Here is a 121,896-nt window from a genome sequence, read left to right as displayed (position 1 = left end):
AATTTATTACTTTGTATTGGGGGGATTTCTGTTTCTGTTTCTGTTTAGTTTTACACCGTGTTTACTTTAACTGTTGGGAGAAAATTTGTTGTTAAAAAATTTGAATAAAAATTATTTAAAAAAAAAAAGAATAGCAATGAGAACAGGCACTACTTTGTCAAGTTGACAAAAATGAGATGATTGTCAATGGAAGAAAAGTAAATTTTCCCTTCTCTTCATAGCTTCCTAAAATTCTCAGTTAATTCATTTGCTGCTTCTGCTATTTTCTATTGTCGGTAACAGCTGAGCTTTTTTTATTGTGGGGATTCTTTCTGAAAGCCATCCCGCATATTCAATAGCCCCTAAACTAGAAAAATCAATTGGGTTATTGTGGTGTTAGAGTGACATGCGAACGTCCCACCCCGCTAAAATACTGCACCAAAGGAGGGAAATCCAGCCCTTTTAGAACCATGGAAAAATATTTGATGGTGGGATACCAGATATTGAGGCACATGATCCTTGCTAGATACTAGGAGTAGCAGGATGGAGAGCAATGTCCCTTTCCAATCCTGTACATTCCTGTGTTTAAAAAAAATGATGGGTCATTGTTTAAGATTTGAAAATAGCAGGAATGATCTCATCACAGCATGTTCATAGGGTAAGGACGTTTGCCTTTACTGGTCACGCTTCGTTTTTAAGCCAATGTTTCTCCTGCCCCTTCATTTTCTGGTCTTGTCGCTCCTGCTGCTTCTCTGTTTTCTTCAGAATTTGATTTTGTCCATCAAGCCCACCCTTGAGCAATTGCTGAGGAAAGTATACACAAGAACAAAAGCTTCCTTTTCCTGGAACAAAATAACCATAAATCTGAGATCTGAGATTCAAAAAAATAATCCCTCTCTCTTCTCTGTCCCCACTCCTCGCAAGAACAGTGAACTTGTGGGAAAAAAATAGATAAATAGGGGATCAACTAGCAAACTGTTACAGTCCACGTGGAGAGCTATAACATTTAAAAATAAATTCAAATGGCCAGTTAATAGTTTTAAAACATTTACTGTAGCAAACAGACAAAAAGCAATAGTGACTATACTATTTCTAAAGGCAATTTATAATTTAAATTACAGGCAGAACTTTTAGCACAACTGAAAATATCACTGCTATACATTACACTGTCCTGAAATTCAGTTTTCCAGTAACCAGTCCAAAAGAATTCTTAGCTCCCAAGAGTTATTTCTGATATTTTCCTTTCTCAGCATGGACATTTTAAACTCCAGAACTGTCTTTCATTGTGTGAATTTTTCTGAAAACTTTTTGCTAAAGCTAGTAAAATTTCCAGCCTTATTTTTAACTTCTCATGAATTTGCTCTTTCCAATCCGAGTGAGAGGTCCTACCTGCATGGTGAACCATAGAGATAGCTGCTCTATCTCCCATGGCCTGGCAGACTAACCCACCGCTCTGATATTCAGTGATATTGTAGGAAAGCCTGTAAACCGATTTTTACAATGGCTCTCGCAATGTGAATCACATGTGCCTTGTATCCAGGTAGAAATGCTGATTAGCTATTCTCCAGACTTGAAGTTTACCCTATCCTAGAATCAAATGGACAGTTCAAAGTATACCCTTTTACAATCTGACATAGCACTTCCCTGGGACTTGGGAGACTCACAGTCTGTACCTCACCGTTGCCTGCACATGTGAATATCTTGCATCTTTTCCCAGTAAAATGATTGAGGTCTTCCTTTAATCTTTAACAACTCCATTTGTTGTCAAGCAGACTTCTCACAATGACATGACCCTTTTCATTTTACCATAAATTTAAGGACAGTCCCAAAACATAGTAATCTTATAAATCTCATATCTGGAACAAAGGTTTAAGCAGAAATACACCATACAATAATCATACACAGTGGTCTTGATGGGTGAAATAGTCTTTCCTTATTGTGATTTTTGAGGGGGAGAGGGGGGGGGGGGGGGGGGGGGGGTTCCCCTGTCCTTGCCTGCTCCAGTGGTAGGAACAATGCATTGCAGGGACTCTGCTCACACCAACATGTCTCAGGTGGCATCTTGCATCTCCCCATGGAGATATACGAGCAGTCCCATCATTGAGTTTTCAATTAAGATTTGGAAACAGTTAAGGAGGCACTTTAAACTAGGACATATTATAGTTATGACCCCAATATGTGGAAACCATAGGTTTATACCGGGGGCGATGGATGGGATGTATGGGAGGTGGCGGGGGGAAGGGAAAGAGAAGAGACTTGTCTGTAGAGGGCAAGTTTGCAGGGTTGGAGGAAATACGGGAGAGGTTTGAGTTGCAGATGGGGAGTGATTTTAGGTTTTTCCAGAGGTGGGACTTTGCGCGGAACGAATTGCCCTTTTTACCTCAGTTGCCGGAGTATATGTTGCAAGGGAAGTTGCTGGCCCCAGCCGAGGGAGGGAAAATTGGGGTGGTTGGGGGAGAAGGGGACGGCACTTCAATGTAGTCAGGCTTCAGACCATCCATGTCACAAATGACTCCCTGCTTCACAGATCCAGAGAAGGAAACACTTGGAAAATAGTTAATTGTGTGGGATGTTGACTGAAGAGTACCTGAGAAAGAAAAAGGTAAAGCTGTTAGATTTTTCATAGTATACATGGATAAACAGAGATTTTAACTTAAAAATTCCTAACTTCTAGGGAAAATCACAATGTTTAGGTGGGGATCGTGGTTGCAATTTGGCAACAAAGTTATTTTTTGAACTTGCATCTTTGTCCTGAGGGTCTCCTTTCGGAGTAGCATGATGCCATCTTAAGTCTCACACAGGAAAACAGCTTTTGTTGTAATTCCACAGGTGATGGCCACTCACTAAATATTTAACTGACCCTGTCCCTGAGATTTTAGACGGGGCCAAAGTGGCAGGTGGAAATCCTGGGGTGAAATTCTCCCATCGGGAGACTTAGTGCCGACACCAGAGTGAAAACCGGAGTGTTTCACTCCGGCGTCGGAGGCCGCTCCTCGCCCCCTATTCTCCCACCCCCCAGGGGGCTACGAGCGGCGCCGCATCAATTTAGCACGCTGGGCCTTCGCGCCGCATGAAAGCGGCGCCGCGTAAATAACGTCACCTGCGTATGCGCAGGTTGGCCGGTGCCAACCCTTGCATGAACGGTTGCCTTAAGACATGGAGGATTGATCTTGCAGGGCAGCGAAGGAAATGAGTGCATCCTTTAGAGACACCGGCCCGACGACTGGTGGGCACCGATCGCGAGCCAGACCCCTACTGAGCGCTCCCCTGGTGTTCCCTCCCCCCTCCCCCACAGGCCGCACACGCAGCGTTTGCGCACGGTTCACACCGGCAGCGACCAGGTGTGGTTGGCGCCGGCGTGAACCCGTCGGATTGGGCAGGCCGCTCGGCCCATCCGGGCCGGAGAATCGGCGCTCGCCTGCTACAAACGGCGAGCGGCAATTCTCCGAGCGGCCTGTTGTGAAACGCGGCACGCCGTTTTGGGGGGGTGGAAGAATCGCGTGCGGGTGCCAGGGCGGTGTGGCGGGAATCGCCCAGCACCCCCGCGATTCTCCCACCCAGCGTGGGGGTCGGAGAATTGCGCCCCTGCTGTCCCAAACTTTCAATCCTTAACAGAATTTTTAGTCTTTTGTATTTTTTTCCATTATTGACTTCTGCCGACATTATCGGAGAAAGACACCTTGCTTTTAATATTTCTCTCACACATCGACAATTAGCCCAAATCTTGGGGTCAATTTTCTTACATGGCATACCAAGTGGCGCATCCACTGCAACCTCCTGATGACATCATCAGGAGGCCTAATGTACTTGTGGGTTCGGGTCTCATTATAATATTGTATTTAGAACAACCTACCAGGGCTAATTATGCTGGCTGTAGATTGGGACCAAGGGATATCCAATGGGAATGCTCAGTAGTGGCGAGAGGTTTGGTCGAACATACATTGCAGGGGGGGGGGGGGGTAGAGAAAGTTAAACTCAGATTTGGCCAACTTGCCAAGAATGGGACTGAACTGGGACCTAGGGAATGCTGATTTACTTATCCAAATGCCGAGCCCAAAATTGGACAGAATACAAGGCCGAACATGGCGGCTGGAAATAATGAGAGGTTCGTGAGAAGGAAACAGATGTAAATGACATCTAGATCTAAAACCCCAGTATAAGATCCTCATTTACACATCTGCATTAAGCTCCTACCTGTTTCAGGTGGAAACACTAGCTGCCCTAAATTCAAGCCAAACTATATTGGGCAGACCTCTGGGACAGAGTCAGCATGGAGTTTTTAAAACTTTTGTCCCACTGTGGCACCTTTCACACACAAATACATGGCAGCAGGCAGATGACAATTTGCCCTTGCATATATTGCAGCTGGTTGCTCAGGTAATGCTAATTAGTGGTATAATATTGGAAGCTCAATACTACAGACACAACTGTGAGGGAAACCTATGTCAAAGGATCCACCAAAAAGTTATCAGTGAACTTAATTTTTTTTAAAATTTAGATTATCCAATTATTTTTTCCAATTAAGGGGGCAATTTTAGTGTGGCCAATCCACCTACTCTGCACATTTTTGGGTTGTGGGGGCGAAACCCACGCAGACACGGGGAGAATGTGCAAACTCCACACGGACAGTGACCCAGAACCAGGATCGAACCTGGGACCTCAGCTCCATGAGGCAGCTGTTCTAACCACTAGGCCACCGTGCTGCCCTTCAGTGAACTTAGTTAACATCTGGCATAGTTGCTAGATATGCTGGGGGCAGTGTGTACAAATGAAATGTATAGGTCTCACAACAGAAATCATTTCTCACCAGATTTCCTCTGAAGAGGAGCTGAGGGGATCCTTTCCCTATATTTCCATGTATCCTTTTCTTTCACTTTGTCTTTTGTGCTCTGATGACGATTAAACCGACCACAGTCTGTATTTAAAGCTCTGACTATAGTTGTAGACTTATTCCGGTTCATATCAACCAGATTACCAGATTGACATGTCAAGGTCTTCTTGTCAGTAATCCTCTCAAGGGAAGTCTTCATTTCCCTCCCATCAAATTCTACTGGCTTCAGTCTCTTTTCTTTCATAAGTGTATTTGACTGAAAAGGCAGATCACGTTGAGTGAGTTGTTCCATTACTTTCTGACTCATATCCTGTCTACACAGCTTTGTCCCAGGGATCTTTTCACCTTTAAGCTCATTTCTAGAGGCAACAGACCTGGCAGTACACATTACGTCTGGGCTCAAGTAACTTGTTGGATTGTCAGGGATCCAGTATAACACTTGGCCACAATTAGTATTATGGCCTCGGCCTTCACAGACGACCCTGAGTTGATATACCGGCTCAAACACGTCAATGTTACTCTGTAATCCTCTGTACCCAGGTGGCACGATATACGGATAATCAGGGTAAGTTTCCAGAAGCTTCTGTTTAGCTGTGATGGTCATCTGGAGCTCCAAAATGATTCGCTCAGCTAGGAGCACAGAGATCCATATTGCTATTCCGGGAGGAACCTGCTCCGTTCTGCCATTCCAGAAATTTACAATCAACCCTTCACCGCCATCATGATCTAAAAACAAAATTAGAATAAAGTTATTTTTGCGATTTCTTTTTTTTTATCCTCTTAAAAATTTGCAACAGTTTGAATTTGCAACAGTTCAGACAAACAAATTTACCTAAACAGCATTGAAAGTGAACAATATTAAAGGCAGGATGAATAGAGAGATGACCAAAGGGACAGAGTAGAAATACAAATTCAAGGAGGTGATGATAATTCTGTACCAAACTATTGGAAATACTTTGTGCAGTTTTATATAGAATAGGTAATTAAAGGGAAAGTTCACCAATTTCCACAACTGAATCATTGCACACTGGGGGGAGGCGGTGGCATAATGGTACTGTTACTGGATGGGTAATCTCGAAACCCAGGGTTATTGCGTTGCGGGTTCAAATCCTACCACAGCAGGTGGTGAAGTTTGAATTGAAAGTTTAATGACAACCATGAAACCATTGTTGAATGTCATAAAAATCTATCTGGTTCGCTATGTCGTTTAGGGAAGGAAATCTGCCATGCTTACCTGACCTACATGTGATCCACAACAATGTGGTTGACTTTGAAATGCCATTCAGTTCAAGGGCAATGAGGGATGGGCAATAAATGCTGGCCCAGCCAGTAATTCCCAGATCTCATGAATGAATAAAGAAAAGTGTGTTGCAAAGCTCACGAGGCTCATCTCTGCAAAGGCAACTGCTACAAGTGTGCTGAAACTTAAAAATGTTTCTTAATATGTGGACTGGATTCAATGCTTTAAAGGTAAAAAAGCAAAAGACTGACTGATGACAAGATATAACGTGAGACATCAATGGTATGCAGTACATCAAAGACTGGATTCTCCAGTCCCCCAGCCACGTGTTTCTTGGCGGCGCGCCATTCGCTGGCGGCGGTATTATCTGTTCCCGCCACTTGTCAACAGGATTTCCCATTGAAGCCACCCTGCACCTCAGAAAATCCATGGTCAGGGTTGTCCTACCAGTGGAAAAAAGGGAATCTTAACGGCTGGAGAATTCCAGCCCTTGTCTGCTATCTCAGACACAAATATCTGCCAATAAACATGTGGCAATAAATATTATCATAGAATTTACAGTGCAGAAGGAGGCCATTCGGCCCATCGAGTCTGCACCGGCTCTTGGAAAGAGCACCCTACCCAAGGCCAACACCTCCACCCTATCCCATAACCCAGTAACCCCACCCAACACTAAGGGCAATTTTGTACACTAAGGGCAATTTATCATGGCCAATCCACCTAACCTGCACATCTTTGGACTGTGGGAGGAAACCGGAGCACCCGGAGGAAACCCACGCACACACGGGGAGGATGTGCAGACTCCGCACAGACAGTGACACAAGTAGGAATCGAACCTGGGACCCTGGAGCTGTGAAGCTATTGTGCTATCCACAGTGCTACCGTGCTGATATGTTGCAACGTCTTAAAAGGCCACTGGTAGTTTGTAGCCGGGGCATGCCATCTTCTTTATAAAGTCTTCCAAATGCCAGACAAGGTGTGTACCACCACATTTTACCAAATTTTCCAATATTGTCTTGAATTGTATTATCACAATCATTCACTGGGCTTTTAAGAATGAAGAGCATTCAGGAAACACCTCACTGACTTTCCAGAAGAACAAAGTACCCATCTTTTTGCTGCCTGCACTGTACTCCTGCAATGCCAATGTATTCACCCCACGCTCAATCATATGTGGCAAAATACAAATGAAATCACCCTGCTAACATAAGCTGCCTGCATGCTACATAAAGTAGAGCTGGGATGTGAAATTCAATGATGTACACCTTCTCCTACGCCATAATACCAATGCATGGTTCAACTTACATGCAAGAAAATGCCACATATAACAGGAACCAAGAACCCTAATGTTGGTACACAGCTGGGAGGCAATCAAGGGCAGGGGAAGATGCTCAGTTAGAATAATGTTTTATTCATTATTCTGTCTACCTCTACCTAAATACTCACTACTAGTTCATTCATTGAAACAACGATAAACTGTGATGCAGAGCAGCATAACATACAAATCCAGTTTGAAGTGATGTCTTACTAGTAGCAACAGCTATGTTCCTTCTCTGGGAGACACCAAAAGGACAACGCACACCACATAACCCCAGCACCTTGCCAGTGGATAATGCAACTCAGCCTCGTCCTGTAATCCCCAGCATCACAGATGCCAGTCTTTAGCCAATTCGATTGACTCCCATGTGATATCAAGAAACGGCTGAAGGTACTGGATACTGCAAAGGCAAAGGGCCTTGTCAACATCCTGGCAATAGTACTAAATAGTACTAAAGACTTGTGCTCCAGAACTTGCCGTACCCCGAGATACGCCATTTAAATACAGCTACAAAACTGATATCGACCTGACAAAGTGGCAAATTGCTCAGGTATATCCTGTCTACAAATTGCACACATATCAAATCCAGCCACGTACCACCACCTCAGTCTTCTTGATCATCAGCAAAGTCAGAGAAGGTGTCGCTGTCAGCAATCAAGCACATTTGAACAGGAATAACCTGCTCACTGGCACTCAGTTTGGGTTATACCAGGACCACTCAGCTCCTGACCTCATTGCAGCTCGTTACAAAATGGACAAAAGAGTGGATTTTGCAGCAAGGTGAGAGTGACTGCTCTTGACATCAAGACAGCATGGCATCAAGTACCTCTAGCAAAACTAGAATGAATGGGAATCAATGGGGTGGGGGAAGGAGTACTCTCCACTAGTTGGAGTCATACCTAGCAGAATGGAAGATGGTTGTGGTTGTTGGAGGTTAATCACAGGATATCACGGCAGGGGTTTCTCAGGAAAGTGTCCGAGGCCCAACCATCTTTATCTGCTTCATCAGTGCCCTTCTTTCATTATAAGGTAAGAAGTGGGGATGTTTGCTGATGATTGCACAATGCTCAGTACCATTTAGGACTCCTCGTACACTGAAACAATTTGTGTCCATAGGCAGAAAGGCCTGGACAACAAACATGAGCTAACAAGTGGCAAGTAACATTTGTGTCACATAAGTACCAGGCAATGACCATCTCCAACAAGAGAGAATCTAGCCATCGCCCTTTGATATTCAATATCATTACCACTATCAACATCCTGAGGGTTACCATTGATCAGAAACTGAACTGGTCAACATATAAATACTACAAGAGCATGTCAGAGGCAGGGAATTCTGAAGCAAGTAACTCCTAACTATGATGGATTGGGAAACGTTACTTAAAAGGATGATGGTGGAAAGGCAATGGCAAACATTCAAAGAGCGCATGGGTGAACTGCAACACTTGTTTATTCCTTTCTGCACAAAAGTAACATGGGAAAGGTGGCCAAACCATGGCTTACAAGGGAAATTAGAGATAGCATTAGATCTAAGGAAGAGGCCTACAAATTGGCCAGAAAAAAACAACAGACCTGAGGATTGGGAGCAATTTAAATTTCAACAAAGAAGGGCTAAGGTATTAAGAAGGGGGAAATAGAGTACAAGAGTAAGCTTGTTGGGAACATGAAAACTGATTGTTAAAGTTTCTATAGCTTTGTGAAGAGAAAAAGAAGACAAATGTAGGTTTCTTACAGTCAGAATTAGGAGAATTTATAACAGGGAACAAAGAAATGGCTGGCCAACTAAATACATACTTTGGTTCTATCTTCACAAAGGAGGACACAAATAACATACTAGAAATGTTGGGGAACACAGTGTTTAGTGAGAGGGAAAAACTGAAAGAAATGAGTATAAATTGGGAAATGATGTTGGGGAAATTAATGGGATTGAAGGCCAATAAATCCCCAGGGCCTGATAAACTACATCCCATTCAGCAAGTGGCCTGAGAAATAGTGGATGTATTGGTGGTCATCTTCCAGGATTCTATAGACTTTGGGACAGTTCCAACAGATTGGAGTGTAGCTAATGTAACCCAACTATTTAAAAAGGAAGGTAGATAGAAAACAGAGAATTATAGACCAGTTGGACTGACGTCGGTCGTGGGGAATATTCTGGAGTCCATTATAAAAGATTTAATATCAAACCACTTGGAAAACTGTCGCAGAATCAAACAGAGACAGTACAGTTTTACAAGGGAAATCATGCTTGATAAAGCTACTGGAATTCTTTGAGGATTTAACAAGTAGAGTTGGTGAGGGGGGACCAGTGGATGTGGTTTATTTATACTTTCAGAGGACTTTCAACAAAGTCCCACTAAGAGAATTAGTGTATAAAATTAAAGTATATGGGATTGGGGGTAGTATATTGGAGATGGGTACAAAACTGGTCGGCAGACAGGAAACAAAGAATAGGAATAACAGGTCTTTTCCTGAAAGGCAGGCAGTGACCAGTGGTGTTCTGCGAGCATCGGTGCCGGGACTCCAGCTTTTCACAATATATATTAATGATTTCGATGAGGGAACTAAATATAATATCTCCAAATTTGCAGATGACACAAAGCTGGGTCAGACAGTGAGTGGTGAGGAAGATGCAGAGAAGCTTCAGTGTGATTTGGTCAAGCTGAGTGGGCAAATATGTGGCAGATGCAGTATAACATGAATAAAGTTGATGTTATCCACTTTGGTAGCTAAAACAAGAAAGCAGATTATTATCTGAATGGCTATAAATTGAGAGAGGAGAATGTGTAACGAGACCTGGGTGTCCTTATATACCAGTTGCTGAAGGTAAGCATGCAGGTGCAGCAGGCGGTAAATATGGCAAATGTTATGTTGGCTTCATAGCGAGAGGATTCATGTACAGGAGCAGGAATGTTTTGCTACAATTTGCAGTGTCTTGGTGAGACCACACCTGGATAATTGTGTGCAGTTTTGGTCTCCTTATCTGAGGAAGGATACTCTTGCTATAGGAGTGCAGTGAAGGTTTACCAGACTGATTCCTGGGATAGCAGGAATGACATATAAGGAGAGATTGAGTTGGTTAAGCTTACATTCTCTGGAGTTCAGGGCCGGGATTCTCCTCTACCCGGTGGGGCGGGGGGTCCCGGCGTAGCGGAGTGGCGCCAACCACTCCAGCGTCGGGCCTCCCCAAAGGTGCGGAATTCTCTGCACCTTTGGGGGCTAGGCCTGCGCCGGAGTGGTTGGCGCCACACTGACTGGCGGCAAAACCGGCCGGCATCGAGGCTGGCCGAAAGGCCTTCGCCGTTTCGCGCATGTGCCGGTGCGTCAGCTGCCGCTGACGTCACCGCCGGCACATGCGCTGTAGGGGGGTCTCTTCCGCCTCCGCCATGGTGGGGGCCGTGGTGGCGGTGGAAGAAAAAGAGTGCCCCCACAGCACTGGCCCGCCGGCCGATCGGTGGGCCCCGATCGCGGGCCTGGCCTCCGTGGGGGCACCCCCCGGGGTCCGATCGCCCCGCGTCCCCCCCAGGACCCCGGGGGCCCGCTCAAGCCGCCAATCCCGCTGCCACCAGAGGAGGTTGAAACCATGGCGGCGGGAGAGGCCTCTCAGCGGTGGGACTTCGGCCCATCGCAGGCCGGAGAAACGCCGCAGGGGGCTCGCCGATCGGCGCGGAGGGCACGGCGGGGACGGGATTTTCGCCAGTCCCGGGCGATTCTCCAACCCGGCGGGGGGTTGGAGAATTTCGCCCCTAAAAACTGAAGGGAGATCATATCTAGGCAGCACGGTAGCACAGTGGTTAGCACTGTTGCTTCACAGCGCCAGGATCCCAGATTCGATTCCCGACTTGAGCCACTGTCTGTGCGAAGTCTGCATGTTCTCCCCATCTCTGCGTGGGTTTCCTCCGGAAGCTCCAGTTTCCTCCCACAAGTCCTGAAAGACGTGCTGTTAGGTATTAGACATTCTGAATTCCCCCTCCATGTACCCGAACAGGTGCCGGAATGTGGCGACTAGAGGCTTTTCACAGTAACTTCATTTCATAAGCCTACTTGTGACACTAAAGATTATTATTATTATTATTAAGAACCTATAAAATTCTTCTTTTTTATTATAAATTTAGAATACCCAATTTTCTTTTTCAATTAAGGTGCAATTTAGCATGGTCAATCCACCAAACCTGCACAGCTTTGGGCTGTGGGGGTGAAACCCACGCAGACACAGGAAGAGTGTGCAAATTCCACTCAGACTGTGACCAGGGGCCAGGATCAGACCCGGGTTCTCAGCGCCGTAGGCAGCAGTGATAACCACTGCACCACCGTGCCGCCCTGTAGAACCGATAAAATTCTAACAGGACTAGACAGGGTAGATGCAGGAAGGGTGTTCTCGATACTGAGGGTGTCCAGAACCAGTCTGAGGATATGGGTAGACCATTTAGGACTGAGATGAGGAGAAATTTCTTCACTCAGAGAGTGGTGAGCCTCTGGAATTCACCACCACAGAAAGTAGTTGAGGCCAAAGCATTGTATGTTTTCAAGAAGGAATTAGATATAGCTCTTGGGGCAAAAGGGATCAAAGGACATGGGGGAGAAAGCGGGAACAAGTTACTGAGTTGGATGATCAACCATAATCATAATGAATAACGGAGCAGGCATGAAGGGCAGAATGGCCTCCTTCTGCTCCTATTTTTTAAGTTTCTATGACATCCCTAAAGCCTGTCCAAGTCAGAAGTGTGATAGAATATTTTCCATGGCCTAGATGAGTGCAGCTCCAGCACTCAGGAAGCTCAACATCATCCAGGACAAAGCAGCCCACTTTATTGACACCCCCGTAATTGATGCCCCCTTTATTGACATCTACCACCTTAAACATTCACTCCCCCCACCATCGATGCAGCATTCTGTAAGTGCACTACAGCAACTCCCCAAAGCTCTTTCAACAACACCTTCCAAGGTGTAGATGCTTGGGAATACCACCACCAGCAAGTCCCACTCCAAGATACACACCATCCTGACTTGGAACTCTGTTGCCGTTCCTTCACATTTGCTGGGTCAATGTCCTGGAACTCCATTCTTAATAGCATTGGACTGCAGTGGTTCAAGAAGGCAGCTCACCATCGCCTTTCCAAGTACAATCAGGAAAGGGTAACAATCTCACCGAGCCATCGATGCTGCACATTTGTTTTAAACTCAGTTACCCTGCATCACTCTTTTCTACATTGGCAAGTATCAGCCCAGATAGTGAACAGCAGGAGGTGATTCACTGAGCTTGAGTAGGAAGAAAGTGCACATGGAGTTGAAGGAGCAGTAACTCATTACCAGACGTAGCTAACCCGCCATTAACCTAACTTTGCTGGAAAAGAACGTTAGTTTAAGCTGGGCGACAATTCGCTAGGAGCCGTTTTCATGTTGCTGGTGAAGGCTGATTTTACCTCCAGAGAGAAGTCAGTGGAGAGATGTAAAACAAATTGCTGATTGGCTGTTACCCATTTTACTGTATCACAAAATCTGCCAACTTGTTCTGCAAGTCAAAAGATTATATTGCGAAATTGCAAACATCTGAAGCACAGACAATGTCATGCAGCTCGAAGTGACACTGCCTGACACAACCTGTACAGGTATTAGGATATCTCACAGACATTTTTGCTAAGGACTCTTTTAAGCATGATTACTACACACACAGGCATTCATTCTCACATTCATTCCAGTAGCAGTTTTAATGCCACAGTGTAGGGATATTTTCCTATGGTTGATATCTCAATGTGTGAGCTCTATATTTTAAATTGATTAGTCCTGCCTTAAAATAATGCTGAAATTAAAAAGTCACCATCTGAAAACACCCTCTCATACATATAGTGCTCAAGTGTTTTGTTGAAATTCAGTACCTGAATTTAATCCTCGTTGCTCTCCTCCCTGTAACACTGTCCCTGGGCCATATCGGTCCATACCAACCTCCCATGGTGCCAAGACTTTGCATCCAGGTCCAATGGCCAGTCTTCTACCATCTTCGTAGTGTATTAGATCATGGAGAGCAGTTTCCTGCAGACAAGATTTTGCCTTTCGTTTTGTCTTCTTCTCCTTGTCGAATTGCACCAAAAATCGACCTGGATATCCCTGAATATAATAGTTTCTCAGACATCATGCAATTTAAAGCCATAATTTAATATACCCCATTTTGGATTTACAAATGGCAGCTCACCAATACTTTTGAAACTTCTTTTTTTATGGAGATTGAAAAGGTTAACAAAGTTAATATATAGAAGAGGACAATCTGTCACAATGGACAAAATGATCATTTTAAAGTTCTTTGTGTCCTTATATTCTTAATCATGTACACCCATTATTTAGGTCTTTTTCTCTACTCACTAGTTTTACCAAAGAGGTAGCTGTACATCAGCAACAGCTCACATGGATAGTCAAAAGGCCAAGTGTAGCATTGTTCTGAGGATTGATCGCATCTAGCAACTGGTTCAAGATTAGTAAACAGTCTCAAACAACTGCTTACTTGTCAAAAACATATTACAGGCCAATCATGAAGGTGCCATGTAGAATTACATGTGGGGGGTGGATAATGGAAAAAAAAGTGCAGGTCAGAATTTTAAATCTCAAACAATTTACTAACCACAGGAATGAGATTTCGCAGTGTCATTGGTTCCTCTTCTGGCCTGAAGAGATTAAGTGACATTGAAGGAACAGAAATCTCATCATTAAAACAGTCCTTGTGAAACCTTAAGAAATGCATATTATATTTCTGGCTAATAAATTAAAAGGTTTTGCATTAAAAAAAAGGTCCTTCTGTTGTTAACTATCAGCCTGAGCATTCTGTGGCAAATTTAATTGGTAATTAATGCGCAAGTGCAGTAATTGCTTGAAACTATGTGGGACTTTGGTAGTGAGCTGTTATTTTTGCACAGTCAAATCTCCAACACGCGTTTCTCTGCAGAGTGTATGGTTTTGTCTTCACAAGGACAGAAAAATCAGAAATGTTGGCCATTGTTGGGATACAGTAACGTCATTGCAGTGTTAATGTAAGACCTGTTGTGACACTAATAAAGATTATTATTATTGTTAGTGTAGAAGAAGCTTTTTCATGTGCCTAACCCAGGGGTGCTAAATGCTGACATTAAATTCAAAATAAAGAGATTTTTAAAAAGTAAAAGCTGGTTTTTGTCATTTTACAGTAAAGCACTCGCAAATCACAAGGAATATTGACCATTTCTCACTACACTGAAATATCTAAAATTGATCTAGATTGAGAGCATCACAATCCTTTTCCCACCAATCTAGTGGGATCTTACTAAATAGATAGACTGAATTAGTGTCATGTTACATTTTTAGAATTCCAATCTGATGGAGGATGTTATATGAGAATTTATTGGACCAAAAATCACAGAGAAGGAAATAGCATTCCATCCATCTGGGAACTGTCTGAATTTTCCATGCCTCAAGAACATGTGCGAATGAAGGAGTGTTCCATCTTCGTAAAACACCTAGGTCTGAGGAAAGTGCTGCAATTTCAGGGACATCAATGATGATTGATGTGGAGAGGTAAAGGTAGATACAAGTGTATAATCACCTCAACTTCTTGGCCAAGTCTTCCCAGATAATAATATCCATTATCCTTCCTTCGAGCCAAAACACGAGCTCCCCGTATGAGCTCTCCCGCATTGGAATCAATTAAATCTCCTTTTGTAAAAATCTTCACACCTCTGGGGTGGAATGTACTGCAGTTATATGGAAGAAAGCTGCATAAGTCAGACAGGCAAAAAGGATATATGTCAGGTATACTGGATACGTAACAGATGCATAAATACCCGCTGAAAATTTAAATATTTTAAAGCTTTTAGTTGTAGCCAGAATGTTTGAACATTCTAGTTTTTAGCTCACTGCAGATATTTGAAATGTAAATGATTCCCCTCTCTTGTAAGGTTAAGCATTAGGTGCAGATTCTCCTCTTTAGTGTGGAGAACTGGCAGGACAAGATTTCTGCCACCCTCCTTATCTACCCCAACCCATTAGGCTAATTAAGTATTAACTGTGGACTGCAAGCGGATTTCGCTCTAAAGGGGATAACTGTTAGCCTAAAGGCAGCAAATTCTAATGATGCTATAGTATAGGACATTGCTGCACCATCAGATAACCCACAAAGTGTTTAAACAGTCCTCTTGAAAGCCTCAGCCTAGCTCAGGACCTTCAATAGTTATGCATCTGCGGCCTAAACCTCACCTTGCTCTCTTGAAAATTGTCCTAAGTTCTAGAATTCCCTTCCTTCCCTTCTTTCTACTTATTTGTCTTCACTTCAAATTCCTCTTGTAATCTACCTCTTTGACCATGCTTTTGGTCATCTGTCCTAATCTGTCATTATGTGGCTAATTGCAAAAGTTTGTCTGACTTTTGCTGTTGGTAAGCCTCCTCGGACATTTTACTATGTTAAAGGTGCTATATAAAGTCATGCTGTTGTTATGGTTCAGGATGATCAGCATTTTGTCCAAACTTTGACACTGATCAAATGTCCGAGCTGAAAACATACTTATCAGCTGTGTGGAACTTAAGTACCATTTTGCTCCCCATAACACCATACCTGAAAGGTATAGGTACATGTAACTGTCCAGGTGGGCTGTAGGGGTATATATTCAATGCTGCAACCATACTGCAGTACTTCAGCTCTGAGTTGTATGGTCTCATCAGATCAGAATAATTGAGTTGGTAGATTGGGATAAGCTGCAAAAGATAAGATAGTACAACAATTCCAGGTTTTGACGTTAGGGAGCTTTGCATTAATTCCATAAAAATATTTGTGAAGAATGTATTTTAATATTCTGGGATCCTCGCATATAAAATGTCAATGTTGTCTCAAATATTAACATCAAGCAATATCTACTGCAAATGATAGTAAGTTTTCTCCACATTCCTCATTAGAAGCATGGAGCGGGATTCTCTGCAAACTGGTAGGGTGGGCCCCTCCGGCGCCGAGGAATGGCGTGAACCACTCCGGCATCGGGCCGCCCCAAAGATGCAGAGGAATCCTCCGCACCTTCAGGGGCTAGGCTGGCGCCAGAGTGTTTGGTGCCGCGCCAGCCAGCGCGGAATGGCTTGGCGCCACGCTAACCGGCGCCGAAGGGCCTCCGCCGGCCGGAGCGGGTTGGCGCATACACGGCAGCACCAGCATGTGCTGGCGTCATCCCAACGCATGTGCAGGGCGGTTCTTCTCCGCACCGGCCATGGCGGAGATTGACAGCGGCCGGTGCGGAGGGAAAAAGTGTCCCCACGGCACAGGCCCGCCCGCGGATTGGTGGGCCCTGATCGTGGGCCAGGCCACCGAGGGGGCATCCCCGGGCCAGATCCCCCCCGCGACCCCCCCCCCCCTCCCTCCCCCGAGGACTCCACAGGCCGCCAGTAGAGTCAGGTCCCACCGGTACGGACCTGGTTTGATTTACGCCGGCGGGTCCGGCCGAAAACGGGCGGCTGCTTGGCCCATCGCGGGCCTGAGAATCGGCCGGGGGGGGGGGGGGGGGGGGGCGCTACGCCCAGCGGCCTGTGGTTGGTGCGGCACGATTCCCGCCCCCGCCAAAACCCCAGCGCCGGAGAATTCGGCAGCCGGTGGGGGTGGGATTCATGCCGCCCCCCGGTGATTCTCCGGCCTAGCGGGGGTCGGAGAATCCCCATATATATATATAGATCAGAAAGAGAAACAGGAAGCTGCAGTGAGGACAGGAAGATTTATATGTCCTTGTAGCAGGTGGACCTGAGTACAGGAAGAAGGTCTGTCAGTGGGTTGGAAGATGTTTGTGGGACCAGGACGGTGACTAGGAACTGGTGAATGGTGACTAGCATTCGGTGGTTTCTTTAAGGACCACTAGTTTATCCACTTTACGTTCAATTTCACTGGACATGACAATGAAAGATGGGTATAGTAACTTTAAAAGTCATGTTATTGGGCATTATGTTAGTCAAGGCTTTCGTCACCTATCGTTTCTCATGAGGCTTGAATTTCCTTTCTGGTTTTGCTTGATTTGCTCATTTTAGCACAGTGTATCGATGACAAGTGACATTTTACACTTTGTAATTATTTAATGTTTGCAATATATTTAAGTGTCTAAATAATTTATATCTCAATAGCAATCAGCAGAAAAATGATTAACATAGGAGTGGGAAATTCTAGAACTCTTATCCCAATATGAATGGGAGTATTGAATAAAAGTTCTGAATGTAAAGATATTTATTTAATTTTTCAACTTCAGTAGTATTGTAATGATACTTGGTAAAAGAAGTAAATTCCAAAATAATTGAAACATTTTTCAAATGTTATATCTCTTCATCTTCACTGCTAAGCAGAGGTCTTAAGTGATCGGGGCTGTCCCTTTATATTTTTGTCAAGGAATTATGTTTGTCACACTGTAAGAGACTGTCTTACAAATCACAAACATTAAACAACCAGTAAATGCCGTTGGCATTTTAGACATTTTGAAACGCACTTGTTCTATTGATCCACTTCTGTTGAGACTTGCTGCTTGAAAAGAAGCTCCTGTTTGCCATGATAGCTTTTCCAAGAACTCTTGAACCTCAGGCTGGCTGCAACTTCCCATCACATAAATTGTGTGTACCGGTCGACCTTTTGCTGCAAATGTCAACATAGTGTAGATTTCCTGAGGGTCGATGTCAGGTATCCCATCAGTTATTAGGTAAACAGCATCACTGGCAGGATCATCTAATGCAACAGCTATAGCATGTTGCATGTTTCTACCGGTTTTACATTCCAGAGATTTGATCCACGGGATAGTTTTCTCTACTGCCCGAGGTGTGCAATCAATCAAGCTGTCGCAGTACTTTGCAACCTAATGAATGGGTAAACAAATAAATATGCGTTTAACTACTCATCAGAATGGCAAGACACTATTATTGTGCAGCTAAGCGGCCTATGGATGTGTTGTAACCTTCAAGGAGATCAAGGTACCAAAGAACAAAGAACAAAGAAAATTACAGCACAGGAACAGGCCCTTCGGCCCTCCCAGCCTGCGCCGATCCAGATCCTTTATCTAAACCTGTTGCCTGTTTTCCAAGGTCTACTTCTCTCTGTTCCCCACCCGTTCATATATCTGTCCAGATGCATCTTAAATGATGCTATTGTACCCGCCTCTACCACCTCCGCTCGCAAAGCATTCCAGGCACCCACCACCCTCTGCGTAAAAAACTTTCCTTGCACATCTCCCTTAAACTTTTCCCCTCTCACCTTGAATCGTGACCCCTTGTAATTGACACCCCCACTCTTGGAAAAAGCTTGTTGCTATCCACCCTGTCCATACCTCTCATAATTTTGTAGACCTCAATCAGGTCTCCCCTCAACCTCCATCTTTCCAATGAAAACAATCCTAATCTACTCAACCTTTCTTCATAGCTAGCACCCTCCATACCAGGCAACATCCTGGTGAACCTCCTCTGCACCCTATCTAAAGCATCCACATCCTTCTGGTAATGTGGCGACCAGAACTGCACGCAGTATTCCAAATGTGGCCTAACCAAAGCCCGATACAACTGTAACTTGACCTGCCGACTCTTGTACTCAATACCCCGTCCGATGAAAGCAAGCATGCTGTATGCCTTCATGACCACTCTATCGACCTGCGTTGCCACCTTCAGGGTACAATGGACCTGAACTCCCAGATCTCTCTGTACAGCAATTTTCCCCAGGACTCTTCCATTGACCATATAGTCCGCTCTTGAGGACAATTAGATTCCAGGTGACCTCCTCTGAATATGTGCTCCCCCGGTAACGAGGGGCCAGGGTTTCCCCCTTAACTAGGGGATTCAGACCTCGAGTATAAACATCCTGACCTGGGAGCAGGTTGGAGAGGGAGACCATTCGGGGAGTGGAGAGTGTAATTTCGTAAATAAAAGCAATCTTTGTTTTCTGCCTACCTGGTCAATGCATGCTCTTTTAGTGGATTTTAGAGGGCCAAGGACTATGCTTGATATGATTCCCTGCCTTTACCACAGATTGTGAACTCCCCATAATTGGGAGCGAGGTTTCCCCTTAACGAGTGGGAACCTCTCAGGATAAAAACCCTGACCTGCAGTGGCCCTTCAGGGAGAGGAGTTGTTGCTTTTGTAATCATTGTGTATACCGTAATTAACCTTTGTTCATTCCTATCCTATTGTGCGTTCCTTCGTCTCTTCCTTTGGATTCTACGGGTTCAACCCAGTACATGAGACAATTTAGCTGGACAATCTCAGACAGAGTGGAGTAAATACTTCGCATAAAAAGTAACAAAGCATAGGAATCAATGTGGCTTAATATGAATTTAACTATATTATGAAGAGGCAGCATGCAGCATGGCCTGACACATGCACTAAAAATATTCAACACTAACATATTTTATCAAGTTAGATGCGCCATTGCTGTTACCAATCAGTAGAGATCGGACAGCCTAACAGTAGTTAACAAAAGTGAGCTTTAATACATTGTGAATCAAATATATACAGACGTTAGAGCTGTACATCCTTATGTGCCTTACACCACCTTACCCCATGCTGTGCGACAACAATTTCTAACCCCCCTAACGCTAAAATGATTAGGAAGGCTAAAAGGAGTCTGAAGACAAGCTGGCAATGACATAATGCAAAATAATAAAGACTATTCTGTTCAATAAAATTGTTATAATGAAAGAACAGGACCCATTAAAGATGAAGAACAAAATCTTATGGAAGATAAGGGACACAGAAGAAAGTGAGAGTAGAAATGAAAGGGTACAAGAGGAGAAGGTGAAACAATCAGATTAATTACAAATAGGGAAGACCTATTGATATAAACGGTTGAAGTCAAGGTGGAAAAGACACGGGGCCCTGGTAACATATACCGAAGAATGGCCCATTATAAATTTTAAGTTTGACCGAGACAGCTGGTTAGAAAGTTTGTGTGTCAGAAAGTGCTAGGATGTGAAAGGAGGAAAACATATTAGTATCTCTCACAATGTGAATGAATAAATTATTCAGCTCTATACAGTCTTGTACCCTCTTTCCTATCACAAGGGTGGTCTAACCAGGTTTATACTAAACATGGAATGACAGTATAATTAATGTAACTGATTTAAGTAAATATTTTATTTCTGTCTACTAATCTTTTTTAAAATTCCTTTATCAGAGTTACATAGCCAACGCACAGAGTAGACAGGGGCAAACCCTAATCCATCTCCTTGCCTGCTCCGAAAACCAATTTGAATTCAAATTGAATCCAATTCATGGTCCCCACAAGAGAGACATACCAGATCAGGCATTACACCTGATCTCACGCTCAATTTTAGCCAAAAGACCAAGAAGCGATCTGTCTACTAATCTTAACCCTGCTCAAGTTTTATTGACTTCTATCATGAAGGAAGCAACTTGTTGCACTATGTACCTTGCCAGAAAAAGCAATAATATTGAATTTGCAGTCATTCACTGTGTATGCCCAGGTGTACAGGGTCTGGATCAGGTAGTGTTTCACTGCTTCCAGTTTGCAATTCATACTCCCAGATGTGTCCAGAACAAAGGTTACATTCTTGACTTTAATATCGCTGAAGAGATTTGATGAATTCCCAGCAAAAACCGAAGGACACCAGACTGGCATAGTGGCCCCCTGAAATGAAAAACATCCAATTAACTATGTACCAGGTTGATCTTCTAGTTTAGTTTCCTGAGGTCCAGTGAAGTGCTAAAACTTAAGCTTCAGAACTCAGTGAAGAACACACCCTTTCATGATGTCGAAAGGAAAACCTAATTTTCCAAATTATTCCACGCAATGACAATGTTGTACTTGCAAACTATCATATTTAAAATGAATCTATGTGCTCCAATATATTGTACCCAATGACATCATGCTAGTTCTAATGTTTCCTCATCAACTCTACTGAAAACCGTCTTCTTAAATCCCTCAGTCTTGACCCCCCCCCCCCCCCCCCCCCACCCAATCGCCACTAAGATTGAAACCATCCAATCAGCTGCCTCTATCAATTCCCTTTCTTTTTTTTTTTTAATTTTTTTATTGGAATTTTTTGCAGAAAATATAACAAAAAGTATAGCAAAAAGCAGTAATATGCAACTAACAGCCCCATAACACCCACAATTCCCCCCCATACCGTAACATCACATGTATCACATTCCCCCACCCCCCCCCCCCAAACAAGAGAACTTAACCATAATTAAAATTAGATAAATCAAATTTAAATAAAATAAGCTAACATAATCAACCCCCCCCCCCCCCGGGTTGCTGCTGCTACTGTCCCAGTACCCTATCGTTGAGCCAGAAAGTCGAGGAAAGGTTGCCACCGTTTAAAGAACCCTTGCACCGATCCTCTCAGGGCGAATTTAACCTTCTCAAGCTTAATAAAGCCCGCCATGTCATTGATCCAGGTCTCCATGCTTGGGGGCCTCGCGTCCTTCCACTGTAGCAAAATCCTTCGCCGGGCTACTAGGGACGCAAAGGCCAGCACACCGGCCTCTTTCGCCTCCTGCACTCCCGGCTCTACCCCAACCGAAAAGATCGCGAGTCCCCATCCTGGCTTGACCCTGGATCCCACCACCCTTGACACCGTCCTCGCCACCCCCTTCCAGAACTCCTCCAATGCCGGGCATGCCCAGAACATATGGGCATGGTTCGCTGGACTCCCCGAGCACCTGGCACACCTATCTTCACCCCCAAAGAACCTATTCATCCTCGTCCCAGTCATGTGGGCCCTATGCAGCACCTTGAATTGGATGAGGCTAAGCCGCGCACACGAGGAGGAAGAATTTACCCTCTCCAGGGCATCAGCCCATGTCCCGTCTTCGATCTGTTCCCCCAGTTCCCCCTCCCACTTCGTTTTCAGCTCCTCTACTGACGCCTCTTCCTTCTCCTGCATAAGCTTGTAGATATCGGATATCTTCCCCTCCCCGACCCATCAATTCCCTTTCTTTCCTGCCTCATGAAGACAAACTTCCTTTAAGGTTCCCCGCTGTCCTAGCCCTGAACTTGCATTTGTCTCTAGTTTCTCTCCTCATGCCCTCACCATGTTCATTTCGTCCAAGAAACTACCTACACCCTCATCCCTATTCCCACTAAGCTGCTTGCTGTTCAAGGTTCACTTCTAGCTTCTTAGCTACCATTTGCACTCTCTCCTCAGGTATTATCCCTTTCTCCTTCAAAACAGCCGCATCCAATTCTTCACCTCTCGTTATTGCTGACTACTGCCCCTTCTCTAAAGTACAACATTTACTTGAAATCTGTACTCTTCACAATAAATATCCCAACAACAATCTTCAATCTCCACAGTATTGCTTTTATTAACATTTACAATGTATAATTTGTGAGTAACACAAATTAGAATTTCTTTCTGAGATTATGATAAATATCACATTTGGACAGATTTTGGATACAGCGCTCTAATGATGCTGTGGTTTTGAATGAAGAAAAGCAAACCAGCAAATTTCGACATCAGATGCCCAGTCTGAGCTGATTAGTTGATTCACTAAAATCAGCTAAGATTCACACTTCGACTCCAGGCCTACTGACTGCTGGAAAATGTATATGGACATCAGTTTTCGACAAGGCTAGACTGAGCTGTGGTGCCTCCACCATGGTCAGGTAACTAGCTGACACCACGTGAATTCACATAATTAAGAATGGACATTTGGAGGAGGCTCCAGAGAGTACCCAGTGCCTGCAGAGCCACAACTCAGCACACGTGACCATCTTCAAAAAAGAGGGGAAATCATTGGGGGTGAGGGTGGAGGTATATCAAAGACAGAAATGGCTACCTAAGAAGGTTCGAAACTTCTTCTAAATACCTGAATTTCCAACAAGAAGCCTGAGTTTAAATTGAAGTTACAAGTAATCACATTTGACCTCTTGCATGGAATGGACCTGCATCTAGGGCACAAAAATTAAGCATTTTGGAAAGGGTTGTTTGATGGATATCTCCATTGCAAATGCTGCCAGAGATTTCAATAAAGATTGGCATTACTATTATCAATGGCCTTACATCATCTTAAACATCCAGAGAACAGAAAAGAAGGAGCAATGAACTAAAGAAGGATTATTTCATAACTATTCTAAAATAAGGTGCATTCATATATACGTAAAATACTCCCATTTCAGACACTGAAGAGTTTTCCGATATAAAAATCCAGTGATATAATAATAGTGAAAAGGGACTGATATTTTTCCTTTTAACGTTTGGATTGCTTCTTACCTTCTGCACACTTGTTGTGTCCAGTATTCTGCTTGGAGCTGTAGGCTGTTCAGCTTGACCTCTAAATTGGATAATTCCCAATCAGTAAAAATGCTCTCTCAGCTTGTAATTTTTTCAATTGTTTACGTGTTTCAATGAGTATGTTCTACTTTCTCTTAAAATGAGTTCTTCAGTCTGCAACTCTGAATATGTGTGCCTCGCCTTTTGTTTTTGTTGTTCCTGTATGTTTGTCTATCTGTGGGTCTGTAACTCTCCGCAGGTAGTGTTTCTTTATGCGTGTAATTTTGCATGCACGACTCTCCTACATCAATGTTTATTTCTTTATGCTCATCTCACTGTAATTGCGTGGATCTATTTCAAATAACCTGCCTGTTCAAGCGCCAAGTAACTTGCTCACTTGTTTGTACTTTTCTGTGCACCTTTATGTAACTCTGTTATTACTCTCTCCCTGTAATGCTATTTTTATTTCTAGACATTAAGGACAGTATCGCTCTGTGTCTATCCTCTTCTGCCTCTCTTCGTTTCTATCTTTAATCCTCCCTCTAATGAGTTTGTGTTTCTGTTGTTACCTGGGAGACCACATACAAATGGACTGTACCAATCTGTCACCACAGAGGTAGTTTTAAATTATTTACACTAACCATGCCTGATGATTCTCCAGCTAAACAATCAGGTTGCTTCCTGCTGCACCAATGTAAGTTACAATTGTGGTATTTTTTAAAATTACAAAGTGAACAAATAAACTTCAGTGACAGAATGGATAAATTGAACTGTTAATGTACCTAGTGATCGTATCTGAGTAATATCTAGCTGTTAGTTCACAGCATGTTAAGGCAAAGTCAATTCAGTACATATGTATATGATTCTAATCAATCAAATCGTCTGGATGCTAATAATAATAATCGCTTATTGTCACAAGTAGGTTTCAATGAAGTTACTGTGAAAAGCCCCTAGTCGCCACATTCCGGCGCCTGTTCGGGGAGGCTGGTACGGAATTGAACCCGCGCTGCTGGTCTTGTTCTGCATTACAAGCCAGCTGTCTTAGCCCACTGTGCTCTTCTAGAGTCATTTCTGGTTCACTTGAATAATCATTGATTTCTAGGTGCTCCTCTTTTGGAGTCATTTCAGGTTCACTTGAATGATAATTGATTTTGTGGTGCTCCTGTTTTGGAGTAATTGCCGGTTCATTTGAATCATCTTTGGTTTCTTGGTGCTCCTCTTCTGGAGTCAAAATCTTCAAAATTTCATTTTCTGGTGGGTAGTTTAGATTATATGAGGTTTTAATTGATGTGGTCTCACTGGACTCGAGTAGTTTCATCTTGATTGTTGAGTGCTGCTGTGAGATCTGTCAGTCTCGCTGTAATCGTGCACATCTTGTATGTCGATCATGATCACATTGTCACTATTCTCAAATACAATGGGGAGATATTCAGTGTCTTCTTGTTGGTTAAATGAGCTGGGTAGACTTTCATAGTCTTCTTCTGGGGGCTCAAATAAGCTGGGTAGACTTTCGTAGTCTTCTTCTGGTGGCTCAAATAAGCTGGGTAGACTGTCATAGTCTTTTTCTGGTGGCTCAAATAAGCTGGGTAGACTGTCATAGTCTTTTTGTTGTGACCGTGAGCATGGTAGACTTTCATAGTCTGCTGCTGGTTGCTCAGATAAGGTTGATAGACCTTCACGGTCTTGTTCATGCATGGACTTCGCTATGGAGTCTTGAGTTGCTTCCATTTTGGAGTCTGTCAACATGCTCTCTGTAGAGGCTTGTATCGCTCTCTCTGTGGAGTTGATCTGTGATCTCTCAATGGAGTTGTTCTATGCTCTCTGTGTGGCGTCATTTTCTCCTTGGCTGATTGACAGGTTGCTGTCATCCAATTTTTTAATGAGCTGCCATTGCATCATGGTATTCGATTCATCTACCATGAGTAGATTCGTATTGAGCTTTTCAACCATGTTGCTGATGCTATGATCATCATGTCCAAAGAACTCATCCATGTCTGAGTAGTATTCTTCAATGTACAAATCATCTCTTTTTGTTTCGCATTCGTTATTGTGCTCTTCATGTTCAATGAACAAATCCTCTTCTTTGGTGTTGGATTTGTGATTGTGCTCTTCATGTCCAATGAACAAATCATCGTCTGAGTAGTATTCTTCAATGTACAAATCATCTCTTTTTGTTTCGCATTCGTTATTGTACTCTTCTGGAACAATTATCTTCTTTGGTGTCGGATTTGTCATTGTTCACGGTCTCGATTCGTAGCTGCTTGCATATCGTCTTGTTGTCCACTTGGAGATGGCATGATCCCTTTGAGGTGATCTGATTGCCATTGTAGTCCTTCAGCCTACATGCAGCGGGTATCATTTCATGGTCTCCTAGAAACAAATGGAGATCCTTGCTAGTGAGGTGGTTGGATGAGGCCCCAGTGTCAAGCTTGAACACTAACGGAAAGTTGTTAACCTGCACAGTTGGAATCCACTCACTGCTGGAGTCAATGCTGTTGATCGGGGAGGCTTGGTGATTGTTGCGCAAGATTCCTCAATTGTTTCAATCATTTCCATGACAAGCAAATTGTCGCAGGCGAGGTTGTCCTCGTTGGATGAATAATCACAGTTGGCTTTTTTGTGCTCCATTGATTCTACGTTCCTTACGTTGAAGGGCCTATATTTTTGTCTTGTGGTCTTCATTTGCAGCGCAGCTGTACATTGTGAGACAAAGTGATTGTGTTTTCCACACTTTAAACACTGTTTGCCTGAAGCCGGACATTGCCCTTTTAAATGGGCGTGGCTGTAATGGGGACACGTCATCATGCTGTCTCTCCACGCTCGCGCAAGCACAGTGGGCTTTTCGTCCGTTTCAAATCTTCGGGCGAACTGCGCATGCACGTGGCCCGTATCCTAGTTCGTGGCGCGGGATTACCGCTGGAGGAGAGCCTTCTGGATGCCTGGGCCACCATTTTGACTGGTTCGACCTCGTGGTGAAGGCCTTGTTCCCGGTAAGTAAATTCTTCATACTCTTTACTTTTCTCATGTGTAGAGCATTTTTGCATGGCCATTTCTAGGGTCAGGTCTTTGTGTTTTAGCAGCGATTTTCTGAGTCCTTCATCAGATATGCCATTGACTATTTGGTCTCTGATGAGGGAATCATGCAAGTTTTAATAGTTGCAGGTTTGGGCCAGCAACTTTAAATCAGTTAACCACACACAGTACATCAGTGCATTCAATCATTAAAGCTTTTCCAGAAATATTCCAAGGATTCGGAGATTTGCTCTGATCAGCTTTGTCAGGGCCCAGGCCCTAAATGAAGCTCAATGTCCAACCGTGCTGGCCAGTGTGATCACACACCGCAGGAGCCTGAGTAAGATTCTATTCAAGATATTAACTGTCTCTCCACAGGCGCTGCCAGACCTGCTGAGAATTTCCAGCATTTTCTGTCCTTATTTCAGAACAGAAACCACCACTTCACACGCTGCCGTGCCCAGAGCATCAAGCCCCACCCCATCAACAACCTCCACCCATATCAACAAGTCCCACCCCATTGACAACCTCCACCTATATCAACAAGCCATGCCCCATCAACACACCCCACCTATATCAACAAGTCCCACCCCATCAACAAGCTCCACCAATCTCAACAAACCCTGCCCATGTCAACAATGAAGTGAAAATGAAATGAAAAATGAAATGAAAATCGCTTATTGTCACGAGTAGGCTTCAATGAAGTTACTGTGAAAAGCCCCTAGTCGCCACATTCCGGCGCCTGTCCGGGGAGGCTGGTACGGGACTCGAACTGTGCTGTTGGCCTGCTTGGTCTGCTTTAAAAGCCAGCGATTTAGAACAGTGAGCTAAACAAGCCACACCCCAACATCAAGCTCCACCCATCTCAACAAACCCTGCCTATATCAACAAACCATCCCCATCAACAAGCCCCACCCACCTCAACAAGCCATGCCCCATCAACAAGCCCCACCCACCTCAACAAGCCATGCCCCATCAACAAGCCCCACCCATCTCAACAAACCATCCCCATCAACAAGCCCCACCCATCTCAACAAGCCCCACCCACCTCAACAAGCCATGCCCCATCAACAAGCCCCACCCATCTCAACAAACCATCCCCATCAACAAGCCCCACCCATCTCAACAAGCCCCACCCACCTCAACAAGCCACGCCCCATCAACAAGCCCCACCCATCTCAACAAACCATCCCCACCAACAAGCCCCACCCATCTCAACAAACCATGCCCATCAACAAGCCCCACCCAAGTCAACAAGCCACGCCCTATCAACAAGCCCCACCCATCTCAACAAACCATCCCCATCAACAAGCCCCACCCATCTCAACAAGCCCCGCCCCATCAACATGCCCCGCCCCAACACCAAGCTCCACTCATATCAACAAGCCACGCCCCATCAAGGGACCCCGCTGATCAGCAAACCACGCCCTCTGCAGCACATAACCCTGCCTCTGGCCACAAACCCCGCCCCATCAAAAAGACCCCATCCCCAGCAGCAACCTCCGCCCCCAGTAGAAAAGCCCCGCCCCATTCAACAACAAGCCCCGCCTCCAGCAGCACCTGGTTCCTCTTCGCCTGGTCTTACCCAATAGAGGCTTCTGTTGCTGACGGGCTGCTGTACTGGCTGCTGTTGTCCAATAGGGGCCTCTGTTGCTGACGGGCTGCTGTATTGGCTGCTGTTGTCCAATCGAGGCCTCTGTTTCTGATTGGCTGCTGTTGTCCAATCGAGGCCTCTATTTCTGATTGGCTGCTGTTGTCCAATCGAGGCCTCTATTTCTGATTGGCTGCTGTTGTCCAATAGAGGCCTCTGTTGCTGACGGGCTACTGTTGTCCAATAGGAGCCGGTGTTATTGGTGTGTTGCGCTGTGAGTGTGGAGGCAGCGGACGCTATGTCCTCGGTGAGGGCGTTGCGGGCAGTGCTGCGGAGCGGCTCCCGGCTGCTGCAGGGTCGGAGCTCAGGGAAAGCTCCGGTCAGGAGGTGAGTGTCAGCCCTCTGCAGGCGGATGAATGGAAACAAGTTCACGGTTACTGAGAGTCGGAGGGAGCGGGTCAGGGGCATGGAGAGGTGGGATATTCTGGTAAAAACGAACAACTTTTGTATAGCTGAATCAAACTCTTCTGCAGACCCTCGGAATGTGTTGCAAAGGATTCACCTGGCCATGTTACCGCAGAACCTTTCATTCAGTTAGACCAGTGTGCAGGAGAACACCTTTGATCACCAGTACAGAAGGAAGAGTGGACTGCACTTTATGACCTCAAGGCCCTGAGGCTTGTGTTGGATAGTTCTGTGAACAGATTGTAAAAGATTAGGACATAACTCTCAAATAAGCACCATGACAGTATTTGGATGTGCAATTGAGATGCCAAGGCAAAGAAGCTATGGGCCAAGTGCTGGAAAATGGGATTAGACTAGCTAGGTGGTTGTTTTTGACTGGCGCAGACGCAATGGACCAAAGGGCCTTTTCTGTGCTGTAGATCTCTATGACTCTTATGACACAGTGGTCTCTCCTGCTGTTGAATTCCTTTGCTTGAATTAAAGGCACAGGCCACCGCTTCCTTCTGCTTGAATTAAAAATACAGGCTACCTTAAAGACATACATCCATAAATCATCCATGAATCAAAAATGTTCGGCAAAAATAAAAGAAAGGGGAACTAAGGGAATAAACCAGACGGACCATTACAAATTGCATTTCTTTCCATCCACACCAACAATATTAACTGTCCACCTTGACGTCAAATTCTGTATCAGATGTAAGAACTTTGCTGAGTTTAAAATCTCCACACCTGTGATAATCATAAGATCTCTTTTGAAAATCGCAGTCCTCTCAATTTACAACTTCGACCATCCACTCTGTAACCACTCTCCAAAGAATAATGCCTCAGGATCGATCGGTTTTCCTGGTTGATCAGGAATCAGCAATGCAGTTCTTCCTCTAGATCCCATTCAATAATTATACAGCTTCCTTTAACATGATAACAAAAACGAACAGCATTCCAGATGCACGATCAAGTACAACTTGGGTCTAACCAGTATTTTCTTGGAACACCTATGAATATTGAACAGGCTGTTTGAATGGTCCATCAACAAAAACTTAAGAATTCTTTCTAACTGTTATCTCAAGCAGGGGAGATGGTAGCTTAGTGCTAATGCCACCGGACTAGTAACTCAGAGGGTTATGCCAATACTCTGGGAACACAGGTTAAAATCCATGACAACTGGTGGAATATAATTTTAGGTCATTAAAAAAACTGGAATTGAAAGTTAGTCTAAGTAATGGTAACCATGAGACTATCATTGATTGTCATATAAACCCATCTAGTTCACCAATGTCCAGGGAAGTCTGTCACTCTCCCCTGATCCGATCCAGAGCAATGTGGTTTAATTCTTGACTGCACTCTGAAAAGGCCCTGCAAGCCATTCAGTTCAAGGACAATTAGGGATGGGCAAAAAATGCTGACATTGCCAACGACACCCACATCCCATGAATGAATAAAGAAAAAAATAATTGAAGTGCACTTCACATTCTTGTTGAATATAACCAGTTTTGTGATTTTACATCTGTTGGTGTCTATTTCCATTTGTTCATTGACCTTGTTGCACGTTTTACTTGAGTGTATTACGCGTTTTATTGGAGGGTATTAACACGCCTCCGTTTAAAGGCTGTGTGCTTAACACTACTACAGCTCTGTGTATGTAATTCTGCTCGGAGTCGCCAGGTGCCGTATTTAGACACCTCACAAGTATATCAAGGTCAGGTTCAAAGTAATAAATCTGTACACCGATTAGTAAGTTCAAACGATTGATATTTATTATAACAAATATAATAAATACACATGCATACGCTAAAGAGACTAAGTTACTTCTAAACTAAACGACTAAAATACTTATCTAAACAGGAACAGGCAAGGTCAGGGAGCGAGGCCTTCGTCCCGTTCTTGGTCTGCAACTCTCAGAGTGTTAAAGGTCGTCAGGGTCTAGCAAAGTCTGGATCACGTAGCGATCGTTGTGGTGACACTTACAGTTCGATGGCTGGTGGCTCAACGGCTGGTGATGGAACTGGAGTCAGGATGCGATGTATCAGCAAGCGATGAAGACAGCAGGAAGCCGGAGCCAAAACAACAGACCGGACCATGTGCGGGGTCTACTTTTATAGGTCCCCCCAAAGTCCGTGCCTCTTCGGGGCGGTCTCTACGTGCTGTATATCGATTGAGTCTTCTCCCAATCGATATTTTCCAAACCCCCCAATCTGAGGGTCGCTTCTCGATGGGTGGGGCGGTCTCTATGGTGCTTTGTGATGGATACTTATGGTGCCGTTTCGTCTGGGCGTCTACGCAAAGTATCCATTCAAACCTAAATGTTTCTATTGTGTGTGCCTGGATCTGGATCACCTCATTACTATGTAAATCGTTGTTGCCATTTACACCTTTAGCTGAGATTCTGCACCTGGCCATAAACTGGTTTCTGTACGTGCAGAATGCTAATTAGCCTTCTGCAAACTGCTTGTCCTTGCTGAGACTGTTTTCTCCCTGCAGCCTTAGCAGTTCTCCATGTTGTAGCCCAGTGTCCATCTTAGATTTAGATTTAGAACAGTACAGCACAGAACAGGCCCTTCGGCCCTCTATGTTGTGCCGAGCAATGATCACCCTACTCAAACTCACATATCCACACTATACCCGCAACCCAACAACTTCCCCCTTAACCTTACTTTTTAGGACACTACGGGCAATTTAGCATGGCCAATCCACCTAACCCGCACATCTTTGGACTGTGGGAGGAAACCGGAGCACCCGGAGGAAACCCACGCACACACGGGGAGGACGTGCAGACTCCGCACAGTGACCCAGCCGGGAACCGAACCTGGGACCCTGGAGCTGTGAAGCATTGATGCTAACCACTATGCTACCGTGCTGCCCCAATCTTAGGTGGCTACATCCTACCCTATACAGGTCACTTTGGGTTGTTGCATCAAAGGCTACTGTAGCTAGTTTGGCGTCAATGAGATGTTTGGATTCTGAGTGGCTAAATGGTTTACTCCTGTTTATGTGTTCCTAGTTCCAATAAAATAAAACAAACCCTAATATCAACGTTTTGAATCTGAAAACAACAACTGCTTCAAAGTCATTGTAGTCCTGGCAGCATCTGTAAACTGGAAAGACAAATTAACATTTTGGGTGAAGCAGCTTTCTCCGAATTGTCTGTCGTAGACTATTAGAAATTATTTGAGAGTTCTAGTACAATTGCATGGGTTGCATTAATAAACTGAAATTCTGGAGTATCCCCTACAGTTCAACCCTGATTGTTTACACTTACCTTCCTCCTATGAATTTCTGTTGGAGGTTGCAGACCATACTGCAGGGGAATGTGGAAGAGATGTGCATTGACCAAGCTGTTCAAGTGAGCAGAAAGGCCCTATACATATGACATTTCTTGTCTGTTGCTTTTCAAGTCTTTTGCCAGCTTAAAATAAACGATTTGAAAAGAAAGCTGTCTTTGAGAGTCTATTGCACTCTGGGGCTGCACGGTGGCACAGTGGTTAGTATTGCTGCCTCACAGAGCCAGAGACCCGTGCTTAATTCCGACCTCGGGTGACTGTCTTTGTGGAGTTTGCACATTCTCCCTATGTGTGCGTGGGTTTCCTCCGGGAGCTCTAGGTTCCTCCCACAGTCCAAAGATGTGCAGGTTAGGTGGATTAGCTATGCTAAATTGGTTATGGGGATAAGGTGGTGAATTGTGTCTAGGTATAGTGCTCTTTCAAAGGGTTGGTACAGAAATGGCGTCTTTCTGCACGTAGGAAGTCTATGATTCTATGAATGTTTGATCGGTATAATCATTTCACTTCTCTGCAACCTTGATTGTCTGCCAAAGGGCTCCCCAATATTATAGACTAATGGAGGTTCTCCACTGTCTGGTTTGTGAAATTTGAGTGTTCCTTGGAAATTTTACCTGGGTTTGTTCCATTTCCTCAGGATGTTAATTAATTTGATGTAAATCTATGGCAATATATATTTTCTAACATATGCCTATCTTACCCTCTCCTTTCTCAGAGCTGGTGGTGGGGTCCACATCGAACCTCAATATCGACAGTATCCACAACTGACCAAGAGTCAAGTACTGCAGGCTGAGTTTCTCAGTAGTTTCATGTGGTTCTGGATTTTATGGCATCTGTGGCATGATCCTGATGCAGTCTTTGTGAGTAGTTCATGAACTTCCAATGTAATGATTTTCACTTTTCATGTTAGGGAAGAATTAAGTCTTGCCTGGCTCATAAACAATTGGCAATTTCACGGTGAATATTCAGAGTTGGTTCTGTAAAAAGAAATAAATATATTTTGCCAGTTCTAGTACTTTAGTGTTATTCCAGGCTATACGTCTAGCTGGTGCTGTAACTCATTATCAATTTAAGGACATTCAAAGCAAATGGAAAACATCTGAGCTCCTAACTTATTCAATTGGAGATTGTTTTTCCTTCCAAACTGTGCTGAAAAAGTTTGCAGCACATACTAGGAGTGACAATACAAGCTAAATGGTAGTTGTACAGGGCGTACCAAAAGGTAACCCTTGGGCTGTTTGTGCATATAACAAGTACTGCCAGATTCTTTTTAAAACATTTTGAAATTTTTAATTTTTCCAATTAAGGGCCAATTTAGCGTGGCCAGTGCATCTACCCTGCACACCTTTGGGTTGTATGGGTGAGATCCACACAGACACAAGGAGAAAGTGCAAACTCCACACGGACAGTGACCCAGGATCGGGGTCAAACCCGGGTCCTCGCTGCCCTGAGGCAGCAGTGCTAACCACTGCACCACCATGTTGCCTGTCCTGCCTCATTCAATTTTATCAAAGCATTTAGGGAAGCATATGGAATCTTGGGTTAAACCTACATATAAAACTAGCCCAGCCCCAGCTGAAGTATTCTGTTCAATTCCGTGCATTATACTTTAGGAAGGACATGAAAGTTTTGGAAAGGGTACAGAAGAGCTTTACTTGAATTTGTTCCAGGAATGAGGGGCATGGATAGATTGGAGAAGCTGGGTTGTTTTCCAAAAGAGCAAAGAAGACTAAGAAGAGATTTGACAGAACTGTATAAAATCATGAGGGGCTAGAAAGGGTAAATAAAGAGAAATTGTTTCCTAGGGCTGATAAGAGGGCACAGATTTAACATGAATTGGCAAAAGAACCAGAGTGGCTAGGATTTGAAATGCACTGTCCAGTAGGGTATTGGATATAGATTTAATGGTAACATTCAAAAGGGAATTTGATAAATACTTGAAAGAGAAAAAAATTGCAGGGATGTGAGTAAAAAGTGGGGATTGAGACTAACTGGAGTGCTCTTCGAAAGAGCCAGCAACATAGATGGACTATCAAGGTCATCTTCAGTGCTGTACTCTGATTCAATTCAAACAACTTGTATTTATACAGCATTTATAATGCAGTAAAATATCTCAAGTGATTCACAGGAGTGCTGTTAAACAACATTTGACACAGCCATGTAAGGAAGTGTTAGGACGGATGACCAAAACCTTGATCAACAGATAGGTTTTAAAGAGCATCTTAAAGGAGGAGAGAGCTGGAGAAGTTAAGGACGAAAATCCAGACCTTTGACGGTACCGCTACAGTTTGCGTGGTTAAAATTGGGATGGTGCATGAGGGTTGAATTGGAGGAATGCAGAGGTTTGTGGAGCCGGTGGAGTTTATAGAGATAGGGAGGAGACAAGGTCATTGAGGAATTTGAAAGCAATTATGAATTTTCTTTTTAAATTGCGACATTGCTGGAATAGGAGCCAGTGTAGGTTGGAGCAGGTAGGAACAATGGGCACACAGGACTTGGTGCCAACTCGGTCACATTAGAGTTCAATAAACTGTCTGGTTATGGTAGTATTTGTCATTCTGGCAGATTATGATGTAGAGGTTGATAGAAATTTATGAATTGATAGACTTGAAATTCCCTTTGACGCTACCTCTTGACCCCAGTTCTCATTCAACAAATGGCACAAAATTACAGCCAGATCTACTTTAGATACTTATTAAAGATATGAAAGTAGAGACTGTTGAAAGCAGCGTTCTGACTGAATGCAATCACTGGGTGGGATTTAGCGGGCCCATTCGCTGCCAGCGCGAATCTCATTACGCCCACTAAATCGCGCAAGAAGGCAATAACGGGATTTGTGGGGACGTGATCAGGTTCGTGCCCTTTTTTCCATATATTAGAATATTTTAACATATACTTACCGGATTTGACACTGTGATGTTCGCTCACGCCATATCCTCACACCCAGTCGCCATAACGCTGCACTGGTGCGAACCACTACTGAATTTCAGAAATTAGAACCAGTCATTATGTTCACTTTGGGGTTGCGGAGGTGAGTACAGCCCCCGGATGCTGAGGAACATGGCTAGGCAGTGCCCTGGCTGGATGCCAGTTTACAGTCAGACCCTGACACTTGGCCATTTTTTGGGGAAATTCCGCCCACTAAGTTAATTTGTACCTTTTATGAAATAATATAAACACGTTATCCATATAAAGTAGTTAATTTAATGTGTACATATAGAAAAGTACAGCCTGTTATCTAGAGAGCAAAATTACTGAAAGAGTTGTCTTGTAAAAGTTTGCATTTTCAAAGTGTATTTTTTTCCTGTTAATATTCATCTTTAATTATTTGTCCATGATTACAGAAATAAGCAAGCTGTAACCAAAACCCATTCCTGGATTTATTATTGATTTCATGGGAAGGTTGTGTTTAAGCTATTATCTTCCGCTCATTTATTAACAACTAATGTTTTATAACAGGGTCATTTTCCTTATCCTGATCCCTCCAAGTGGACTGATGAGGAGCTGGGAATTCCTCCAATTGATGAAGAATAACTTGAACTTGCTTTCCTGAATAGTAAGTTTAGTGGATCTACAGACTATACTTGCAGAGTTGGAGAAGTGCGCGCAACAAAAACAACTTGTATTTATGTAGTACTATTAGTATAATAAAACTTCACAGGAATATTACAAAGCAAAATTTGACACCAAGCCACGCAAGGTGGTACTATGGCAGACGGCCAAAAGCCCAGAGATTTTTAGGTGCTTCTAGGAGAGACCTCGCTGACCAGAGTAACCATGAGCTAGAACCATTGCCCATAATAATGAGAAGCACAGATACATCCACATAGGAACATATGTGGATCCTTTGTCACGTCTAAGCCAAATCTTGCTATTTTGTTGTCGCCATCCATTATTCAAAAGTCGCCTGCCTTCCCCTAATGTCAATATAATCTTGAAAATTGGCCTTGTGTGTTGATATCCCGAGGAGGTCAAGACTCATAAGTTAACTACGGTAGATTTTTTAATCCTAATTTATTTTGTTCTGTGCCCTGCCGGTGGTAACTGATGTAGGGTTTGTTTCCCTGAGAGTCAGCAGTTCTGTGAGTTAATATAGCGACTGCCTTTGCACGTTCTCCCCATGTCTGCGTGGGTCTCACCCCCACAACCCAAAAAGATGTGCAGGGTAGGTGGATCGGCCATGCTAAATTGCCCCTTAATTGTAAATAAAAATTGGGTACTCTTAAATTTATATTTTTAAAAAATAAAATAGCGACTGCCAGAAGACTATTTAATTGTGATGGGCCACCATGAAATTTGATCCTGTCCTCGCCCTGCAATCAGATGAACATTTCCAGCAGGGATCAAAATCACTGCCAGTCTGCTTTACAATATTTTGTTTTCTCTATTTTTGCTTCTAGGTTCTCCACCCAGCAAAAGTGTAGAAGTGAGATAATAGCCAGACTAGGAATCAAACCCTGAACCTTTCTGGTCCAAATTCCCCAGTGCTACATTAAAGAACAAAGAAAAGTACAACACAGAAACGGGCCCTTCGGCCCTCCAAGCCTGTGCCGACCATGCTGCCCATCTAAACTAAACACTTCCTGAATCCGTATCCCTCTATTCCCATCCTATTCATGTATTTCTCAAGATGCCCCTTAAATGTCACTATCGTCCCTGCTTCCACCACCTCCTCTGGCAGCGAGTTTGAGGCACCCACTACTCTGTGTTGTAAAAAAAAAAAAAAAACCTGCCTCTAAACCTTGGCCCTCGCACCTTTTAACCTGTGCCCCCTAGTAATTGACCCCTCTACCCTGGGGAAAACCCTCTGACTATCCACTCTGTCTATGCCCCTCATAATTTTTTAGACCTCTATCAGGTCAGCCCTCTACCTCCGTGGTTCCAGTGAGAACAAACCGAGTTTATTCAACCGCTTCTCATAGCTAATGCCCTCCATACCAGGCAACATCCTGGTAAATCTCTTCTGCATCCTCTCTAAAGCCTCCATATCCTTCTGGTAGTGTGGCGACCAGAATTGAACACTATACTCCAAGTGTGGCTTAACTAAGGTTCTATACAGCTGCAACATAACTTGCCAATTCTTATACACAATACCCCGGCCAATGAAGGCAAGCATGCGTATGCCTTCTTGACTACCTTCTCCACCTGTGTTGCCCCTTTCAGTGACCTGTGGACCTGTACACCTAGATCTCTCTGACTGTCAATACTCTTGAGGCTTCTACCATTCACTGTACATTCCCTACCTACATTAGATCTTCCAAAATGCATTACCTCACATTTGTCCGAATTAAACTCCATCTGCCATCTCTCTGCCCAAGTCTCCAAACGATCTAAATCCTGCTGTATCCTCTGACAGTCCTCATCGCTATCCGCAATTCCACCAACCTCTGTGTTGTCTGCAAACTTACTAATCAGTCCAGTTACATTTTCCTCCAAATCATTTATATATACTACGAACTGCAAAGGTCCCAGCACTGATCCCTGCGGAACACCACTAGTCACAGCCCTCCAATCAGAAAAGCACCCTTCCATTGCTACTCTCTGCCTTCTATGACCTAGTCAGTTCTGTATCCATCTTGCCATCTCGCCCCTGATCCCGTGTGACTTCACCTTTTGTACCAGTCTGCCATGAGGGACCTTGTCAAAGGCCTTACTGAAGTCCATATAGACAACAGCCACTATCCTACCTGCATTAATCATCTTTGTGACCTCTTCGAAAAACTCTTTAGTCAGACACGACCTCCCCTTCACAAAACTGTGCTGCCTCTCGCTAATACGTCCATTTGCTTCCAAATGGGAGTAGATCCTGTCTTGAAGAATTCTCTCCAGTAATTTCCCTACCACTGACGTAAGGCTCACCGGCCTGTTGTTCCCTAGATTATCCTTGTGACCCTTCTTAAACAAAGGAACAACATTGGCTATTCTCCAGTCCTCAGGTACATCACCTGAAGACAGTGAGGATCCAAAGATTTCTGTCAAGGCCTCAGCAATTTCCTCTCTAGCCTCCTTCATTATTCTGGGGTAGATCCCATCAGGCCCTGGGGACTTATCTATCTTAATATTTTTCAAGACGCCCAACACCTCATCTTTTTGGATCTCATCCACCAATTCCTTCTCTTTGGTGAATACTGATGCAAAGTAGTCATTTAGTACCTTGCCCATTTCCTCTGGCTCCACACATAGATTCCCTTGCCTATCCTTCAGTGGGCCAACCCTTTCCCTGGCTACACTCTTGCTTTTTATGTACGTGTAAAAATTAAACATTACCTGCTGAGCCATTAAGCAACAGTAAATTTTTCTTGTAAATATTTGTAGTTTTATAAAAACATGGGATGCCTTAACACTGTTTTGTATCTTAATTCCACAGTGTTCCTTTATGGACATTCCTGGGAAAGTTCATCTGACACCTGGAGAAGCCATCTTATTGTAAAATAAATTGGAATAAATATATATATTACCTGGACAGTCATCCTTTGTGCAGTTTCATCCCTCGGGATTTTTGGTTGTGACTTTGCACTGTAGTGCTTTCCGATAAATACTTTGGTGTTTTTTTGGTCTGGGTGTGGGGATGCAGTTGGAAACTTGTTTAGCTGTCTTCCCCCGTGATTTATTCAATATCTGCCCATTAAGAGCAGGAATTCACTTAACTAGAATAGTCACTTGAACTGTCTTTACTACTTGTGAATGTTTTAAAGTATCAACTATTAGTTTTCCTACTCACAAAAGAAAGCCCTCTGCTCGATATTAGGTAGCTAGACGTTCTTTTAATTTGTAAACAACTGTATTGATGCTTTAATATGAACGCCTTACTGAGATTATTAAGGTGATTCATATTGCATTTTTGGTTATGGATAAAATAATAAAGCCACCTTAGTCTCAGATGGCCATTGGCTGCTTTCCCCTTTTGAGGGGGAGAACTGACTGATGGTAATTTAACCTGAAGATCACCTCACCTCGGGCGAGGGCAATGTTGAGAAGGTGGGTCTTCATGAATGATGGTTAGGGGTATAGCTTGGCCCTGAAGGCAGTGATCAGGGGAGAGCTGATCTCCATAAGGGCGCACAGAGAAAGAAAGGAGAGGCAGGAGAGGGAGAGGCTGGTGGGGGAGCTATTGGAAGTGGATAGGAGATATGCGGAGGCACCAGAGGAGGGGCTGCTGGGAGAACGGCGCAGCCTGCAGGTCAAGTTCGACCTGGTGACCACCAGGAAGGCAGAGACGCAGTGGAGAAGGGCACAGGGCGCGGTCTATGAGTATGGGGAAAAGGCGAGCAGGATGCTGGCACACCAGCTTCGCAAACGAGATGCGGCTAGGGAGATTGGGGGAGTGAAGGAGAGGGGCGGGAAGGTAGTGCAGAAGGGGCAAGAAGTGAATGGGGTCTTCAGGGATTTTTACAAGGAGTTGTATCGGTCTGAGCCGCTGACGAGGAGAGGGGGAATGGAGGACTTCCTAAACAAATTGAGGTTCCCAAGGGTCCAGGAGGGGCTGGTAGAAGGGCTGGGGGCGCCAATAGGGCTAGAGGAGCTAGTCAAGGGAATAGGTCAGATGCAAGCGGGGAAGGCGCCGGGGCCAGATGGGTTCCCGGTGGAATTCTACAAGAAAAATGTGGACTTGGTGGGACCGGTACTGGTACGAGCCTTTAATGAGGCGCGAGAGGGGGGGGTTCTGCCCCCGACAATGTCGCAGGCTCTGATCTCCCTGATATTGAAGCGGGATAAAGACCCCGTGCAGTGCGGGTCCTACAGGCCTATCTCGCTTCTGAACGTGGATGCCAAGTTGCTGGCAAAGATCCTGGCAGCTAGAATAGAGGATTGTGTGCCAGGGGTAATCCATGAGGACCAGACAGGGTTCGTGAAGGGGCGGCAGCTCAACACGAACGTGCGGAGATTGCTGAATGTAATTATGATGCCGGCAGTGGAGGGGGAGGCTGAGATAGTGGTAGCGCTGGACGCGGAGAAGGCATTCGATAGGGTGGAGTGGGAGTACCTGTGGGAGACGTTGGAACGGTTTGGGTTTGGGGAAGGGTTTATTAAGTGGGTGAAAAGAGGACTTCTAATACCAGAAACTGAATTTGGCTTTTTGTGGATCAGTTTCTAAAGGCATAAAGTTGAAACAAGATTATTTCTTTTGCCTTTATTTCCAATTCACGTTTTATTAGCTTGAATGGAGCATAAAGGAAAATATATTACAGAAAAAATTTACAATATATTACACAAATGTACAGGTTACCATGTCCGTTTGGCTAACAACCCTCATGTCTGTCCATCCACTGTCTACCTGCTAATCATGCATTTATTTTTAAGCCATTAGAGTCACCAGAATTAAATAGTTATGAGGCACAAATTGAGATATTTACAATTTACGTAAGCTTCTCGCTGTTATGTGTAGAATTGTCTCACATGCCATGTAATATAAATTATCCTCCAGTGTGCAAATAGCTGCTTTACGGTGAACAGTTGATTTCTAAAATGTTAATAGAGAATCCGCTCCTATACAAGATATCAGCTATGAGACTGGTATTTTAATAGGCACATTGGGCTGGTTCTCTCTGGATGACACAATCTGGAGTAAAAAAAGCAGTAAAATGTGCTGTTTTGACTTGAACATACAATCATGAACTCTCAGCTTTACTTAATACCATGAAGCAATGTTATAAATGCTTCAAATTATTTTGCATTTTAACCAAGTCCTTCATTCATATTTGATATAACCTTTAATGGACAGCCAGGAGCTATGCTCCATCTCACAGAGCAGCAATAACTACAGGTCAGCGAGGGTTATTTCCTTTGTCCATGTGGCAGAAATTGCAATATGTTTCTAAAGCTGGCATCCGTGGGCACACTCTGGCCAGTATGTTTATCACTGGTCAATCTCAAAAATGGTTGTATGATTCTAGATAGAAATGAAAAGATCGACATATGGATCCATATACATTATAAAATCTACATGTTCAGATTGACCTTGTGTGGGAACTCATCATTTTAGAATCTGACCATTTATAATCTGTTTCATATTGAGAAGTAACAGACTCCCCGAAACAAACTTTACTGCTGCATTGCTGCTCTACTCTTGCTTCGTACTGCACGGTCTACAATTCTGCATTAGGTGTACTTTTTAGTAAAGGGGAGATGGACTTCAGACTCTGTTATACCAATCATTTACAATTCTGTATCCTCTCAGGTTGCGCCCATTAACCTCTTATTTTTGAGACAATGAAAATGTGTATTCGGTCCATGAACACATTTTTGCTCAGAAGGACAGCCAAGCTTTCAGTCCCATCTGCTTCGCTCTTATTAGACAACCACAGAAATAACTTGCAATTACTACTACTGAGCACTGTCTTCTGTGGTGTAATCTTCATTGTTCAACTGGCAAGTCCCAGCACTAGATTGCAACAGTTCTTCATCCTCACTATCTACTTCCTCTTCCTCCAGATCTTGCATAGGCAGGCATGTCTTGGAGCCTTTACAAATCTTTAAATGTCTCGTCAAGTGATATTTTGTCAAGTATGCCTTTGAGCACTTCTCACAGATGAAATCCCTCCTTCCTTCATGTGAGTTGAGATGTTTCTTTAAGTGGGTTGTCCTCCAGAAGAGCTTGTCACAATTTGGACATTTGATTTGTCGCTCTCTGCACAAAAACATATAAAAACAATTCTTTAAAATGGTGTTCATTAAAATGCACTTTTACTTTTAGTAGATACAATGTTTTTAAGTCAAAGATCCTCCATCCCTAAAATACCCATAATGTTATCATTTCAGCTAATCTATTCTGGAATTTTCCCATCATTGGAATCCGTGGCAACTTGCATGAGTGGGCAGGAATTCTGTCATTATGTTTGGGGCTGGTCTACCCCTGTCAAGAAACCAGGTGACACTGATTTTATTCCTCTTGTGGTGATCCTGGTGCAGATGTTGGTCTGGGCTCAGCAATCGTACTCCTGCCGAAGAGTCAGAGGTTGTGTTCAACCCCCCCTTCCAGTGATTTGAGCTTATAATCTAGATTGACATTTCTGTGCAGCACTTGAAGAAACGTTGCTTAGTCACAACTGAAGTCTTTTGGATGACACATTAAACCAAGGCTGTATGTTCAGTTCACAAAAAGAAATAACCCATGGCACTATTTGAGAAAAAGCAAGGTAGTTGGCCCAGATTCTTCTAGCAAAATCAAAAACATAACTAATCATCTCATTTCTGCTTGTGGAAGGGGCACAATTACCTTACATAGGATATACAGCAGAGGAGCAAGCCATTCCTCCCATTTATTTTCCTTTAAATCTACCATGCCCCTCAAATCTTTGCCCAGCTTCCCCTTAAACGCATCTATACTCTTCCCTTCAACCAGTTCCTGGTGGTAGCAAGTTGTATTTGTGACTATCTTGTATTGATATATTCCAGTTATGCTCTTCCCTACAAGAGGCAACATTGTCTCTATCAAAACTATTCATAATTTTAAAATCATCAATTAGATCACCCGTCGACCTTTTTTCAAGAGAAAAGATGCCCAGCCTGTAATTGTTTCTTCATATGTATCCCCACCTTTTTCTGGTATCACCTCTTTACAGCCTCGGTCCCAACATGGACAAAAGAGCTGAACTAAAAAAGGTGAGGTGAGAATAATTGCCTTTGACATCAAGGCAATATTTGACAGAGTATGGCGTCAAGGAGCCCAAGCAAGATTGAAGTCAATGTGAATTCGGATGGGGACGTTTCACTGACGAGAGTCATACCTAGCACAGAGAAAGATGGTTGTAGTTATTGAAGGCCACATCTCAGTTCCAGGAAAACTACAGCAAATCCTCAGGGTTGAGTTCAAGGCCCAACAATCTTCAGCTGCTTAATTTAAATGCACTTGTGTCATTACTCATCTCAACATTCAAATATCATGTCTACCTGTTCTATCTCCCTGGGAAATACTGAAGGGAAATAATTAAGGCCTAAGCAAGTCTACCCAACATTTTGGAAATGATGCGTATTAATGATTGTGTAGTCTTATGAACATCTCATGGTAAATTGTTCAGTTATACAAATATTACTGACTGGACGAGGAGCATGGGGAAAATGACATGACCAATCCAACACTGCTGATAGTATGGTGTAAATTAACAAGTTCCCTTTGGCGTGCCCCTTTTATAGGGGTCAGTGACTGTGACCGGTCATCTTTTAAAAAAATTGATAATAGATAATTGATACAGCATCAGTTAATTAATAATGTGTGCATGATTAATGGGTGCATCATTATATTGTATCACAGAGAACATATGTTAATTGGAGGATTTTTTCAATATAAAAGTTAAATTAAACCTTAGGACTTGCAGTTTTGCTTCATGCCCAAATAATAATGCAATAAATCTTATAATTACAAATGTGATGGTGCAAGAAGCTCATGTTTCATAGTAGCATTACAAATGTAGAACAAGATTGTGTCAAGTAGTTTCTACCTGTAAAATGTTAAGCATTTGCTTTGCAAAATGGTGACCAAGAGGATCATAATGTATTTTTCCAGGTGTCTTTGCTACTTTCGAGAAAAGCACAAATAGTGCACTGCTGGTCAACCGCATACAATGCTGCTTCTTGCAGCTATGCTGAAGGAGTAGCGGAAGTGTTTGAGAGAATTATCTAGAGCAACATTCACTCAAGAGTTCCAGGGTGATCCAGCCAATTTAAATTTGAAAAAGGTTGTCCTCGCAGCTTGTCCAATCAAAGGTGATTTTCACACTACGTTGGCTACTGATAGACACACTAGACAGCCCATCAGCAACCAATGCACGGAGAAGCTGGCTTCCAATTGGTTGAGCAGGAAATAGCCAACAAAGTCATTATTGAAAGCCACAGGCAAGGGTGAGAGCAAAATTGGAATAAACAGAGTTAGGTAGGCCGCAGCCACAGGCAGGAGGAGAAGCCAATGCTGGGATGAGACCAACTTGAGATACAGGGCGAGTCTGACCTGCGGGAATGGGGTGAGAGATGTGTGTGCTTCTTTTGAGTGCGAGTCTGTGTGCGTGTCTGACATGAGAATCCAGCTCCTCGGCAGCATTCCTAATATTAAGCCATTTAGCTCACGTGGCTAGACAGGTGGTTTGTGAAGCAGAGCAAGGCCAGGTTCAATTCCCGTACCGACATGGATTATTCATGAAAGCCCTGCCTTCACAACCTTGCCCCACGCCAGAGGTGTGGTGATCCTCAGATTAAATCATCATCAGTCAGCCCTCCCTCTCAAAGGGGAAAGCAGCCTATGGTTACCTGGGACTATGGCAACTTTACCGTTACCTAATTTGTTTTTATACATTGAGTACCCAATTATTTTTTTCCAATTAAGGGGCAATTTAACTTGGCCAATCCATCTACCTGCACATCTTTGCAGGGTGAGACCCACGCATCTTTACCTTATATTAAATGAATTTGTGAGTCAACGAAGCAGCATCACTTCTCCCAGTTAAAATGGCAAAAAGGGAAGTATTTGTTAAATAAGAAATTTAATAAATTATAATAAATGTGTACATACAGGAAATAGAAAATACTTCTCTAAATTTGTTTTGTATGTACTTGTTGTGCAAAAACTATTAATATTTGTGATTTAATTCTTCAGCATAATAAGAACGATTCTTAAGGGTTCCATCCGTACTCTTGGGAGGTCAAGCCAAGAGTTACCTTGGCTTGAAAGGTTTGGGAAACCCTGATCTGGAAAGTATGTGTTGATCCAGTTTACATTTAATTGGTACACTAGATTGCGCAAATACCCGTACCAAATGCTCAGTGCTAACAGGAAAGTGGAGCCAAATTTCAAGCAGCTAACAGGTGACTTACTGTGTGTGGGTCAGCACATGCTGCCGAAGGTCCTGCCGTCGCATGAACATTTTTTCACAATAATCACATTTAAGGTTCTTCTCCCCTGTGTGGATTATCATGTGAGAGGCCAGATGAGCTTTCTGAGTAAAAGACTTGTCACACATTTCACAGCGGTAATTCTTTTGACCTGGAAGGGAATGTAAATATGTATATATTTTTTAAAGTTATTAAAGTATAAGCCACTTCACTGCATTAGCATTTATTTGTGTCAATTTCCTATTACCTTTCTTATGTTTTAGTTCAAAGGAAGAATAAACTTTTACTTGCTGAAACTTTCAGTCATGCCTTGGTCACACCCAGACTCAGCTATTCCAATAGCTGGCCATCGAGGCACCAAATATTTTCAACTTCAATCCATCCAAAACAGTGCTATAATTAACCTCTCCTGCATGTCCTTGATGACCTATAGTGGCTCCTGCTTCCCCAATGCTCAAATTTAAAATTCTCATCCTGGTGTTTAAATCCCTTCCTGGCCTTGTCCCTCCCCATCGCTGTAACCTTCTCTAACCTTACAAATCCACCATTCCCCTCCATGATCTATCTATTCTTTTGAAATCTTATCTGTAACATTCTTCCTCCCTTTGCCTCACCATAAACAGGCCCCTTGCTCTGAAATTTCCTTCCTAAAGCCCTCTCTGCCTCTCCACCCACAACTTCATTAAGGCCCTTCTTCAAATCCATGAATTAGACCAAACATTTAGTCATTCTGCCGAATACCACCTTAGGGTAGACATTTACATCTTCACAAATCTCTGAAGAGCCTTTTCCACATTAAAGGCACCACATAAATGCAAGCTGTTTTTGTGACACTTTATAGCATCCTTCAGAAGGATACTTCAACGATTAATTACTGCGATGTGGACAAATGTGGTACCCTCCATGTCAGAAATGGAGATGTTCACTGATGACTGAACAGTGTTCAACGCTATTCACGACTCCTGAGATACTAAAGCAGTCTGTATTCATATGCAGTATCACCTGGATAACATTCAGACTTGGGCTGATAAATAGCAAGTAACATTGTGCTACACATATGCCAAGCAATGACCATCTCCAACAAGAGATAATCTAACCAATCTCTCACGACATTCAATGACTTTACCTTTGCTGAATCCGCCAATGGTCAACATCCTGGGGGTTACCGTTGATCAGAAACTGACTGGAACAGCCTTATAAATACAGGGGATACAAGACCAGGTCAGAGGCTGGGAATTCTGCAGAGATTAACTCACCTCCCGACTCCCCAGGACCCGTCCACCATCTACAAGGAACACGTCAGGAGGGTGGTTGAATACTCTCCACGTGACTGGATGAGTGCAGCTCTAACTACACTCATGGAGATTGACATAATCTAGGAGTGGACCAGTTACATTGCAAACGGTTTGGTGCCCGGCGCGGTTCTAATTTTCGGCCTCTCCCACTGTTCCCAGCCTCGTTGCACTCTTACTCGAGCGGGAGGCCGGAGAATCACGCCCATTGTGTCATGTTGAAGGTGAGCAGGAGAGTTATCCTGGGTGTCCTGGTCAACATTTATCCCTCAAATCAGTTTCACAAAATACAGATTATCTGGTCCTTATAAGATTGCTGTTCATGGGAGCATACGGTCCTCAAATTGATATTGAATTAACTGGGGACAAGTGACAAGTTGCAGGAAGGACGTACATTGGCAAAAAAGGTTTGTAACATACATCAGTGTTGTAGTGTTGACGGGTATATGGTCCAGACTGTTTCAACACACAATTTCATTATTTTCCACCTGATTCCTGGTAATATTCTGTTTTAATTAAAGAGGTTGGGTTTAGAAATTTATATATGTAAGAAAGTTAATTATTTCAAGCTGTTAAGTGTCAATGAATGGGGCCACAGATGGAAGTTTACCAGTTTCATGAAGTGAAAAACATTCAGTGAAATAGGAAAAATCATTTTTTTCTTCCAGTATTTTCCTTGCTCTGTGAGCGGGGTAAAAATAAATGTCCCTGATTGGTTGCAATGCCCGATGGTAAATTTAGCAAGAAGCTGAGCATAATAGACTTACCTGTGTGGATTTTGAGGTGAGTTCGGAGGTTGCTGGGATCACTGAAAGCCTTGCTACAGAACTCGCACTTGTGTGGTTTCATCCCCATGTGCCCCATCATGTGGACATTCAGTTTGGTAGAGGAAGTGAATGCTCTTGGACAGATGGAGCACTTCCATTTCCTTTCCCGGCTCTGTCCGTGGCTACTCAGATGCGACTTCAGCTCACTGTATGTGCCGTACGCTTTCCCACAGTGACACATGTGCACATCTGGATGCTCTGGAACTCCTTCAATAAAATAAATGCGCATATGTACACATTCTACTCCTCTAGGTCAGTGAATGCATATCACAATCTGGTACAGAGCCACACAGAGAAATGTTTTTGTCATAAAAACATAAGAAGTAGATAGATGCAGAGGTCACTTAATAAAATCATGGCTGATCAAATCGTGGCCTTCCTTTCCTTCCTTCTTTTTTGCATTTAGAGCACCCAAATCATTTTTTCCAATTAAGGGGCAATTTAGCATGGTCAATCCACATCTTTGGGTTGTGGGGGTGAAACCCACGCAAACACGGGGAGAATGTGCAAACTCCACACGGACAGTGACCCAGAGCCGGGATCGAACCTGGGATCTCAGCGCCGTGAGACAACAGTGCTATTCACTGCGCCACCGTGCTGCCCTATTCCTTTCCTTTCTGAACTCCCTTCTGAATCAAAAATCTGTCTAACCCAGCCTTGAATAAATATTTAATGAGCCAGCCTCCACTGTTCTCTGGGGTAGAGAATTCCAAAGATTAACAACCATCTGAGAGACAAAATTCTTCTCATCTCCATCTTTGATGGGAGACCCCTTATTTTGAAACAATGCCCCCTAGTCCTATATTCCCCATGAGGAGAAACATCCTCTTGGCATCTACCCTGTCAAACCTCCTCAGAGTCTTACATATTTCAATAAGATCACCTCTCGTTTCTCTAAACTCAAATGAGGGTAGGCCCAACCTGCTCAACATTTCTTCAAAAGACAAATCTTTTATTCCAGGAATCATGCACTTTCTCTCAACTGCCGCCTCCAATATAAGTATATTCCTTCTTACAAAAGAAGGCCAAAACTGCAGGCAGTACTCTACTTGTGGTCTCATCAATGTCCTGTTCAGTTGTAGTAAGACTTGCCAACTTTTATACTCCCTCTTCCTCGTGATACAAGTCAATATTCCAAATGCCATCCTAATTACTTGCTATACCTGCATTCTAACATTTTTTGATTCGTGTACGAGGATGCCCATATCCCTCTGTACTGCAACATTCTGCTTTTCACTTCTTTTCACCAAAGCGGGTGACATGATATTTTCCCAAATTACCCATCTACCAAATCTTTAGAGAAAGAGGAATGGAAAAAAAAATGTTCTTTTTACTCTTACAGCCATCTTAATTAGGGGCACCTTTATATCCTGGAAACAATAAAAGAAGCGATAACACGACTCCAAGTATCTAACCCCCTTGCCCCCCCCCCCCCCCCCCCCCCCCCCAATCCTGGGGACATTCTTCTCTGAACTGATTTGACAAAGTCATAGAGCATGTAGAACAGGGACTTCCATAGAGCAACAAAGATTTTCAGAAATTGCTTAACAGATAGCTCTAATGCTCAAGCAAACATTTTTTTTTTAAAATCCAAACTTTGAAGACGTAGTGCCAACTTCTAATTCTTAGAGATGCCAAACTGTGTGGCTACAAACAGTGAAGGTCAATAACAAACATAACATCCATAATCATGTAGGCTTTGCAATGCTTGCTAAATTGAATGTCCCAGCTATTGTATGAATTGAGTCGGAGGATAATTAAAGGTGAATAAGTAAAAGGAAATGAAAAGTAAATATTTCTAAACATAACAAGAAATAACCACAATTTTTACGATTTCAGGCTCTGGTCTAGAGATTTTGAAATATGGCCCCTGATTTTTAAACATAGAGATTTTGACCAGTGAACAGAAAAATAACTGACTCCTAAAATACGAGCAGGCTGGATACCCAAGTATAAGAATCCATGTTCCATGCAAATGTATTACACTGTACTCAGAATCCTGCTGGAATACCTAATGGGGAAAATTTACCTCTGCTGCAGAGTATGAGTAATAACTACAACTTAAATGTGATATCAAAATTTCCTTTTGATTAGGATAAGCTGGCATTAAACGGCTGCACAAACACTCGAGGTTTGGGTATGCTTCCTGGTCTATCCAGAGTAATTAAGTAAATCTAAAACAAATGAATGGCAAGACTGACCCAATCCACTTACCAAGTTGCCTTGCATAATCCCTGGTGTAATAAAAGAGTAACTCATGGTCAGGAGGGACCTCCCTGGATGTACAGAAATAAATCTTCCCATTGTGAGGATAGGCCACCAGGTTTTGCTCTTCCCGAGTCCTACAGGAAACAACAGACTAAACAGACTAAAAATGTCTCATTTTCAAAACCCCTCCAATTCACCACGCCAAGACTTTGTGTGTTCATGGCGCTGGCAAAATAAGGAGGACTTACATTTTTGGCTGTTCTGAGTAGCACACCAGCAGGAGGCTCAGAGATGTGACACTGAAAGAAATCTAGGAGTTGGAACCAAGTTGAACCCAACCTCCAATGAATTAATCCTTTGAAACTGAACCTTGTGCCACTGGTCTGAAGGATATATGCATCTGCCTTCCTCATGCAAGTAACTGTCTATCTTGGTTAAACTTGGCTTTCTTACTTATGGTTGGATATACTTGCATTGGAAACAGGTCAGAGAAGGTTCATTAGGCTGATTCCTGTGATGAAGGAATTGTGCTGCGAGGAAAGATTGAGCAGGTTGGGCCCATAATCATTGGAGTTTAGAAGAATGAGAGGTCATCTTACTGAAACATAGAAGATCCTGAGGGAGCTTGACAGAACATTTCCTCTCATTAGAACTAGGAGAGGCCAGAGGAGATGCAGAGGAATTTCTTCTCTCAAAGAGGGTGATTGGTCTATGGAATTTTCTTTCCCAGAGCTGTGGAAGCTGGGTGATTGAATATAGTCAAGGCTGAGTTATACAAAGTTTTGATCTAAAAGGGGGTCAAAGTGAAGTTGAGGCCATATTCTGATTGAACATTATCTTATCAAATGGTGGAGCAGGCTGACTACTGCTCCTATTTTTTTGATCCAAGGAATTTATGAAGTCACCTTGCACTGAAAGGGAACTTTTGTTACAGTTACTAGTGATCCTGAGCATATGCATATCCTGAAACCGGGTTCTCTGCATTCCCCTTTCCTAGATTTCATAAAGAATCCAGTAGCCAAGAATAAGTCACATGGTTAAATATATTGATGTCAAAAGTTGTTCTAAGACAATGCTTGTTGCACAGTCTCAATTAATCATGTAATAGATTTCTCGGATCTGTGTAAATTATTAATTGTCCATTGGTTGGGGGGGGAATGTTAAGTAGCAATCGGATTCTCCAGCAGCTGCATGCATGCACAATCGCACAGCAATTGGGCATGAGTCGCAGAGAGAGAAAACAGGCCACAGGCAAGCAATGTTCTCTTTACGATGTGCAGCCGCATGCCAATGTAAAAGGGGACGCACAGTGAAACCAGCTGGCCATGCACAACAGACACAGGTTAGAGGAATATCCCATTATTCAGTGCAACTGTACAATTTACAAGCAGAGAAGAAAAATATTTTTTAATTGTTCAGTTGCCAATTAGATGGGTCAGCAAGGGAAGGAAACATTAAGTACTCAGTCTGTGCCTGACCTGTTGTGTTAAACACATCATTGTAGTAACCAGAAGGGGCAAAAAAAAACAAAACCTGCATCTATATTTATTTCCTCAACATCCCAAAGCACGTTACAGCCACTGAAGTATATTCACAAATAGGTTGTAACATAGACAAATACAATAGCTAACTGGTACACAGCAATGTCCCACAAGCTACAATTAGGTGAACAACTAAGGGCGGAATTCTCCCATTTTGAGACGATGTGTGGCGGTGGACGGTTCGACCATATCGGCAGGATCCTCCAACTCTCCTGGCAGGTCTGCAGCAGATTCATTCACCCGCCCTCAGCTGACGGGTTTGAAGTCCCCAGGGCCATATTTAAAAAGCAATCCAGCACACGTATATCACTCTCTCCAGCCCATCTGTCTTCGCCAGATCATGAAGGATGTCAGCAACCCAGAGGGAAAGGGATAGCAGCCTCACGAAGTCCATTCCTTGATTCAATGATCACCCCTCCCCCTCCAAATCCATCCCATTTGGACCTCTACCCACCGCATCTTGTGTCTTGATCCACCCCTTCCAGTGAACAATGTAGTATCCTTTTGATTCCCTCTTTTGTGAGCTTTTTGTGCATCCTTGTCGAGGTCCAGCTTCCCTCCCCATGGTCTTCCCTCTGCGTTCCATTGTTCTTCATCCACCTCTTTTCCTCTCTTGTGTGCCATCATCGCAAGTCCTCACCCTTCCCCCACTCTCTTTGCAAAGCCCATCTTGTCTTTGTTATGCCGCACCCTCCTCACATCCCAGCCTCACCTTGCACCCCACCCCCAGTCCAAATTTAGACCTTTGTCGGGGTGACCTCATGGGTCCCACAGCACAGTCCTGTCCACTAGTGTGTGGCATCAGGGGCATGGAGACCCCTGTACCCCACAACCCCAGGAGCAGTACTGATCTGACTCAGTGATACAGGAGGTTCTATGGGTCCGGCAGCATGGCTGTCCATGAAGACAAGCTCGGCATGGAGGTGGAGGCAGGAACTAGTCTTCCCCAGCAGAGTGGTGAACAGGACATCAGGGGAAGTGCAGCGCTATAGCAGAAAGTTGTTGCACTCTCCCCAAAGTTTGGCTCGTCATTCATCAGCAATCAGGTTTGATGCCAATGTAAATTCCTGCTGGCGTAACGCAAGACTGGAAGGCCTGACCGGCAGCTGTTTTAATAAACAGCCACGAGATGCAAATTAATGCAAACAATGTTTGCACCGCCTGCCTGCGGGAAGTGCACCGCCTGCCTGCGGGAAGGGCACCGCCTGCCTGCGGGAAGGGCACCGCCTGCCTGCGGGAAAGGCACCGCCTGCCTGCGGGAAGTGCACCGCCTGCCTGCGGGAAGGCCACCGCCTGCCTGCGGGAAGGCCACCGCCTGCCTGCGGGAAGGGCACCGCCTGCCTGCGGGAAGTGCACCGCCTGCCTGCGGGAAGGGCACCGCCTGCCTGCGGGAAGGGCACCGCCTGCCTGCGGGAAGGGCACCGCCTGCCTGCGGGAAGGCCACCGCCTGCCTGCGGGAAGGCCACCGCCTGCCTGCGGGAAGTGCACCGCCTGCCTGCGGGAAGGGCACCGCCTGCCTGCGGGAAGGGCACCGCCTGCCTGCGGGAAGGGCACCGCCTGCCTGCGGGAAGGGCACCGCCTGCCTGCGGGAAGGGCACCGCCTGCCTGCGGGAAGGGCACCGCCTGCCTGCGGGAAGGGCACCGCCTGCCTGCGGGAAGGGCACCGCCTGCCTGCGGGAAGGGCACCGCCTGCCTGCGGGAAGGGCACCGCCTGCCTGCGGGAAGGGCACCGCCTGCCTGCGGGAAGGGCACCGCCTGCCTGCGGGAAGGGCACCGCCTGCCTGCGGGAAGGCCACCGCCTGCCTGCGGGAAGGCCACCGCCTGCCTGCGGGAAGGCCACCGCCTGCCTGCGGGAAGGGCACCGCCTGCCTGCGGGAAGTGCACCGCCTGCCTGCGGGAAGGGCACCGCCTGCCTGCGGGAAGGGCACCGCCTGCCTGCGGGAAGGGCACCGCCTGCCTGCGGGAAGGGCACCGCCTGCCTGCGGGAAGGGCACCGCCTGCCTGCGGGAAGTGCACCGCCTGCCTGCGGGAAGTGCACCGCCTGCCTGCGGGAAGTGCACCGCCTGCCTGCGGGAAGGGCACCGCGTGCCTGCGGGAAGGGCACCGCCTGGCTGCGGGAAGGGCACCGCCTGCCTGCGGGAAGGGCACCGCCTGCCTGCGCGAAGGCCACCGCCTGCCTGCGGGAAGGGCACCGCCTGCCTGCGGGAAGTGCACCGCCTGCCTGCGGGAAGGGCACCGCCTGCCTGCGGGAAGGGCACCGCCTGCCTGCGGGAAGGGCACCGCCTGCCTGCGGGAAGGGCACCGCCTGCCTGCGGGAAGGGCACCGCCTGCCTGCGGGAAGGGCACCGCCTGCCTGCGGGGAGTGCACCGCCTGCCTGCGGGAAGGGCACTGCCTGCCTGCGGGAAGTGGACCGCCTGCCTGCGGGAAGGGCACCGCCTGCCTGCGGGAAGGGCACCTCCTGCCTGCGGGAAGTGCACCGCCTGCCTGCGGGAAGTTTCCCCGCCTGCCTGCGGGAAGGGCACCGCCTGCCTGCGGGAAGTGCACCGCCTGCCTGCGGGAAGGGCACCGCCTGCCTGCGGGAAGGGCACCGCCTGCCTGCGGGAAGTGCACCGCTTGCCTGCGGGGAGTGCACCGCCTGCCTGCGGGAAGGGCACCGCCTGCCTGCGGGAAGGGCACCGCCTGCCTGCGGGAAGGGCACCGCCTGCCTGCGGGAAGGGCACCGCCTGCCTGCGGGAAGTGCACCGCCTGCCTGCGGGAAGGCCACCGCCTGCCTGCGGGAAGGCCACCGCCTGCCTGCGGGAAGGCCACCGCCTGCCTGCGGGAAGGCAACCGCCTGCCTGCGGGAAGGGCACCGCCTGCCTGCGGGAAGGGCACCGCCTGCCTGCGGGAAGGGCACCGCCTGCCTGCGGGAAAGGCACCGCCTGCCTGCGGGAAGGCCACCGCCTGCCTGCGGGAAGGGCACCGCCTGCCTGCGGGAAGGGCACCGCCTGCCTGCGGGAAGTGCAACGCCTGCCTGCGGGAAGTGCACCGCCTGCCATTGGAAGAATTGCAACACTGTTTATGCCAGTGGGTTTCTGATTTTTTTGCACTCTCCAGATTTACCATATCCTCCCGCCACCGAACAATTCTGGCATCAGGAATAGAGATGTCATCCTCAAGGCCAGCTACAACCAACAAGTGCTTGTATGAAGTGACTGCGCCCCATGAAAGGAGGAAAATGAATGGGAGAAAGAAACATAAATAATAGTGAAAAATGATTTTAAACTTTCTGCAGGACATTTGTAACCATCAGCAAATTATAAAGAATCATGCACAATAATACAGGTCATATGCTCTGAGAGTGCAATATGTCCTGCTTCTCATATCAGTGTCAAACACTCACAGCTCAGGTACACCTGAAGCCTCCACTGCCCTGCCTCACCAAATACTCTCAGCCCAAATTAAAAATTAGTGAAATGCAAGAGTTAATCGAGAGTGCACAATTGTGCATGCTCAAGGCAAGTACAGGTTGGGAAGAATTCCATTAATCACAGACTCTAAAGCGCACTCCCTTCACACCAATACGATGCTTTCATTATCCTGCATAAATGATCCACCAGAGACAGAGCTGAAATTTCCCCAAAAGTGCTTCACTTAATCACCTTCATAGCTCATGAAAGAGGAGGCATTTGTCCCATCGGATCATACAGAAAATCAGACTGAGAGGTCAAATGTCAGTCAAATAAATGGCCATGCAACTCAGTCTCCAACTCTACTCAACACTTTTTCATCATACAGAGAGTCTGATGTAAAGGCAGGTGGGTTCCCTGCCGCTGGTGAAGTGCCAGTTGAGGTAAAAAGGCTACAAACATGGCACTCACCGCTTGCGGAGTTTGTGGTGGGCGGAGGGGTGGGGCACATGTAAAATTCTGTCCTTAGGGCTTTTTGTACGTAATAGGCTACAAATTGGTGCAATGGTAGATTTAGCAGCGGACAACATTAATTAAAATTATTTGCTCCCCGTTTACATTGGACTTTATGTCTACCAGTGAATTATCAGGAGTATACTGTATACTTTCTTCTACATCAAAAATGAAATGAAATGAAAATCGCTTATTGCCATGAGTAGGCTTCAATGAAGTTACTGTGAAACGCCCCTAGTCACCACATTCCGGCGCCTGTCCGGGGAGGCTGGTACGGGAATCGGACCGTGCTGCTGGCCTGCTTGGTCTGCTTTAAAAGCCAGCGATTTAGCTTGGTGAGCTGAATCTGTTCCATTAAATACTGCCGACACATGAAAAAAAAATGCTGCCAACCCTTTTAAAAATCCTCCAAGTCTTTCAAAGCTTTGCAGCACCTAATCACTGCTTCCTATTTTGCCATATTCTCTTTTACTCTTTCAAATTTGTTGAGCCGTGGCTCAGATGGTAGCACTCTCACCTCTGAGTTACAAGGTTCTGGGTTCAAGTCCCATTCCGGGGTTGGGCACAAACATTAAGGGATCACACTCCAGTGTGTTCCTGAGGGAGTGCTGCACTATCAGGGATGCTGTTTTGTGGATGAGAGGTTAAACCGAGGCCACATTTGCCTGCTTGGGTGGATGTAAAACAAAATCCCATGGCACTGCTTCAAAGAAGAGGCTGAAGTTATCTCTGGTGTCCTAGTCAATATTTATCCTTCAATTAACATCACAAAAAACAGATTGCCACAATCCCTTCTTGTATCCGTGCACCTTGCAAGTGTTTTTTGCTCAGGTCACCCAGACACACCCGTTTTTTAAAAAATTACCATTTTTTTATTCCAGGTTTGCACTGCCTTGGGTTGAGAATGAAACATTTTCCAACTGGGATGAGCAGGAATTGTTAAATTCAGGAGTTCTGCACAAGCATGTTGTAGCCTGTCAACAGTCAGTATTTTATCACTTGTGTGATCCGCATTCTTCACTTCCCAACATTTCATCTCGTGTAAATTGGCTCACCTCGCTCTGTGAACAAACATCATCCAGTTACAGATGTTCTCATCTGCTGTCACGATTAGGAACTCCAAAACATAATTGTGAAATATCTGGATTAAAAAAAGAAACAAAGTTACACCATACGATTTAATGTTTAGGGGCTGCAAGCAGACATAGACAGACCAGCAGATCGGGCAGACGAATGACAGATGGAATTTAAAGAGGTGATGAGTTTTGGCAGAAGGAATATGGTGGGCTTGATGAATGGATGTACTGATTACAAAAGCAAGCAAGGTAGGCTGAACCAGTATAACGCTCTGGTAAGGCTCCAACTAGAATAATCCGTCCAGTTCTGGTTGCCATGCTTTTTTTCCTTGAAAGGGTGTAGGAAAGATTTCTCAGAACGGTTTCAGGGATGAGGGACTTTAGCTACAAAGCTAAGTTGGGCTTGTTCTCCCTAGAGCAAAGAAAATAAAGGGGTGATCTGATGAAGGGTGTCCAAGATTATGACAGATTTAGATTAGACAGACACGGAAATGGTCTTTGTCCATTAGCTGATGGTACTGAGACTAGGGGTGAGGATTTATGGTTTTAGGCAAGGGATGGTAGGGGGTGAATGTGGGGAAATCTTTTTTTACACAGCGAATAGTAATAGCTGGAACTTGCTGCTTACGAGGATGGAATAAGTGGGGATGATGAACAATTTCTAAAGGAACATCTATGGGCACTTGACGAAAATAAACTTGTTGGTCTTCAGGGATAGAGTGGGGAATGGGACATTTTGGGCAGGATTCTCTTGTACCCGGCGGGATGGAGTGGCGTGTACCACTCCGGCGTCAGAGTGGTTTGCGACCCGTTGGCCGGCGGGGAAAACCTTTTGCGCCACGCTAGCCGGGGCCGGAGGGACTCCGCTGGCCGGCGCAGGTCCGCGCATGCGCGGGAGCGTCAGCGGCTGCTGATGTCATCCCAGCGCATGCGCGGGGGGAAGGGTCCACCTATGCGTCGTCCATCGCGGAGGCTGACACGGCCGACTCGTAGGAAAAAAGAGTGCCCCCACGGCACAGGCCCGCCCGTGGATCGGTGGGCCCCGATCGCGGGCCAGACAACTGTGGGGTCACCCCCTCGGGGCTACATCGCCCCGCGCCCCCACCCAGGACCCCGGAGCCCACCCGTGCCGCCAGGTCCCACCGGTAAGGGACCTAGTCTAATTCATGCCGGCGGGACTGGCAAAGAACCAGCGGTACTTCGGCCCATCGCGGGCTGGAGGGGCCGCTATGAGCAGCCGCCGACCGGCACGATTCCCGCCCTCGCCGAATCTCCGGTGCCGGAGAATTCGGCGGCCGGCGGGGGTGGGATTCACGCCGCACCCCAGCGATTCTCTGACCCGGTGGGGGGGTCGGAGAATCCCACCCTTTATTGCTGAACTGAGAACCAGAATGGCCTCCTCCTGTGCCAGAATTACTCTATAACTATTTTTCAGCTGAGCATGCTTTCACAAAGATAAAATTGGGTGCAAAACATGGTCCCAGACTCAGGTCAGTCAGATATAAATTCATAAAATATACCAATGCTCAATTTATCACCAAAGTGCACTACAGTATCTATGTTGGGAAATACATCTGCAGATGAGGGAGACCATTCAGCCCAACTATCTCATTCTTAGCCACAGAATCCCTACAGTGTAGGAGGCCATTCAGTCCATCAAGTCTGCGCGGCCCTCGGAAAGAGCATCCTGCTTACACCCAAGCCTCCACCCTATCCCTGTAACCCAGTAACCCTATCTTTTTAAAAATAAAAATTTAGAGTACCCAATTATATATATTTTTTCCAATTAAGGGGCAATTTAGTGTGGCCAATCTACCCAATTTAGTGTGGCCAATCTACCTACCCTGCACATCTTTGGGTTGTGGGGGCGAAACTCACACAGATATGGGGAGAATGTGAGCAGTGCTAACCACTGTGTCAACTGTGCCGCGCAAGGTAGCTCTGATCCCCTAAGTAACTTTTGATACCTCCCCATCCATCATAGCATTTAAGTGAATATTTTCTGTACCCAACAGGCCATTTAAGATTATCACTCTTTGCCTCTCCACTCGCTGCATTAAAAACGTTCTTCCTCACATTCCCTCTCCATGTCTTGCCCAAAACGTGTGTCCCTCATCCCTGTATGATAACTTGAAGTTGTGCTTTAGGTTAACCTTTCCTATTCCGTTTATTATCTTAAGCGACTCCATACGGCCCACTCTAATTTCCTTCCAAGGGGGAAAAGATTCAGAATTGTTCTAATATTTCCACACACCTCTGTCCTCTGGGATAGGCTTTGTGGCCCTTTTGTTTCTCATTACCCTCAACTCATGAAATGAATGCAGTGCTTACGCAGTTGGTCTGACAAGAACACAACAGAGCTTCAAGATAACTGTTGCAGATTTGCATCAATATGGCAACAGACTTCACCATTCCATTTACTTTATTAATCACTGTTGGGTTAACTAACCCACCTGATCTCTCTGACCCTCTTTCCTAGCTAATTCACTGAGTATGTAAGATACAGTACTGACGTACATGCCTTGTTTATATGAGTATTGAGGTCACTTGCCAACGACAGTATCTATTACTTATTTTTCTAAGTTCACTAATCATAAAATCAATTAGTTACATCTACATTCATAATTAGCTATATTGCCAGCGGCTAACATATCAGACAATACTGTGTCAGAGAAGTTACAGTGTACCCTCTCTCCACTTACCTGCCTTTTCATGTTACCATATTAATATACTATCAAGAACAAGGTTTGGTTTTATGGTATATTTCAGTCATACTGACCTTCCAGATGTTAGTGTTGCTTTTGTTTGACCAGTCAGCGACTTCCAACAAGTTAATCTCTTCTCCAATCAGAGGTCCAAAACAGGTGCGTACAGGAATTGTATCTTGACTCCACACACCTGTCAGAAATCAGAGCCAGTGAGTGAACCTGGGGCAGACTCAGCAAACAGACATAATCAGTACTCTGCGTGACCAAACATGATCAAAGGTGCTGCTAGATTTTAATAATAATGATAATAATCTTTAATAATAATCTTTATTGTCAAGTGTTAAGTAGGCTTATATTAACACTGCAATGAAGTTACTGTGAAAAGCCCCTAGTCACCACATTCCGGCGCCTATTTGGGTACACAGAGGGAGAATTCAGAATGTTCAATTCACCTAACAGCGTGTCTTTCGGGACTTGTGGGAGGAAACCGGAGCACCTGGAGGAAATCCACGCAGACACGGGGAGAACGTGGCAACTCCGCACAGACAGTGATCCGGGTCCCTGGTCGCTGTAAAGCAACAGTACTAACCACTGTGCTACCGTGCCGCTGATTTTTCTGTTGCTTCTGGGGCAAGATGCATGATGACTGGGTGAGAGGAATGCAGAGCTAGGAGGAGGCACCAAGCAGGTTCATGGGTGCTGGGGAAAGCACAGATGACCTGAGTGTGGGGCAGGTTGGAGGGAAGGAGCAGCTGGGTTTGGGTGATTTGGATGGTAGTGCAAACCTGCTGGATTTGGGAGAGGAATCATCAGTTTAGAGCCTGTAAAGAGGATAGGTAGATTTTGGGCAAGTCGGACATGGCTAAAGAAAATCTATTTTTAAATTATGCTTTATGGAGGATGTGTTTAATCTCCATGAAAACTAAAGGAAACATACCCTTACAAAATAAACAGAAACATTGCAAAGACCAAAGTAAAAGTAAAGTCACCATAGTCCCAGATGACCACTAGCTGCTTTCCCCTTTGAGGGGGAGAGCTGACTGGTGGTGATTTAACCACACCTCAGGCGAGGGACAAGGTTGAGAAGGCGAGCCTTCATGAATAACCTTGGCTGGTACAGGAATAGGACCCACTCTGCATCACAACCAGCTATCCAGCCAACTGAGCGAAACCGACTCTAACCACAACAAAGAGCTCATCTGCTACCGTTTAATTTGTTCCAAGGTTGAATTTTCAACCTAGGCTGTTCCAGGAATTCCAGAAGGTTCTGAAAAGAATCCTTACAATGAGAATTTCCTTTTTATAAACAGGTAGTACATTTAATGAGATTAAATTTTGCATACCAACATCTTCTCCTGTGATGGACTGCCTGAGGCTTAGCTGTCTAGGAATCGACAGTCTGGCTCGGCTGCTGACTGGTGTGTCCGGAATGAAAGTTACCGCTCCATGTTCAGGACAGTCAGCAGGGTAAGCCCGATCACACAGAGTACACCCTGAAGGAGAGAGAATAATAAATAAGATTCAATATCAACCATGGTCATCAGTGGCTGCTAAAGCTGCTTTTACATTAGTCTTCAGCTGCCAGCTCACAGACATCAAGATAAATGTACCAGATCAACTTGTTAAACACAGATCTTTCTGGCTGCCTAGGGCCTTTGAATAAGTTGCTCCCTGGTGTTGGTCAAAATGTCACCCAGCCTGCATTTGAGCAGAATGGCGAATTCCACAACATGGTCAATTTACAGAAAGACCGCAACGCTAATTGCAGGAGTATGGTGTAGCTATCTCAGTATCCCAAGACCCACATTGTAATGTAAAAATAGTTTAAACATTATTACACAGTGATACAGTGCTGCCTCACGGCGCCAGGGACCTGCGTTTGATGCCCACCTTGGGTGATTGTGTGGAGTTTGCCACTTTCTCCCCGTGTCTGTGTGGGTTTCCTCCGGGTGCTCCTGGTTTCCTCCCATTGTCCAAAGATATGCAGGTTAGGTGGATTGGCCATGCTAAATTGCCCCTTAGGGGATAGGGCGGGGGAATGGGCCTATAGGTAGGATGCTCTTCCGGAGGGTCAGTGCAGACTTGATGGGCCAAATGGCCTCTTTCTGCACTGTAGGGATTCTATTCTATTAGAAAATATTTGCTGCGATTGATGAAACATATCCAAATTTAAAGCAAGATTTCCATGCAACAGGGGAGTGGGCACCACAGCTATGAGTTGCCAGTCTGGGATACTTAATTGTTAACATCACTTTTGTTGTCTACTGGATATCAGATTTCTTGAAAGTTGAAATAAAACAAAGCATGGTGGTACAGTGGTTAGCACTGCTTCCTCATGGCACCGAGGACCCAGGTTCGATCCCGGCTCTGGGCCACTTTCCATGTGGAGTTTGCACATTCTCCCCATGTTTCGCCCCCACAGCCCAAAGATGTGCAGGGTAGGTGGATTGGCCATGCTAAATTGTCTCTTAATTGGAAAAAATGAATTGGGTACTCTAAATTTATATTTTAAAAAACATCAAAGGATCAATCCCAACAATGTAACTACTAGGTTAAAATGTATCAAACAGAAATATAGGACGAGATCATCCAGTTGTTCATGCCACTGGGATTTCTGGTCCTGCAGGTGGCACAGGTGATGCACCCTCGCCACGGGTTTCCTGGTGGCGTAGGGTGGACTTCATGAGAAATCCCATTGGCAGTGGCGGACGGGACTAGAAAATCCCGTTGCTGGCCAATGCAGGAGCTGAGAAACACACTCCAGGGAGGCCAGAGAATTTCACCCATAATGTGCAATTTCAATCAGCATTCATATTACAGGACAATATTAAGACTCGTGCAGTCGGTTCAACAATATCCTGTTGCCTGTGTGAATCACATTGGAATCCAGCGTAGACTAATGAGATGAAAATATCCACTCCATCAGGGACCCAGATGGAACATTTGGGCAATTTCAATCTGACAAGAGATACTTCATAATTAAACACGACTACTGAAGTCAAAATGATAGCTTTTGCTTAAATTCATAAAAGGCAAGTTGACTCTGGTTGGTTGAGACTAAAAGATTAAATGTTAGACCAGGGAGTACTCTTCTGATTCAGAATTAAAAGGTCCTGTGGACAGTGTAGACATACAGCTATATCCATGGGCCGGGGTTCTGCGATATCGCGGCCAAGTGTTGTCGCCGGCGTCAAAACCAGTGCGAGCGATGCGGGCGTCAACAGGCTTCCAGGCCCAGTAACTCTCCTGTTCATCGGGGGCTAGGATGGCGCTGGAGTGCTGTGTGCTGCTCCGGCGCCGAAAGCCGCCCCCCGCGCAACACGGCGGAGCCCTATAGGGGCCCGGCGCAGAGGGACATATGGCCCCCACTCCCCCGGATTGAGCGTGCCCGCCGATCAGTAGCCCCCAATCGCTGGACTGGCCACCATGGAGGCCCCCCCCCAGAGTTGGATCCCCTCCCACCCCCCCACCAGGACGGCCCCCGCAACCAGAATGGCGAGGTCCCGCCGGGTTGGCCTGTCGAACGCGGAGTATCGCCGCAGGGGGCGCTTTCAACGGCCCTCGATCGGCGCTGCGGCGACCTTGCTGCCGTGATTGCTGACCATTTTCCGGTCACAGATTCGAAGAATCCCGGCCATGGTGTTCCTCACCTTGGATAAACACCATCTTTAAAAAGGAAATTAATGTTCCATTCCCCAATATTAACATTTCTTGATGAGTAATAATAATAATAACCTTTATTAGTGTCACTCGTAGGCTTACATTAACACTGCATAAAAGTTACTGTGAAAAGCCCCTAGTCGCCACATTCTGGCGCCTGTTCGGGTACATAGAGAGAGAATTCAGAATGTCCAATTCATCCAACAAGCACGCCTTTCAGGACTTGTGCGAGGAAACCGGAGCACCCGGAGGAAACCCATACAGACACAAGTAAAACGTGCAGACTCAGCACACAGTGACCCAAGTGGGAATTGAACACGTGACCTTGGCACTGTGAAGCAACAGTGCTAACCACTGTGCTACCGTGCCGCACTTCAGTTGTACTGTAGACAAATGCTGCAGCCAATGAGATACATATCCAGTTAATTTGTTTTGTTGGTGAACATAAGAGGGATAATTGTTGGGCAGAGCATCAGAAGAACTTTCCTGTCCTATTTTTAATAGTGCGTTGGGCTCTTTTACTTGGGTGTCAACAGACAAATGGTCTATCATCCAAAATATTGTCACCTCTGACAATTAAGTATTATCTTAGTGTTGTAAACAAGTGTCAGCCCGAGAGTCACTTGTTGTAAATTTTTGTTCCCTTTGCAATTTGGTATTCTTGTGTCTGTCCTGATAAGTGCAGATCAAAAAGCATTGACAGCACGTGTCTTTTTTTTAGCAATTTGTCAGCCTTATATCGTGTTCCTCAAATCAACCCAAGACTTCCTAACTCAGAAAATCGATACCACCGGAAGTTGCTGATAAGCTGAAAGTAGCTGTTTTAGTACATCAGCCAGGCAAATGTAGTTAAAAAAAAAGACGCATTCTTGTCTCCAGGGTTCGAAAGTGAATAAATATTTCATTCTTCAAGCACTAATGTTAACAAACAATATTACTTACAGATCGTAAAGGAATCTGTGAGATTCTCTTTGTTGGAACTGGAGTCTTCCATCTGCAGAGATCCCGACACAAATGAAAGGTTTGCCGAGGACCCATCCACTCGATTGGTACTCATGGAAACCTCCGTTGTAATGGTCGAAACAGAGACTGTGTCCAGTCCCACGCTGGACCCATGAAGAGACACTGGCTCAAGTGAAGGCAGTGAGTGAGAGGAAGAAAGTGTCACTCCTACTGGGTTCGAGTTCATTGCAGCAGCATGGATGGAGTCACTCAAAGTATTCTCTGGCATGTTGCTTACTCGACCAGTCATTGGTTCTGACTCCATGACAACTGGCAACTCGATTGCGTTAGCATGAATTGGAATCACGGTGTTCTGCACTACTTCTGCCTCCAAATTGTTCCCCACTGAGTCCACAGTTATTGTTTCGTGGTTTCTGGAGCCAGAGGGCAATGCTTGGGGTTCTCCTCTGACGCCATTCATGGTCAGATCTTCACTCATCCCTTCCGTAGAGATGGGACTATTCACTCGAGAAACCGTTTCCATGGAGATGTTAGCATCCAATGGGACCTCCTGGTTGTTGCTCTGATGCAGATTCTGGGAGTTGTGAGTGCCTACTTGTCTCGAGTCAATGGAGACAATGCTGGACTCCAGGCCTACTGCACCACTAGGTTCATAATGGTCAAGGGTGGGCTGGTTGTTAGGAACCGGCAGTACAGGGCTGCCATCCACACTGATAGCACTGGAATGGATGTATTGGGGAGGTGGTCTGTCAGCCAAGTAAGACAAAATGCCTGCAGAAAATAACAAATGTAAATCAGGGACAAATTAAGAAATATTACCTTTACTGCACATCAAATCATTAACTCTTCTTTGTCGATGCAATGTACAAGAAGGAATAAAAGAGTGGAGTGGGGAGAAACAATGCCACTTCTTGGGCAGAAACAGAATTTTTCATCTGGGAATGTGAATCTGCAAAAGTGGAAAAGGATTTGAATTTTTTTCTTGTCCATCTGCCCATAAAATTGTTTTGAAGAATACTTAAAAATCAAATTTATTTGTTGAAATAACATTACACATAATCAATAAAGACCAATGGCCCAACTTGTCAGAGCTTTCAGGGTGTTCACAGGTATAACAGACTGTCTCTGGACAGTGCATTCTTAATTTCAGCACTACCATCTTAAAGATGTGACCTGTGGCGTCCAGGCCTTCCCCACAGGATTGGAGGTGGTGACAGACTTCTATTGCAGCCCTCAGTGAGGCCAATTATACAATAGTATTCACGGGACACAGGAACAGGTAAGTCTGTTTTTCCATCAGAGGAATTGTGCTTAGTTTGGAGATTAGGAATTGAAAACAAAGTAGTAACTATCATTGACAGTAACAAAATGGAGCGCAGCTACTGAAGAATGTTTAGTCAGAAGATACTTGATTCTATAAACAAGATGAGAAACAAAAACGAGTCAAGGTATTGGAATTACAGGTGAAAGTGTACATCAGGTCAGAAAGTCAGTCACCCATCGGAGGGAACAAAATTGGAATGTATGCTCTTAAAAGTGCCAAAGAACGGCAGTGCAGAGGGGGCAACGGAGACACTTGAAGAGAACATGGAGACAGCACGGACTCATGAAGGGAAAATGAATGAGGCAGCACAGACACATAACAGGAACATGGAGACAACACGAACCGATCACAGGAACATACAGGAAGCAGCAGACACATGACAGGAACACGGAGGCAGCATGGTGCCATGAAGGGACTGTATAGGAAGCAGCACAGACACATAACAGGAACATGGAGACAGCACAGACACATGATGGGAACATGGAGGCATCACAGACAGATCAAGGGAATTGGAATGAGGTAATAGAAACATGAAGGGAATGCAAAGGTATCAGTAAAGACAGATGAAAGGCTAACAGAGGAAGTAACCTGGAGGAAACAGCACTGTTAGACATGGGGCACATGGTGGAGCAGGATTGATAGACAAGAGTGCACTGAGAAGCAGGTGTACCTGGCAGTTGTTGGAATACACAGTACATTTCTGCCGTGATGTTCAGAAGAAAACAAACACCAAATGTTTCCCTTCTGTTGTCAGGTCTTTACTTACCTGGCAGAATGTGGCGAAAGTAGCTGTTCTCCAAGTGTGAATATGGAGGAGGGGGTAAAGTATAGTTTCGCTCTGGAATGCTGCACATTACTCCACGTTCTCCAATGCTCATTGGAAGCATTAATGAAAGAGCTGACGGAAGGGAGCCTAAGGAAGGACTAAGATTCGGTATTGCCACTGGCATTCCTGCAGTTTAAACACCAAGAAATGAATTAAAATAAGCAAACAAATATTACAAACATCTGGGTTAATCTTGTGTTTATTCAAATGTCATTTATTGTTCTCTTACCACTTACTCTAATCAATCAATCACAGCTTGGTCCATCTCCTCACTCCTCTAATACTTTCTCTTCCTTTAAGTGCCTCACTTTGTTCCACTCTTCTTGCCTTTCATTTAATATCCTCATTCTCTACTGCCCACCAAGTGTCATGCCATGTCTCTCACGGAGATCTCTTCACTGGTTTCCTCCCTAAGCCTCTGTGGAAATCCAAATACACAACATCTACTGTTTCCCCTTGATCCACCCCCTCGCTACATCCTCAAAAGTCGCTAATTTCTCAAATACAACTTGATATTCAGTAGGTGGTTACAACATTTTTTTTCCCTGGTAAAATAAATTGTTTTTTTTTTACTCATTTTCCACACCGGAAGAGCAATGCTGCCAAATTACAGTTAAGCAGTTATGTACAGTTAAGCAATGAGTATGTGCAAGCTCTGATGTGTGTCACTGTAGCAGATTTTCTTCTGCCACAATGTGAATTGTGTGTGAAGGAAGCCTGGAAGATAAGAGAGGAAAAGGCTGAACGTTTTCTCTCAGAAGTGTGCGTAGTAGTAATAAAAATGTGTCGATAAAGATCGTCCGTGCTTTGCGGACCTTAATTGTCTGAAAATTATCGTATGCGGGCCTAAGGTTTGATCACGTTTGCTATAGACTGATAGGAGCCCAAAAAGGCACACAAACCTTCAGTGAAAATAGCATTAAGATTCTAGAATGCTGTTGACCATTATGCAAAATTCCCAGTCTGGAGCTGGCGTGTACAGCAAGGAGTTTAAATTATGTTTTCGATGATGCAAATACATTGAGCAAGATAAACAACAAAACACATACTTTGAAGAAGTGATAGTCCAAAGAAAAGAAAGTGCATTGGTACTCAAGAGTTTGGTGGGTGACGAGTCAACAGGGAATATGAAGTCCACTGGCTGATCAGTGGCAGGGAATATCAGCTATTGTACACTGAATTCTCCCGGTTTATGTCAACTTTTCATACCTGGAGCTGGGAGGGGGTTGTGGGTGGGTGAACCCATACCTAGGTGACTTCCTGTAACAGGCAAGGCGCTGCTAACAGACGAAACACTTAGCTGATCCATCCCCACAGAGCTCAGGTTGATGTCATTCATGCTGCAAAGTACACAATGTTTGTGTTATTAATTGTTGACGTGGCTTGAGATTAACTGCCAGTGTAGCATTCTAAAACACAGTTCATTTTGACAAAAATACTCAAAGTACAGACAGTGCAACTAAAGATATTGCCTCAAATTAAAGAAAATACATTAGTCTAACATCTCCAAAAAGGACTTACTGCCAATTCTGACTTTATACAATGGTCATCTCCACCCTATATACCCAACTGAGAACTTGGATTTAGAATCTATCATTCATTTACTGAATCAGAGGTCTGATCATGTAAACTCTGGAGAAATCCACTATCCTGTATGTCTCCCTGTCTCTGAAGAGCACTAACTTACCTTCATTCCGGGGTTAGAGACTGGGGACAAGTGCATTGACTGTACTAGCTCCATGGCCTAACTCCAAGGCTTTTCAAAATAAAAACCCCACCCTTCCAACCATTGTCATGTTGCACTTTTCCTTATTTACTCCTCACTGCGCAATTGACAGAAATCTTAAATGAAGAAAAACATTCAGGTCCTGCATCGTAGAGAAAAGAAAGTTATTTCCTCAACAGTAATCACACATTTCTAAGACAAAAGCAAGAATTTACCTGAAGGTGTCTCCTGGTTTATTCTATCCCAGAAGGTTTTCGCTCCTGAAAAATCCATCTATTCCCACTATGGAAAGCAAAAGAATATCAGGGGAAAGACATTATATGGACCTCCATGCACACATAACCTGGTTGGCTCAGTTACAAAATAAATCCACATAGTACATGTCTGCCTACATTATATAATCTCACACAATACTGATATCAGTCCAGCACAGATCGACACTTCTGCAGCTCAGAACATATTCACTCTACTGAGGTCACACACCAGCAAACTCTCTCAATCTATACAGCTCTTGGAGTTAAATGAATCAAAGGGTATGGTGGGGGGAGGGGGGTTTACCACAGGCTCGTAGCCTGTGGAGTATAAAGAATTTTTGAGCCGATGCATGTCCTGCTCAAAGAAAGGTCAGTTCCACCCTCGCCAATTAGCCTTATCAGACATGGGTTGTGTGAAATGGGTTCATGTCTGCATGGAGCTGGTGCAAGCACAGGATGGGCACCTAGTCGACGCAGATACAGGCCAGGCACCCAGAGTGTGCTGGAGCAAGTCAGTCCCCAGCGGAGTGCTGGAGCCGGCCGGGCACCCAGCGGAAGGCCGGTCACCCAGCGGGGTGCTGGGGCAGGCCGGTAACCCAGAGGGGTGCTGGAGCCGGCCGGCCACCCAGAGGGGTGCTGGAGCAGGCCGGCCACCCAGAGGGGTGCTGGAGCAGGTCGGCCACCCAGCAGAAGGCGGTCGCCCAGCGGGGTGCTGGAGCAGGCCGGTCACCTAGCGGGGTGCTGCAGGATGCTGGTGCAGGCCGGTCACCCAGCGGGGTGCTGGTGCAGGCCGGTCACCCAGCAGGATGCTGGAGCAGGCCACCATCAGCACGGTGTAGCTGAGACAGTGAAGGTGTGTGGGCCGGTCACCCAGTGGGATGCTGGAGCAGACCGGTCACCCAGCAGGGTGCTGGTGCAGGCCGGTCATCAAGCGGGGTGCTGGAGCAGGCCGGTCACCCAGCAGGGTGCTGGAGCAGGCCGCTCACCCAGCAGGGTGCTGGAGCAGGCCGCTCACCCAGCAGGGTGCTGCGGGGTGCTGGAGCAGGCCGGTTGCACCCAGCAGGGTGCTGCGGGGTGCTAGTGCAGGCCGGTCACCCAGCAGGATGCTGGAGCAGGCTGGTCACCCAGCAGGGTGCTGCGGGGTGCTGGAGCAGGCCAGTCACCCAGCAGAGTGCTGCGGGGTGCTGGTGCTGGAGCAGGCCGGTCACCCAGCAGGGTGCTGTGGGGTGCTGGAGCAGGCCGGTCACCCAGCAGGGTGCTGTGGGGTGCTGGAGCAGGCCGGTCACCCAGCAGGGTGCTGTGGGGTGCTGGAGCAGGCCGGTCACCCAGCAGGGTGCTGTGGGGTGCTGGAGCAGGCCGGTCACCCAGCAGGGTGCTGCGGGGTGCTGGAGCAGGCCGGTCACCCAGCAGGGTGCTGCGGGGTGCTGGTGCTGGAGCAGGCCGGTCACCCAGCAGGGTGCTGTGGGGTGCTGGAGCAGGCCGGTCACCCAGCAGGGTGCTGCGGGGTGCTGGAGCAGGCCGGTCACCCAGCAGGGTGCTGCGGGGTGCTGGTGCAGGCCACCATCAGCATGGTGAAGCTGAGGCAGTGAAGGTGTGTGGGGGCAACAGCCCCGGGATGGCTCAGTCACACAGTCTGGGCTGTCAGGGTATCTGCCTCTTTGGTCAGGGTTTGCAGTGATGCTCACTCTCTGAGCTGCCCCCAATCAGCCTAACCTTCCCTGGGAGCCCGGGCAGGCCTGGCTGCCTGCTGCTGTGCCTGACCCGGGCTCCTCACTCTCTCCGCTTTGTTACTTTGCCTCCTTTTTGTTGTCTTTTCCCCCGATTGTTTGTCACTGACCTGACAGTCCGCGCAGCCGCACATCCACCTCCACGCCTCACTGCCGCATTGCGCCTGCGCCGACCCTCTGCCTCCCCCTGCTGCTCGTTCCCAGAAATGATTCGACATCCCAACCACTGGAGGCAGAGTACAGCTCACCTCAAGGGTCTCTTATTAAGTAAGCTGAGAAAGTATCAGGAAACCTTAAGTTACTGGGGATGCAAAGGAAAACTTGCATTGTTTAGTCATATCCTCAGGACTTGCAAAGAGCTTTCTATCTAATTAATTATCTTTGCACTGTCGTCACTGCTACACAGGCAAGTAAGTGTTCACTTAGATAGAACATAGAACATAGAACAGTACAGCACAGAACAGGCCCTTCGGCCCTCAATGTTGTGCCGAGCCATGATCACCCTACTCAAACCCACGTATCCACCCTATACCCGTAACCCAACAACCCCCCCCCTTAACCTTACTTTTATTAGGACACTACGGGCAATTTAGCATGGCCAATCCACCTAACCCGCACATCTTTGGACTGTGGGAGGAAACCGGAGCACCCGGAGGAAACCCACGCACACAGGGGGAGGACGTGCAGACTCCACACAGACAGTGACCCAGCCGGGAATCGAACCTGGGACCCTGGAGCTGTGAAGCATTTATGCTAACCACCATGCTACCCTGCTGCCCAACAAGATGTCACAAGTAAGGATGATACCAACATGAGGTTTTAAAGTTCAAGTTTGCAAATGAAAGGAAGGATGACATTTTTCAGTGTTGAAAACCTTGGAATTAATGAGCTGAAAGGGGAAACGGTGTGACTTCAAGACGTAGATTTGGGGCAGCACGGTAGCATTGTGGATAGCACAATTGCTTCACAGCTCCAGGGTCCCAGGTTCGATTCCGGCTTGGGTCACTATTTGTGCGGAGTCTGCACATCCTCCCCGTGTGTGCGTGGGTTTCCTCCGGTTTCCCCCCACAGTCCAAAGATGTGCAGGTCAGGTGGATTGGCCATGATAAATTGCCCTTAGTGTCCAAAATTGCCCTTAGTATTGGGCGGTGTTACTGGGTTATGGGGATAGGGTGGAGGTGTTGACCTTGGGTAGGATGCTCTTTCCAAGAGCCGGTGCAGACTTGATGGGCCGAATGGCCTCCTTCTGCACTGTAAATTCTATGATATAATAAGGACACCGAAAGTCCACACCGAGTAAAATAAAGAACTTAGATTGATTTACAATATGATATACACACGGACCGGTAGAGCCTTACCGGATACCTTTCTGATCGGCGTCTTACTGGCGAACCTTTTATGCAAAGGTTAATAGAGATCCTCCGCCCCAAGCGCGGGAGCTCGTAGGAACGATAATCATTTCCATCCCGTACGTCCCGTGAGGGATATTTCAATAGAATTGAAAGAAGAAACAGTTGTCTTGGAGGCAACATTAGCAACAGAAGTGATCTGGGAGTTCCATTTGAAATTGGAGGAAGCTACTTTCTTGCATCAAACTTTCTAAAAAGTAAAAGACAGAGAAATGCAATGAGTTTTCCAGTAGCCATCATTTCCTCACTGTTCTGAGGAAGGATGTTCTTGCTCCAGAGGGAGTGCAGAAAAAGTTTACAGACTGATTACTGGGATGGCAGGACTGATGTATGAGGAGGGATTGAGCCAGTTAAGATCGTTTTCGCTGGACTTCAGAAGAATGAGGGGAAGATTTCATAGAAACTTATAAAATTCTAACAGGACGAGACAGGGTAGATGCAGGAGGATGTTCCCAATGGCGGGTAAGTCCAGAACCAAGGGTCACAGTCTATGGATACGGGGTAGACCATTTAGGACAGAGAAGAGGAGAAATTTCTTCAATCAGAGAGTGGTCAGCCTGTGGAATTCGATACCACAAAAAGTAGTTGAGGCCAAAACATTGTATGTTTTCAAGAAGCACTTGTGGCGAAGGGGATCAAAGAATAAGGGGGAAAGACGGGATAAATCCAATGAGTTGGATGATCAACCGTGATCATAATGAATGGTGGAGCAGGCTCAAAGGGCCGAATGGCCTCCTCCTCCTCCTGTTCTTCTATGTTCTGCTTATGCAATAAAGTCCTCAGAGTATGAATATCAAACAAAAAACTTTCTGGCATCAGTAAAAACTTGTCCCGCACAAACTAAATGTGGAAGCAGGAGCTCCCACAGCTCCTTCCCTTACTGTCCTTGCTAAAGCAGACAAGATTGCAGTTGTCTTCTGCTGCTGCTGAGTTAACTCCTGTTTCTCGCCCTGTACCTCACTGATCCCATGCAATCATCTCCTACATGAGTTCCAAATGGTTGTTACTTTCAGTCACTGATTTGTTTATTTAATTATTGGACAACTGCTATCACTTATAATATGCAGAGAAAATGAACCAGCAAGAAGCTTAAACATTGCAGGATTCTCCAGTGATATCATTTAATTGCTCTAACTGAAGGAATCTGTATATTTTAATCAGATGTTTGTTCTGTTAAGTTTGTAGTCCACATTTAAGAGTAATATTGATCTCTGTATGATCTGTCATGTTTTCAACAGAGATGGACAGCTGCCTGCTGCCATAATACTTTCCTTTACTTTGTGAGGTCATTAAAGTTATTCCTACCCCTAAGGGGATACCCATCGGGGTTAAGGAGCTCATGCTAGCTAAAGCCCTGATATTTTTCAGGGAAGTGGGAGGAAGCATTATAGAGTAAATCCAACCAAACCGGGTTGGGGAGCTTCTATCAAATTTAACCTCTAAGCTGGCCAGCTGCTGGGTGCAGGGGACAGGAGGCCATGTGTGATGGATGTTGGCTGACTGTCCCAGGAACCGTGAAGATGAAGGTGTGGTGAATTATAAACCTAGTAATTCACACTGTGTTGTATTATATGTATTGTGTCCTTGTGGGCTCTGTATACGAGCCGTTGCACGGCTCTGCCCATAGGGGAATTTGTACTGGGCTCCACCCTTGGCTCCGCCCATGGCTCCGCCCATGGCTCCTCCCACTGACCAGAAGTATAAAGCTCTGCAGTCGTGAGCCTGCTGCCAGTTCATCTCGTCGCAGGCAGGCTCTGTTGTAAGACTATTAAAACCACTGTTCACTTCCAATCACGTGTCTTGTGAATTGATGGTCTCATCAATTTAATAGTCTTAGGAAACTTGAAGAAAACTACTATGGAATCAGCCCTCAAACCTGACCTACTAGAGCTCGACCCGCAGGCTGCAGAGGCGAAATAAATCTTTCTACACTGGCTCAGATGTTTCAAGGCCTACCTGGCTGAATCAAGCACTTCAGAAACTACGGAGGAGCAGAAACTCAGCCTACAGCACGCAAGGGTGAGCCACCGTATCTCTACTCAACTTAACTGTATACGGAGGCCCTGGCCATGCTCGATCGAATGTACGTGAGGACCATCAACGAGGTCTATGCGCACCACATTTTTACGACCCGCCGCCAGCGCCCCGCGGAGTCGCTGGACGAATTCCTGCGCGATTTAAAAGCTTTAGCTCGGGACTGCAGTTATCAAGCTGTATCAGCCGCCCAACATATGGAGCTCACTGTCCGAGATGTATATGTTGCAGGGCTCAGGTCCAACTATGTGCGCCAGCGGTTGCTTGAGAAAGGGGCCCAGAACTTGGAGGACACGGTAGAGTTAGCTACAACCATGGAGGTCTCGTTCCGCAGCCTCACCTCGTTCCCGGCAGACCAAGCAACCCCGTCATGGGTCCCTGAGCAGCGACTGCCCCAGGCCTGCGCCACGCGGCCACCCAACCATCACGCTGCCCCAGTGTGCCATTTTTGTGGGCAGCCCCAACACCCACGGCAGCACTGCCCGGCCCGCAACGCGACCTGCAGCAGCTGCGGTCGCAAAGGACACTATGCCCGGGTCTGCCTGGCGAAGAAAACTCCTACTCCAAACTCTCCCGCAGCCCAGAGCACTCGCTTCCCAGACCCACAGGCCCTGAAATGCTGCAGCCTGTATGCCGACTCCGCCACCACCTGACACGTGCGACTCATGGGGGCTGCCAACTTCGCAACCCTCCTCCACGCAGCCGGCCACATGTGACTCATGGGGGCCGCCATCTTGGACGCCATCTTCCTTGCCGCCCGCCACGTGCGATCCACGGGGACGGCCATCTTGAGATCCATCCTCTTCAACCTCTGAAACTCACCTCGAAGACTACGAACTCAGCGGACAGTCATCACGGGGCCACTCCAGCACAGCTGATCGAACTGCCGACTACCCGCAACTCAGTGCGGTCACATTGGACCAGTCGCGTCTGAAACACCTCCGCAACTCCACGATGACCGTTAAAATCAACGGGTACAGTACACCGTGCCTCTTCGACTCCGGGAGCACTGAGAGCTTCGTACACCCTGATCTGGTAAGACACTGTTCGCTCCCTATTTTCCCTGCACGGTAAACTATCTCTCTCGCTTCGGGCTCACACTCTGTTCACCTCCAAGGGCGCACCGTCGCGACCCAAACGATTCAGGGCGCCAGCTACTCGAATTTCCAGCTGTACGTACTCCCAGACCTCTGCGCCCCACTCTTACTGGGATTCGACTTCCAGTGCAACCTCAAAAGCTTCACACAGCCTCGGCGGGCCCCTACCTCCACTCACTATCTTCAGTCTAGCGACCCCCCCTCCACTCTTTGCTAACCTCACTCCGGACTGCAAACCCGTAGCCACTCGCAGCAGGCAGTACAGCCTGCAGGACATGATGTTTATCAGAACTGAGGTCCATAGGCTCCTACATGAGGGGGTCATAGAGGCCAGTAACAGTCCCTGGAGAGCTCAGGTGGTGGTCGTCAAGACCGGGGGAAATTCCGAATGGTAGTGGACTTTGGCAAACTATTAATCGGTTCATGTTCCTTGATGCGTACCCCCTTCCCAGGATTGCAGACATGGTGAATCAAATAGCCCTATACCGCACTTTCTCCACGGTGGATCTGAAGTCTGCATACCACCAGCTCCCAATCCGCCCAGAGGACCGCCACTACACGGCATTCGAGGCAGATGGCCGTCTCTTCCATTTCCTCCGGGTCCCCTTTGGCGTCACGAATGGGGTCTCGGTGTTCCAACGAGCAATGGACCGAATGGTGGACCAGTACGGGCTGCGGGCCATGTTTCCGTACTTGGATAACGTCACCATCTGCGGCCACGACCAGCAGGACCACGACGCTAACCTCCATCGATTTCTCCAAACTGCCCAGAAACTTAACCTCACGTATAACACGGAGAAATATGTTTTCCGCACTACCAGGCTAGCCATCCTCGGCTATGTCGTGGAAAAAGGAGTCCTGGGCCCTGACCCGGACCGTATCCCCCTCTTAGAACTCCCTCTCCTTCATTGTCCCAGGGCCCTCAAAAGGTGCCTGGGATTCTTCTCGTATTATGCTCAGTGGGTCCCTCAATATGCGGACAAAGCCCGCCCAAAATTTAAGGCCACACTCTTTACTCTGTCAGCTGAGGCTCACAAAGCCTTCACCTGCATCAAGGTGGACATCGCCAAAGCGGCCATGTGGGCGGTGGATGAATCCGTCCCTTTCCAGGTAGAGAGCGATGCCTCAGAGGTCGCTCTCGCAGCCACATTGAATCAGGCAGGGAGACCAGTCGTCTTTTTCTCCCGAACCCACTTCGCTTCGGAACTTCGACACTCCTCAGTCGAAAAGGAAGCACAAGCCTTCGTGGAAGCTATACGACACTGGAGGCACTACCTCGCAGGTAGGAGGTTCACCCTCATCACTGACCAAAGATCGGTTGCCTTCATGTTTGACAACTCACAAAGGGGCAAAATTAAAAATGATAAAATCCTGCAGTGGAGGATCGAACTCTCCACCTACAAGTACGATATTATGTATCGACCGGGGAAGCTCAACGAGCCCCCAGATGCCCTGTCCCGCGGCACGTGTGCCAGCAGGAAAGACGACCGCCTGAAAGCTATCCACAATGACCTCTGTCACCCGGCTTGCCCACTACATCAAAGCCCGAAATCTGCCTTTCTCCACTGAGGAGGTAAAAGCCGTCACCAGGGATTGCCCGATCTCCGCACTTCTATAGACCAGACAGGGCCCACCTGGTAAAGGCATCCCGGCCCTTTGAACGCCTGAGCATCGATTTCAAAGGGCCACTCCCCTTGACCAATCGGAATGTGTACTTTCTGAACGTCATCGACGAGTTCTCCCGCTTCCCCTTTGCTATCCCGTGCCCCGATATGACCTCCCACACAGACATCAGAGCTCTGCACAGTATCTTCACCCTGTTCGGGTTCCCCAACTACGGACACAGCGACAGGGTTTCGTCCTTTATGAGTGACGAGCTGCGTCAGTACCTGCTCGACAAGGGCATCGCCTCGAGCAGGACTACCAGCTACAACCTCAGGTGGAACGAGCAGGTGGAGAGGGAGACCGTCCTACTGACCCTCCGGTCCAGGAATCTCCTGACCTCCCATTGGCAGGAGGTCCTCCCCGACGCACACCCTCCTATGCACAACCACCAATCAGACCCCTCACGAATGGCTATTTGTTTTTTCTAGGGGCACTACCAGGTTTCGCTCCCAGCATGGTTGAAGACACTGGGCCCGGTTCTCCTCCAGAAGCACGTCCGGGCACACAAAACTGACCCACTCGTAGAAAGAGTGCTCCTACTCCACTCGAACCCCCAATACGCTTTCATCGAATACCCTGACGGCCGTCAGGACACTGTTTCCCTCCGGGACCTGGCGTCTGCAGGATCCAACTCCACCACCACTACCGCCGAGGTACCCCTCACACTACACCCCACCCAACCCTCCGCACCCTGCGCCCCTGCACCTACAGGTTCACTGCCCGTGCTCCGCGCCCCCGCGCCTATAGGTTTACGGCGCTCCCCGTCGCCCGTTGAACCAGTCGAGTACGAAGCTCGGACCGAATCACCCCCGGAGTCCACTATCATACACTCGCCGATCGCCCCCACCCAGCCACCCGAAGAGGCTGCAACCCCGGTGCTCCGCCGATCCCAAAGGACGACTCGGCCGCCGGACCGGTTCAATTTGTAGACCCATCACCCCCACCGGACTTGATTTTTTTACAGGGGGTGAATTATAAACCTAGTAATTCACACTGTGTTGTATTATATGTATTGTGTCTTTGTGGGCTCTGTATACCAGCCGTTGCGCGGCTCTGCCCATAGGGGGAGATGAGGAGTTTGTACTGGGCTCCACCCTTGGCTCCGCCCATGGCTCCTCCCACTAACCGGAAGTATAAAGCTCTGCAGTTGTGAGTCTGCTGCCAGTTCATCTCGTCGCAGACAGGCTCTGTTGTAAGACTATTAAAACTACTGTTCACTTCCAATCACGTGTCTTGTGAATTGATGGTCTCATCAGAAGGGAGCAAAAGATTAGGGGTTGGTGAGAAGAAAGATCAACGTTTATGGTAGGGGAGAGAACAGAGCGGAGATAGAAAGCATCCTTGATGAGCCAAAGAGAACATTCCTGCTGCTCCTGACACAAACAAAGTCCTGTCAAAGGCACTCATTCCCCAGAGCCCGCAGCTCCTGCCTTCTCCAATTCTGGGTTTGCAGGACTCGCACACAGCAGCTGTTGAATTTATATCAGCCTCCCAGATGCTCTGTTCTTGAGTTATCTGCTCACTTTTTTCTGGTTTAAATGCAGATACTGCAGTTGCGCAAGGACTGCTTTCATTCCCCATATGTTTTCTGTGCCCCCTGATATAACTGGCAATTGCTGGCAGGGTTGTACCTTTATTCCACTGAGCGATATTCTAATTCGTTGCCTGAGAGTATCTGATACTAATACTGGTACTGATATCTAATACTGGCCTGTCAGAATGTTGGTCATGGAATTTCAGGACCCTATAGTATTTAGAATCTTCATTATGGATAAATGAAACAAGTTCAGGGCAGCTTTAATAAATTGCAATCGTCTGCGTGGGTTTCCTCCAGGTGCTCCGGTTTCCTCCCAAAAGACGGGATGTTAGGTGAATTGGACATTCTGAATTCTCCCTCTGTGTACCCGAACAGGCGCGGGAATGTGGCGACTAGGGGCTTTTCACAGTAACTTCATTGCAGTGTTAATGTAAGCCTACTTGTGACACTAATAAAGATTATTATTATTACTCTGCAATGGAGCCCAGATTGCAGCAACGGATTTGTATAAATGGAGGATATTCTTTCCTTGTAATTTTGGGGAACCTCACAATGTCCTGTCATTGTTAGACAGGTGTCCTTTTTCGAATACAGTGCAGCTGCCAGTGTTTGTCTTTGTCGCAGCAGCACTTTAGCAATGCAGGTACTGCCATGATCTCGGAGAACAACCTCAAGAGGCAGTAGTGCTCCACTCAGTAAAAGTAAACGCTTGACATCGAAGAGAAAGTACTCAGCCTACCCTTAAACAATGGTGCTGTAGTTTTCATGTTGCCTGCCTGTACACCTCTCCCCCTATTGGAGTGCCTGACTTTTACATTTCTGGCCAGTTGTTTCTTAGTTCCTGCCACTTTGAAGGGGTGGGTCCCGCAGCACTGGCTGCCCAACATATTATACAACTCTTTCTTTTTGATACAAAGTGAGTATTACATCAACACAGTGCTTTTGAGTTCAGTAAGAGGTAAGCTGTGGAATTCTACGTAGCTCATTATTTCAGAGATGTGTGTAAATTGTCACTAGGCATGCCTCTCTGAACAACATACACAGTACAGTGAACACTGGAATGAGGATTAACCCTTGAAGCTTTTCATTCAAAACAGAAATGCTGTCTTTGCATCAACTTCAGTCATACTGTCTAACCAAATTTTAAAAAACACTTCTGCAACCGGCATTTCTACATAAGTGCAGAAGCATATGGAACATAATTCAAGACACCATCTACAATACAACAATCTTGGGAGCATATTGGGAGCACGAATGATCAAATGCTGACTGTTCGAGGCCAACATCACTGTGATGGAGCCTGTAGCCAAATGCTCTGCTCTCATTAATTACAAGAGAGATCCAAGTGATAAAACTCCAAATGCATTAAGAGCTGATTGCACAGTCCAGCAAATGCCAGGCACAGCGCCAGTGATTACTAGCGCTGGAGGGTGTGCAGAGGAGATTCACTAGGTTAATCCCAGAGCTGAAGGGGTTGGATTATGAGGAGAGGTTGAGTAGACTGGGACTGTACTCGTTGGAATTTAGAAGGATGAGGGGGGATCTTATAGAAACATTTAAAATTATGAAGGGAATAGATAGGATAGATGCGGGCAGGTTGTTTCCACTGGCGGGTGACAGCAGAACTAGGGGGCATAGCCTCAAAATAAGGGGAAGTAGATTTAGGACTGAGTTTAGGAGGAACTTCTTCACCCAAAGGGTTGTGAATCTATGGAATTCCTTGCCCAGTGAAGCAGTTGAGGCTCCTTCATTACATGTTTTTAAGGTAAAGATAGATAGTTTTTTGAAGAATAAAGGGATTAAGGGTTATGGTGTTCGGGCCGGAAAGTGGAGCTGAGTCCACAAAAGATCAGCCATGATCTAATTGAATGGCGGAGCAGGCTCGAGGGGCCAGATGGCCTACTCCTGCTCCTAGTTCTTATGTTCTTATGTTCTTATGATTACTGGTTATAATTTTGCCAAAATATGAAAATACCCTTTGATACAATGCTGGGGACATATATGAAAGAATCAAAAACGCGTCCATCAGCAAAGGAAATATCTCAGTTGAAAGCAAATACAGGGGAGGTCAGCACCAATTGCAATGAACAGTTGGGGAGATGGCTGGAACACTACCTTGAGTTGAATTCTAGGGAGAACATTGTCACCAAGGAAGCTCTCAACACCTTAGAAAGCCTGCCTGTCCTGGCAGAGCTGGGTAACAAATCCACAGTGGAGGAGCTTGCAAAGTTATTGACTCACTTGCCATGGGCAAAGCTCCAGGTTCTGTCTGAACTCAACAAACATGAGAAACTGGCACTCCTGCAGCATCTGCATTAACTTCTCTGTCAATGCTGGAGGGGGCAGTGCCCCAGGATATGCCTGTTGCATATTGTGACCCTGTACAAGAACATGGGTTATCACAGAATTCACAACAACAATCAAGGCTGAGTATTGTGTGAAAAGTATTTACCCATCTTTCCCTTGCCAGACGGCAGATCCTAGCTGAACATATCTACCCCGAATCCCAGTGTGACTTCAGAACTGGGAGATCTACTGACATGATCTTCTCAATCCAACAGCTGCAAGAAAATGCCGTGAACAAAGCAGACCTTCATCGATCTCACCAAGACATTCGACCATGTGAGCAGAGCCGGCCTATTTAAACAAAAGAAAATTGACTGTCCGCTGAAGTTGTTCAATGTGATCTTCTCTTTCCCTGGCAACATGATAGGTCAGATAGTTATGATGGTACAACATGGAAAGCCTTTGAGGTTAGCAGTGGGTCAAACAGGGTTATGTTCTGGCACTGATACGCTTTGGTATATTCTTCCCTTTTCCGCTGTTATGTGCCTTCAGGTCACCCACAGAGGGGTGACATACATACCAGAACTGACGGAACTGTCATTTGATGCTGAAATCAACACACATATTGCAAATGCTGCAGCTGTTATGTCCCATGCTAAGTAAGAGAATGTGGAACAACAGCAACCTGCCTGAGAACAGCAAATTACACAAGCCTGCATCCTCAGCACTGAGACCTGGACAACATATGCTCGGCAGAGGATGAGTCTGAATAGTTACTACCTTTGTTGTCTTAGACATGTCCTTTGCATCTTTTGACAGGACAAGGTCACTCAGAAGTCCTGAGTATACTAATTCCATCACGTCCACTCATTGCGAAGTCAACGACATCTGCGCTGACTCAGCCACATTCATCCAATGGATGATAGCTGTATACCCAAAGACCTTCTGTCTGGTGAATTGGACAGCTGGTCATGACCTCCTGGGCGCTACTATCTCCGCTACAAGAGCACCTGCAAGCAAGACATGAAGATCACAGTTACTGACACTGACAACTGGGAGACAATCGCTGACAGCCGTGACCTCTGGAGGCTGACTGTTTTAAAGGGCATTGGAAGGTGAGCCAAAGTGAAAAGCTCAGCCTGATGAGAAGAGGACCCAGAGAAAACAGAGGCTAGTGAATTGTGCACCTTCTCAACCCACTGTCTTCCTCTACAACAAACGTAGCAGAGACTGACATGCCAGGGTGAGGCTCCTAGAACACACACCAGACAATGCCTGAGACAGAGTTGAGCACCACAATGCAAACCCATCGTCTAGGAATCAGAAGCTGCCATGGCGCAGCATAAACCATTCAAAATTTCTGCAGTGTAATTAGTTCATATTCTAATAAATTACTGCCCTCCTCATCATAACCTATCCACTGATAATTTTCCTACCAGTCTGACTAACCTTCCATCTCTCGCTTTAGTTACTATATTAATGTTTCCATCTGTGTTTATCTGTTGTGCTATCTTTTTTATGTCTATCTCACCATGTGTATGTTTGCATACATTGTCTTTGTCTTATTACAGCTCTATATTTCTGACTGTGGGTCTGATTTTCCAGCTTCCCTCCCATTTATCCATACCTTCTGTGATATACTCTGTAGTGCTGAAATCTGATCACTGATCTATGCGGTAGTGAAGTTATTTCAATCACCGCTATTCAAACATTTTCAAGTGTCTGGGTGGGAGGAGGCAGGACTCTGAAGAGTCTGTGCTACTCTTTGATCTGAGTGGAATTATCTGATCCCAAAACACTGGAGCCTGAAACAGTCTTTGGTATATCTTGCAGAACAGAAAACGAAGTGCTCCATTCGTCGCCTGCAAAGCTTCCCTCAACTCTTTGGGCCAGAAGGCAGGAATTTGTAAAGCTGCTCAAACAATGGGAAGACTTTAGAAGATTTTCCTGGCTCTAAGAAATCAGAGAAGCCCGAGCTTTCCCTTTCCCTCCGGGAGCTATCACCTGTAGGGAATGAGGCGAACAGTAAAAATGACCAGAAAATCGTAGAGCCAAAGGTAAGAAAAATTGTTCACAAAACAATCACAGCAATCAAAAGTAAAATTCCTGAGTATTGTGCTATTCTCGTCAAACTTTCTTTTCATTCTTCTGTAGGAATTATTGATGTAACCTTTTCCTTTCATCTTTCTTCATCACTCTCTCTCTACCACTTTTTTTTAAAACTCCAAGCCTCTTGTCTTTCTTTTCCCAATTCTTTCTTTCTATTTCTCTTCCATTCTTTTCTGATTCTTGCTTTCATCATGGAATTCTCCAGTTGGATTATGGTGTTATTTAATTTTTAAAGCTTGTATTTATTTTAGTAAAAACTATTGCAATTTTTATCCAATGTTGCACTAATTGGTATAAATATCCTAGTCAGAGGCATTCATTAGATCAGTTTCGCTTTCTTTCTCCTTTTCTCTACTTAATCTATTTAATTCTCTTTGTTTTCTGACTACTGCTACTCAAATTAAGTACTATTTCCGCTTTATCTTCTTGAGCATCTGCTGCCTACCTCCCATTCATTTCACATTTCTCATTTCACTTTATTTATTTGTTCAAATTTACTTCTCGTCCCACTTATTTTAATGGACAGGCAGAGACATTTTGGTTTCTTCCATTCCTGAATATCCACGTGCAGTAAAACCCACAAGGTAAAATATTTAACCCATTACACTCATTGGCAACATATCCTTCTACAGTATTGGTAAATTGAAATTCAAGCAATGATACAAGGGGGAAAGTCTCGAAGCAAACAAATAAATGTTCAAAAACGAAAGCAAATCACATCGAGCCTTGAATTTTAAAGCTTCGGTATCTTACCAATCTCTTTCTTTCAATATTTTTTTCTTGTCCGTCTCAGCCTCTCTCTCGTCTGAGTAAATTAATGAGGCAACAACTCACTTTTGTATTAACTTATATAAAATGTATTGATGTATTCTTGAAGGAGTATCTGTTCGACTTGGTGAGTTCTATTTCAGGCGGTGAAGGGTAGACCTTGAGCCTTGTCTTCACACACGTAATAAGCTATTTCATTTTTTTTCTGATTCTTGCTTTCATCACGGAATTCTCCAGTTGGATTATGGTGTTAATATAAAGCTACACATTAAGAACTACACTTCCAAATCCATTAACGACACTTTCAATCTGCTAAAAGAGGAGTACAAATGAAACCCCAGTTAATGTCCCACACCTGAATGTTTAATTACTACATAATTAACAACAAGGACTAACAGTAGATCATCAAGCCTTAAAGCAGCATGGGTGACTTGAAACATCTTTAGAACAACATTATCAGCAAGGAACAGTTTTCACATTTTGCAGAGGTGATGGATCCTATTCGAATTCCTGGGTGAGAATGTTACCCAGTGAATGGCCAACCTGTCCAGGAGCGCAAGAGGGAGGCCGAGGAATGCAGGGAAAACCTGCATTGGCACTCGATGGCAATACCAAGTAGGCTGGCCAGCAGGCATGAGAAATTGGGTGGCGGGAAGCTAAGGGAATGGGACCTGGCATCAGGTCAGGAAGAAGAGTGCAAAGGTGATCATGACTTTAGGGCAGAATGGCAGAGGTTTGGGGGGGGGGGGGGGGGGGGGGGTTGGAGAGGGAGGCCCAGGGGTGGTTCAAAGTTTCCTCGTGAGGCTCATCCTTGAACTCGTTTCCCTCCTCTCCTGCAGAAAAATACCTTTTTTTCAATCCTAACTTGCTGGACCCTTTCTAGCCTTGGTTCCTGTTCCAAGCAGTTTGACTTGCCAGGTTGGATCATCCATTGATTAACATTGCAGTGGGATCCAATTGTGTCATCTGAACTCATTCCGCATTTTGAAAAAAAATATCCACCGGCTTTGGGTGGGTGCCCTTGGCTGGAAGGTAAGTTTCCAGCTGAATTTTAATTGACCACCCCCTCTCCATCCCTTTCCCTCCCTCTCTCCAACCCGCCCCGTCGCCTCCCTCTCTTCCTCCCCTCTCCCTACTTCTGCTCGGTAGGAAAGAGTTAAATTCCCCATCAATTTTTCAGTTGAGAACAGATGAACAAATAATATTTACTCAAAACATCTCTCCAGAAGCATGGTGTAAGGATCAAACTTCAAGACTGAGGGTTGCTGGACCACACATTAAGCCATGGTTACTACCCCAGGGTAATTATACCAGGTTTTTAATTCTCATCAAGATTCATTTATGAGTTATTTGGTCTTATATATAATAAACAAAATAAGTGCTACTTTCTGCCGTTGTATTTAAAAGTTGTTTGCTATAATATGTACATGCTGGCAACAATGCTGTGAATCGCTATGTACTGACATAAATTCAGAGAGAGCTAATTTAAGTTTCTTTTGATGGAATTTACACTCTTTGCATTTTTATTTTAGGACCGACTATTCCATCAAGGACACACAGAACAGCTTCTGCACCATTTAATGTTTATCCATCTTTTTTTTCTGATGTTTGAACGAGACTAATATAACATGAGGTGTATTTGAGAAGTTCAAACTAGGAATATTGGCATTTGCAACTTTTACACAATTTTTGACAGCAAATTACCATAAAGGGTGAAGTGAGCTACCGTTGTCAGGTGCCTGAATTTCAAATGGATGGCGATCAGCGAGGATCAACGTTGGAAAGAATCCCCTACCCAAGACCCATCGGGATGCCCATGGCTCGGGTACACGACTGCCTTGCGATGCCTTTTGCAGAGGGCTTGCCATTACCTTTTCCTGTTGATCCTGCATACCTGGATGGCACATACTGTGAAGGATATGCCAACAGGCTGTCTTACCTACCTTTCCATAGCCACTTGGGCGTCTATGATTATTCCTTTGAACCGGCTTTTATAAGAAAACGCAATGAAAGGGAGCGGCAGAGGGTGCGCTATGTCAATGAAGGCTATGCACGTCTCAGGGAGCATCTCCCAGAAGATTTTGCAGATAAAAGGCTGAGCAAAGTGGAGACTTTAAGGGCTGCTATCAGCTACATCAAACACCTTCAGGAGTTACTGAACCCTTCAGAGACTAAAGAGAGAGGGTCACTATCTCCGAGGGCTATGGAGATTCATAAGCTTCCCTGCCCTGCACCGAGAAGAGAAGGCAATAGTGATGGAGAGTCCAAATCCTCTTCACCTTTCAGTGAACTTGGTGAGCTAAGCAGCTAACCAACTATTTGATGCAATAGATCCAACTTATTTAACATAAAGTCGTCCACTACAGTTTACCAGACCTTTACATCTCTTCATTGCAGTGACCATTTCTGATCTGCAGTTTGAAATACACTATTGATTTTTCCACCATTAATGCTTTGTCATCGAATCAATAATCAGTGCACCACCACAGATTCATGGGTAAACAGGAAGGCATGCAAACAGGGAGAATGCTGAAGAATCTTGCATAGCTTTTAAATATAAAATTTACAAAACGTGACATAGTAAAGCCAACTTTGGACAACAGCCTGATGTGAAAACAATGGATACTGTTTAAGAGATTGTGCACAGTGACATTTTTATTTGGAGCCTCAGTTATTTCTCTGCCTCCCTCAAAGCAATAAATATATATAAGAAGAAGCCGAGAAGAGGAGAGAGAAAGACACAGCTAAAACTTTGTTAGTGACTGAGACCCGGTTATGATGCAGTTATTTAACAGCACGTTTACACAAAGCGACACGTCTTCACCAAAACCTAATGAAATTTAAGACTCTTGTATAATTTGGAAATAAAACTTATGAGGAAATAATATGATTTTTATTATTTGTATAAAACAATTACAACTTCACTATTGCATTTCAAACAGCAACAACAACCATGTATGGTGCCGAAACATAATTGTATTTCCCATAGGAGCATTATAAAACAAAATATAATACCAAGCCACGTAAGGAGATAGTTGGTCAGATGAGCACATGCTTGATCAAAGAGATAGGCTTTAAGGATCTTCTTAAAGGAGAAAGGTAGAGAGGTATTAGGGGGCGATTCAAGAGTTTAGGATTGAGGGAGCTAAAGGAGTGGCAACCAATTAAGATTGGGACTGCTCAAGAGACCAGGATTATGCATGCAGATATCCTGGAGGATTGTGGGGCTGGCAGAGATTGTAGAAGTAGGGAGGGGTGGGCCATGATGGGATTTGAAATTAAGGTGAGAATTTTAAAATCGAAATGTTACCTGAATGTTATCTGAACAGGAATGAATGTAAGTCAGCAGTAAAGAGGTGATAGGCGAATGAGGCTTGTTGCGAGTTATGACACAGGCACTAGATTCTCGGGGTCAAATAGGGCACCATGGGTGGAATTTAATGTTGGCAAAAAGGGGCTTGCCAGTGGCGAATCAATGGGAACCCAATATTGCTTTTTCCTGGAACGTTTGACGTCATTATAAAGCAATCAGGCCCCTACCTGGGAAGCATCTAACCTCCCATCAAATTTAGCCCCGTGCAGGGTGGAAATCCCAGCCCGAGATCTATCAGCCAATCAGAGGCCAACAACTCTCCAGTACAGACGGCACCACCAGGACTGGTGGCAATTGACAGGATTGCACTCGTACTTTCACAAACGTTTGTTGCTGCACCCTTATAGATAGGTGATTGTGGGCTGGATTAGGGTGGGGATGTGGGTGAGGGGGGGTGCAGAAAGCAACGGCAGGTGTCTGGCTTTTTGTGGACCCTTTGCATCGTTACTGATCACTCAAATGGGCACAGAGTGCTCGAGAATGACGCGCCCCACCTCACACGCATTGTAACCAACATGGTACCACTTGAAATAGCCCTGAGGCATCAGATAGAAAAGCCAATGTGGCCAGCGAGACTTTGGCAATGGGTCGGTGAGAAATAGTGGATGTATGTCGTAGAAATTTATACCATCTTTTATTCATGTACGATGCAGGAAGGGGGGCTAAAAAAAGAGAGAGAACACTGGACAAAGGCACGTATCAGGGTTTCAGTACCAAAGGGGCTAAGATGGATTCAGACATAAATGTTGCAGAGATAGCCTTTGTGTAAGAAAATAAATGGAATTTTAAACTAAGCTCAGTATTGAACAAGGCCTCAATCTTTTGATCCGAGGAGGCGACTTTGAGTCCTCACTCTCCATCCGTGAGAAACTCAGCACAGGCTCAAAACCTGGAGAGAATCAACAAACGTGATTCTCTCCGGCGTGAATGGAATTTGCAATTTTCACCCACCCCCTTGCCATTGGAGTAGTGCAAAGCCTGCCTTCACCCAGTCTTGCTCCCACAAGCTGACTCATCCTGCCCATGAAGTCAGCTTGCACACATACACTGATATCATCTATTCTCTCCACCACTTCTCGCAATCCCTCAACTGCATCTTTACTGTCAGACTAGTTATCTGATCCACAACTTCCTATAACTCATTTGAAGGAACCGAGTTGGGCCCCTGGTTGACATTTCTGAAGTCACCAGGATGCACTGGAATTTTCAAAGCAAGGGCAGTGGAGGGAGCTAGCAACCCAAACACCTCTAATTAACTGGTTGCTAAACTTGTTGAGGAACTCGTCAATGAGCTGAAGATGGGCAGAATAACATTTTCAAAGGTAACAACGGGAAGGGCGAACGCTCTGGGGCACATTACTGCACAACTGTGAAGAACACAGCGGGGAGGGCAGCACGGTGGCACAGTGAGTAGCAATGCTGCCTCACGGTGCCGAGGTCCCAGGTTCGATCCCGGCTCTGGGTCACATTCTCCCCGTGTTTGATTGGGTTTCGCCCCCACCACCCAAAGATGTTCAGGCTAGGTGGATTGACCACGCTAAATTGCCCCTTAATTGGAAAAAATGAATTGGGTAATCTAAATTTAAAAAAACAGAAGAGCACAGCGGGGAGCTATTATGTAATGTTCATAAAATAAAGTGTTAAAAAAACAGGGTTATTCAAACTGAGGTGCTCAAGTGATGGGCAATATCAGCTAACAAGGAAAGTAGGGCAATTTGGGGGTTCAGCAAAATACTGTGCATGATAGAAATCTGAAATAAATTCAGAAAGATTTTCCTAGATATTGCCAGACCTGCTGAGTATTTCCAGCATTTTCTGTTTTCATAATAGCTGGACAGTTTGGGGGGGGGGGGGGGGGGGGGGGGGTTGGGTAATTAGAAGTTTAGTGGAAATGGAAACAAGGGAGCTAAGTGAATCTTACAGACAAGATGAAGTTGGAGAACATGGATGGGAGAAGGGGACAGCTGCTGAGCATTGGGGGTTCAAAGCTGGATAATAATAATCTTTACTGGTGTCACAAGTAGGCTTACATTAACACTGCAATTAAGTTATTGTGGAAAATTCCGTGGTTGCCACACTCCGGCCCCTGTTCGGGAAAACTGAGGGAGAATTAGGAATGTCCAATTCACCTAACAAGCACGTCTGTTGGGACTTGTGGGCGAAAACCGGAGCACCCGGAGGAAACCCACCCGGGAGAACGTGCAGACAGTGACTCAAGAGGGAATCGAAACCCGTGACCCTGTGAAGCAACCGTGCTAACCACTGTGCCACCGGGCCACCCTAATGAATGCATAAATTATATTGGTTATTATCAAGAATGAGGAGTTTACCGGTGTCCAAGCTAGGCGGTGAGAGAAAAAAAATATCTTGGGGAGTGAATCAGTCATCAATAGGGGATTTGGGGGTTCAGGAAAATACTGAATTTTATTACTAAAGTTATGCATTTTGATTCACTTTATGCACGTTTATACTTCGCAATTATTAATTTCTGGGGCAGGGTTTTCCGTCAGCTGACATTGGAATCGGGCAACGCGATTGGGTGGAAAATTGGTTTTGACGCTGAAATTGTGACGGCCGCCGGTTTCATGGCAAATCACAATTCCCCGGTGCCTAAACAGCGGTGGCAATACATTCCACTCTGCACACACAGGAAACGCTGTTGGCATATCATTAGTGGGTCTGGCCTGGTATTCTAGTGGGCCTCGTGATTCTCCGCCTCCACTAGGGGGAATTCCAGACGGCAAGGTTCAGGTGCTTTTAAAATCGTCAAACAGGTGCCATGGCTTCTGAGGAGGGTTAAAGAAAGTGTCCAACATCAACATAGTTTGCTGACAGCCGGGGAGGGGGGAGCTTCTGCAAGGGCCGGAGGGAGTAGTGGGCGGTGGCCAGGAGGTGGGCCTTGGAGTCGGGATGAACAGGCAGGGAACACCATTGCCACACCCTGCAAAGCAGCCATGGAGTTGAGCACGTCGCTGACTGCCCATTGTAAACTTAGGGCCACAGGTTATATGGGTGCTCCCCCAGGCCAGCCCCCCTAGGTGCCTTCTGGCCCCAGCCAACCCATTAGTGGGATGGGCATGCTCCAGTGCATCCAGTGCCATCTTGTTGGCTGGGGTGAGGGTGTGTGGGAGGGTAGTGTGTATATGTGGCTGCAGCTTGTCGGCCTCCCCTTAGTGTCAATCACAGACCCAGTGAATCCCGCACCATTTCTCATTGGAATTGATTATGGTCCACGTGGTGCCGTCAACGGTCGCTGAATCGGTCCAGATGCGTTGCCAGTTTTGCTATCGTAGAAGTCCACAAATCCTTCCCCCGGCATCAACACTTAGTCTAAGGAACGGAGTATTCAGCTGCTAGTCTTTGATGAAGGAAAAATTAAAATTCATTTTCATTGTAAGATCCATTTACATCCATTTCCCTTTCACTCCTTTTCTTCTGTCCATTCCCTCCAACTTTCACTGCCATCCATCCGCGCCCTATTCTTCCACTATCGTCCATTCCCCCCTCTTTCATTAAAATACATTCTTCCTCCTCCCTCTTCACGGCTATCCAAGCCACTCTCTTTTTCTGCTGCCCATTCCCTCTGCTCGTACCTCAGCCAAGTGGTTAATGTGCAGCCCTGTTTCCTTGCAACAGCATTCCCAGCTCTAATTATCAGGATTGTGGCTTCACTTTACAGAGGTTCCCACCGACAGTACAGAAAGGCTGCAAACCCGGATTGAGAAGAGCAGAACTGTAGGGATTGGAGTGTGTCCACTGTAATTTACTTGCTAATGATATACTTTGTGAGCCCCCAAAATATTTCAATCACCAGAAAATGTCGATGATTGTCACATATGACTTCAAACTTGGCTTAGGACTCTGACCTATTTTGATGAGCCTAAATTCAAACTAAAACCGCAACACCATGGGTGAAATTCTCCCACCTGGGGACTAAGTCTCATTGCGGGAGCGGTAACATGGAGTGTTTCTCACTGCAGGGGCCGGTAGGGACCACTCCATGTCTTCCGGCCCCTCCCTCATTAATTATGCACTGGGGGTTTCATGCTATATTCCGTGGTGGGTAGGACTGATGGAACGTAGTCTGTCGTCGTATCCGGACACCATATTAAAAAGGTGACCAACATCACTGACCCACTATTGAAGAAAGAAGGTGGACCTCCTGAAGATGAAGATGGATCTCTGGGAGTACTCTGAGACTGGAAGATGGAATTCCTCAGTAAGAAAATGTATCTCTGGAAAAATTCCAGAGGCTGGAAGAAGGACCCCACCACAACACTGAATCTGGAAGAGCACCTGCAGGTCCTCCTCCTATCCATTGCTGTGGTGTTCCCGGATCCAGTGGTCTCCAATCTGAACTCTGGAGGCATCCCCAGGCACTGTTCAGTTGAGTCCTGACATCTGCATGCCACATTGGCCACGATTTAACTAAATGGAAACAAAGTCCCATAGCGAGCACGTTTAGCCGCGTGTTTCCCTTCACTTGCAGCGCTGAGAAATACAATACTATCAAACGGCACTCAGGTTAGGTAGGGTCAGGAGGCCACACATAGCCACGTTTTCTGTACTAAGGGTGCCAGGCTGGCACTGCCAGGGTGACCAGGTGGTGCCAGCAGTGCCACGGTGTGACTCTGCCCAAAGGGCATGCACCTGGGGGCCTCCGATCCCCTGGGAGACTCCCACAAGTGTCATTCCGTCTGCTCCCCATTTATGGAGACCAGTACTGAACAGTGCACGGCCTAGGTCTAAGAGGCATAGGGGAGAGATTCCAATACCTGGGGTGCCCAGGGAAACTGCATATTTCCGTGAGACACTGTCTTGCTCTAATAGGCAGATTTGCCAAAAAAATGATCCCGCCCACAATGGGCAAGATTTACATCGCAACGTCTCGCGATATCGTGTTGGATAACGCAATGTGTTGAGAGTCGGGTAGATTCCGGGAGTGGGGTCTCATGGCTTCTATCGATCACAATGCGCTAGTGTGGCCGTTCAATCGCTGCCAATGTTCCAGATGTGTTTTGCGCCACGTGCTTTCAGCTAGCAACAGGCATGGGTGGTAAGGACTTCCTTGGCATCCCATTAGTGGGTTACAAATCAGTTTCATGGCAGCTTCTAGCGGATCTCCCTATCAGGCATGACGGGCACCGATGGAAGATCCTGCAGGAAATTCACTCTAGAGTAAAACCAATTTTCAGGCCTCCTGCTGTATTCCATCCCATGTGCTTCAATAGGTCTGGAATCAATCTCATTGTTTTCATTATAAATCTTATTCCTCAATGAAAGTAATTAAAATGAAAGTCAGTCTTTAAGTAATCTAATTGTGTCTTTCTTGCAAGGGACAATTTAAAAATCTTACTGCTGGAAGTTTTGGTGCGACTGATATGGGAATAGTTAATATGATCCTAATGATTAGTAGGCCCTGTTGTGAGGTAGCAGGATGGCTTTTCATGTCAGTCACTGCACTATACTAAATATGAGTGCCTGTACCTGTGGCGGCATGGTAGCAGAGTGGTTAGCACTACTGCCTCGCAGCGCCAGGGACCCGGTTTCGATTCCGACCTTGGGTGACTATCTGCGTGGAGTTTGCACATTCTCCCTGTGTCTGCGTGGGGATGCTCCGGTTTCCTCCCACGGTATAAAGATGTGCAAGTTAGGTGGATTGGCCATGATAAATTGCCCCTTGGTGTCAAAGATTAGGTGGAGTTCTGGGGATGAGGGCAGGTAGGATGAGGGTCGGAGCAAACTCAATGTGCTGAATGATCTCCTTCTGCACCGTAGGGATTCTGTGAATATTGGGTTCCCCCCCATATGTGTTTGGGTGTCTACACTGCTTGGTAAGCAGTGTTGTCTCTTTGTTCCTTCAGCCCAAATGAAGCTATTATTATTTCGAGGACTTCTAAAAAAATTTCTTTAGTTTTTGTTCCTTTCTTTCATTTTCATCCAAATACATACAAACATGTAAACAAATCCACAAATTCATGAACAATGGCACATGGTGCATTTCAACACATACATTAGTAATATACACCTTTGCCAACAAGAGCAAATGAACCAAATCATGCATACTAACATACAATCACATACAATATTACCAGTATATAATATAAATAATGTAAAGGCTCAGTTCCATAACATGACTCCCTCTTGGCAGGAAGGCTTACCTATTGGGATTGCATGTCAGAAATATCAACACATGCTTTTCACAATTTTTTAACAATCTAAGATCACGGTTAAATCACACACAATGGGCATTTAGTGGAGGCAATGGGTGTTTTTATTTATTTTTTCACAGGAGGGGTACCTTCGGGTGGTGGTGCTCCCATTCATCGGCTGTCCTTGTCCTTCTAAGTGGTACGAGTCCCAGGTTTGGAAGGTGCTGTTGAAGGAGCCTTGGCGAGTTGCTGCCATGCATCTTGTGGATGGTACTCGCTGTGTGTCAGTGGTGGAGGGAATGGATGTTGAAGGAGGTGGATGGGATGCCAATCAAGTGGCCTGGTTGAGCTTAAGTATTGGAGCTGCACTCACCCAGACAAGTGGAGAGTATTTCACCACAATCCTGACTTGTGCTTTTTAGATGGTGGTCAGACTTTGATGAGTCAGGAGGTGCTACTCACTACAGAATTCCCAGCCTCTAACCTGCTCTGGTAGAACTGGTCCAGTTCAGTTTGTGGTCAATGGCAACCCACTGGATGTTGATGGTGGGTATTCAGTGATGGTAATGCCATTAAGTGTCATGGCGAGGTGGCTGGATTCTCTCTTGTTGGAGATGATCATTGGCTGGTACTTGCCATTTATCAGCCCAAACCTGCATGTTGTCCAGGAATTGCTGCACATGGGCACAGTCTGCTTCAGTATATGAGGAGTTCCGAATGGTGCTGAACATTGTGCATTTTAAGGTTGTTTGGTGTTGTTGCTCGTTTTACTGGAGTGTGATTAACACGCCTCCGTTTAAAGGCTGTGTGCTTCACACTACTATAGCTCTGTATGTGTAATTATGCTCGGAGTCGCCAGGTGCCGTATTTAGACACCGTCACAAGTATATCAAGGTCAGGTTCAAAGTAATAAATCCATACACCGATTAGTAAGTCCAAACGATTGGTGTTTATTATAACAAATATAATAAATACACATGCATACGCTAAAGAGACTAACTTACTTCTAATACTAAACAACTAAATACTTATCTAGACAGGAACAGGCAAGGTCAGGGAACAAGGCCTTCGTCCCGTTCTTGGTCTGCAACTTTCTGATTCGTAAAGTTGTCAAGATCTAGCAAGGTATGGATCACGTAGCGATCGTTGTATTGGCACTTACAGTTCGATGGCTGAGGCTCAACGGCTGGTGATGAAACTGGAGTCAGGATGCGATGTAACGAACAACAGACTTGGGCCGGAGCAAGCAAGCAGTCCTGAGCCGGAGCAAAGCAGACTGAACCATGTGCGGGGTCTACTCTTATAGGTCCTAGAAGTCCGTGCCCCCTTGGGGCGGTTCTTTCACCTGCCATGTATCGATTGGGTCTCTCCCAATCGATATCTTCCAAACTCCCCAATCTGAGGGTCGTTCCTCGATGGGTGGGGAGGTCCCTACGGCTCTTTGTGTTGGTTGCTGTGGCGCCATTCTGTCTGGGCGTCTACGGAAAAGTATCCATTGATACTTAAATGTTTCTATTGTGCGGGGTCTGGATCTGGATCACCTCATTACTATGCAGATCTGTTTCCATTTGCACCTTTGGCTGAAACTCTGCACCTGGCCAAAAACTGGTTTCTGTACGTGCAGAATGCAAATTAGTCTTCTGCAAGCTGCTTGTCCTCACTAAGACTGTTTTTCCCTGCAGCCTTAGCAGTTCTCCATTTTGTAGCCCAGTGTCCATCTTAGATGGCTACAGTGTGTCACTAAGAGGTCTGGAGGCTTGTACGATTGAACATTTTTTCAAATATAAATTTAGAGTACCCAATTATTTTTTCCCAATTAAGGAGCAATTTCGCGTGGCCAATCCACCTACCCTGCACATCTTTGAGTTATGGGGGTGAGACACACGCAGGCACGGGGAGAACATGCAAACTCCACAAGGACAGTGACCCGGGGCCGGGATTGCTAACCACTGTACCACCATGCCGCTCCTGATTGAACATAAACCTTATCACAATAACACAATAATACACATATCTAGCCCTGCCTAGGTGCCACCTTCATTCTGGCTTCTCTCAGACTCTCTGTACACAATCTACCATTGTGTAATTCTCCACACATAATATGGGCAGTACTACTTCTCCAGTCCCACTGAACCCTTACTAACCCAAACACTCTGATACAATAATCGGCAGCAAGGAAGAAAAGTGATTCTCAGTGGTTCAATTCATTTGCAGAGCACCCAGCACAACATCAAGACATGTAGCAGTCTTCCAAACTCATTTAATGTGTATACTGTGGCCCAGTTTTGGGTCATACATCATGTTCTCCCCAGTATACCGACCTGCTCTAGTGGACTGGCCTATAGCTTATACTCAGTTCTGCCCACCTGACCGGTATATGGTTGCTGGACATGTGCTGCTACCACCTCCCGGCCTGCTACCCCAGGCTTCATGCCCAACCAGACTGTGACCCAAGACCCCCTGATCTCAACCTCAGACTCCGTGCCACTATAACCCATCTGCAACTCCCAATCCAACACCTCAATTTTCCTTGCACTGCTCCTTTTCTCACAGATCAAATTTTGTCTGCTTGACTTGCTGGCATAAGCTGACCACCAGCTTTCAGGCAAGTGAAAAAGTAAAGTTGCCATAATACCAGATGACTCTTCCGAGCCGTGTGCTTTCCCCTTTGAGGGGGAGAGCTGACTGGTGGCGATTTAACCTGAGGATCACCACACCTCAGGCGAGGGGCAAGGTTGAGAAGGCGGAGCCTTCATTAATAACCTCAGCCAGTACGGGAATTGAACCTGCGCTGTTGGCCATGCTCTGCATCACGAACCAGCTCTCCAGCCAACTGAGCAAGGACAGGGTGAGAGAAGAACATCAATGTGACAACAGCCTGACAGTGGCCATCAGGGGTACTGTGGAACCAAGGAGTACCCCTGCACCTCCTGATTCAATAGGAAAGTTTGTGAAAAGTTCTTTGATGGAAGAGGCAAGAATTTAAAGGTTGGGCCTCAGCTCAGTGTTCAATTAAGTTGTAGCTCATCTCTAATTACAATCTCTTCTCATGTTTTAAAGAAAATCCTAAATTGGATATCCAGATAATACGTACATTTCCTCTTAATGATATAGTTACCCTTAATGAGTTATTTTTCCTCTTGCACAAAGGATCTGATGAAATTATAACTACAAGCTTCAATATACGAAAGCGTTTCATGTCAATTGCCTAAAGCAGATGTTCTCCTTGAAAGTTCAGCTGCTCAGCAGGTGATTGAGACATGTAAAACATTTCCATCTATTGGAACCTGAGAGAATCAATTACCATCAAAAATAAGAGTGTAATGATACATGCTCTAAGGGGTGTAGTACCCGCACACAAAAACACAGAATTCTGGTGCTGGGAAATATTGTACATTAAATTGAATATTGGTTTAATTTAGTTGTATTACTTTTATCTTGACAACTTTCCTCCTCTCCTGTTGGGAAGAGTCTCGGGGTCCTCTTCTTAATGTAGTGGCCATTAATTATACAGAAAACTTGTTTGACCTGATAGCTTTATCTCCCCTCTCCCTCGAAATTCTTACGTAGCAATTTTGTGCAGTGGTCGCAGCCTTGCTGTATCCAAAATGCCCATGCTTAATAATGGAGGAGCTTTTACCCTGTGCTGGTGCACCATTGGAGTGCTTGATGCTCCGGCTCAATGAAAACGTGAAAAGTTTCATTCTGCAGCAATGCCATATTTCACTTTGATGGTTACATAGCTCACCACAAACTTTGGTGCTACGTAGACATGTAAGTTGTTATTTTTAAAGGACTGGAGGTTTGAGGGTGATAGCACTTACCCACCTTTTGTGTACTACATTAAAGGGCAATAGCGTATCTGGTTGAACTCCAAGCCCTTTATTTATAATTTGCGCTGTGGATTCAATACCAAATGTGAACCAGGTCGAGAATACTTCAACCTCATTTCATGTAGACTCCAGGTCACACATGTTGCATCACCAAGACTCTGATCATTCAGCTCACTCTGGCAATTATCAGAAAGTGTTAGCAGAGAGTTGAAGATATGATCTGCTACTGGCATAGGAGTGATTGCTTCATTCAGTAATCAGATAAATCATTTTAAAAGTACAGCATCAGTAGATATTTCTATTTGTAAGCCAACAATTCCTCAATGTAAATGTTGATTTATAGTATCTTAGGTCAGTAGCAGCAATGATTTCTGTCTTAATATCTTCACTGTTGTTGTTCGAAAGAAAGACATGCATTTATATAGCAACTTTTACAACCACTGCACATTCCACAACACTTTACAGACAATGGAATTGCCATCATTGTCAGAATGTAGGAAACACAGCAGCCAATTTGCACACAGCCACCTTCCACAAGCCGCAATATGATGACTGGATATTTCTGTTTTTGTCATGTTCATTAAAGGATAAACACTGCACAGGATACCTGGGATAACTCCCCTTCTCGTCTTTGAAATAGTAGCATGGATTGTGGCGGCACAGTGGTGCATAGTTGCTTCACAGCTCCAGGGTGCCAGGTTCGATTCCCGGCTTGGGTCACTGTCAGTGTGGAGTCTGCACGTTCTCCCCGTGTCTGCGTGGGTTTCCTCCGGGTGCTCTGGTTTCCTCCCATAGTCCAAAGCTGTGCAGGTTAGGTGGATTGGCCATGCAAAAATTGCCCTTAGGTTAGGTCGTGTTGCTGGGTTACGGGGATAGGGTGGAAGTGTGGGCTTAAGTAGGATACTCTTTCCAAGAGCTGGTGCAGACTCGATGGGTCAAATGGCCTCCTTCTCCACTGTAAATTCTGTGAATTCTATGATTAACACTGTACTGGGTATTGGCCTTAATATTTGTGCTCAAACACTGGAGCTAGACTTGAACCTGAAGCCCTACGACTTAGCTACCAAAAGAGGCACGGTTGGCACTCATTGCACAGAATTTACAATAATGATCAATTGTCATGGGAGTGAGTCAGTTCTTTTCTCTGCACTGAAATTCTTGGCTGCACTCATTAAGTTGATAGATATATTTGTGCCAACACTTGTGGAACAGGCTTTGAATGAGGCCTATGCCAGTGAAAAAGAACATGTACAATGTATGAATGTGTGTAAGTACATATATGTGTGCAGTAGACTAGATAGTACAGTTCACAAGTGAAAATGAAATTTCTCCAATGCCAATTGAGTAACATAAAAGGCCAAAGTTATTCTGCTTTGAAAGCTATCAATCGGCATGACTAAATTAATGGATTGTGTTTGATATAGCTAATTGCGCTGGATGAATTTGAACATTTCAGTCGCTAAACTGAAACATAAGGAGTTATTTCCATCCAGGAGCAATATTGTTCTTTTGACCTGGAAATAATACAAGTTCCAGGTCTGATGTTCATTCCTGGATCAGTCAATACACACACCAGCTGGCTATCCCATCTGCCACTCTGAGGATCTGGCCTCCAGTCCACTCACTTCTTAGTTGTTCCTCAAACTGAGCCTGGATGTGAGGAACCTTGCTGCCCTGCTTGAGTCTGAACTCAACTTGTGAGAGCACCATAACCACAAAAGTTGCAGCAGCTTTAGGACAAGGCCCATCATCGTCTTCTCAGGGTAATGAGAAATGGGTAAAAAAATACAACCTCATCAGCATCACGCCCAATTTGAGGGGCTGTTTAGGTCACTGGGCTAAATCGCTGGCTTTTAAAGCAGACCAAGGCAGGCCAGGAGCACGGTTCAATTCCCATACCAGCCTCCCCGAACAGGCGCCGGAATGTGGCGACTAGGGGCTTTTCACAGTAACTTCATTGAAGCCTACTCGTGACAATAGGCGATTTTCATTTTCATTTTTCATTTCAAATTTTTTTTTAATTCTCCATTACCTAAACAGTTGTGACACTACAACAATGTCTGCTTCCATCCATTCTCTCCATACCCTCATCCATACTTTTGTCACTTCAAGGCTTGACTTGTTCAATACCCTTTTTTAAAAAATGTTTAAAATAAATTTGGAGTACCCAGTTATTTCTTTCCAATTCAGGGACAATATAGCGTGGCCAATCCACCTACCCTGCACATCTTTGGGTTGTGGGGATGAGATCCACGCAGACAATGGGAGAATGTGCAAACTCCACACGGACAGTGACATGGAGGCGGGATCGAACCCGGGTCCTTGGCGCCATGAAGCAGCAGTGCTAGCCACTGCGTCACTGTGCCACTCTGTTCAATACCCTTTCAGCTGAATTCCTCTCCACCTACCTCAGCCTGATGCTATTGAAACTTTGAGCTTTGCCTTTGACATCCTGCAGACTCAATTACTCTAAAGCCTTCCTGGTTAGTCTCCCATGTTACACTCTTTATAAGTGTTTAACACATTCAAAATTCAGCTGCCTGTATTCTATATCGCACCAAGTCCTGCACATCCGTCACCCATCTCCAGTTATCTAACAGTCGCCTTATTTTTTCATGTTGAATCTCCAATGCCTCTCACAATATTGATCATGGATTTTCAGGATCAGTTCCACGGGCAGCACGGTAGCATTGTGGATAGCACAATCGCTTCACAGCTCCAGGGTCCCAGGTTCGATTCCAGCTTGGGTCACTGTCTGTGCGGAGTCTGCACATCCTCCCCGTGTGTGCGTGGGTTTCCTCCGGGTGCTCAGGTTTCCTCCCACAGTCCAAAGATGTGCAGGTTAGGTGGATTGGCCATGATAAATTGCCCTTAGAGTCCAAAATTGCCCTTCGTGTTGGGTGGGGTTACTGGGTTATGGGGTTATGGGGATAGGGTGGAGTTGTTGACCTTGGGTAGGGTGCTCTTTCCAAGAGCCGGTGCAGACTCGATGGGCTGAATGGCCTCCTTCTGCACTGTAAATTCTATGATTTATGATTAAAGTGCAGTGGGTCTTTCCAGGAATTCACCTAGACTCTTCACAGTATGAGCTGTGGCTTTGTAGGTTTGGTTTCACTGTTAAGGTAAATATCTGCCCCCTCTTCTGACTAGTCTTTTCAGTTTCCAGCCATTGATTTTCACACTGATTCCTTTCCATTAAGGAGCAGGTCCAATTCCATTTATCAGCTGTGAGTAACCAGGATTTGGCCTTCCTATAAAATGTAATAGATTCAATCTTTCCTATTGAGCCCCTATTAGGTTTTCGAGCAGTACCTTTCTAAGTGGAACCAACCAAGTGTTTTTGGTGGCTCCTCAATACTCTTGGCTGAGGGGTTTTTTTTCAATTTGTCTGATTGTTTGCACAGCCACAACCTATGCTTTATGCTTTTTAATCAGGCTTGCGATCTTGTCATTACTAGATTAGAGCCATGCATCTTTGAATGTCAGTGAGAGAGCTGGAAGCATTAAGCAGCTTACATCAAAGTCCTTTCTTTAAATCTGTAAGAGGCTTTGATTATGGCTCCGAGACTTTATTTTGAAATGTTACTAAAACCTTCAAAAGAAGTCAAAACAAAGAGCAGAGACTGAACTCCAGTAGAGGGAGGGGTGTGGTCTCATAACAGTTTTTGGGAAAGATTATTGGGATCTTAGGCCCTATTTACATTAAAACTGTAGAGCCAGGATCAATCTCAATTGATAGATAATTAATTCAAATGAAAAGTAGCCTGTAATGAATATTAAATAAAGCATATTTTATGTTTTACATATTTTATGGTGGTTGTTATGCTCATTGCCATATTGGAGATGGAGTAGTTTACAGTGGCTGTCAACAGATTGGACAATCAGCACCGCCCAAAGCTGCAGACTGGCTCGCTGACCTCTCGGAATTTCTCCACCTGGAGAAGATTAAGTACGCCATCCGAGGGTCAGAGGAAGGCTTCCTGGATACTGGGGGGCAGTTCGTCGGCCTGTTCCAAAACCTGTTCAAGGCCAGCAACGAGGAGTAAGCCAGGGAAGAAAAAAAAGGATGAAGGACCAAAGGACTGCGCAAACCGGGCGGGATGGGGGAAGAATGCGGAAACCACATGAGAAGAGGAAGGGTGCCGAAACCAATTGGGGGTTTGGGGGGAGGGGGGGGGGGGCTGGGAGGAGGAAGGGGGGATGTCGTAGACCGATCCAGAGGGCAGCAAAATGTACATAGTTAGTCAAATGAAGGACAAAATAAACCTCTCTGTAAGATAAAGCAAATTAACACGGGCAAGAAAAATGTAATGTATATAAGTAACAACAGTTTATAAATATGAGAGAAGCCAATATAAAGATTTTCAACAAAAAAAAGAAGCAAAGAACAGTCCTAAAAACATCTGAATAACACATAGTACAAACACAAGAGGATGACACATCAATACACGAGGAACATCAAACTCAACCTACAACCTGTACGGAAAATGTAGAACTGTTGCAAGTTCAGCAGACTCTGAGAAGGTCTACAAGAATCAGGTGCAAGCCAGAAAGACTGAACTTATGACAGACTGTAAAAAGAATCCTGAACATGTAGTTATGCATATCATGATGTAAAGAACACTCCAATGTATGTCAATAATTTCATTCTCTGAAGGAAAGGGGATGTGATGATATGCATAAAACAGTAATGTACACAGACATGTTTGTGAAGCTGCTGGGGGATGGGGCATTCTCCCGGCCCTTGGAGGTGGATAGGGCTGACAGAGCACTCGCGAGGAGGCCGCAAATGGGAGACCCCCCCGAGGGCAATGCTGGTGATATTCCACAGGTTCTCGGATAAGGAGCGCATTCTACAGTGGGCCAAGCAGACTGATACACTGTCAATTACGACGAGATGAGAGTAGAGAGTAATTGAGGCTTTATTACACAGAGATGTGTGGCCTCCTACAGCTGCTGCCGAAATGGCTACAGTTCGGAGAACACACACATTTATACTCCGCCTACTGGGCGGAGCCAGCAGGCAGGGATCTACCCACGTACCTGTAGTACAGGGGCCTTATGGTAATACCCTCGTATGCAGTGCAGTATATATAATATAATACAACAGTGGTGACTACCACACAGACTCGGAGCTGTAACTGGGACAATAGCATTCTACGCGATTACCAGGACCTGAATGTAGAGGTGACCAGGAGGAGAGCAGGCTTCAACCAGATCAGGTCGATCCTTTTTAAGAAAAAGATGAAGTTTATACCCAGCCCGTCTCTGGATCATGCATGAGGATCAGCACTTCTACTTCGAGTCGCCTGAAGGACTTTGGACTTTGCGAAAAAGAAAGGGCTGATGATGTATTGAGAACTTTTGAACTTGGCTGCAACGTTCATGTTTTTGTTTTTTCTTTTTGTTTCTCTGTTTTTGTAAAAAGTTTCTCATTTTGCGTTTCATGGAAGATGTTTGTGATGCTGTTTGCATTGATTTGGAACCAGCGGTAGAGCTGAGTGAGTTGAGGTTTTCGTTTGCACTGTTGGGGGATGGAGGTGTGCTTGTTCTGATCTTGGTGTTTTTCTGTTGGGCAATTGTGTGGGGATTGTTTGATGTTGGAGTTTGTTTGTATGAGCGGGGGGGGGGGGGGAACAATAGGTGGGAGACTGTCTGGCACCAGGGATGGGGGGCCACCAAGCTAGCTGGGCGAGCTAGCTCACGGAAGCGCAGTAAGGGTGTGCATATGTTTGGTTTAGTAAAGGGGTTGGGTACAGGGTGTTGTTACTAGGGAGGGCGTGGGGTGAATGTTCTGCTGACGAGGGAGGGACTTGAGCTGAGGGACAGAGAGGAGGTTGGGGGCAGGGGCTGCCTGGAGATGGACCGGTGCAGGCACAGAGCGCGAGGTGGGCCCTAAAAAAGGGGATGGCTGATCGGCGGTGGGGGGGGCCAATGAGCCCCCGACTATGCTGATCATCTGGAATGTTCGAGGGTTAAATGGGCCCATCAAAAGGGCACGTGTGTTTGCGCATCTTAGGGGATTCAAGGTGGATGTGGTAATGTTGCAGGAGACGCACCTTAGAGTAACGGACCTGATTTGACTGAGGAAAGGCTGGGTCAGTCAGGTCTTTCACACGGGGCTAGATTCAAAGACTAGAGGGGTCACGATGCTGATCAATAAGCGGGTAGTGTTTGAGGCAGGTAGAGTAGTCTCGGACCTCTTAGGCGGGTGGTCGGTACATTATGGTCAGTAGGAAGCTAGAGGTGGAGCAGGTGGTATTAGTAAATGTGTATGCGCCAAATTGGGATGATGCGGAGTTTATAAAGAGGATGCTGGGGAAGATGCCGGACCTGGGCACGGACAGGTTGGTCATGGGAGGGGACTTCAACACATTTATGAACCCTGGCTTGGACCTGTCAAGCTCGAAAACGGGCAGGGTGCCAGCAATGGCAAAGGAACTAAGAGGGTTCATGGAGCTGATGGCGGGGGGGTGGGGGGGGGGGGGGGGGGGGGATCCGTGGAGATTTGGACAGCTGAGGGTGAAGGAGTTCTCCTTCTACTCACACGTGCATAAAGTGTACTCCCGGATTGATTTCTTTATTTTGAGCAGTGCCTTGCTGGCTGGGGTGGTGGACACGGGGTACTCGGCGATTGCAATCTCAGACCATGCTCCGCACTGGGTTGACCTGCAGGTTAGTAAAGACCGTAACCAGCGCCCGCACTGGAGGTTGGATGGGGGACTTTTGGCGGATGAAGAGGTGTGTGAGCGGCTGAGGAAATGCATTCAGAGCTACCTGCAGGTCAATGACACGGGGGATATTTCAGCAGCGGTGATGTGGGAAGCACTGAACGTGGTGGTCAGGGGGGGAGCTGATCTCGATCCGGGCCCATAGGGTGAAGGTGGACAGGGCAGAGACGGATCGACTGGTAAAGGAAATACTACAGGTTGATAGGAGGTATGTGGAGACCCCAGAGGCCGGGCTTTTAAGGGAACAGCGGAGGTTACAGCGGAGTTTAGCTTGCTGACCACAGGGAGGGCGGTGGAGTAGCTGAGAAAGGCGAGGGGGGGGTGATCTATGAACATGGAGAGAAGGCCAGCAGAATGCTTGCACAGCAGCTTAGGAAGAGGAAGGCAGCTAGGGAGATAGGGAAAGTAAATGACGGAGATGGGAACCTGGTTGTATATTCAGCAGGGTTGAATAAGGCGTTTAGGGATTTCTACAGTAGGCTGTACAGGTCGGAACCCCCTACGGGGCCGGATGGGATGAGGCAGTTCTTGGAGGGGTTGAATTTCCCAAAGGTGGACGGGGAGGTTGTAGAAGGGCTGGGTGCCCCAATCGGGCTGGAAGAGATAGTGGAGGGTCTGAAGGCCATGCAGTCGAGTAAAGCCCCGGGGCCGGATGGGTACCCAGTGCCCCGCCAGCTTGTCCAGCTTCGCTAACGTGCGGCCCATGGGTGCCGCCATCTTGTCCCGCCCCCGCAATGTGCGCCCCATGGGCGCCGCCATTTTGTTCCCCGCAGGACCTCCGGACGCCGCCATCTTGTCTTCCCCACGGAGCAGGAACACCAACGACATCCCCCCACGACCTGGGCCGCCAACGCTCTCCGTCTGAAACCTCTGACGATCACCCTCAGCTCGCCTCAATGACACTGGACCAGTCTCGTCCACACGACCTGGCCACCGCTTCGACAACGGTGAAAATCAACGGCCACGTGACCTCCTGCCTGCTGGACTCCGGGAGCACCAAAAGCTTCATACACCCAGATACGGTAAGGTGCTGCTCCCTCGAGGTCCACTCCGCCAATCAACGGATCTCCCTGGCCTCCGGATCCCACTCTGTCCCGATCCGAGGGTTCTGCACGGTCACTCTCACAGTCCAGGGCGTAGAATTCAGCGGTTTCCGTCTCTACGTCCTTCCTAATCTCTGCGCGGCACTATTGATGGGCCTGGATTTTCAGTGCAATCTCCAGAGCCTCACCCTCAAATTCGGCGGGCCCCTACCTCCACTCACCGTTTGCGGCCTCGCGACCCTAAAGGTTGACCCCCCCCCTCCCTCTTTGCCAATCTAACTTCCGATTGCCACCAGGAGCAGACGGTACAGCGCCCAGGACAAGGCCTTCATCAGGTCCGAGGTCCAGAGACTGCTTCGGGAGGGTATCATCGAGGCCAGCAACAGCCCCTGGAGAGCCCAAGTGGTAGTAGTTAAAACTGGGGAGAAACACAGGATGGTCGTGGACTACAGCCAGACCATCAATCTGTACACGCAGCTCGACACGTATCCCCTCCCATGCATATCTGATATGGTCAATCAGATTGCGCAGTACCGGGCCTTCTCAACAATTGACCTGAAATCCGCCTACCACCAGCTCCCCATCCGTAAATCGGACCGTCCATACACTGACTTTGAGGCGGACGGTCGGCTCTATCACTTTCTTAGGGCTCCCTTTGGCGTCACTAACGGGGTCTCGGTCTTCCAAAGGGAGATGGACCGAATGGTCAACCGGTATGGTTTGCGGGCCACGTTTCCATACTTAGATAATGTCACCATCTGCAGCCATGATCAGCAGGACCACTATGCCAACCTCGCTAATTTCCTCTGCACAGCCACTCTTCTCAACCTTACGTATAATAAAGAGAAGTGTGTGTTCAGCACGACCCGCTTAGCCATCCTCGGCTACGTGGTCCAGAACAGAGTATCGCCCCAGTAAGCTCAACGATGCCCTATCCCGAGGTGCATGTGCCAGCGCACAAGTAGACCAACTCCAGGCCCTGCACGACAGCCTTTGTCACCCGGGGGTCACACGATTGTACCATCTTGTCAAGGCTCGCAACCTGCCCTACTCCGTCGCAGAATTACGAACAGTCACCAGGGATTGCCAGATCTGTGCGGAGTGCAAGCCGCACTTCTACCGGCCAGACCGTGTGCACCTGGTTAAGGCCTCCCGCCCCTTTGAACGCCTCAGCGTGGATTTCAAAGGGCCCCTCCCCTCCACCGACCATGTACATTCTCAGTGTGGTCGATGAGTACTCCAGATTCTCCTTCGCCATCCCATGCCTTGATATGACGTCTGCCACTGTCATCAAGGCCCTCAACACAATCTTCGCTCTGTTCGGCTTCTCCGCCTGCATCCACAGTGACAAGGGATCCTCATTCATGAGTGATGAGCTGCGTCAGTTCCTGCTCAGCAGGGGTATAGCCTCCAGCAGAACGACCAGCTACAACCCCCGGGGAAACGGGCAGGTAGAGAGGGAGAACGGGACGTCCAGCTGGTCCTACGGTCCAGAAACCTCCCAGCCTCCCGCTGGCAGGCAGTCCTCCCTGATGCACTACACTCCATCCGGTCACTACTGTGCACCACTACGAATAACACACCCCATGAACGACTTTTTACCTTCCCCAGGAAGTCCGCATCCGGGGTGTCGCACCCGACTTGGCTCGCAGCTCTAGGACCGGTCCTGCTCCGTAGGCACGTCCGACTCCACAAGGCGGACCCGTTGGTGGACAGGGTACACTTGCTCCACGCCAACCCCCAGTATGCCTACGTGGAGTTCCCCGATGGCCGCCAAGATACTGTCTCCCTCAGGGACCTGGCACCGTCAGGTTCCAACCAAACACACTTCCCCACCCACGCGCCACCCTCCCCTCCCCTGGAGCTCCCAACATTAACCCCACCAGGTCCATCCCTCCTTCCCCTGCCCACGCAAGAGGACGGAGAAGATTTTGCCACGCTCCCGGAGTCATCTGACAGCAGGGCCAGCACCAGCACCACCAGCACCGACATCGGTGACAGCAGCACCGCCAGCACCGACATTGCCGCCACTGTTATGTCGCTCCCAGTGAACCGTCAAAGCTCCGGATCGACTGACCCTCTGACGGGCACCGGACCGTCAAAGTGGACATTTTTTTTCTCCCCCCACTTATTTTCTAAGACACTGTACATAATTCTCAACACTATATATAGTTCCACACCACCCCCGCGGACTCATTTTTAACAGGGGGTGAATGTGGTGAACCACTGTACACCTGTATTAGGGGATGTAAGGTAGGACCTGTACTACAGGTTCACCGGTAGCCCCTGCCGGCTAGCTCCGCCCAGGAAGAGGAGTATAAATATGCGTGTCCTCCATTGATCTGCCACTTCGCCAGCTGGAGCAGGAGGCCACGCATCTGACTGCAATTAAGCCACAGTTGTACCCAACCTGAGTCTTTGTGCAATTAACCGTGCATCAGTACCTAAGCATCCAAGTGGTGCAGGAATGGGACCGGCTGCATAAATTGAATCTGGCCCGGCTGGTGGACCAAATGAAGGACGATTTTCGGAGATGGGACGCGCTTCTGTTGTCTCTGGCTGGGAGGGTGCAAACAGTGACGATAACGGTCCTCCCGAGATTCCTATTTGTATTTCAGTGTCTCCCCATCTTTAGTCCGCATTCCTTTTTTAAGCGGGTCACAAAGTGATCATGGGCTTTGTCTGGGCGGGCAAGACTCCGCGAGTGAGGAAAGTAATGCTTGAGTGGAGTCGAGGAGAGGGCGGGCTGACGCTGCCAAAATTTAGTAACTATTACTGGGCGGCTAGTATAGCCATAATCAGGAAGTGGATGGTGGGGGAGGGGTCGGCATGGGTGCTATGGAGGCGACTTCATGTAAGGGCACCAGTTTGGGGGCGTTGGTAACTGCGCGTCTACCGTTCCCGCCGGCGCGGTAGTCCACCAGCCCCGTGGTGGTGGCGGCCCTGAGAGTTTGGGGCCAGTGAAGACGGCATGTGGGAGCAGTGGGAGCATCGGTCTGGGCCCCAATCTGTGATAATCACCGGTTTGCCCCAGGGAGTATGGACAGGGGGTTCTGGTTATGGCGGAGAGCGGGGATTGAGAGGATGGGGGATATGTTTATAGAGGGAAGCTTTCCGAGTTTGAGGGCGTTGGAGGAAAAGTGTTGGTTGGCAAGGAGAAACAAATTCAAGTAACTGCAGGTACGGGACTTCCTACGTAAACAGGTGTCAACCTTCCCGCTCCTACCGCTATGGGGGATTCAGGACAGGGTAGTTTCCAGAGGGTGGTAGGAGAAGGGAGCGTCTCGGACATTTATAAGGAGATTATGGGGTCGGAGGAGATGCAGACCGAGGAGCTGAAGCGCAAGTGGGAGGAGGAGGTGGGAGGAGAGATAGAAGATGGTCTATGGGCAGATGCGTTGAGTAGAGTCAACATGTCCGCAACATGTGCCAGGCTCAGCCTGATACAATTTAAGATTGATCACCGGGCTCACATGACAGCGGCCCAGATGAACAGATTCTTTGGGGTGGAGGACAGGTGAGCAAAAAGTGCGGGAGGACCGGCGAACCATGTCTACATTTTTTGGACATGTCCATAGTTTAGGGGATTTTGGCAGAGGTTTGCAGATGTCATGTCCACAGTGTTAAAAACAAGGGTGGCGCTGAGTCCAGAGGTGGCGATTTTCAGGGTGTCAGAAGACCCAGGAATCCAGGAGGAGAAAGAGGCAGACTTTCTGGCCTTTGCTTCCCTGGTAGCCCAGAGATGGATACTATTAGCTTGGAGTGACTCAAAGCCCCCGAAGTCAGAGACCTGGCTATCGGACATGGCTAGCTTTCTCTGTTTGGAGAAAATCAAGTTTGCCTTGAGAGGGTCACTGTTAGGGGTCACCCGGAGGTGGCAACCGTTCGGCGACTTCTTCGCGAAAATTAATTAATTAATAATTAATAACCGCTTATTGTTACAAGTAGGCTTCAATGAAGTTACTGTGAAAAGCCCCTAGTCGCCACATTCCGGCGCCTATTCGGGGAGGTTAGAACAGGAATTGAACCCACGCTGCTGGTCTTGCTCTGCATTACAAGCCAGCTGTCTTGGCCCACTGTGCAAAACGAGCCCACTAATTGTCAGTCAACGGGGGGGGGGGGGGGGGGGGGGAGTAGTTTAGATTAGAGTAGGGGGCTAATTAGAGTGGGACCTGTACGAGAGGCTTTTGCGCTATGTTTATGGTTTCATGTATATTGTTTATTTGATTGTTGTTACCTCAATAAAATGTTTGTTAAAAAAAAAGTTATGTACATCATATTATGTATGACCTCCGACCACTAGGTGACTCTGGTTCTGGGAATTGGGAGTAGGTCGTGCTCGGAGACAGACATGTTTTGCAGTAGCTCTACAATAGTTAATTAGTGTTGATAGTTCATTATTTTATTCATCTCAGTTATCTTAATCACATCGTTTTTAAATAATGCATTACTTAAATTAGATTTTATGTAGTTTATCATTTACTTCAGCCAGTCTACAGTACGTGACAAACTTTTGTTGGGGGAGGAGATCCTATGAGAAAATTGGCATCATAACAATCAAGAATTCATTATTGTCCTGCAGTCAAAATCAGAAAAACAGATGATTTGGTTATGATCAAGTTGCTGGCTGTAGGAGACCTTTGCATGTAAATCTGATACCTCATTTCCTGCAACAGTGACTATTCTTCAAAAGTATTTCATTGGCTGGAAAGCACTTTGAGACATTTTGAGATTGTGGGAAGTGTTATGTATATCTATACCTGCAATATTAATCCGTATGTTTTCTTCACAGATGCTAACTAACCTGCTGAGAGTTTCCAGTATTTTCTCGTTTTGATTCTATAATTTCTTCCCCAGACAATGTGCTTTTCTAAACCATGTCAAATTTGAAAATGCTTTCAGGTGGAGTGTGGCCCTATTTCAGCATTGCTGGCCCTTCTTTCTGTAATCTTCCACTGCTTTGCTTTGTTTCTGTTCTCTTTTCCGAAAGCAAACATGTTCCCCCAATCCTCCCCCCCCCACCCTCCCGTCTAACCTGGAGGAAGAGTTTCTGCCTCCGCCTTTCTATCCTGTTCCTACATGTATACATACCTGTACTGGCGGTGCTGCATCAATGTACTTGCAAGATAAGCTATCTGAATGGTTGATGCCCGGCCAGCTCGAGCAGCAACCATCCCCAGGCATTGTTCCCCCTGTAGTGTAAACACACTTAACAGTTCCCTTGAAGCACTACTTCAGTGCAATCAGACAAAATATCACTCGTAACGTGTAGGTGCATGCCAGTCTTTTCAGGAGGAAGAATTCAATTAATCAGGGTGGCTTTGGATGCTTACCTTATAGTTTTCAAGAGCGTGTCTTTGGACCACCAAAATGCAAGGCAGGTCAAAGCTATCAACGGAGAGATCTTTCCAATCAGGGTTTCTCATCCGATGCCACCTGACTTTTTTTTCAACAAGGGAAATAACTACAGGAATGAAATTTGTACCATGGGACAGCTGTCTGTCCCTCGGGTAAAGCACAATGGCTGCTATTTTTGTGTGTTTCCATCTGTTTTTGCCCCATATGTGGGAAGATGAACAGAAGACTAATTTGTTAATGACTCCGTACAGCAGACAATGTTGAACAGTCCTTCACTGAGCTCGGGAACACATGTAAAGAAGGGAGAACAAGGCATACCCTGACAACCTGCTCCTTCTAACGCCCAGGAGCAGAGATCAAGTCTCGTGGATTACTTTGCAACATTCACCACCCTAAAAAAAAATCAGTTGGAGATAACCATTAATAAATAGAGGAAAGGGCAGCACGGTGGCACAGTGGGTTAGCCCTGCTGCTTCACGGCGCTGAGATCCCAGGTTCGATCCCAGCTCTGGGTCACTGTCTGTGTAGAGTTTGCACATTCTCCCCGTGTTTGCGTGGGTTTCACCCCTACAACCCGAAGATGTGCAGGGTAGGCGGGTTGGCCAAGCTAAAGTGTCCCTTAATTGTAAAAAATGAATTGGGTACTCTACATTCCTAAAAAATAATTTAAAAAATTAAAAAATAAGTAGAGAACAATATTCCAGAGAAATGTGGGTGAATAGTAAATGGGAACCTGAATTTGCATTGTTCTCTACTTTCTCTCCTATCTCCCCCAGCCTCTCCATAGCCTCACTGATCCCAGCTTGTCAATAAGACACAACTCTCGTTCCCTTAGTCTTATTCCCACAATCCCATGTTTGAATCCCTCCCCTCAGGTTCCCTGTCACAGTACCAAAACAGCTTTTTATCAAGTTACAAATAACATCCAATATGACAGCGATTATGGTAATCTATCTCTCCTCATCCTTCTTGACAGTTCCGCAGCTTTTGATATGGTTAACAGATGCTTCTCCTCCATTGTTCAGCTGGGGGGGGGGGGGGGGGGGGGGTTGCTTCCCTTTCCTGGTTCAAACACTGCAGCCTTATCATCCCATTAGCACTGATGGCATGGTCAGCACCATTTTGAAAGCAATACACTGCCAGGAATCTGTAGAGTTGTCTGCCTCAGACTTAGGGGTCCCTATAAAACTTTAATAAGAAAATTGATGTCCAAAGACAGAAATAGGAATGGTCACATGCCATGCACACTCTGACCAGTATCACAAGCAATAGATCCAATAAGGCTGCCAAGATAAGAGTCAAGTATAATTTTGTGGGCCCAGAGATGCAGGAGATGCCGTGGCCCAATCTTGGAACCTCAATCTGCTGAGCATCGGTCACCTTTTTGGTACCTTATGGTTGGTCTGCTGAAAGGAATTGAGGTCAGCGTCTCACAAACGTGGGACCCCTTTGCTGCTGGAATGAGCGTTCAACCAGCACACTCTGCCATTCAATTGCTTGAAAGTCAAAGTCAACCTTTATCATGAACCACTACAATGATACAATTTACCGACTGGAAAATAGAACTTTCAAAACTTTCTAAGAGGTGAACTCTATGTTATGAGATAGGTATATGTGTTCCTGTGAGTATGAAAAAATTGAATGTGTTCTGATTGCTCAACTTTTGTTTTTTTACTCATTATTATAGTCTAATACACAAAGAGACAGAGAGAGAGTGGGTTCAGAGAGACAGAATGATATAGGAGAGAAAGGAAGGACAGTGGCTTGGATTTTCAATCCAGGGTCAGGAACCCCACACTCTGATCATTTCTGAGTCCTGGTCCTTTGTCACGTTAGCATCAGTGACGCGATGTAACTTTCATATGCTCAGAGCCTAATTGGCCTGGGGGCATGTTCAGTATCCAACTGGTGGTGCTGGGAACAGCCTGGAGGGAGGACCCAGTAGCCAAGGCCCTTTCAGAAAGGCAAATGCCATGACTGGTGTGGTAACTTGACCACAAGAGAGTTTGTAGAATGTACTAAAAGTTGTGGTGATTGTAAATCTGAGTAGATGCAATACAACTGAGCAAGCACTAGAGGGAGCACGGGAGAGCTTTATATACACAGGGACAGGAAGTGACAACACACTTCACGGAAGGCAGAACTCGTAGCAGGACACAGACACAGGCAGGCAGCATTTGAGGTAGCCGTAAGTTAAGCTCTGAAGACAGAACAAATTCACAATAAAGCATCTTCTCCAACTCTGAGACTACGAGCTTTATTACAACACAAAAGTTAAATCTCCTTTACTTCAGAAAATGATGAGGCAATAATACAGTTTGACTTCAGACAGCAGCAGCAGCTAAACAAAGCCCGACACAAGCTCCCCGTGGCTAAACTAAAAATCCGGGCCAGTTGGCGCTCCCGATGATGTCACTCGCACATGCACACTTTTGTTAAAGACACCCATACGCATAATCAAATAGGAAGACTATTAAAACATTCTGTAACAACTGGGCTTTCAATTCACCGATAAGATGGTGCAGCATTGTGTGCAAAGGGTCAAAGCTGGCACAGGCAAGTGTTCATGGGCAGCACCAAACTTCTCTGATGGACACCGCCATGATGCGGACGGAAGCCATGGGTATCTCAGTCGGATATGGTACATTGGAATAGACTGCCTCAACCTCATCCTCAATCCCAGCTGGAGCACCTTGTACCATTGTCTGAGCACGAGGTGCCCACCACATAGTGCACTTGATGGGTCACCTGGGTTATGGTTTCACCATTTGCTTGTTCATTTCCTTTTCATGTAATAATTGCTGATGTTCTCAATCAGATGTGTGCTGTAATGCTCGATTTCAAAAGGGAAATGGAGTTTAGAGTGAGAATGGGTGGCACCCGAGCCATGGTCAGTTCTGTGGGGAAATGGTGTTAATGGAGATCCCATTTCCAATATTTTTGGAGGAGAATCAAATTATACAGATGTTCAGGTGTAAGATGATTTCTTTCTTTCACTAAGGCTTCGATGCGCTCGAGTGAAGTGTTGCTGAACCAGCAATGCCCTTGTAGTCATGCCACCCTGCTGATCACTGTGAGACCTGGAACTGTCTTGGTCCGGTGTCTTCCTCCAATGCCCGGGCACCAGGCACCTCTGGAGCACCCACTTCTTCCTCCTCTTTCTGCTCCACCCTGTCTTCCTTTCCAACTGCTCCTTTTTATCCAGCCCCAGGCCTCTTTGTATTGTCATGTTGTGCAGCCTGCAGAATGATTACAATGCAATTATCCCTGGCTGCCTCGTACTGGAGGCAACCACTTGATCACTAAAGGCAACAAAAATGCATCAAAGATGCCAATAATCTGTTCAATGCAGTCACATGTTAGTAGATGGGTTTGATTGTAGTTCCTCTCTGCATTATGTCTGGGTACTGGACTGGCATCAGGAGCCACCCCTGTAGAAGATAACTCTTATTCCCCCAGCAGCCACCCATGGAGTCATGATGTTGGCCTGAAGGGGTGTGGCACTCGGGACTCTCAAAGGGAGCCGAGTGCAGACCTGCAAGATGTGCTTCATGTGGTGACGGACCAGCTGGATGTTCAGTCAGAAGAATCCATTTCTGTTCAGGAATCTGGCTGACTATTCTATTGGTGCCTTAACAGCTACAATCAATGACCCTGAAAACAGAGTGAATCCACCGATGGCAGCAAAGTATAATGCCCTTATTGCCTGTACTGGCCCACCTCTCTCAAAACAGATGTGTTTCTTCACTCTGCAGAATAGGAAACTTGTGGTCTACGTGATGAGTTATCTGCTGCAAGATGCCAACCATGTCCACAGTTGATCCTTGGAATGAGCCGGACACACAAACATTCAATATCATGATGACCTTGATGGGTGCAGGGAGGGGATTGTCATGAGGTCCGGGAGACCTTGGTCATTATGGATCGGAACACAAATATCCGAGATTAACTATCTGGATAAGCGCAGTCTCTTAAACCACTGTCATAGGCAAGGAGCTGACTCTTGAGGGGTACTCCAATGTCATGGGTTGTGCTCTCTTATTCTTGTCCTCCTTTGGCGTCCTAACCAGGAGGATGTATCAGTTGAAGCTCAACCCAGTTGAAGCTTGCTACTCTGTCCAATGTCATAATAACCTTTTGCCATCACCATTCCCCGCCCCAGCTAACATTCATTTACTAGGATTTATTTTGCCAACCTTTGGACAGCAGGCAGCTGCCAAACATCTCTCAAAAAACTGCAATGATGGCACAATGGTTAGCGCTGCTGCCTCACAGCGCCAAGGACCAGGGTTCAATTCTTTTTTTTAATAAATTTAGAGCACCCAATTCTTTTTCTCCAATTAAGGGGCAATTTAACATGGCCAATTAACCTACCCTGCAATTTTTGGGTTATGGGGGTGAAACCCAAGCGAACACAGGGAGAATGTGCAAACACCACACGGACAATGACCCAGAGCCAGGATCGAACCTGGGACCTCGGCTCCGTGAGCAGGCAGAGCTAACCCACTGCGCCATCGTGCTGCCCTCAGGGTTCGATTCTGACCTTGGGTGACTGTGTGGAGTTTGCACGTTCTCCCCACGTTACCTCTGGGTGTTCTGGTTTTCTCCCACCATCCAAAGACATGCAGTTTAGGTGGATTGACCATGTTAAATTTCCCTTTAGTGTCCAAAAGGGTAGGTAGGGTTACGATCATAGGTTGGGGGCGTGGGCCTAGGTAGGGTGCACTTTCAGAGGGTTGGTGCAAACTCGATGGGCCGAATGGCCTTCTTCTGCACTGTAGGGATTTTATGAAACTTACTCCTCACAAAATCAAGCTTCTCAGCTCCATTGATGGCAACTGGGAGTCGTTGATTGAGCAACTGAGCATTATTCCCATTTCTTAAATAGTGACCAGTGTATCCATTAGCTTGACTGCTCCCTGCTGTGTTCAGAAGAGCTGTACCCCGACATGTCCTCGACAATGTGTCTTCCCCATGCTTTCCAATTGAAATTTCAAACAGCTCCTGTAAAGCCTTATAATCAGCTGAACAATGAGCTCAACAGCCAGTTACTTGGAGATGCGCAGGTTTTCGGCTTCACTCTTCCACCCTTACTTTGTGTTGGGACATAATGACCCCTTCTAAGAATGTGATATTCAATGTTCAACCCTACTGTCAATTGAAAATCCAGCCCAATGTCTGTCTTCACCTAAATAATTAAATTTTCCAACTAAAGTTATGCTCCCCTACCAGCAAGTTTGAAGGCACGCACCCCATTGCCCTCAACCTGTACGTAATTTTACAGGTGGTCAAGAAAGTGTCAGACAGCCTGTCCACACTTGGGCCTATCAGTGCGCTTAAGTGGCCAATTAATCACGACTTAAGTCCCGCATCTTGCTCCTATCTCTACTTTACCCATAGAATGGGGAGGCCCTCACCATTGCTCTGTGGGAAGCCCGGCATCATTAATTGCGTTGGCTGGTGTCTGGCAAGGTGGGAGAAACATTTGTTAGTCTCCTGTGCCATTGGGAGGAAACCCTTGCTGCCCACCCCCTTCCCGCCCCCGCCAAGATCACACATGCCACTTTACCCTTCCTGTCTGCCATCTCAAACCCAAACTCCACACTCCCCCAGCTCCCTCACTGGGGCCTGCCAGCCAGCTTGACCCCAGGAAAACCCAACCCGCCCCCACCGCCCCCGCCATTTACTTTGGTGTCTGGTTCCAGCAATGATCTCCATCGGGGGCTGCCTGTAATCCCAGCAGTGACCACCCGATTGATGAGCAGCTCTCTGATGTGGGACTTCCAGTCCCTGAAGTGCAGAAATCTCATCTCTAATTTTTTTCCCTGGGTTGGCATCCCACCAATCTTTTAGCCAAGGACGGGCGGGTGGAAAGGGAACCACATCACCTCATCAAATCCAATCCTTTGAGTCAATTGAAGTTTGGAAGCAAAGAACCCCGGGCGGAATTCTCCATTAGCTGTTTAAATTGTGAAACGCGATTGGGTGGAGAACAGGTTCCGACACTAAAATTGTGGCGGGCGCAGATTTGACGGCAAATCGCAATTCTGTGTCATCTCGATAGCAGCGGTCCGCAACGCACGTACATTAAACATCGTTTGCATAGCATTAGCAGGCCCGACCCAGTATTCTCCAGGGTCTCCGCGATGCTTTGCCTCCGATGGCCAAGTTTTGACAGCACGGTTCACTTATGCTTTTAAAAATCATGAAACCAGCCTCGTGGCTGTTGAGGGATAGAGAGGGAGTACGGAAAGTGTCCAACATCGCCATAGTTTGCTGAAAGTTGTGCCGCTGCCCGAGGGGCTTCTGCCAGGATCAGGGGGAATAGTTGGGGATGGCCAGGAGGTGGGCTGTGGGATGGGGATGGACGGGCAGGGAACACCATTGTCGCAGCTGGCAAGGCAGTCATGCAGCTGCACACGTCGCTAACAACCGCCTTTTAGCGTGTACTTTTTTAAAACTATAAATTTAGAGCACCCAATTCATTGTTTCCAATTAAGGAGCAAGTTATCATGTCCAATCCGCCTACCCTGCACGTCCTTGGGTTGTGGGGGTGAAACCCACGCAGACACGGGGAGAATGTGCAAACTCCACAGGGACAGTGACCCAGAGCTACGATCGAACTTGGGACTTGGGTGCCGTGAGGCAGCAGTGCTAACCACTGCGCCAAGTCCACTGTGAGCCTAGGGCCACCAGCCGTATAGGTGTCCCCCAAGCCTCCCCCTCTAGGTGCCTTCTGGTCCCAGCCAACCCATCAGCTGTATGGGTGCGCTCCAGCACAACCAGTGCCACCTTGTTGGCTGGGATGAATGTGTATGAGGATTGTAATGTGTATATACGGCTGCAGTTTGTCAGTATCCTCAGTGTCAATCACGAACCTGGTACATCTTGCACCGTTTTTCATTGGAATTGATTGTGTTCCACGTGGCGTTGACGCTAGCCCCTTCACTGTTGCTGAATCAATCCAGGTTCGGCTCCAGTTTCGCTGTCATGAAAGTCCACAAATTCTGCATCGGCGTCTAGACTTAGACTCAGGAACGGAGAATACCGCCCTGTGGTGAATGTATTGCTGTAACAATTCACCATGTGCTTACCTGTATTACGCTGTTGCCCATATGTGCTCCACCTATGGACCATTGTATGGTATTACCTATAATGTAGCATGTTGGGGCAGTCGCCCTGTAGGTGGCTCCCACTAACAGATCAGTCGCAGGCAGGCACTCTTCCAGTTGATTAAAGCCACAGTTTACTTCTACCCTTGGTTTCGTGTGAATTGATGGTCGCATCAATTTAATCAACTACAATGCCGCTATGGAATTGGCCCTCAAACCTGACCGACTGGAACTCGATCCACGGGCTGCGGAGGCAAAAGAGATTTTTTTGCACTGGCTCCGTTGTTTCAAGGCCTACCTCGCCGCCTCCGCCTCCTCCTCGCCTTCCGTCTCCGATGAATAGAAGCTGAGTCTCCTCCATGTACGGGTGAGCTATCAAATCTCTGTTCAACTCGAGGAAGCCTCCACCTACGCAGACGCCCCCGTGATGCTAGAGCGCCTCTACGTAAGGCCTGTAAATGAGGTATACATGCGGCATCTCCTCACCACTCGCCACCAGCGTCCCGGGGAATCACTGGAAGAGTACCTACGTGACCTCAAAGTCCTTGCACGAAGCTGCAATTACCAGGCTGTTACGGCCGTTCAACATATGGACCTCGCAGTCCGGGACGCCTACGTGGCTGGAGTCAGGTCCAACTACGTGAGACAGGCTACTCGAAAAAGGCGTCCTAGACCTGGAAGAGACGGTTAAATTAGCCTCCTCTCTGGAAGTAGCGTTCCAAAACCTTAATGTGTTCCCGTCCGATCACGCGACCCCCTCGTGGACCCCTGACCAAAGAATACCCCAGGCCTGTGCCACACGGCTGCCCGTCCACCATGGGGGGCTACCCTGTTATTTCTACGGCCAGCCTCAACACCCCAGGCAGCGCTGCCCGGCCCGGAACACGAACTGCAGTGACTGCGGGAGAAAAGGACATTTTGCTAAATTATGCCTGGCCAGGTCCAAAAGCCCGACCCTCAGACTCACAGGCCCGCAGATCCCTGTGGCAGTGTGTCTACCTGCTCCGCCCCCCCCCCCCCCCGGACGCGTCATCAGCCTCATGCTGTCCGTGGGGGCAGCCATCTCCAAGCCCGCACAACATGTGCAACTCACGGGGGCCGCCATCTTGGCCATTCTCGCCCACGCGGCCCACCACGTGCGATTCATGGGGGCCCCCATCTTGGACGCCATCTTCCTCACCACCTGACACGTGCGATCGACGGGGGTCGCCAGCTTGGCTGCCATCTGCAATGCTGCCCGACATGTGCAACCAACGGGGGCAGCCATCTTGGGACCACCCCAGCACCTCCAGCTACCCGCAACTCAGTGCAACCTTGACCAGTCGCGACCCAAACACTTCCGGAGCTCTATGATGACCGTCCGGGGTAAACGGGCACAAGACGCCTTGCCTCTTCGACTCTGGAAGCACAGAGAGCTTAATTCATCCGGACATGGTAAGACGCTGCTCGCTACCAATCTTCCCGCCGCATCAAACCATCTCCCTCGCCTCCGGGTCGCACTCGGTGCAGGTCCGAGGGTGCACTACTGCAACCCTCGCAATACAGGGCGCCGAGTATGCCAATTTTAAATTATATGTACTTCCCGACCTCTGCGCTCCTCTCCTATTGGGACTGGATTTCCAATGTAACCTCAGGAGCCTCACCCAGAAGTTTGGCAGGACCCTACCCCCACTCACCGTATGTAGCCTCGCGACCCTAAAGGTCGACCCTGCCCCACTCTTCGCAAATCTCACCACCGACTGCAAACAAGTTGCTACCAGAAGCAGGCGGTATAGCATTCAGGATGGACATTTATCAGGTTCGAGGTCCAGCGACTCTTGTGGGAAGGAGTCATCCAAGGCCAGCAATAGCCCCTGGAGAGCCCAGGTGGTGGTCGTCAGGACCGGGAAAAAGAACTGGATGGTTGTAGATTACAGCCAAACCATAAACCGGTACACGCACCTCGATGCGTACCCCTTTCTCCGGATCGCAGACATGGTTAATCAGATCGCGCACTACCGGGTGTTCTCCACGGTGGGCCTGAAGTCTGCATACCACCAGCTCCCAATCCGCCTGGAGGACCGCCACTACACGGCTTTTGAAGCAGACGGCCGCCTCTTCCACTTCCTCCGGGTTCCCTTTGGCGTCACCAACGGGGTCTCGGTCTTCCAAAGAACGATGGACCGAATGGTGGACCAGTACGGGCTGCGGGCCACATTTCCGTACTTGGACAAAGTCACCATCTGCGGCCATGATCAGCAGGACCACGACTCCAACCTCCACCGATTTCTCCAAACCACCCAGAAACTCAATCTCACCTATAATACGGAGAAATGCGTTTTCTGCACAACCAGACTAGCCATCCTCGGCTACATTGTGGAAAACGGGGTTCTAGGACCCGACCCTGACCATATGCGCCTCCTCCTGCAACTCCCCCTTCCCCACTGCCCCAAGGCCCTGAAAAGGTGCCTCGCGTTCTTTTCCTATTACGCCCAATGGGTCTCCAACTATGCGGACAAAGCCCGTCCACTAATCAAGGCCACCATTTTCCCACTGGCGGCTGAGGCCAGCCAGGCCTTCAGCTGCATCAAGGCAGATATTGCCAAAGCCGTGATGCGTGCGGTGGACGAGTCCGTCCCCTTCCAGGTGGAGAGCGACGCGTCAGAAGTCGCCCTCGCCGCTACCCTCAATCAAGCATGCAGACCGGTAGCGTTTTTTTCACGAACCCTCACCCCGCCGAAATTCAACACTCCTCAGTCGAAAAGAAGCCCAAGCCATCATGGAAGCCGTACGGCACTGCAGGCACTACCTCACTGGTAGGAAGTTTACCCTCCCCGCCGACCAACAGTCGGTAGCCTTCAGGTTCGGCAATACGCAGTGGGGCAAGATCAAGAATGATAAGATGTTGAGGTGGAGGATCGAACTCTCCACCTACAATTAAAATATAGTATATCGTCCTGGGAAGCTCAACGAACCCCCAGATGCCCTGTCCCGCGGCACATGCGCCACTGCGCAAGATGACCGACTACGTGCTATCCACGATGACCTCTGCCACCCGGGGGTCACCCGGCTTCTCCACTACATCAAGGCCCGCAACCTGCCCTACTCCACGGAGGAGGTCAGAGCCATGACCAGGGACTGCCAAATCTGCGCAGAGTGTAAGCCGCACTTCTAGCGACCGGATAAGGCCCACCTGGCAAAGGCATCCCTGCCCTTTGAGCGTCTCAGTATCGATTTCAAAGGGCCCCACCCCTCCAACAACCGCAACACATATTTCCTCAACATAATCGACGAGTTCTCCCGCTTCCCCTTTGCAATCCCTTGCCCCGATATGACCGCTGCCACCGTCATTAAAGCCCTACATAGTGTCTTCACCCTGTTTGGTTTCCCCACGTACGTCCACAGTGACCGGGGCTCGTCGTTCATGAGCGATGAACTGCATCAGTACCTGCTCAGTAAGGGCATCACCTCGAGCAGGACTACCAGTGAGAACCCCAGGGGAAATGGGCAGGTGGAGAGGGAGAACGCAACGGTCTGGAAGACCGTCCTCCTGGCCCTACGGTCTAGGAATTTCCCGGTCTCCCACTGGCAGGAGGTCCTCCCCGATGCACTCCACTCTATTAGGTCCCTACTTTGCACGGCCACAAATGAGACCCCTCGTGACCGCCTATTTGTTTTCCCCAGGAAATCCACCTCAGGGGCCTCGCTTCCACCCTGGCTGAAGACACCGGGACCCGTCCTACTCCGCAAACACGTCAGGAGCCATCAGTCCCACCCCCTGGTCGAGAGGGTCCAGCTCCTACACTCCAACTCCCAGTATGCATACATAGAACACCCCAACAGCCGACAGGATACGGTCTCCCTCCGGGACCTGGCACCCGCAAGTTCCACTACCTCCGCCACCCCACCTGACCCCACCCAACCTACGCTGACCAGCGCCCCTGCCATTACGTGGCACCCACACCCCTTCCCGCCCACCTCACTACCGATGCCAGCACGGATGAGTTCGACGCCCGGGCCAGCGGCGATATCAGAGCTTCACCGATCACAGCACACAATCCGTGCGCCGGACTGGCTGAACTTATGAACCCAGCACCCCCGCCTGACTTCATTTTTTAACAGGGGGTGAATGTGGTGAATGTATTGCTGTAACAATTCACCATGTGCTTATCTGTGTTATGCTGTTGCCCATATGGACTCCACCTATGGACCATTGTATGGTATTACCTATAATGTAGCATGTTGGGGCCTGTGTGGGCTCCGCCCCTGGCTCCACCCCTTGAGGGGAGGTATAAAGAGCAGTCGCCCTGTAGGCGGCTCCCAATAACAGATCAGTCGCAGGCAGGCACTGTTCCAGTTGATTAAAGTCACAGTTTACTTCTACTCCTGGTTTCGTGTGAATTGATGGTCGCATCACGCCCCTCCCTCCCCCATTTGTTCAGGAAATTATGGAATGGTTGCAATATAGAAAGGATTAGGCATTCAGCACATTGAACAATGCTAGCTCCCTGCAGGACCAACTCAGCTGGTTCCTCTCCTCCGCCCTTTTCCCTTAAACCATGCTGAAGTTTCATTTTCAGGATGACTACCCTCTTCAAAACCATAGTTGCTTCTGCCTTCACCATATACTCAGGCTGTGCATTCCAGAAGTTAACCACTTGCTATGTAAAAAATGTTTTCTCATGCCACGTTTTTTTTCCTTTGCCAATCATCTTAAATCTGTGCCCTCTGCAATTCTTTCTCTCTATTCTGTCCAGACCAGTCATGATTTTCAGCACCTTTATCAAATCTCCGCCCAATCTTCTCTCTCTCAAAGGAGAATGACCCCAGCCTGTCTAATCTGTCCGTGTAACTGAAGTACACTGGGCAGCTAATGGCGCCGGCGCAGTCATCGCGGTGCCAGTCGGGGGCCGCTCAACGCGGCCTCCCCAGCGATACTCCGTGCTTGACAGGCCGAATGCCCGCCGAGTTTGGCTGAATCCCGCCAGCGTTGTTTGCGTGTGGTCCTACCTGGCGGGGCCTCAGCGTTCTGGCTGCAGGGGGCGTCCTGGTGGGGGGGAGGGGGAATCCGTCTCCGGGGGGGGGCTCCATGGTGGCCAGGTCCGCCTTCGGGGCCTACCGATCGGCGGGAGGGCTAATTCCGGGGGAGGGGGCCTATATTCCTCTGCACCAGGCCCTTGTAGGGCTCTGTCATATTGCCCGGGGGCCGGCGTGGAGACGGCAACCCACGCGCATGCTCGGACCCGTGCCCGCTGTGGCACATATACGCAGACCCACGCCGCCCATGCTGGCACCAGTATTGGCAGCTGGCCCCCTGTGCAGGGCAGGATCACTGCTTCTAGTGGCCAGATGACTCCGTTGTAAAATGCTCCGCCGTTTACGACGGTGTCAGCACTATTATCGGAGAATCCCGGCCCCCCATTCCTGAAACCATTCCTAAAAGTCTTTTCTGGACCCTCCTTCACATCCTTCCGAAAGTGTGGTGTACAGAAGTGATCATAATACTTCAACATAATCACTTCATATCCCTTGGCAATAAATTTGATCGACCACTTGCCGCCCATTCCATCAGTACTGTATTTATCCTCTTGAAATCCTCCTCACATTTCACAATACTTCCAAGTTTTGTGTCACCTGCAGATTTCAAAGTTGTTCCTTGTGTCGCTAATATAGATCAAGAAAACTGGTAGTTCTAGTAATGGCCCCTGGAGAATATCGTTGTCCATATAGAACATAGAACATAGAACAGTACAGCACAGAACAGGCCCTTTGGCCCTCGATGTTGTGCCGAGCAATGATCACCCTACTTAAACCCACGTATCCACCCTATACCCGTAACCCAACAACCCCCCCCCCCCCCTTAACCTTACTTTTTAGGACACTACGGGCAATTTAGCATGGCCAATCCACCTAACCCGCACATCTTTGGACTGTGGGAGGAAACCGGAGCACCCGGAGGAAACCCACGCACACACGGGGAGGATGTGCAGACTCCGCACAGACAGTGACCCAGCCGGGAATCAAACCTGGGACCCTGGAGCTGTGAAGCATTTATGCTAACCGCCATGCTACCGTGCTGCCCAATATACATTCCTTCTTTCTGATAAAAACAACTATCTGGTTTCTGTCACTCAGCCAATTTTACATCCATGCTGCACGTTTCCTTTTATTTCATGGGACTCAACTTTGCTGACAATGTGGTACTTTATCAAATGCCTTTTATAAGTCTATTTACACACATTACCCTCTTCAATGCTCTGTTCCATAATCAAAAATCTCAATCAAGTTGGTTAAACATGATTTGCCTTTAACAAATCTGAGCTAGCTTTCCTTAATTAATTCATTTAAAAAAAATAATTTACGGGATGTGGGCATTGCTGGTTAGACCAGCTTTTATTGACCATCCTAGTTGCCTTTCAGAAGGTGATAGTGAGTTCCCTTCTTGAACCGCTGTAGTCCTTGAGGTATAGGTACACCCACTGTGCAGTTAGGGAGGGAGTTGCATGATTTTTTTTCCCCAGTGACTGAACGTTGTGCAGTCATCCACAAACATCCAGGAACATCCACGACAGCGAAGGAACAGCGATATATTTCCAAGTCTGACCTTACGATGGAAGGAAGGTCATTGATAAAGCAGCTGAAGATGGTTGGG

The 121,896-nt window shown here is 46.7% G+C and overlaps 4 protein-coding genes and 2 long non-coding RNA genes across 9 annotated transcripts; 4 read left to right on the top strand and 2 right to left on the bottom strand.

The window, feature by feature from the left end:
* Nucleotides 1–1,957: 1,957 nt before the first annotated feature.
* On the bottom strand, nucleotides 1,958–28,199 carry LOC119954738. Its single transcript, XM_038780261.1, has 10 exons — nucleotides 28,156–28,199; nucleotides 23,559–23,619; nucleotides 23,155–23,236; nucleotides 20,750–20,968; nucleotides 17,832–18,191; nucleotides 15,938–16,077; nucleotides 14,933–15,101; nucleotides 13,242–13,470; nucleotides 4,787–5,536; nucleotides 1,958–2,566 (listed from the first exon to the last, which is right to left on the bottom strand). The coding sequence occupies exons 4-10, from the start codon at nucleotides 20,957–20,959 to the stop codon at nucleotides 2,361–2,363; spliced, it is 2,064 nt and encodes a 687-aa protein (XP_038636189.1). The 5' UTR covers nucleotides 20,960–20,968; nucleotides 23,155–23,236; nucleotides 23,559–23,619; nucleotides 28,156–28,199; the 3' UTR covers nucleotides 1,958–2,360.
* A 144-nt stretch (nucleotides 28,200–28,343) lies between these two features.
* ndufb2 (NADH:ubiquinone oxidoreductase subunit B2) lies at nucleotides 28,344–38,370 on the top strand. Its single transcript, XM_038780263.1, has 4 exons — nucleotides 28,344–28,548; nucleotides 32,617–32,761; nucleotides 35,361–35,457; nucleotides 38,269–38,370. The coding sequence occupies exons 1-3, from the start codon at nucleotides 28,460–28,462 to the stop codon at nucleotides 35,433–35,435; spliced, it is 309 nt and encodes a 102-aa protein (XP_038636191.1). The 5' UTR covers nucleotides 28,344–28,459; the 3' UTR covers nucleotides 35,436–35,457; nucleotides 38,269–38,370.
* A 1,647-nt stretch (nucleotides 38,371–40,017) lies between these two features.
* prdm4 (PR domain containing 4) lies at nucleotides 40,018–68,909 on the bottom strand. 4 transcript variants are annotated; one of them, XM_038780422.1, is made up of 12 exons: nucleotides 68,869–68,909; nucleotides 66,993–67,059; nucleotides 66,261–66,391; nucleotides 64,992–65,177; nucleotides 62,881–63,672; nucleotides 59,622–59,771; nucleotides 58,350–58,468; nucleotides 55,550–55,635; nucleotides 49,057–49,184; nucleotides 46,783–47,049; nucleotides 44,706–44,874; nucleotides 41,226–41,529 (listed from the first exon to the last, which is right to left on the bottom strand). In XM_038780422.1, exons 3-12 carry the CDS (start codon nucleotides 66,388–66,390, stop codon nucleotides 41,226–41,228), a joined length of 2,331 nt encoding a protein of 776 aa, XP_038636350.1. In that variant the 5' UTR covers nucleotide 66,391; nucleotides 66,993–67,059; nucleotides 68,869–68,909. The 4 variants fall into 4 exon arrangements, with proteins under 4 accessions (XP_038636354.1, XP_038636350.1, XP_038636352.1 ...); XM_038780424.1 differs by lacking the exon at nucleotides 68,869–68,909 and adding an exon at nucleotides 68,745–68,849; XM_038780423.1 differs by lacking the exon at nucleotides 68,869–68,909 and adding an exon at nucleotides 68,717–68,842.
* LOC119954847 lies at nucleotides 41,325–44,934 on the top strand. The gene is made up of 2 exons (XR_005458320.1): nucleotides 41,325–41,452; nucleotides 41,661–44,934. It is a non-coding gene; the product is annotated as an uncharacterized LOC119954847 (long non-coding RNA).
* Nucleotides 68,910–69,013: 104 nt separating the features above from the next.
* LOC119955221 lies at nucleotides 69,014–83,409 on the top strand. Its single transcript, XR_005458411.1, has 3 exons — nucleotides 69,014–69,168; nucleotides 80,620–80,843; nucleotides 83,196–83,409. It is a non-coding gene; the product is annotated as an uncharacterized LOC119955221 (long non-coding RNA).
* Nucleotides 83,410–83,413: 4 nt separating this feature from the next.
* On the top strand, nucleotides 83,414–83,974 carry LOC119954753 (achaete-scute homolog 5-like). Its single transcript, XM_038780295.1, has one exon. The coding sequence runs from the start codon at nucleotides 83,414–83,416 to the stop codon at nucleotides 83,972–83,974; it is 561 nt and encodes a 186-aa protein (XP_038636223.1).
* Nucleotides 83,975–121,896: the final 37,922 nt, after the last annotated feature.

Source organism: Scyliorhinus canicula, chromosome 20 (assembly GCF_902713615.1).
Source record: "Scyliorhinus canicula chromosome 20, sScyCan1.1, whole genome shotgun sequence".
NCBI classification, from domain to species: Eukaryota; Metazoa; Chordata; class Chondrichthyes; order Carcharhiniformes; family Scyliorhinidae; genus Scyliorhinus; species Scyliorhinus canicula.
This window is presented reverse-complemented; position numbering and strand designations above follow the sequence as displayed.

Excerpts from the sequence above, each read along its gene's own strand:
- LOC119954738 (XM_038780261.1), bottom strand. The coding sequence starts at position 20,959 with ATGCCAGTCTGGTGTCCTTCGGTTTTTGCTGGGAATTCATCAAATCTC. Across the intron at positions 13,471-14,932 it reads GACTTGGCCAAGAAGTTGAG|GGATATCCAGGTCGATTTTT; the intron begins GTGATTATACAC and ends TATTATATTCAG. Across the intron at positions 5,537-13,241 it reads GCAACGAGGATTAAATTCAG|ATCATGATGGCGGTGAAGGG; the intron begins GTACTGAATTTC and ends TTTTGTTTTTAG.
- ndufb2 (XM_038780263.1), top strand. The coding sequence starts at position 28,460 with ATGTCCTCGGTGAGGGCGTTGCGGGCAGTGCTGCGGAGCGGCTCCCGG. Across the intron at positions 28,549-32,616 it reads GGGAAAGCTCCGGTCAGGAG|AGCTGGTGGTGGGGTCCACA; the intron begins GTGAGTGTCAGC and ends CTCCTTTCTCAG. Across the intron at positions 32,762-35,360 it reads ATGATCCTGATGCAGTCTTT|GGTCATTTTCCTTATCCTGA; the intron begins GTGAGTAGTTCA and ends GTTTTATAACAG.
- prdm4 (XM_038780422.1), bottom strand. The coding sequence starts at position 66,390 with ATGAATGACATCAACCTGAGCTCTGTGGGGATGGATCAGCTAAGTGTT. Across the intron at positions 58,469-59,621 it reads CATCACAGGAGAAGATGTTG|GTGTGTGGAGTCAAGATACA; the intron begins GTATGCAAAATT and ends GATTTCTGACAG. Across the intron at positions 47,050-49,056 it reads GGATTATGCAAGGCAACTTG|GAGTTCCAGAGCATCCAGAT; the intron begins GTAAGTGGATTG and ends ATTTTATTGAAG.
- LOC119954753 (XM_038780295.1), top strand. The coding sequence starts at position 83,414 with ATGGATGGCGATCAGCGAGGATCAACGTTGGAAAGAATCCCCTACCCA.